The following is a 105,429-nucleotide window of genomic DNA, read 5'->3' as shown; positions in this document are numbered from 1 at the left end:
GTCAATAAAAAGCACTGGTGATTTTCCATAACCAAGTGTGCATTCAATGAAGCTGAACTGGCTTGGTATGTCCTTGCTAATATTTTCCTAAAAAGAAAGTCACAGCACTATAACACTGCTACCAGCTGCTTCCCATTAGGAATGTGGTTAGCAGATGTGGGTTTTCATAGTCATAATGCATGAGATAGTTAATCCATTTTTGCGGGTTTCAGATGGATAGTGATTTATCTTGGCAGGATGGATTTAAAAATGTGCTTGCATCAGCTAAAGCGTATATGCACCTTTCCTTTTACTATGTGTTTGCACTGGAGAGGAAATACTATTGTGGGCTATTTCTCCTGGAAGGCAAGGTAGTACTATCCATTAAAAAGGATTGTTGATTTCACTGTTTTCTAACTAGGGAAGAGTTATGCGTGAATAATTTTTCAGAGTTGGATATTGGATTGGTTATTTTACAAGCTTCTTTTCAAATCCCTTTAGCCTCTTTCTTAGTAGTAATTGAGCAGCTCCTGCTTTTGTTGTCTGGCGTCAGGCGGCCTTTGTGGCAGTGACCTTCAGGCTTGCTAAGGGCTGCAATTTTGCCTGGAGCCCTCCTTCCTTGTGAAATTACACAACACTCAAACCTTGGAAGCAGCCCCACATCCACTAATTCTTTTCTTTGATGGACTCTTGGCAATGTATGTTCCTTTCAGCCAGAGTGTAGCTTTATACAAGACCTGTTTGTCACTGAAATTAATTTGGCCATTTGCCCTTTATGCCTGGAATCAAATGGTATTATGGCAGACCCATTCCTAGATAAAGTATAGAATCTCAGCTAGAGAGTTTCTACCAAAGGTTTTATTGTTGTTGCTGGTTAAGGTCAACAGGTAAAAATAACAACAGCTGGTACTTTTTAATGGGATTGGTGCCTTGTGATAGTACTGTGCTGTTCAGCATGTCATGTACATCAACCTACTCAACTGGCAACCCTCACAACCCTATTAGAAGCAGAAGGTATCTGAATTTTTCTGAAGAAGAAACTGAAGCCCATGACCTCAGCCCTTTGATCATTATATATTATATAGCTAATAAGTAGCCAAACTTATTTGAAACCATACTCTTAATTATTATGCTATATCCTATTTCTATGATGGAGAAGGAAAAAAAATTGAACATTGGGTTCCAAGACAGCATAAAATCAGTCTGAGTCATAGAATGGTAGGATGAAATTATAGAACCCAGAGAGCTAATACAACCCATTTTAAAGGAGCAATGATCTTGTTCTGAGAAATACTAAGATAACAGCTTGAGCAGAGGAGAATAGATTCTGATGTGACAGGAATGAAAGGTTATTAGGAATTATCTTAGCCATTTCCTTTTTAAGAGGTAGATAAAATAACATGCCTGTTCAAAGAATTGTCTAAGCTTCTCTTGCTGTTCTTAGGAAACCGTGGAAACAGATGTATACCCTTTTTATTTCAGATTGCATTATCCACAGTAAGTAGATTTCTACTGACTGACTACTTGAGATTTCCTAGATGGTAATTTTCACCCTGCAAGGAACCAGTAACCTTCAGGGGATTATTTGAAAAGATGTAGCACAGAGAGCACTGAATTTCAATCAATCACAAGTTTAATGAGTTCTTTCTCAGCAAGGCAATATTTTTGGAATAGTGGGGAGTAAAAATAAGTTGATGGGTGGTTTGTGTCCTCCTGTAGTTTATAATCTACTTGGGCAAACCAGCCAGGCATAAATTGTTCAAAAGGAAAATCCCAAGAATTGTGTAGTCAGGAAACATGTCTATTTCCAGGTGGGAAAGTGATTGAAAGGGGCAGGAGGCATTTAGAAGGAAGGACTCAAGGAGGAATGTGGCAGACATCACTGAGAGACAATGACTGGGTGAGCTTAGCAGACCTGAAAGTGGTGATGAAAGAGAATATTGAAAAGTTCATTTGGATTCTAATGAAGGCCCTATGTAAATACAACTTGATAGTTTGGGTTTTTTTTTTTTTTGGGGGGGGGTACCAGGGATTGAACCCAGGGTGTTTAACCACTGAGCTACAACCCTCTCCAACCCCTTTTATTTTGAGACAGGATCTTGCTAAGTTGCTTAGGGCCTTGCTAGGTAGATTTGGGAATTTTTTTATGGATAGATTTTTATATAATTTTTTTAAAGGAAACACTCCCAAGTGATCCAAATACCAATCTCTTTTATCTTCTTTGCTCCCAGGGTTAAATATTTTGTTATATAACTTGCTATCTTATGTAAGTGTCCTTACTATTAGTTAGATATGTGACTTCCTCCAACTCTATTGACAAAAAGTCCTTGATACTCTTGGAAAGAATGTCCAGCACTTCCCTTTTGCTAATAAAGGTGTCCTCAAGTACCCACCCTTGGGTGATGACATATGCAGAAATGTTAAAAATAGTGTTCATACTCTAAGGAGTCAGCTGCCAAATGCTCTCTAATAAGCAGAAATTTCATATAATTCAGGCCTCTGGGGGCTCACGCCTCAGCTGGAACAAAGCCATACATATCTATGACTGCAGGTGCTCTTAAGTACATTGGATCCTGCCTTCACTTGCAGTTGATTTAGGAGAGGACTGGAGGGTTAAGCTTTTGCTGACATTTGCTGCTTAGAATATCTTGCTCTACTAATCACAATTTAAATTCTGCAGTAATGATTTTTTTTTTTTTTTTTGTAAAATAATATCTCATTTTGAATTCTTTCTTCATTTGAGCTCTAGATGCTTCCCAGCCTTTATTTTTATTGTTTTCATTTGTGGTAAGGAGGATCTTTGGAAGTTTGTCTGCACATGAATGTGCTTTCATAGAGTGATGCATGGCTATGGTTTAAGAACTTCACTGTGTTCTTCCTGAGCAAGCAAGTAAACAACCTCCTTTACAGGAATTGGTGCACACTCCCTCAGCTTGCCCCCTGCCCCTGCCCAAATAAAAGCATGGGGATTTTGCTCTTATTGCTAAAGGAAAGTTAGAGGTCACATTGACCTCATGATTTTTCTGAGAGCTTGCCTTCTCAACAGTGTAATTTCGGAACCTCTGATTTTTGAGGTCTGAGTTCTATCGTGAACAAAACACTGGAACAGGAGGCTGGGAGAGCTAAGTCTGTATGCTTCCTCAGTGTGGACTTTGGGCCAGAATCTTTAACTCTCTGGTCCTCAGTTTCCTCAGTTCTCCTATCCCATGGAGCTGAACTGCAGGTAGTTTACATCACTTCTTCAAATAGAAGTCTAGCAGGCTCTGCAGTGTGTAGTGGTGGCTTATTGCCTTTGGTCATGGGATTTCTCTGTGAATTGATTAAAAGTAACAGGTTCCAAAAAATACCTTAGAGTTCAATTTTGCATGCATTTTTTGGGGATGCTCATCTACATGTGTCCCAATAAAGATGATGGTCTCTAGGCTAAGAAAGTCGTATCTACAGTCCATTTCAAACTCTTCAATATTCAACTATATTATTATATTATTTATTATATTCAATATTTCTCATACTTGTCCTATGACTTCCACTTAACACTATACTGTGTTCATGCTGGAATTCTGACATCTTCCTAAGTAACCATCTGCAATGGTTAATTGTGTGTGTTAACCTGACTGGGCTGAGTTGTTTAGATAGTTGGTAAACTATTATTTTGGGTGTGTCTGTGAGGGTATTTCTAAATGAGGTTAGCAGTTGAATGGTAAACCATATAAAGAAGATTGCCTTCACCAACTTGGGCAAGGAATCAGTTGAGGGCTGAAATAGAACAGAAAGGCAAAAGAAGGGCCAATTCATTCTGCTTGAGCTGGGACATCCCTCTTGTCCTCAGACTTGAGTGCTCCTAGTTCTCAGTCCTTGGGATTGGGACCAGAACTTACATCATCAACCACCTCCTTCCCCACCCCCCTTTTCAGGCCTTTGGTCTTTGACTTACACCATTGTCTCTGGTTCTTAGGTGTTTGGGTTTGGATTTGAAGTACAGCAGCCAACTTTCCTGAGGCTCCAATTTGCAGATGGCAGAGTGTGAGATTTAACCTTTGTAATCTCCTGGCCCTTCTTCACAATAACTCCATATATCTGTATATCCCATTGATCTGTTCCTCTGGAAAACCTAAAACACTATTTTGCAAGTTACTTTGAGGCCCAACTATTGTGGCTGCAGGGCTTATGAAGACGTGGTTCCCTATATTTATGGGTTACAAAGCAAGGTGAGAGAGTTTTACACTCACACCTTCAAACCTTTGCTTAAGCTGTGCCCTCTGCTTGAGCTGTTTCCTCCATTGTCATCTTTGTGAAGTTGACTCCAGGCCCATCCAAATGTTCTTTTAATTGTGCTCTTAACCACATAGTCTCTTAACCACATAGTATCACACCTAGTTGGTTGGTTCTGTTTTTCTCTCCCACTCGACCACAAGCTCTCAGCTCTTGGTACATTTTATTCAGTTTATCTCCCGGGCTTCAAAAGGAGCCTGCACACTGCTGAGCTCTCAGTACATACGGATTGAACCAATCAATACAAGATAAACGTGCCACCCAAGTCCTGCAGGCTTGCAAAGTGCTTCGTGCTGATTTTGCTTTTCGTGTCCGACAGCCCGTTTGGTAAAGATCAGGAGTTTGGGGGCATGTGGGGAACGGAGGGAGAATGTGAGCGCCCCACCGCGCTGAGGCTGCCGACGTCCGGCCAACCGCGAGCGAGACCCGACAACTTCTTTACCTCCCGGAAGCGGCCGCAGCGGCCGCTCCGAGTCCCTCCGGAAGGTGGGCGTGGCCCTCATGAATAGTGAATCGCCGCGGGGGAGGGACTGGGCCCGCCCCCGCGGGCGGGAAGGGGGAAGCGCGGAGGCTGCCTGACTGGAATGAGGGTAGCTGCGGCGACTGAGGCGGCGGGAGTGGGGCCGGCCATGGCGGTGTGGACACGGGCCACTAAAGCGGGGCTGGTGGAGCTTCTCCTGAGAGAGCGCTGGGTCCGAGTGGTGGCCGAGCTGAGCGGGGAGTGTCTGAGCTTGACGGGCGACGCCGCGGCGGCCGAGTCGGAGCCCGCTCTGGGGCCGGCAGCGGCCGCCTTCAACGGCCTCCCGAACGGCGGCGGCGCCGGCGACTCGCTGCCCGGGAGCCCGAGCCGCGGCCTGGGGCCCCCGAGCCCGCCCGCGCTGCCTCGGGGCCCCACGGGAGAGGCGGGCGCGTCGCCGCCGGTGCGCCGGGTGCGGGTGGTGAAGCAGGAGGCGGGCGGCCTGGGCATCAGCATCAAGGGCGGCCGCGAGAACCGGATGCCGATCCTCATCTCCAAGATCTTCCCGGGACTGGCGGCCGACCAGAGCCGGGCACTGCAGCTGGGCGACGCCATCCTGTCGGTGAATGGCACGGACCTGCGCCAGGCCACCCACGACCAGGCCGTGCAGGCGCTGAAGCGCGCGGGCAAGGAGGTGCTGCTCGAGGGTGAGTGGGGCCGGGCGGGCGGGCGGCGACGGCTAGGCTCACCCGCGCGCACTTTGTTTCTGCCACCCTTTGCGGGGCGAGCCGCTTCTCTCCGCCTCTCCAGCAGACCCCCCTTTCTGGGTCTCTGTGGAAAAACTGATGCTCCGTGCAGGGAAAGTTGGGCGGCCGCCGAAGCGTGGCTTGCTGCCCCTGAGGAACTCGACTGAGATTTAGCAAAAAGCAGCTGCTTATGAAGCTCCCCCCTGTCTGCACGATAAGCTGACACTAAGAACTAGGAGGAGGCTGATCGTCTCGAGTTCTGTAGTTCTCCTTTTGCCTGCTAAGAAGTGCCGGGCTGACTCTTTCTTCTCTCCACTCGAGCTTCCCAGGCGGGCGGGTCTATGGAAAAAAAAAAAAAAAAAAAGAAAGAGAGAAAGAAAACTATCCACACCGATGCCACCGGTATGCTTGGGTAAACCACCAAAATGCTGGTTAATTTATGGGAATTTAACCCATCATTGGCTCTCAGCAATAACTAAAGGAGATCATAGCACTTCATTGAAGCCAGAGAGCTGAAACAGCAAGTTCGTGTGGTTAATGAGCCTTGTTTAACAGTGGAGCCTCACGTGTTTGAACATTTACTGCCAGCTAGAGTTTTGCCCCTTTTGCAAGAGGCTGGTGCCAGCTTCCTACCGCTGACAGGCGTGCTGCTTCAAGACTAGGAGATGTTTTATAAGAAACTCGAAATGCAACATCACAGGAAATGTTTGGATAGCCAGGATTATTATTTACCTTAAGTATGTATGTGATCTGTGTCCTGAATATTTTATGGTGAATTTATGGGATGAAGCAAAAATAAATCTCATCATCTGGGACTGGGGATGTGGCTCTGGTAGACAGCTCTTGCCTAGCATGTATGAGTCCCCCCCCCAAAAAAAAAAAAATATTCTCCTTGAGGACTCATGTCTGTGTTTGATAATAAGAGTATTGTAAGTGAAGAGATGGTTGCTTCAGAAAATTTTGAATGATCAGCTTCCTTTCACTGGTGATTCAAATATTCCAAAAACATTTATTGTTGACTGTGTAAAAGATAATGTAAAAGAAGATGCTGTCCCTACTTGGTCTCCTAGTTGAGGAAATAATAGAAAAGTGCAAAATACATTAGAGGGAGGACTTGATTTTGTAGTGCACAGTATGTATAAATGCCAAGGGAATGCAAAGTTAAAAATTAAGTTGATAGAGATAGATGGGCTTAGCCAGGGAGGACTTTTAAAACGAGCTGACTCTTGAGCCAGTTCTCCAAGGAAGTAATGGTCAAAGATGGGCAGAGATGAGTCAGGAGAAATTCCTGGCAGAGCCGGGAAGGGTTGGGGGACAGGAGTGGGGAGGGAGCAATCTTCTATAAACTGAGAAGCCAGAAGTCTTTTCACCTTTTTTAATAAATCTGCTTGTAAATAATTGGAAAATGTTAGTTTGCCAGGAAATTATTTAATGTGCTGCAGTTGTGAAATTTCAGTGTCTCAGCTTTACTGTAATCCTAGTCTACTTATATGTGAAGCTAGACATTGCTCAGAAATTAGTATTAATAAAAGGAGTGAAATAACAGATTGTGGCTTAATTACAGAGTGTGTAAAAAAATTGCTACTCTAAAACATATATCCTGAAATTGTTCTAGCTAAATGTTATGAATTCTTCAAGCCAGAGTACAAAATTTCATATAACTCATATAGTATTCATTGGGTAAGCAATTCAACCCTTCACATCTATTTAAAAACAAATAAACAAAAACCCCAGTTTTTGTTTAGATATAATTTGAACCTGTTACTCATACCAGTAAAATGAAAACTACCTAGTAAATGCTTCCTAGTATTCATTAGTCTAAAATAGGCCACATGTGCTTTTAGAAAGGTTTACACAGGGCAGCATAATAGCATATTTATTGAATGCTTTTTTACCTAACACATAGGTTCTACTTTCCTATTTTGTATAAGACAAACAGTTTTTGTTCTTTAGGTGTGGGTAAGTCAGTATGGTGGATTTATGATGTTGCATTTTTAAGCCAAGGGGTATAAAATAAAATTGCTCAAAATATACATAATCACAGAAAACAGTAATTTAATAACCCAAACTTTTAAAGTTGAAAGTGTGTGTATCCAGTAGGCCACTTTTAAAGGATAGAGTTTAGTCATGTGCCTTGTAGTTCCAGCTATTCATGAACCCAGGACAGGGCAGTCTGGGCAACATATTGAGACCCTGTTGCAGGTTGGAGGGGATTAAGTTTATTCTTAGCTCTTCCATTTTTCACACTATATTGTCCTTTCATTCAGTATTTGAACACTTGAAAAAACTTGCCTTAAACATAGTACAGTGGCACAGTGATGCTGTTTTTGTGGTGTGGGCAGGGAATTTCAGGCATGTTCTTTCCACCCCCATGCCAAGGAAATCTAGTTTTTGGTTGCCTGAGGTTAGTCAACCTAGCTAAAGGGTTCTTTCTTATCCCAGGAATTTTTAGGGATTGTTCATTCATTCATTCATCCATCAAACATTTATTCCACTCTTTTTCCTCTTACTCCTTCAAGGGGAAAGTCCTAGTAGTGATTTTGTTTTCTAATTTGCATCTTCTGTCTGAGGAAAACATTCCAGCAAAAGAATGGTACAATTAGAGACTTGTCTACATGTAAAGATTGATAAAAGGTAGAATCTATTTTTGGTATTCCAAAAAGTTTATAATATACTTTTATTATTAGTTTACTATGAGCCAGAGGCATGTAAAGATACTTAATTACTGCCCTCAGTAAGTTAGGAGTTCAGAGAGAGAGGTGTAAAAGTTTGGGTAAACAATATGACTGTGACAGTGTAAGGGAATGCAGAGTGAGGATGGATAAAAACAGAACTTTTGGGGGAAGCACCAAGGATTGAACCCAGGGGTACTTAAGCACTGAGCCACATTCCCAGCCCTTTGTAAAATTTTATTTAGAGACAGGGTCTTGCTGAGCTGCTTAGGGCCTCCATAAATTGCTGAGGCTGGCTTTGAACCTGAGATCCTCTTGCCCCACCTTCCTGAGCCACTGGGATTATGGGTGTGATCCACCACACCTGGAAAAACAACTTTTTTTCCTTAATAAAACAGTTGTTCTTTAAATTTTTTATTTTTAGTTGTAGATGGACACAGTACCTTTATTTGTATTATTTATTTATTTTTATTTATTTGGGGGGGTGTACCAGGGATTGAACTTGGGCATTTGACCACTGAGCCACGTCCCCAGCCCTTTTTTTTGCTTAGTGCCTCTCTGTTGGTGAGGCTGACTCTGAACTCGAGATCCTACTGCCTCAGCCTCCTGAACAGCTGGGATTACAGGCTGTGCCACCTTGCCTGGTTTATTTATTTATTTTTATGTGGTGCTGAGGATGGAACCCAGTGCCTCACACATGCTAGGCAAGCATTCCACCACTGAGCTATAGCCCTGACCCCAAAACAGAACTTCTTTTTTTTGGCGGTGCTGGGGATTGAACACAGGGCCTTGTGCTTGTGAGGCAAGCACTCTACCAACTGAGCTATACCCCCATCCCAAAACAGAACTTCTTATAGGGAGCAGAGATTTCATTTTGTGTTATTTTCCATAGTTCCTTCCCACCCTCAGCCCCTGTTATTTGTGGGTTACAGAGAAATTAATAGATCCTCTCTTCATAAAGGAGAGGAGCTACATGAATCCAGGAGGGAAATTTCTAACTTGGGTTTCCAGTCCTTGTCAATATTTGCATTTTGGGCCAGACCATTCTCTTGTAGTGGCTTGTTCTAGGCACTATAGGATGTTTAGCAGCAAATCAACATTAATTATGAGCCAAGGCACTTCAAGATACTTGATTCCTGCCCTGGGTAAGCTTTGAGTTGAGAGAGAGAAGTAATTAAGTAGAGCAAAAAGCTAAAGTACTGTTAAAATAATAGTCTGAAGAGAGCTCAGTATAATGGAGACAGAGGTCTACATGGTCCCTAAGGGGAATCAGATTGAGAATGCCCAGGAAAAGGTTGATGGAGAAATTGATGCTTAAATTGAGCCTTCCCTAAAAAGAACTGGTATCAGTAAAGACACTGTAGTACAAGACATTAAGAAGTTATTCTGGTCAGGCACAGTGACACATGCCTGCAATTCCAGTTACTGGGGAGGCTGACACAGGAAGAGCACAGTTTGAGGTCAGCCTCAGCAATTTAGCAAGACCCTGCCTCAAAAAATAAAAAAGCCCTGGGTTCAATTCTCAGTACCAAAAAATAAAATAAAACAAACAAACAAGAAAGTTATACTGCTCAGTTGCCCAGTAAGAGTACAGTACATGGAAAGACTTTGTGGTCAGTCTTGGGTTTGTTTCTGGTTAGTGATTTGTAACTCCTAGTCACATTACTTCATTTTGTTACACCTTTGTTTCCTCATCTGTAAAATCAGGGTGGTAATAATACCTTCCTCAAACAGTTGTTATTCATTTGACAGTTTATGTGTTCAGTGCCTTTATTAGGCCCTGGAAATAAAGCATGAACAACAATAGTGAATGAAGAAGGCAGGGCTGGCCATGAAGTATGCCATGAGTTAACAGAGACACTCCAGACCAGGAGAGCAGGTTGTTAAAACCCAAGACTTCATTTACCAGGAAAAAAAAAAAAAAAGTAAAGAATTGTTTTAGAGGAATGAATTAAGAATGAGTTTGAGTTTCTTGGATGCAAACAACTTTTTCTAATCTTGTGTTCCTGTTTTTCTTCTCTTTTGTCCTTAAATTTTCATTTAGTTTCCTTTTTCTCTGATTTTTCTCTTCCTTTACACTTAGTACTCAATACTGTAAGACTTGCCATTAAGTGTATACTTGCAGTGACTAAGCTAAGCTATTTACTTAGCATTGAAATAAAGGTATGCAAATTAGATAGTATTTATAATCAGATTATTATATTATTATTATGATAGTCTTTTTAATAATGCAGATTCTAAGCTTTATGGGGTAACTCTAAACAATCAGGTACTATATGTTGAATTTGCTGAGTCCTTTACTCTAGACTTAAGGTTTATCCAGAAAGTTTCTAGAATTTATATTTTAAGGCTATGAAATTAACTAAACATGAATTAGGCTACACATTGAAAAAGGTTCCAGTGGGGTTAGGGAAGGTGGTTTAAAGTGTACAGCTGAGGTTTGATATTTGAGGAAAACAAAAATTTGAAGAAATTCTCACTGAAATAGTGTTGAAAAATCATTTTTTAGGGGCTGGGGAGATAGCTCAGTAGGTAGCGTGCTTGCCTTGCAAGCACAAGGCCCTGGGTTTGATCCCCAGCACCAAAAAAAAAAAAATATTTTTTAATTGCCAGAATGTTTTTCTAAAAATATTGTTTTATTGACTCTACTGAAAAGAAAATGGTAAATGGTTAAATGTATGGAGAAATAGACTGGTGTGAAATTTAACTTCAGAATTGAAAATAATTTTCGTATCTGAAATTATTTGAAATTTTAGTATCACATTTAATAATGGCTCTTTTTGTATGTGTCAGGGACATATAACAAATGCCACTGACAGTTTTAGGTTGCTAAATTGAAACTGGTTTGAATTCACACATTGCTGATTTCTTCTTGGATATTTAAAAAGTTGAGAGCCCCTAGGAAGAACATTTTACATTCTTTGTGGGGAGAGGGTGAGTTGGGGATTTAACCTAGGGCCTTGCACATGCTAGTAAGCATGTATTCTACCACTGAACAACACTCGCAGCACCTACATTTTCTTTGAGATTTTGTATGTGTATTCATTAGTTCTCTCTCTCTCCTTTCCCCCCAACACCTCGGGTACTAGGAATTGAACTCAGGGGCACTTGACCACTGAACCACATTCCTAACCCTTTTTTATATTTTATTTAGAGGCAGTTGCTTAATACCTTGCTGTTGCTGTCTTTGAATTTGGGATCCTCCTGTCTCAAACTCCAGAGCTGGAGCCGCTGGGATTACAGGCCTGCGCCACTGTACCTGGCTTATTAGTTATCTCTTAAAGAACAACTAAACTCTAAGGATGTTTATTTTTCTGTACTTTTTTTTTTTTTTTTTTTTTTTTTTAAATTAGCCTTTCTTGGTTTCATTTGAATGATTAGACATGCTTACATGAGAAGCTGTTATTGTGGCCAGATTGTTTCTTAGAGTTCCTTTCCTTTATGTTAAAATATGCTCTCCAAATTATTACCACAATATGAGAAGTTGATTGATTCTAATACAAAGTGGTTATGAAAATTCTAAAAACAGTTTTGGGAATCATAACCAGGCTTTAATTTAGATCTCAACTGACTTCTCTTGATTTTTTTTTAGGGAAGAGATTGTAATGTTTCCTTTGGACAAGAAGATGTATCTTGCCTGGCATTTTAAAAATTGTAAAGCCTGCTGCTGGGTGTGATATCATACGCCTGTAATCCCAGTGGCTCAGGAAGCTGAAGCAGGAGGATCAAAAGTTGAAAGCCAGCCTCAGCAATTTAGCAAGACCCTAAGCAACTAAGTGAGACCCTGTCTCTAAATAAAATATTTAAAAGGGGCTAGAGGGGCTGAGGACATTGCTCAGGTGGTAGAGTGCTTGCCTTGCACAAGGCCCTGGGTTCAATCCCCAGCACCACAAAAAACAAACAAACAAACAAATAAATAAATAAATAAGGGTCTGGGAATGTGACTCAGTAGTCAAGCACTCCTGGGTTCAATTCCTTGTACCAACAACAAAAAAAGTAAAGCCTCATTTTACAAATGAGGAATGAACAATGAAATGAGATGTTAAGTTATATGATTAAGATCACCTAATAAGCTGGTCATGGGGGCACACACCTATAATCCCAGTGATTTGGAGACTGAGGCAGGGGGATCACAAGTTTGAGGCCAGCAACTTAGCAAGACCCGTCTCAAAATAAAAATGACTGGGGATGTAATTCAGTGGTAAAGTACCCATGGGTTTAGTCTCCAGTACAAAAAAATTAAAAATTAAAAAATCATCTTATGAACTGGTGGTAGAGCCTGGTCTTTCTGCTTTCTGCCCTGTACAGTACCACCCACATCTACAACCAGACAGCCAGATGTGCTGTGAGATCAGTGCCAAAGAAGCTGAAGATAGTCCCTGGCAGCAGAAAACTTAGAGTGAAACTGGGGAGAATTGCTAAAATGTGGAGTACTCACTCTGTAAGAGTTCTCTGAAGGGAACAATCAGTTGAGGAATGGGAGAGTTAAGTATGACTTCCTAGGGAGAGGAAATTTTGACTGAGACTTGAGGGACAGACTTTTTCTGTAGATTGAAGTCAGTCCAAGCAAGTTCAGGGGATAGCCTGAGCAAAAGCCAAAATTGTTATGATGTATGATTGGAAATGAAGTGATGGGCTAATTGGTATGGACTTGGGGGAAGAACGTAAAGTTGGATAGATTGAAGCTAGATTATTGCAAGACTTTGAAGTCCAGCCAGAAGAATTTGAACCTTTTTCATTTGTCAGTCAATATTTATTAAGTATCAACTGCAAACAAGATACTGAGAATTTCAAATTGGGAGTAATCCCTGATTTTTAAACTGGTAAGGAACCAACTATGGCAGGTTGCATTAAGTGCTTTAATACAGGTGAGAACACATTATCTGGAAAACACAGGTAGATGTCCGTGAGACAGCATGTTGAAGATAAGAAAATGATAAGTCGCTCTTATGTTGAGAGAAGTAAAGCAGAGAAAGGTATGGTAAGTATGTGCAAGCAGAGAAGCAGGAAAATGGGCAGAGGCCAGATCATACAGTCTATGCAGTGCTAAGCAGTGGTCTCTCTAATACGGTTTATATTTATTTTTGCAAGTTGACAAAAAGAAGAAATTGGACTTCATTTATATTTACTACACTGGTTCTGTCAGTCTCTTAGGTGGTGCCATTACAAACTCAGTATACAAGGCGATGTTCCAAGGGAAGAGTGGATGTTTCAAAAAGCAGATGAGTTGATAGTGGTCATGTTAATAATTTGCCTGCTATTCTTATATTGCAGTTTATTATGGATTACTTGACTCTAGTTGAGTGGATTTAAGTTACATTACCTGCCTTTTGCTAAATTAATCTTCACAAAATGAATGTGTGACTGATTTACACAAACTATAGACTGAAGATAATTCTCACACTGCAAACGATAATAAAATGATAGAGTTGTCTTTTCCCCTCCTAATGTGAGCTCTCTGTCACATTTTAAGGTAATTATATCTGTTGGAAAATCAGTCTGAAAAATGAAATTGTCAAGACTATTTGAAATACATATATATATATGCATATTATATCATCAGTATCGAATTTCATTCTAAGAGTATTTTGCACTTTGAGTCATACAGTACTAATGTTAAAATGGCTTAATCAGGGCTGTATTTGTATATTTTTATCTTATATTCTTTCTTGATTTCTACATTTATGTATGTTTTATAACATATGTGCATTAATAGATATTTACTCATTGAAGATATACTCAGATTTTTACTCATGGATGTGTACTGTCAAAAAGTTTAGGCACTGAGCTGCCAAAGTGCTTTAGATGAGAAAGTGTAAAAGTGAGGGTGACTGATGGAGTATGGAGCTCAAGACGTGAGGTGGGGAAAGTAGTTAGGATGCTATTGCAATGTCACAAGAGTGAGAGTAGTTAGGGTAGTGTGAGGATGAAAAAATATTAAAGAGAAACAGGAAGTCTAAATGTTTGGGGTCTTAAGGAGAAAAAGGAGTTGAGGATGAGTCCTGGACTTCTGGCTTGGAAAACTGGATAATAATGAGACCAAAATGAACACGGAAGAACTAGTTTGGGTGAATATGAGAGACAAGAGATTTGGTTTTAGTCATGTTGAATTTGAGTTACTTACCGCTTCTCGGCCTTTTGGCTAAGATCAAGTGAATTTGAGTTACTTGTGTAGCATCCTGGTGGAAAAGGCCTGTAGCTGGTTGGAAGTATAGTTCTGTAATTGAGAGAAATGTCAGAGAACTATGGTGAACTATTTATGAGTGTCAGGATACAGGTGGCAAGTGAAGCCATGAAGTGTGAATGAAGTCATGAGAGAGTAATGCAGATGAAAAAAGAGAAGTAGGACCAGGATGCAATCCTGTAGAACCCCTACATTTTTTTTTAAGCTTTTTGTTGTTATTCTTTTTAGTTATACATAACAGTAGAATTTACTTTGATATATTTATATAAGCATGGAATATATCTTGTTCTAATTAGGATCCCAGTCTTGTGGATATACATGATATTGAGATTCACTGTGGTATATTCATATATGTACATAGGAAATTTATGTCAGATTCATTCCAGCGTCTTTCATAATCCTTCCCCTCTCTCTTGCCTTCATTCCCTTTGTCTAACCCATTGAACTTTTATTCTTTCCCTCCCCTTCTTGTGGGGTTAGCATCCACATATCAGAGAGACATTTGACCTTTGGCAGAACCCCTATATTTAAAGCCAGAGTAAAAGGAGAGGAATGTGGAAAGGTAAGGCCGAGGGGGTAGGAGGAGGTTTGGGAGAAACTGATATAGTGATGGTTTAACAGGCAAGAGTCTAAAGACAGTAAATTGAGAACTAAATCCCAGCTACTCAGGAGGCTAAGGCAAGAAAATCTTGAGTTTGAGGCCAGCCTGTACAACATAGATAGACCCTATCTCAAGAAAAAGCAAACAAAACCAGGATCTAGTTAAAGATCCATTAGATATGATAATTAGAAAACTAAGATCCTTGGAGTCCTCCTAAGAACTGCTTCAGCAGGATGGCAGGAGCTAGGGCAGTGAGTAGAACATGCCTTTAAAAAGCTCAGCAAAATAGGGGTTTGGGGTGTAGCTCAGTGGTAGAGTGCTTGCTTAGCATGTGTGAATCTTTGGCTTCAATCCCCAGCACTGCTCAAAAATAAAAAAGCTCAGCCAAAAAAAATAAAAAGCAAAGGCAGTGACTATAGTTGAATAATATATGAAAGGAAGGTTTTACTTTTGTGGTTGTTTGTTTCGTATTCTGTTTTGAGTGGGAAAGAGTTGGGACATATTTATACACCAAGGAAAAAAGGCCAACAGAGTGGGAGAAAGGTTGAAGAGATAGAAGGGATGGAGAACTGATGCAATCTGTTTTTGAGCCAGGAAGTGACATGATGGGAACAGAATTTTGGGTTGGCAGCAGTGGATATACTGGATGCAGAGCAAAGAGGAAAGACGAAAGGTAGAAAAAACTACAGCTGTTGTAGTAAAAAGTAATCCAAACCAGCGGTCATAACCATTGAAGAGGGAGAGTGACTCCAGTAGGAACAGAGAGGAAGATTATTATTATTTTATTTTTAAAATACTTTTAGTTTATAAATGAACTGGAAAGAACAATGCCTTTAACATGTTTCCTATCTTACTCAATTTGCTCCACTAAACCATGTTGTGAAGAAATTTTATCATTAAAAGAATGTTACCAGGCCTGAGATTGTAACTTGTTAAGGCGCTTGCCAAGCACGTGTGAGGCACTGGGTTTGATCCTCAGCATCTCATAAAAATAAATAAATAAAATAAAGTTATTGTGTCCTTCTACAACCAAAAGTATTTTTTTTTTAAAAAGGCTGTTAACCGAAGAATACAAATAACCCAATCAACAAATGAGCTAAGGATATGAACAGATACTTCACAGAAGAAGATCTACAAGCAATCAACAAACATATGAAAAAATGTTCAACATCTTTAGTAATAAGAGAAATGCAAATCAAAACTACACTAAGATTCCATCTCACCCCAATTAGAATGGCGATTATCAAGAATACAAGCAACAATAGGTGTAGGAGAGGATGTGGGGAAAAAGGTACACTCATACATTGCTGGGGGGTGCTGCAAATTAGTGCAGCCACTCTGGAAAGCAGTGTGGAGATTCCTTAGAAAACTTGGAATGGACCCACCATTTGACCCAGCTATCCCAACTCCTCGGCCTATACCCAAAGGACTTAAAATCAGCATACTACAGAGATACAGCCACATCAATGTTCATAGCGGCTCAATTCATAATAGCCAGACTATGGAACCAACCTAGATGCCCTTCAATTGATGAATGGATAAAGAAACTGTGATACACACACACACAATGGAATATTACTCAGCTATAAAGAATAATAAAATTATGGCATTTGCAGGCAAATGGATGAAATTGGAGACTATCATGCTAAGTGAGATAAGCCAATCTCAAAAAACCAAAGGACGAATGATCTCCCTGATAAGCGGATGATGACACATAACGGGGTGGGAGCGAGGGCAAGAATGGAGGAAGGATGGACTGTATAGAGGGAAAAGAGGGCTGGGAGGAGTGGGGGGGAAGGAAGAAATAACAGAATGAATCAAACATCATTACCCTATGTAAATGTATGATTATGCAAATGGTATGCTGTTACTCCATGTACAAACAGAAATAATGTGCATCCCATTTGTTTACAATAAAAGTAAATTAAAATTTTAAAAAAGTTCACTCCCCCCCAATAAAAAAAAAGACTGTTACCTTTAACTCAATTCTATGATGATGAGTTAGTTATTTAGTCCTGATTTTTTTTTTTTTTTTTTTTTTTTCAGTGCCAGGGATCGAACTCATGGACTTATGCTTGCAATGCAAGCACTCTACAGACTGAGCTATCTCCCCAGCCCTATTTAGTCCTAATTTAGATAAGAGCCAACCTTGTTTTTTCCTTTTCTTTCTTTTTAATATTTTTTAGTTGTAGATGGACACAATACCTTTATCTTATTTATTTTTTTAATCTGGTGCTGAGGATCAAACCCAGTACATGCCAGGCAAGCACTCTTACCACTGAGCCAAGACCCTAGCCCAGGAGCCAACCTTTTTCCTTAAACCCCATGGCAAACAGGAAGATTTAATCCAAGAAACAAAACGGGTGATTCTTAACAAAGGATGCAGAGTCCACTGGGGACCTTTTCCTGCATAGATAGCTTCTGTCCAGGTCTCTACGCACCCAGAGATTTGAGATTTGTGAAAACAGTTCTGCAACGAGCCTCTATTATTAAGCATAGGTATTTGATCTCACAGAGACCTTGGTGTATAAAATTGAGTCACTTGCTGGGCACAATGGCACACACCTGTAATCCCAGCAGTTCAGGAGCCTGAGACAGAAGAATCACAAGTTCAAAGCCAGCCTCAGCAATTTAGCAAGGCCCTAAGCAACTTAGTGAGACTCTGTGTCAAAAAAAAAAAAAAAAAAAAAATTTAAAAAGGCTGGAAATGTGACTCAGTGGTTAAGTGCCCCTGGGTTCAATTCCTGGTTGCTGCCTCTCCCCCACAAAAAAGTAAAGAAAATTGAGTCGCTGTTTTAAAAGAAGAAATGGCAGGATATGATAGAAGATTGGATATAGAGAAATTTCTATTCAGGGCAATAAGAGTCTGATTACCAGTTTAAAAAAAAAAAATGGAATAATTTGGAGGGTTACATTTATATAATTTAGGTTTTTTATAGAGCGCTTAGATGATGTAACTATATCCACTATCTGCAAGGTTTAAGAAGAAAAAATTTTAGTTTATAAATATTACATATACTACATCTAGTCACATTAAGAGTATAGTCTTCCTTTTTTAAGAGTCTTTTTTTCTAGACTAGAAAAAGGAGCTTTGAGTTTCTTTGGAGAAGTGATGATGTATTCAGTTGAGTTTAATATTTTTTGCCTAGAAAAATAGAAATGCACTGATTCCTTCACAAAATTTGTGTTTGATTTTGGTATAAAAATTTATGAGGGACTGGGGTTGTGGCTCAGTGGTAGAGCACTTGCCTGGCATGTGTGAAGCACTGGGTTAGATTCTCAGCACCACATATAAATAAATAAAATAAAGGTTATTCGACAACTAAAAAAAATTATGAAATAATTTTGTATGAGAACAATCTGCCAGTGATTATGGTGTCAGTAGACTTGTCTTTTAGAAAGAATAAGAGTTACATAATTCAAACTTGGCTTTGTTTTCAGTGCCCTAAGACATTATTAGAATATTTTGACATATAACTAGTTATAGTTATGTGAGGTACACAGTTTTTTAAATTATTATTTTGAATTTTCTGCAACATTGCTTCCTGTCATCTTCAGACCCTCTTACTCTTAAATTTACAAATTTAGAATGCTTTATGAAAAGTAATATTGATGGTTCAAAGAGATGAGAATGTTCAGTGGTATATTTTTCTCTCTATTCATCATGTATATAAAACGTTACAACTTAAACTTAGAAGATGAAAAACTTCAATTTTCATTGAGTTAGACTGCACAAATGTATAGATTTATTTATTTATAGTAAAAGGAGTTTATTGGCTTCCAAAAATTAAAGAAAAAGAATATGCTTGTGCTTTATTCAAGGCTTTTGGGTTTCAAAACACAGAAGCCTAATCAGATTTCATGGAGTTACTGTACCCCAATTCTCAGGACTCCAGGAAGAGCTAAGCAGCTGGGCCTCAGAAACAGCAGAAACCAAGGGAGTGATGAATCCCTTTACCCCCCATTACCCTCAGCTTTTCTGTATCTTTTGCAACAGTTTTGATGTATTCCTTTTATGGTTTATTGTTTCATGTTTAATTTTTTAAACTATGTAGAATTCATTTTGTTATGTGGGATACAGTAGAGATTTAATTTTATTTTTCCAAATAGATAACTGATTGTCTCAGCATTATTTGTTAGATATTCCTCTTGCAAGATAATTGAGATAAGATGATGGTGGCAGCCTGAAGTGCTATGTAAAGATTTGAAGCCGTCTCTGGGTTCAGCTGGAATGAGTGCTGTGTTAGTGATGTCTGCATTGAGGTGGGGTACAATACACATGCTACCTGTTTGCTACCTTAGGAATGACCTGTCCTTTCCTCATTACTTTGAAATGTGCCTTTTTTTATGTGCTTAATATTTTATATTCCTTAGGCTGATGCTTAATTTTCTGTTATATTCCATTTGAGTATTTTGTAACATAGAACATTGTGTGTTATAGCTTTAACGTTTAATGTCTGGTAATTGAAGTTTATGATACCAGACAAGAAATTCTGAAAAATAATGAAACAATTTTTTTGTTACAGATATTTCTTCAGATAAATTTTAACATGATTTAATAATTCTTAAACCCTTTGAGATTTTGATTAAAATTATATCAAATCCATAATCAGTTTGGAGAGTATGATATTGTTGTGATGTCTCCTTTTCAGTCATTCCTGCCAAAAGTTCTAGACCTGACTCATCCATGTCCCAGTCATATGGCCATCAGTTATTGAATGTTCCAATAGACCAAACCTAGATCAAGAACTCACCTTGGATCTTGATTCATATGAACTGGAAGTGGGTTTTCTCAAAGGCTAATGAAGATGATGTTGCCAGAAAGAGAATGGATGCTTGGCAGACATAAACAATAGGCATCCATTACATTATTCTAAAAACATTAGAAGATGACATTAGAGATTAAGAAACCACCATATTAGTTGAGAGATTTAGGAATCTTATAGACAGTTATGAAAGGAAAAGAAGAAGAATAAATTTGCTTGGGTACAGGAGCTTTTCAAAAACGCTTGATATCATGTGAATAATAAATTATTCTCACCACTTAGAGTAGTATTTTGAGCACCACTTTTCTGTGAATTCGTAGCAACTTTGCAAGTATTAATTATTATTCCAGTTTTCTATCTAGGACAATAAACATAAACATATAGACCTCAGGTCAGGTCTTGAAGTTAGAGTTAAATTAGGATAGATTTTTTTTTTTTTTTTTTGTACAGGGGTGCTTAACCGCTGAGCCACATCCCCAGCCCTTTTTTATGTTTTTTTCAGAGACAGGGTCTCCTTGAATTGCTTAGGGCCTTACTAAGTTGCTGAGACTGACTTTGAACTCGGATCCTCCTGCCTCAGCCTCCTGAGCATCTAGAATTATAGGCATGCGTCACTATGCCTGGATAGGATAAAGAAATATCTTCACCAAAAAAGAAATATATAGATTTGGTTGTTGTGGTTTTGAGAAAGGGTTTCCCTATGTTGCCGGGCTGATCTGGAACTCATGGGCTTAAAGCAGTTCTCCTACGTCACTCTCCCAAATAGTTTGGGACTTTGGCATGTGCTAGCTCACCCAGCTCATAGAGTTGTTGTTTTTTTTTTTTATAATTAAGAATTATTTGATTGCAGAAGCCCTCAAACTTATTTATTTAGTTATTTTGGGATATTAGAGCTTGTACTCATAGGCACTTTACCACTGAGCTACATCTCCAGTCCTTTATTTTTTATTTAGAGAAAAGAACTTGCTAAGTTGCTTTTAGGGCCTCACCAAGTTACTGAGGCTGGTCTCAAACTTGCAGTCCTCCTAAGCCTCCCAAATTGCTGGGATTACAGGCATGTACTACATGCCCAGCTCCTTTAAATAAATTTAAACAAAAATGGAATATATTGCCTCATGTAACTTCTGCGACTAAGAATGAATCTAGATTTAGGTGTAGTGGACAAAAGTGGAATACATTGCCTCAAGTAACTCCTGAGACTGGGGATGGATCTAGATTTAGGTACAGTAGGATCCAAAGGCTCAAATTATCTTGGCCTGTCATAGTTCCTGTTGTGGAGAGTCTAATTCTGTATAGTCAACTAAGATGGTACTGGCAATTCTAGAAATATATTTGCCTATCTTAATTGCCTCTGTAAAGAAAAAAATTTTTTTTTCTTCTAGCATCCACTTACCAGTCTCAGGGAAGGACTCTGATTAACTCTGCTTCGCTTACTCCTTGGACCTATCTCTGTTACCTAGATGATGGAGACTGTGGTTCAGGCTTGGGTCACATGCCCACTCCTGATGAGTGAATAGTGGCAGATGCACCAAAATGAGAATTGCTAGCAAATTTATTTGCTCTATAACAATGCAAACATTGAGCTATAGAGCTTAAATCATTTTTGTATTTAAATTGTAAATTTTTACTTTCTTTTTTTTTTGCAATATTGGGATTGAACCTAGAGTTATGTTCTACCCCTGTGCTACATCCCCAGCCCTTTTTTTATTTTGTTTTGTTTTCAGAGAGTCTTGCTAAGTTGCTCAGGCTGGGCTTGAAGTTAGATCTGCCTGCCTCAGCCTCCAGAGTAGTTGGGATGACAGGTGTGCACCACTGCACCTGGCTTAAATTGCAAATTAAAAAATTAAAATAATATAAATAATAATGGCTTGTGATAGTTTACTTGGTTAAAGACTTTATATGCATTAAAGCAACTTTTTTTTTCTTTTTTAAAATTTCATTTTGAGCTAGATTCTCACTAAATTGCCCATTACTGACTTTGAATTTATAATCCTTTTAACTCACCTTCCTGAGTAGCTAGGATTACAGTCATGGGCCAGTGCACCCAATTCGTTATCACAACTTTTAACAATCTGTGAGTCAGGTGGCATTTTATTATTTTTTGAGACAGGGTCTTACTGTGTTGCACAGGCTGGTCCCAAACTCGGTGATCTTCGAGTGATCTTCCTGCTCAGATTCTCAAGTAGCTGGGACTCTGAGCACATATTCCTGCACTGGGCTCCATCCTCATTTTAAATGTGGGGAAATTGAAAAATTAAAGAGGGGGAGAGACCTGGAAGATTAAATAACTTGCCCAAGGTTATAGCATTTGTAGGTGGTAGAGATAAGATTACTCATCAGACTTCATAGCTTTTGGTATTAGCCATTATAAGACTGCCTCTTTGGTGAATAAGTTTGGGTAAAAAAGCTAGAAGGTCTAAAGACTAACAGGATTTATTGTTATGATTGGCTTCATGTTCAAGAAAATTATGTGAATTTTTTGTTGCATCTGTCTGAAGGCCATCCAATTAATGTTTCTCAGTCTTCGTCTCCTCTGTTTTTTCATGTGGGACACAAAGCTACAGGGGATTAATCAACACATATGGAATACTGTGAGCCCCATGGGCCCTACTTTTTATCAGGTCTACCTCTGAGCTACATCTCCAGCCCTTTTAATTTTTTATTTATTTATATTTATTTATTTATTTTTGGTATTGGGGATTGAACCCAGGAGTGCTCAACCACTGTGCCACATCCCCAGCCTTTTTATATTTTTTTGTGGAGAAAGGGTCTTCCTAAATTGCTGAAGCTGGCTTTGAACTCATGGTTCTCCTGCCTCAGCCTCTGAGCTGCTGGGATTACAGGTGTGTGCCACCATGCCTGGCTTATTTTTTATTTAGAGACAAAGCCAAGTACCTGGGATTACAGGTATACACTGCCATTCCCAGACATAGCCCCTATTTTTAAGAAGTAACAAAAATGGGCTTATAAATACTAATAAACTGTGCATAAACAAATTCAAATTATTCTATACAAGTGATAGATAAATGCTGAGAGAACTTGTATTAAAGAATCGAGTGATGTTAGTAAAGTAGTTTGGGTCTGGTGAGAGAAGAGTGGTAATAGAATGTGTAAGAAGTGGAGAAGATGAAGATATTCTACATGAAGGGAATGGTGTGTCCAGAGGGCAATGATGGGAACATGAAAATGATATTTGAACTCCAGTAAACAAACATATGAGACTTCATATTTTCAAGACTCTGGATACTGACTTTTTAATAATTTTAATGTTTTATTAGTAAAAATTATACAGCTGACTTCTTAAATGCCCTGGTAACAATTTTATTTATTATTTACTATTTTATAATATAGAAATTCATTATTCTACACAGTTTTTTTGTTAAAATTTTGCATTTTGGCATATTTCTAATGTTAATCTTAATTTTGGAAAATGTCAGTGGCAAGCTGGGCTCAGTGACCCACTTCCTGTAATCACAACTGCTTGGGAGGCTTAGACAGGAGGGTCCTAAGTTCAAAACCAGCCTCAGCAATTTAGGAAGACCCTAAGCAACTGAGACCCTGTCTTAAAATTAAAAAAAAAAAAAAAAAAAAAAAATGCAGGGGTAGATAGGGATGTGGCTCAGTGGTAAAGCGCCCTTGGGTTCAATCCCTTGGACCAAATAAATAAAGGAAGAAAGGAAGAAAGTGGGGGGCAGGGGAGAGAAAGCAAGCCAGTGGGGCTGGAGATATAACTTACTGGTAGAGTGTTCCTAGATTCAATCCTCAGTATTAGCAGTGGTTGTGGGGGTATTACAAACCCTGTTCACCTTTACAAATAAATATATATTCAAATGATACACAATGTGTTTCACTGAATAAGAAATGTTTTGGGGGTTGGGGTTGTAGCAGTGGTAGAGCACTTGCCTAGCACATGTGAGGCACTGGTTCCATCCTCAGTACCCCATAAAAATAAATAAAAGAAAAGTAGTGTGTCCTTCCAAAACTAAAAAAACAGTATTTTAAAAAATGTCATGAATTTGCTTCCTTCTATTCTAATTGTTGGCCAGTAATTTAAATTGCTATTTTCATTGCAATAAGGATGTCTACATTTTTGAAAGCCATTAGTAGCATATACCATATTTCAGAGTACTAGGATGACTATCCTGCATTAGTCTCTTCAAAGATTATTAATTATATTCTAGAATAATGAGTTTATTTTTACAATAAAAAAAATTAATGCTGGCTCTGGGCAAATGTAAATTCTGCAATAAACAGCAAAAAAGACTAAAGTGAATTTCTGAAAATCACTGCCCACCCAGATGTTTTTATTGATCTGTTACATCCATTTACATTGTTATTTGATCTGTTACATCCATTGTTCTTTCATACTTATTAATTTCATTTTAGGATACAGAATAATGACAATACAAGATTGACATAAAGCATTTATGCTGGACAATAAAGAAAAGGATTTTAAATGCTGCCAGGCTGTTTTTTTGCAACCAGGTCTGGCAGGTTGTTGCAGTCACTTATATTTATGTGTATATTTTATTTTTTGTTTGTTTATTTGGTACTGGGGATTGAATCCAGGGCCTCATGTACAAAACCACGAACTCTACTACTGAGCTGCATCTCTAGCATTATATATATTTTTTTGGGGGGAAAGAAAGTTTTCCTTGCATGTTTTTTCTCCACTATTCTGTAAGGAGATTATGGTTGGGAGGGAGATTAGTCTATTCTTATTCCTCTATTTTCCCATTTTCTTTCATTCTTTTAATTTCTCATATTACAACCTACTTCCTCTGATTGGGTCTGAAGAAATATCTCTGGTATCCTTAGGATGTCTCTAGCCCTCTACATATAGTTATAGATATTACTTGATTTTTCTAGGGGGGGATTTCAGCAATGCATTTGGACAACCATTAACTCTATGATCTTGGGAAAAAATTTCACTATTTTTAGAATAACCCCTTACATATTTTATACATTAAAAATATACCACCAGTGCGGTGGCATACACCAGTAATCCCTGTGACTGTAGGCTGATGCAGGAGGATCAGGATTGCAAATTCAGGGCCAGCCTCCGCAATTTTTATTGAGACCCTGTTGCAAAGTAGAAAAATGAAAAAAGGGCTCAGTGGTAACACAACCCTGTGTTTAATCCCCAGTACTGCCCAAAACAAAACAAAACAAAAACAAACCTTCTGCTCTCATATTTTGATTTTCTAATACGGGATAGAAAATGAAGAGTTAAAATTAATATAAACTGACTATATACAAATGAATGGATTGATGAGAATGTAATAAAAATATTTTTCTCCTTGGTAGTGGGGATTGAATCAGTGGTGCTCTACCGCTGAGCTATAGCTTCAGCCCTTTTTATTTTTTATTTTGAGATAAAGTCTCCCTAAGTTGCTGAGGTTGGCCTTGAATTTAGACTCCTACCTCAGCCTCCCTAGTAGCTGAGATTACAGCATGGGCCATTAAAAAATTTTAACACTAAAAATATTCCAAATTTAATTTCTTTGATAACTCAAATGGAATCCTGGTTCTGATGGAACCCCAGATATGCAACCTCTTATTGTAAGCTTAATTTATTGTTATGATAAAGATTCACCAACGTACCAGATAAATTTTTTTGTTGTAGATTTGCAGATAAATCAGCTTTTGCTCTCCCATTTTTCATTATAATTGGTATCTAATCTCCTTTAGATCAACACAGGTTGGTGTATTATAGCAGTCTTTTTCTCCAAGAAAAAAGAATCACTTAAGGAAAAGAGAAATATTGAACGATCTAGATTGCAATTAATTTTGTCACTGATTACTGTGTAACTTGAGGTTTCTTCATTGTTTTTAAGAGAATTAGGGTAAGACTCTCACAAGGAAGATTTGCAATCTTAATATTTCAAAGAAAGTTCAAAGTTCAGGACTTAGATGCCAAATAATTCCTCCTACTAGTATAAAAATCAGGAGAAAGAAGGAAATTATGGTTTTTTTTTTTTCTCTTTTTTTTTTTTCTCTCTTTCTCTTTTTTTTTTTTTTTTTTTTTTTGTTAAATTATGCTTTTTCATTTCTCTTGGTTAAATACTTGAGTATACTTTCTGGGTTATCAGGTGGAAGTATGTCAAGAATATGTGGATTGGGGATGTAGCTTGGTAGCCTAGCATGTTTGAGGCCCTGGGTTCAATCTGCAATAAAAATGCTCAGCTCCTTCTCATGTGTTTATTGACCATTCATCTATTTTAGTAAGTGTCCAAGTTTTTTGACTATTATTTACCGGGTTTTATTTTCATTTTTGTGTGTAGTACTGGGAATCAGAGACACTCTACCCTCTGAGGCACATCCTCAGCCCCTCCCTTTTTAAAAATATTTTTTAGATGTTGACAGATCTTTATTTTATTCATTTATTTATATGTGGGTGCTGAGAATTGAACCCAGTGCCTCACACATGCTGGGCAAGCGCTCTACCACTGAGCCACAACCCCAGCCCCCCAGCCCTTTTTATTTTATTTTGAAACAGGGTCTCACCAAGCTGCCCAGGCTAGCCTTGAATTTGTAATCCTCCTGTCTTAACCTGTGGGGGCTGCGCACCTCCACACTATACTCGTCTGGGTTGTTTTTTATTGTTTGTTAATAACTCTATATATCCTGCTTACAAGTGTGTTATCAGATTATGTGTTGTATTTTTTCCAGTTTGTAGTTTGTCTGTTCATTTTTTCCATGGAGGATTTTGATGAGTAGAAAAAAATTTTTTTTTCCTGGATAGTATTGTGTCTTCTGCCCAAGAAATATATATATATATATATATATATATATATATTTTTTTTTTTTTTTTTTTAGTGCTGGGGATTGAACCCAGGGCCTCGTGCATGCGAGGCAAGCACTATACCAACTAAGCTATTTCCCCAGCCCCCCAAGAAATCTTTGCCTACTACAAGGTTGAGATCTTCTAAGCTTTGTTCTATAAGCCTTTTGGTTCTGGGTTTGAACTTTGGACCTGTGATCCATTTATTTCCTTTATCATTACCCTCACCTGATTGATAAGGTTCTTCTTCCCTAGAAATCCTCATCATTTTTCTTTGGGGGGTAATGGCAGAAGGCTGCTTTGTGACTTTCGCCAAACACTTGTTTAATCAAGTGTTTCATTTGTGTAATTCATGTGTGTTCCCTCGTCAGTGATTTCTCACTGAAATCTTAGACAAACAGAGTCATTCCTCTCTTTTTAAAAACAGTTACTCTTCATCACATTTTCAGGGCCTTCAAGGACCTGTGTTGAGAGCAGAATATTCAGGAAAACCATATGAAAACAGCATCCTGGATTTAAAAGTGGCCACCTGAAACAATAAAGCATTATATATGGACCGATGATCATTAAGTGGATTTTGATGCCTTCTCTACTTGTTTTCAAGTATCTCATATTGCTAACATTGTCATGGTATGAATGTCACAACTAGAAGAATGCCTCATTAACATTAATAAATGGGCGAGAATGCACTGAACCAAACAGCTATACTCCTATAATTTGTAAAACTCTCTTATGTAGATTTGTACTTAAAAGTAGTGGGGTAACTTATTTTTGTGGTTTTGATGTGCTGAATGAGGGGGGCAAGTGGCAAAATAGAAAGGATCAGGGAGACATGGACATAAAATTTTTAATCTTTTAATAAGTTATAATTTTATCCATTTGAAGAAATCTACAATTCTTTTTTGGGCAACTAGGAATTGAACCCAGGGGCACTTAACCACTGAGCCACATTCCCTGCTCTTTATAATTTTAATATTGAGACAGAGTCTACCTAAGTTGCTTAGGGCCTTACTGAATTGCTATGACTGGGTTTGAACTTGTGATCTTCCTGCCTCAGCCTCCTGAGTATCTGGGTACATCACCACGCCCAGGGGAATCTAAAATTCTTTATGAAAGGAATGTATTTTTAACTTGGGTGGGGAACTGTTGCTAAAGCACTAGATATTTACCAGGTTTATAGAGTACAGCTGTAAGGAATGTTAATTCTGTGAGACTATACTTATTATTAGTAACAACATTCCTCAAAAACACAAGCATAGTGAAAAAACCAAAAGCACTTGATAAATTATTCTTGGGTTGTCAGAAAAATTTCAACAGTTACTTTAGATTTCTTACTTGAAAAGTAACGATCTTGACTTTGGTCAAAACAGTCTGTGAGAAATCTTCTTAATTATTCATGTAAGATAGATCAGTTTTGCAGATCATTTTTCTAAAATATTTTGTCTTAGGTTTCTTTTGGTTCCTCTGAGTGGAGGTTGAATTATAACAATCTGTTGTGTTTATTTTGGAAAGGAAGATGAATTTTAATATTTGCTTGAACAAAATATATAGAGAGAAAGCTGTTGCTGCAAAATAACAAAAATTTTGAAGATTTAATTTACTGTTGAAATATCCATTATTGTGGACTCTCATCATTTCCGGTAGTGAGGATGATAGAATTATTAGTACTGACAGTGTAGAATTCTGCTTCTTAGGTGTTTTTAACTTGCCCATGGTTATCCATGCCTTTTCCAAAACATGGTCCCAGTAATTCCCCCTCAGTAGTAATAATTTGTTCAATTGCCATAAGCCATTGTACGCACACCCTGGGAGTTACAGTTAAGGCAAGGGAATCAATGGGCTATTATGGTCCAGGAGACATGAAAAGATCCAGAAATCCACAGGTGATCAAAGTACAACGATCAGAACAGGTCACGATTGCCTATCTTCTAAGGCAAGTAAAAGGACCCCTGAGCAGATCAGACCCAAGGGAATCTCTGACAGTTATATGATGTCAGAAATATAACATTCTTTAAAGTTCAATTTCTTCCTTAGCCAAGTGATCATGAAAATTATGTAAAATGTTTTACATAAAATTCCTGGTATGAAATAGCTGTTCAAAAATGTTAATCCCCTCCCCTTTCTGTACTTCATAACTGGATGGAAATTTTGTTTAGGGTGTCAGTCTTCCTGTCTAGAGAAACTGGTGCTAGCTAGTTTAGGAGTAGGTCAGTACAGCAACACAAGCTGATTCATCCCCATTGTGTATATCTGATATTTAGGACATTGTTTCTTAAAATTTCAGCTATTAACTGAGTATCAATGATGTTTAGCTACTGCTTTTTTTTCCCCAATACTTCTGCTATCCCTGAAGAACATATCAGATTTAACAGTGACCTAGGCAAACTTCAGTACAGTCATTGACTGTGATTAAGGGCTGCTGTTTCTGCTGGCCCTATCTCTGTTCTCTTTGTTCTACATTTTCATTGTTCTTGTCCTTCCCGACTTCTATGTTAAGGATTATGCAGAAGCTATGCTTCATAACTCCTTAGTCAGTTTGCATTATTTTGAATACACACTCATTCATAGCTCTTAAGAGCTAATAATGGAATGTAGTATGATGGTTACTATTCAAGCTAAATGTAGGTCAGGAATTTTATGCATTATTGGAATATCTAAAAATGCTGTTAACCTTTGGATTTTTGCCTCTTCTCTCCCATTTAAAACTCTTTCCGTAAACTTTTCCCTTCCCATTTTTGTTGCAATAGGAACCCATTATTTATTGAGAGCTTCCTCTTAATGTTATAAATGGGAAACTGGTAAGGATTTTCCTTTGCTTAGAGTGTGAGGAAGCAGAAGAGAATATCAGCATTTCTGCTCAACTGCAGTTGCTTTTGGAAGGTCACTAGGAGAACCAGGAATCTCCCATTAGGCACCAGATTCATTGGGTTGTATGCTATCAGGTCTTCTTCCATATATGGAATTTTATCGGTTCTAAGAAAAACATGTTGAGACAGTAGTTTGTAAGAAGGCAGGCTTTGCCACAGTTCCTTTTACACATAGCACCTCAGGCCTTTCCTAGCATGGATTTAAAATTCTTTCAGTCACAAATTCTTTACAGGGACAGATGAATCATTAATTTTGTTCTGTGGAAAGAAAGGATCTCAAATTAATACCCATAACCAAAATGAATTGCTGTGGGTTTAGGTTTTAGGAAACCTAAAACATATTTTAAAATGTTCAGTCTCAAACTGAGGGAAGATATTTTTATATGATCTGTTCAACAAAGTTGGAACATTGTCCTCTTCAGTAATCCATTCCAATTAAATGGTCTATGGCCTAGGCAAGTATTTTTCCAGTCTCTAGTTTACCACATCTTTCTTGGCATATTACCTTTCTACTTAATTCAAAATGCTAGTTTGTTGGGTCAAACACAGTTGGGAAGTGAATTGGAAATTACTTATTCCAAGAAAAATTCTGTGATGTTATTGCTGCCTCTATACTGAGGGTCTTAGTTTGTTTCCCTAAATTGCATTTTGAAGTGACTGTGTCTACAGAGTAGATCTGCTTAATAAAAAAGGGGAGTTCTTACATACATGACCCAGTTTGCTTCTCTAGAGTTCAAAGGAGGAAATCTTAAGTACTTTATCCATATCTCCCTCAGTTCCATTCTGGGAAAGAGATTGTTGCTAGAATTCATATTTAACAGATATGCATTCCAGTTTTATCTCTTTCCTTCCCTGTCCTGTCCACTGATCCTTGGATGTGTGTTCTGGCATCTTTTTTGGCAGGGTAACATAATGATTTTTCTTTTATTTTAATAATATCTTTTTTTGTTTCCTCTTCCTCACATCTAGAATCCTAACCTTCTTTTATATTTCACAAGTATGGTCCCTAGTGATCCCCTAAAAAGAACATTTAAGGTTCTGGTAACATTGTACAGATTTGAAAGAGGAAGAGCTGGGATAAATAACTTTTCCTCAAATCAAACTAAAATTTCTAAAAATGCTTCTTAAAAATAAATTTAACCAATATGTTATTTAAAATAATTCATTTTGGCCATAAATCTTTTTTTTTTTAAATATTTTTTGGTTGTCAATGGACATTTATTCATTTATTTATCTCTTTTTATGTGGTGCTGAGGATGGAACCCAGTGCCTCACACGTGCTAGGCAAGCGCTCTGCCACTGAGCCACCACCCCAGCCCCATAAATCTTTTCTTTCCACTCAAGTCCTGTACATAACTATTCTTATTAAGAAGTGATGGAAAGAGGCTTCACAGTGGTGCACACCTGTAATCCCAGGGGCTGGGGAGTCTGGGGCAGAAGGATCACAAGTTCAAGGTCAGCTTCAGCAGCTTAGCAAGGCCCTAAGCAACTTAGTGAGACCATGTCTCAGAATTAAAATAAAAAGGGTTGGGGATGTGGCTCAGTGGTTAAGTGTCCCTGGGTTCAATCCCTAGTACCAAAATAAAAAAAGGAATGGGAATATAAGAGCTCTTTGCTCTTGCCTTTAACTTTTTGTTTAGCACTCATTATTGCTAATCTTTCTAGTAAATATACTATTCTATATTATACTAATCATTAGCTAATCTCTCTAGTAAATAAACTGTTGGTATAAGATATAGGTAATTAATCTCCAATTTCCCTACAGGAAATTTCTCTGCATATGGTACTAAGGATTGAACCCAGTGCCTTGGGCATGCTGGGTAAGTGCTCTAGCTCTGATCTGCATCACCAGCCCTTTTTATTTTTGAAACAAAACAATCTGGCTAAATTGCCCTGACTGGCCTTGAGTTTGCAATCCTCCCATCTCACCCTCCCAGTAGCTGGGATTACAGGCATGTGCAACCAGGCCTATCTGTTTTTAATGAACATTATTTTCTCGAGAGTATGTTTTTGTTGAATGGCTTAGGAAATTTTCTTCTTCAGTTCTTCATGCTAAGTTTGAATTTACCTCTAATTTAGGAGAGATTAGTACAAACTTAATCTTTTCCTACATAACAGAATGTCCTCAATTCTTCTCCACATTTTTTTTTTGTTTAAATGAATGCTTTATTGAATTTCCAAACTTGAATAACCTGTATTTAACAAAACTATGGTGTATAGTATCACTAGAAAGAAAGAAACTAGGGTATTTTTTAAATATTGTTTTTAGATGTTGATAGACCTTTATTTTATTCATTTATTTATATGTGGTGCTGAGAATTGAACCCAGTGCTTCGCACATGTTAAGCAAATACTATACCACTGAGCCACAACTCCAGCCTGAAACTAGGGTATTAATATGGTAGTTTGCTTCTAAAGAGGTGAAACTTTTTCACCAATTTTATAAATTTCCACAATATAATCAGAGAGAGTAACTAGGGTTTGGTTTTGTTTTGCTATCAGTTACCCTATATTTTCCTTCCTTTTGGCTTATGATGGTGCTATTATTTCTTACCTAAACTTTGTTTCTCCATTATTTAAATTATTTTTGTCATCTAAACTGATCAGTTTGGGTTCTACATTTAATGGGAACAGAGTCAACTCTGGCCAGTTTGACAGTGCTTTGAGGTGAAATCTTATCTTTGGGAAAAATATTGGGAAAAGGTCATTTACATTAGGGCTACACAGTAGATTGATCATATCACACCCTAGCAGAGCTGAGGTCAATTTGGAATTTTCCTTAGTGATTGAAATGTTACGGCAAGTCTAGAGAAACTTGACATTGGTTTATTTTTTGGAAAATTAAAACAAAGATGGAAACTTCAGTATCTGTTGGGAAAATTACAATATCTGTTTATACATTTTGGATAGAGGACCATTTGAAAGGAGAGGATGAAAAGAAGTATCACTGAAGAAGTTAAGGGTGTGTTTGCCAGAATGAAAAGGAATAAAAAGACTGTTTATTGGAGGAAATGTTGGTTTTAGAAACATTCTCATTGAATCTTTGTTACTTTAGACACAGAATATTTGTCATATTTAAAGAGAATGAATGCTACTATTCTTAAGACTGTTAGTGCTTATAATAGCTAAGATTTATTGAGCATTTAGAGTGTGGTAGGTCCTAGTCCAAGTGCTTTAAGATTTATTCTATCACCTACTCTGAAGGAGATACTGTTGTTTCCTCTGTTTTTTAAAGATGAGTAACTTGAGACAATGAGATCTGCCCAAGAGGAAAAGGTGTGATAGGGACCCAGACAGTGTGGCACCAGAGCCTACTACCTTAACTACTATTCTAGTTACCTTTAGGATTCATCTCAAAGGTTGTCGAAGTAGTCAAACAACTAGGAATATGTGCAATTTCAGAAGACAAAAAGGCTAAATGTTAGCAAGATAGCATATACAAGGGCATAATTTTGGAGACACCCCCCCCCCCTTGAAATTAACTCTATTTTGGGAAGTTTTATGTTTTGATATTTTCATTTTTTTATCTAATTTTAATTTTATTTTGTTATTTTTGTGTGTGTGCAGTGCTACAGTTTGAACTTAGAGCCCTGAACATGCTAGACAAGTATTCTTCCACGGAGCTACAACCTCAGACCTATCTAATTTAAAAAAAAAAAAAATTTTTTTTTAGATACTGATAGATCTTTATTTTTATTCATTTATTTATATGTGGTGCTGAGAATTGAACCCAGTGCCTCACACATGCTAGACAAGCACTCTACCGCTGAGCCACAACCCAGCCCATTATCTTTTTTCTTTTTTTTTTTTGGGGGGTGGGGGGCGGGTGCTGGGGATCAAACCCAGGGCCTTGTGCTTACAAGGCAAGCACTCCACTGACTGAGCTATCTCCCCAGCCCCCCATTATCTAATTTAAAAAAAATATATTTTTAGTTGTAAATGGAGACAGTACCTTTATTTTGTTTATTTAGTTTTCTGTGGTGCTGGATCAAACCCAGTGCCTCCCATGTTCTAGGCAAGTGCTCTACCACTGAGCTACAATCTCAGCCCCCTATCTAATTTTTTAAAATAAACTTTTATCACAAAATAATCAAGTACTTTTTAAAATTAAAGATTCTTCCATTTCCTAGACTTATTTCGAATGATACAGTTTCCTTGGTTCATTTTATAGGATGAAAAAATACATTATTATACTGTTATGAATGTTTATACAGTATGTGACATTTTATAATGGTCATAGTTACAATAGAACATCCTGTGTTTTCATGCTGTTCACAATGATTATTTAGGTAAGTTTCACAGAGCCCTTTCATCTATTCTGTTACTTACTACTTTAACATGAATATGTTTACAGAATACTCAGTTCCTTTGTAATTAGAAAGCAATAAGGATAAAATTATTTAATTTTAAAGCAATGAAATTTTAAAAAATCTTGTAATTAATTGGATCAAGTCTTAAGGATAATATCCTGGAACACTTTGTAGAGAAACAACTTCTTTTTTTCAAGCACATGTCCAATTGTGTGTGTGTGTGTGTGTGTGCATGCATGTGTGTTTTATAGTACTGACTATTGAATCCAGGGTCTTGCACGTGCTAGGCAAGTCCTGTACCACTGAACTACTTTCCCAGTCCTTTTTATTAACCATTTCAAATATAAAGGTCTGTTTTACTCAGTTTCCCATTATTATAACAAAATACTTGAGGTAATCAGTTCGTAAGGAAGAAAGGTTTATTTTGGCTCACGGTTTCAGGTATTTTAGTCCACATTTAGTTACCTCTGTTGTTTTTGGGCCTGTGGCAAGGCAGAGCACCATAGTGGGGAGCATGTGGTAAATAAAGCAAAGCCACTCACCTCATGGTGCCAGAAACAAAAAGAAAGAAAGAGGAGGGGCCAGGGTCCAAAATGTCTTTCAAGGGTGCTCCCCCAATGACTTGACTTCCTTCCGTTAAGCCTTACCTCCTTAAGTTTCCACCACATTCCAGTGGCACTACAGGCTGAAGACCAAGTCTTCAACACTTGGACTTTTAGAGTACATTCAAGATCCAAACTGTAGCAGGACCCTAATGCTTTTTAATTATTCTTTAGTTACTCTTCAACATGAACTTGAAATAATAAAAAGAAACAGGTTGAATTGAAAGTGACTTCCTATGTGTCTTCTGTTTTTTGTTTGTTTTACTTAGATTGGTAGAATAAATTATGGCCAAATTTGGGATAACCCGTGCAGGTATTTTTGAAATGAACAAAGAGTGCTTTTACTAGATGACATGTTACTACTTGAGGGCAGGAACATGTTAGCACATTTTATCCCAGTAGCCTGCTCACAGGTCATGATGTGTTTAATGGATGAGATCTGTTTTGCCCCTTTTAAATAACTAAATTCTTTTTTTTAAAGCATCTTTATTTATTTATTTATCCACTTTTTAAAAATTTTAATTTACTTTTATTGTAAACAAATGGGATGCATGTTGTTTCTGTTTGTACATGGAGTAACAGCATACCATTTGCGTAATCATACATTTACATAGGGTAATGATATTTGATTCATTGTTATTTTTTCCTCCCCCCCACCTCTCCCACCCCTCTTTTCCCTCTATACAGTCTCTCCTTCCTCCATTCTTGCCCTGCTCCCACCCCGTTATGTGTCATCATCCTCTTATCAGCGAGATCATTCGTCCTTTGGTTTTTTGAGATTGGCTTATCTCACTTAGCATGATATTCTCCAATTTCACCCATTTGCCTGAAAATGCCATAATTTTATTATTCTTTATAGCTGAGTAATATTCCATTGTATATGTATACCACAGTTTCCTTATCCATTCATCTATTGAAGGACATCTAGGTTGATTCCACAATCTGGCTATTGTGAACTGAGCAGCTATGAACATTGATGTGGCTGTATCTCTGTAGTATGCTGATTTTAAGTCCTTTGGGTATAGGCTGAGGAGTGGGATAGCTGGGTCAAATGGTGGGTCCATTCCAAGTTTTCTAAGGAATCTCCACACTGCTTTCCAGAGTGGCTGCACTAATTTGCAACCCCACCAGCAATGTATGAGAGTACCTTTTTCCCCATATCCTCTCCAACACCTATTGTTGCTTGTATTCTTGATAATCGCCATTCTAATTGGGGTGAGATGAAATCTTAGTATAGTTTTGATTTGCATTTCTCTTATTACTAAAGATGTTGAACATTTTTTCATATGTTTGTTGATTGCTTGTAGATCTTCTGTGAAGTATCTGTTCATATCCTTAGCCCATTTGTTGATTGGGTTATTAAATAACTAAATTCTTTAAACATATATGTTTGTCCATTTTCTTTTTAAGTTTGTGGGGTCTGTGTTTTAGTGGTAATCTCAAGCTTTACTTTGAGGAAAATAGTCCTTTATAGTTTGGGGGATACTTCTTTGCTTTTATATACTTATATTTGTATCTCTTTAAGGAGAAATAGTCCCTAACAGCTAAAACCATCTTTCATGACATCTGATGACCCTTAGCTGAATATCAGCAACCTTTCAAAAGTAGAGTACTACTTTTCACCTTGAACTCTACAGTCTAGTCTTTCCTAGCTACTTATATTTCTCTGAATGTTTAATTTACTCCTTGCTTCTGTGTCTTTGTCTATATGCTGTAAACCCAGCCAGACATGTTCACTTCCACTTTGTTTGCCTGGGGCACTTCTACTTGTCTTTTAGTGATCAAGGTCTCCTTTGTAAAAGTTTTCCTGGATGACTGCACTCCATCTTCTCTCTCCAAAATTGAGTGTTCATTTTTTGTTACCTTTTTACTTTGTATAATTTTGTATATAGTTCTATAAAAGTGGTAATAATAGTTGTAATTGTTCACTAATATAGTAGTGGTTACACACATGCATCATTTTTTTCCCCATCTTTGCTGCTTAATGCAGAGTGACAAATGGCAAGATTTTTTTGACCTTAAGACCCGTTTCCTTATCTGCAAAATGAGAGTAATAATGTATGTTTCATAAGGTTGTTGTAAGATTAAGTGAAATTATACTCATAAAACAGTATTTAACTTTGTTTTGGTACATATTGAACATTAAATGAGTAGCAGAAGTGGAGATTGCATACTGCTATCTTCTAATTTGGTTTCTTGAAAACATGGGATGTGTCATTTTTTTGTGTTTTGGAGTTTTTTGTTGTTGTTGTTGTTGTTTGTAAAACTGGAGATTGAACTGCAGGCCTTGTGCATGGAGGCAAAGGCTCTGCCACTGAGTTACATCTTAAGCCCCCTTTTCTTTTTTTTTTAATTTTTTGGTACTGGGAATTGAATTCAGAGGCACTGAGCCACATCCCTAGCACTTTTTTATTTTTTATTTTCAGACAGGCTCTCACTAAGTTGCTTAGGGCCTACCTAAATTATTGAAGCTGGCCTTGAACTTGGCAGTGCTCCTGCTTCAGCCTCCCGAGTTGCTGAGATTACAGGTGTGCCCCACTATGCCTGGCTTATTTTATTTTGAGACAAGATCTAATTAGTTGCCTGGGCAGACCTCAAACTTGTGATCCTTCCACTTCAGCCTCATGAGTACTGGGATTACAGGTGTGTGCTACCATGCCTATAGCTCATGGAATGTTTTATATATTTAATTTCCCAGTACTTTACTGATGACAGGTATGGTCAGTAAATTCTTATACCACGGAATGGTAACTGTCCACTCCCCTGGGATCCTCACACCCACTTTCTTTTTCTTTTTTAAAATAACTTTATTTTATTTATTTATTTTTCATGTGGTGCTTAGGATTGAACCCAGTGCCTCACACTTGTTAGGCAAGTGCTCTACCACTGAGCCACACCCCAGTCCACACCCATTTTCTTTTAGGTTCTTATTAATGTACTTTTTTTTTTTTCTTCATTATTTTAATGGGCTGCACTATGAGAAATATTAATACATATAAAAGTCTAATGAACATCTTTGTGGTGGGGAGAGTTATTGGGAATTGAACCCAGGGGTGCTTATAAAGCCATTAATCCAATTCTTGAGGCTTTGCTCTTATTACTCAATCACTTTCTGTAGGACCCACCATTACCTTGGACTAAGTTTCAACATATGAATTTTGGTTGATACATTCAGACCGTAGCACCCACATAGAAAAAGGATATGTTTCCTATTAATTAAAGAACTCACTGTTTCCAGGCATCATCTTCCTTACATTGTTCCTGGGATAGTATTTGTTTAGTGGTCTTCTACTTTGAGGATTTCCACCAAAACAAAATAAAAATTGTAAAATTTAAACAATTTTATCCACTCTTAAGAGGATATTACGGGTTGAATTTTCAGCTTTATTCTGGCTTTTTGTGATATTGTTGTGATAGGCTCATATATTGAAGATGGAACCTCTTGCTTTCAGAAGGGGCCTCATTCCTTAGGGGCCCTGTTCTACTTTAAGGGCTTCATTTTATTAACGTTCACTGTAGTTCTGTGGCATGTATGGGTCAGACCCAGAAAGGAACATTAGTAATTTTTCTGAATTTGCACCACACATAATCTATGATACACATGGTAATGCTTCTTGTAAGAAAGTTCTAGTCACCTTATGCACAAATTCATTCAACACACACTTATTGAACAACTGCTCCTTGCCAAGTACCATGCTACCGTGCTTCTGTTTCTTTTTCTTTCTTTCTTTTTTTTTTTTTTTTTTTTTTTTGGTTGTTGATGGACCTTATTTATTTCTATGTGGTGCTGAGAATCAAACACAGTGCCTCACACATGCTAGGTGAGTGCTGTACCACTGAGCCACAACCCCACCCTATTGTGCTCATTTCTGAAGCCCATAAAAATGTTTTATTGTGTTCCTCATAATAGTAGTACTTCAAATTTATATGACTTACAATTTCTGAAATCCTTTTTTGTATCTTAACTCACTTAATAGTAATAATAACTACCTAAAGGTAGCTATTATGATTATACATAAAGAAAAACTAAAATTTTAAAAATGGAATTAAACCAATTGTATGGCTATAAGTTTTCTAAAAGAATGAATACATGGGAGACACAATCTTCTTCCAAAAAGCAATAACCTTCTTTGAAAAACCAGTATTTTCTACTGTCTCTTATTTTAGTTTTGTCTTGACTGGGCTACCATAACCTTTTTTTTTTTTTTTTTTTTTTTTTTTTTGTGGTGGTGCTGGGGATTGAACCCAGGGCCTTGTGCTTGCAAGGCAAGCACTCTATCAACTGAGCTATATCCCCAGCCCACCATACTCCTTTTCTAACTACCTTCTCACCATACCGTTGCTGTAGTGCCCTTGACTGGGAAGGAGACCATGGACATGACTTATTTCAGTCTTTCAAAGTGAACAGTCTAGTGGCTTTGGCTTTGAACTTCTAGCCTCAGTCTCCTGAGCCACAACCCTAGACCTCTTATTTATTTTTTGAGTCAGGCTCTTGCTAAGCTTCTGAGACTGGTCTCAAACTTGCAGTCCTTCTGCCTCAGCCTCCCGAATCGTTGGGATTATAGATGTGTACTATCAAGCTGGCTAACACTTTTTTTTTTTTTTTTTTTGCTCTTAAGTCACCTGAGTTATTCTGGGGAAAAAGATTTAAGTATATTGAAATATATAAAATGTCACACTTGATGAAGGAAGAACATATACTATACAAATGCTTAAGCAGTGATGTTAGAAAGTTATAAAAGTGTATGCTGTGTACAGATAAAGATACAGGAAATGAAAAAGTAATTACAGACTAGAATATAATGATGTTAAAGATTTTTTATACAAAGTGATAGATGATTAAAATAGTCTCCATTTGAAATCAGTGAGATTTTGGACTACATTCTGAATAACTTTGACTAAATGAAAAATTAAGTGAATAAGTGAATATACTAGGAAAAACATTTGAAATTATTGGTGACCAGGAGATAAAATAAAACATTAAATACCTGGGTTTGGGAAAAAATAATTTAAACTTTATAACCTGTTTTTGAATGGAAAGTACACATAAATATATTTTTTCATAAACAATTCCAGTGCCTAGGAAATTAATGTCTTAACTAAAAGTACCTAAAATCATTTAAATTTCTATTCATTCTTTTGAGATATACAAAAAATTATTTATATCTACCATTTGAAAGTCATTACATTTGGCAGTATGTGCTGAGCAAAAGGCAAAGATACGTAAGACATTTGCTAGTCTACATGAATTTTTAATTCTTTGATAGGCAAAATATTTGTATATAATTAACTATAATGCATACCAATGTAGAAATATGCTACAAGTATATACTACATATGATTAAAAGTGTGTAATAATCATCAGACTCCAATTAGAAGAAGTTGCCTGGAGTTCAGTCTTTCAGATTGAGAAGCCAAGACCAGTTTCAAACAGAGGAAAAATTCTGTGACCTCTTAGCAGTTTCTGCTGTGGTCACGGAAGGAGCCAATGGGCATCATCTTACTGTGTTTCTATCTGTGTGAGGAGAAGTGGAAACTACTCCCTTTGTAGATGAGATGACTGACCACAGGTGGTATAATACCCACTAAGGCTCATGCTTCAATGAACAAAATGTAGTGTGCAAACTCCGGAAAATGCCTGATCTAACTTACCAAAGTTGAAAGTACACCCAAGATACATCCTTCAGTGCTAAGCATAAAACATAAGAACATAAGATGGTTTGCGTTCAGTCAGATGTGGGCAGCCAAAATGGTAGAACAAATTCAAGTCCATGCCATGTGAAGATCTGTGTAGTTTCTCACTAGTTGCAAGGCCTTGGATAAGTCACTTAACTTACAAAGCATAGATTAAAATTCAAAAATAAACCTATATGAACTCTTGATCCTCTTTCATTATTAAAAAGTTCCAGCTATAAAGAAGCATGTTCTCTTTCACAAGAATTTACAAATCATTTCCAAAAATGGAATGGCAGAGAGAGGCTGATAGTGTGACTTGAATAAAGTGTCTATTGGAATCTCATATCTGTATTCTATACTTTGCCCATGGCTAACACATTTTTTAATACTTGTTTGTAAATGTATGATTTAAAAAGTGTTCTTCCATTTATCATTCCTCATAAGAGTGTTTTGAGGAGATACTTCTTTTGGGTATCAAATTTCAAAAGTTCCTGAGCATTATTAAGGCCTTGCCTGGATTCAAACCCTAGCACCAAGGGAAAAAAAAATATATGTATATATTTATTTCCTAGGTATAGCATTAATTTTTTTACAATTAGTAAAAATAGCATGATGATAATAATATCTACTTAACATGTAATAAAATATGTATTCTATTTAAAATCAATGTCCTGATACTGATAATTGGTTTGTATTAATCCATGTACACACTTTTTAGTCCCATTTAAGCCTGCATTACGGTATACTAAAAATAGCTTTTAAAAACCAGCCTTAGCAGGGTGTGGTGGCTCATGGCTGTAATCCCAGCAACTCAGGAGTTTGGGACAGGAGGATCACAAATTCAAGGCCAGCCTCAGCAATGTAGTGAGTCCCTGTCTCATAATTAAAAAAGTAAAAAGGGACTGGGGATGTAGCTCAGTGCTAAAGTGCCCCTGGGTTAGATCCCCAATACCCAAAAATAAAATAAAACCCAACTTTAAACAATATTCAGAAGAACCCACTAATTACTATATTGAAAAATTCTTCTTTATTCTCCCTCTGTATCTATCTATAGGGTCTTGTTATTGCTAAATTACTTAGGCCTAAGCCTCTGGAGTCTCTGGGATTGCAGATGTGTGCTGTTGCATCACTCAATATGTATTTTGTAAACAGATATCATATGTCCCAGGCACTCAACTTGGCACTGGGAAAACAAATATAGCAAAAATATTCATCATGGCATGTGTACAGTATCTAGGTGCTTTACATGAATTATCTAATTTAATTGACAAACCAGTCTGTCATCTAATCTCTCTTCTACAAATTGAGAAATTGAGATTTTGAAAATTAGGTAATGTAGTTAAGGTAACTGAGCTAGTATGTAATTTGAAGAACCCAGCCTTATAGTAGAACTGGCACTCATAATAAAATGCTGAATTCTTTATATGCTATCCTAATCCTCTTGGAATATGGGATAGAATTTGGGAAGTAGAAAGAACATTCCATGAACAATGAACACAGTGAGTTAAGGCCCAGTGATATAAATAAAATTGCATTGACAGATCTAAGCTGCTGAAGCATTGAAGGAATGGCTAAAAAATTAGGCTAAATAGGTTATCAAGAGTATTTTTTGAGCTAGCCATTAAAATGTGGCTCAGTGGTAAACGGCCCATTTTTAATCCCCAGTTTGAAAAAAAAAAGGCATTTTATGTCATGTTAAGGAGTTTGAACTTTTTTACCCTAAGCAAAACTAAAGGTTTTTAAGTGGACTTAATAGTGCTGTGCTTTAGAAGTTTAACTTATGGCAGTAAAAAAGATGGATTAGGAAGGACAGTCAAGCAGCTGAACAGAGGGTTTTTTTTTTTTTTTTCCTAGTTCCATTGGGAAGTAATGCATGACATTATAAATGGAGAATAGAGTAGACATTTTAAAGGAAGGCTTAATGACACTTGGGGATCTATTTACCTATGTATTCATATTTTTTTTTCTTTTTTTATGGTGCTGGGGATTGAACCCAGGGCCTTGTGCTTACAAGGCAAGCATTCTATCAACTGAGCTATCTCCCCAGCCCTATATTCATATTTGAAGAGCTGATGTAGACTGAAGAACTGAAGATACTCTTGGCTTTCTAACTTAGGCAGCTGCTGATGCTATTAATCACCTTGAGTGGGAATAGGGAGATGTTAGTTTAATGTCTGGGTCATTGGAGAAGTCAACTCAGAATATTCTGATATGCCTTTGAAATTATGAGCAGTCTCCCCAAAGGCAGAACAGACAGTATTGCATTGTGTGATAATTTATATTTAAGACTCTTAAGAGCATGTAATGGCATTATAATAGTTATTACTACATAGATGATTATAATGCAAGTCAAGAGATTAATTGACTTACAGTCACATAGGGGGAGTCAGTAGTAGAGCAGATCTTTGAGACAATGACTGTTTTCAGTCATATTTTAAAGGATCCTCTTGTGTGATTGTACATTTCTCAGTTATTTAATAGTTTGTACCCAATATAATCATAGAAACCAGTTTTTGTTGTTTTTTGTGATGTTGTGGATCAAAACCAAGACCTTGCTAGGCAAACATTCTACCACTGAGCTACATCCCCAGCCCCAGTTTGTGTATTTCTAAGATGAAGATGCCCATAACTTATTTAAGCTTTTTAATAGCAAATGCATGTTCTTTTGCAAGAAAATAAAATATTTTCATGTCAGATTTTTTGAGGTCTAATTTACACACAATAACATCTACCCTTTTTAGTTGTATAATTCTTTTTTCTCTCTCTTTTCTTTCTCTTTCTTTTTCTTTCTTTTACTGGGGAATGAACCCAGGGGTGCTTTGCCCCTAAGCTATATCACCAGCTCTCCATTGCCTTTTTGATTTTTGTGGGTTTTTTGGTACCAGGAATTGAACCGAGGTGTGTTTAACCACTGAGCCACATCCCCAGCTATATTTTTTGTTTTATTTTGAGACAGGGTCTAAGTTGCTTAGGGCCTCACTAAATTGCTGAGACTAGCTTTGAACTTGTAGTCCTCCTGCCTCAGCCTCCCAAGTTGCTGAGATTACAGGTATATGCCACTGTGCCCCACTCCCCCTACCTTTATGTATGTATGTATGTATGTATGTATTTTGCGGTGCAGAGGATTGAACCTAGGGCTTTGTGCTTGTGAGGCAAGCACTCTACCAACTGAGCTATATCCCCAGCCCCCTTTTTTTTATTTTTAAAGACAGGTCTTGATAAGTTGTTGAGGCTGGCCTTGAATTTATGATCCTCCTGCCTCAGTCTCCTGAGTCACTGGGATTATAGAATGTGCCACCTCTACCACAAACATTCTAAAACATCTTTCCTAGGTACTCTAGAAAAGCAAACGGGTTTTAAATCACAGATGTTTATGGTATCATTTTTATTAGTTCTTTTATGCAACAGGTTCTTTATAGTTATTTTCTAGTCTTCCTGATTTTGCTTAACATAAAAAGTCAGCTGTGAGTAATATGTTTCTATTTTTAATAATGTAGTTGGGGCCAGGTGAGGTGGCGCACGCCTGTAATCCCAGCAGCTCAGAAGGCTGAGGCAGGAGGATTGCAAGTTCAAAATCAGCCTTAGCAAAATCAAGGTGCTAAACAACTCAGTGAGACACTGTCCCTAAATAAAATACAAAGTAGGGCTGGGGATGTGGCTCAGTGACTGATTGCCCCCCTGAGTTTAATCCCCAATACCCAAAATAATAATAATAATAATAGATATAGTTGAGCTGGGTGTATTATATGCTTAGCATGTATGAGATTTTGGGTTTGATCCTCAGCACCACATTAAAAACATTTTTTAAATACACATAACTTTTACAAAGAACAATAAACTAATACTGTTCCTTTTAAATACTGCTTCATTGTTATTTGTAAAAACAACATTTTTAAATTGTTATTCTTGTTTTGTGGTGCTAGAGATCGAACCCAAGGCCTCACACATGCTGGGTGGGCAATCCACCACTGAGCTATACCTCTATCCTGTAAGATTTCTTTTAAAAAATAATATACAGCATTTTACATATGGTATGATTTATAGCTGTTAAAATAGCAAGACAAAAAACTAGAAGGAAACACACAATTATTGGTTTTATAGATGACTACTTTTTCTGTACTCCATATTTTGGTCTTTTGCCAGGGGAGGAGGGGGGTAACCAGGGATTTTTCTGATTCAGGATCTGTTCCAGGATCTCTCATGAGATTTAGTTATTATATCTCCTTAATTTCCTCCAGTCTTTGACAGTTCTTCATTCTTGTTTTTCATTACCTTGACTTTTCTTGCAGGAGGAGGTACCAGGATTAAACCCAACATTGCTTTACCGCTGAGCCACATCCCCAGCTCTTTTTGTTTTTTATTTTAAGACAGGGTCTCACTGAGTTGCTGAACTTGATCCTCCTGTCTCAGCTTCCCATACTGCTGGGATTACAGCCACTGCTCTTGTCTCTTTTTTTTTTTTTTTTTTTTTTTTTTTTTGCGGCGCTGGGGATTGAACCCAGGGCCTCGACTTATGAGGCAAGCACTCTACCAACTGCACTATAGCCCAGCCCTCCTGGTTACATTGACACTTTTGAAGAATATTAATGAGTGGTTTTGTAGAATATCCCTCATTGTGAGTTTTTCTCTTGTCCTATCATTAACAGATGGAACTTATACATTTTTGGTAAGAATACCACAGAATTGGCTCAGTGCGGTAGTAGAATACGTGCTTAGCATTCATAAGGCCTTGAGTCCGTTCTTCAGCATCATAAACAACATCAGCGACGACAATAACGAAAACCCACAGAAGTGACATAACCTTCTTAGTGTATCTTGATGGGGGGGTAACATTGATATGTTTTAATATTCATGTAAATTTTGATTACTGTCAGGTTTCTCTACGTAGAGTACTATTTTTGCCTTTAATTGATAAATATCTTGGATGACATGTTGAGACAAGGCAAAATCCTGCTATTCTTTAAACTTTTCAACCACTGATATTAAGGATTAATCAGTGGATCTTGCCTTAAAAAATTATTACTATAGTGGGCTCTTTTTTTTTTTTAATTATAAAATGCTATGCAAAGTTTTTTTTTATTTTTTTTATTTTTTTAAATTTATTTTTATTGTAAACAAATGGGATGCATGTTGTTTCTGTTTATACATGGAGTAACAGCATACCATTTGCATATTCATAAATTTACATAGAGTAATGATGTTTGATTCATTCCATTATTTTTTTCCTTCCCCCCCACCCCTCTCACCTCTCTTTTCCCTCTATACAGTCCCTCCTTCCTCCATTCTTGTCCCACTCCCACCCCCCATTAAGTGTCATCATCCGCTTATCAGTGAGATCATTCCTCTTTTGGATTTTTGAGATTGGCTTATCTCACTTAACATGATATTCTCCAATTTCATCCATTTGCCTGCAAATGCCATAATTTTATTATTCTTTATAGCTGAGTAATATTCCATTGTATATATATATATACCACAGATTCTTTATCCATTCATCAATTGAAGGGCATCTAGGTTGGTTCCATAGTCTGGCTATTATGAATTGAGCCGCTATGAACATTGATGTGGCTGTATCTCTGTAGTATGCTGATTTTAAGTCCTTTGGGTATAGGCCTAGGAGTGGGATAGCTGGGTCAAATGATAGGTCCATTCCAAGTTTTCTAAGGAATCTCCACACTGCTTTCCAGAGTGGCTGCACTAATTTGCAGTCCCACCAGCAATGTATGAGTGTACCTTTTCCCCCACATCCTCGCCAACACCTATTGTTGCTTGTGTTCTTGATAATCGCCATTCTAATTGGGGTGAGATGGAATCTTAGTGTAGTTTTGATTTGCATTTCTCTTATTACTAAAGATGTTGAACATTTTTTCATATATCTGTTGATTGCTTGTACATCTTCTTCTGTGAAGTGTCTGTTCATTTCCTTAGCCCATTTGTTGATTGGGTTATTTGTATTCTTGGTGTAGAGTTTTTTGAGTTCTTTATATATTCTGGAAATTTGTGCTCTATCTGAAGTATGAGAGGCAAAGATATTCTCCCATTCTGTATGCTCTCTCTTCGCATTGCTGATAGTTTCCTTTGCTGAGAGAAAGCTATTTAGTTTGAATCTATCCCAGTTATTGATTCTTGCTTTTATTTCTTGTGCTATGGGAGTCCTGTTAAGGAAGTCTGATCCTAAGCCAACAAGTTGAAGATTTGGACCTACTTTTTCTTCTATAAGATGCAGGGTCTTTGGTCTGATTTCAAGGTCCTTGATCCATTGTGAGTTGAGTTTTGTGCAGTGTGAGAGATATGAGTTTAGTTTCATTCTGTTGCATATGGATTTCCAGTTTTCCCAGCACCATTTGTTGAAGAGGCTATCTTTTCTCCATTGCATATTTTTGGCACCTTTGTCTAGTATTAGAAAATTGTATTTATTTGGGTTTGTGTCCGTGTCCTCTATTCTGTACCATTGATCTACCTGTCTATTTTGGTGCCAATACCATGCTGTTTTTGTTACTATTGCTTTGTAGTATAGTTGAAGTTCTGGTATTGTGATACCCTCTGTTTCATTCTTCCGGTTAAGGATTGCTTTAGCTATTCTGGGTTTCTTATTCTTCCAGATGAATTTCATGATTGCTTGCTCTATTTCTGTGAGGTATGTTATTGAGATTTTAATTGGAATTGCATTGAATCTGTATAGCACTTTTGGTAGTATGGCTATTTTGACAATATTAATTCTGCCTATCCAAGAACATGGGAGATCTTTCCATCTTCTAAGGTCTTCCTTAATTTCTTTCTTCAGTGTTTTGTAGTTTTCATTGTAGAGATCTTTTACCTCTTTGGTTAGATTGATACCCAAGTATTTTATTTTATTTTTTTGAGGCTATTGCAAATGGAGTTGTTTTCCTCATTTCCCTTTCAGATGTTTCATCGCTTGCGTATAAAAGTGCTGTAGATTTATGCATGTTGATTTTATAGCCTGCTATTTTGCTGAATTCATTGATGAGGTCTAGAAATTTTCTGGAGGAGGTTTTTGGATCCTCTAAATATAAAATCATGTCATCCGCAAATAGTGACAGCTTAAGTTCCTCTTTTCCTATTCATATCCCTTTAATTTCTTTAGTCTGCCTAATTGCTCTGGCTAGAGTTTCGAGGACAATGTTGAATAGAAGTGGTGAAAGAGGACATCCCTGTCGTGTTCCTGTTTTTAAAGGGAATGGTTTCAGTTTTTCTCCATTAAGAATGATGTTGGCCATGGGCTTAGCATAAATAGCCTTTACAATGTTCAGGTATGTTCCTACTATCCCTATTTTTTCTAGTGTTTTCAGCATGAAGGGGTGTTGTATTTTGCCAAATGCTTTTTCTGCGTCAATTGAAATAACCATATGATTCTTATCCTTAAGTCTATTGACATGATGGATTACTTTTATTGATTTACAGATGTTAAACCATCCTTGCATTCCTGGAATGAACCAGTGGGGTCTTTTTAAAAAAAATTTTTTTAAATTGTAAATGAACACAATAAGTTTATTTTATTTATTGATTTTTATGTGATGTTGAAGATCGAACCTAGTGCCTCACATGTGCTAGGCAAGTGCTCTACCACTGAGCCACAACCCCAGCCAGTGGGGTCTTTTTGTTTGTTTGCTTTGATATGGTTTGGTTTGCTAATGGGGATTGAACCCAGGTGTATTTTATGAGCAACATCCCCAGCTCTATTTAACTTACAACATTATCAGTGAATAGTTACTTGATGTGAGTTGAGCACATTATTATTCTGTAGTTCAACATTCAGTGGTTAATTTCTTCTCATACTGAGAATTGAAGGCTTTGAGCCACACCCCTAGCCCTTTTAAATTTGTATTTGAGACAGGGTCTCACTAAGTTGTTTAGGCTGACCGTGAACTTGCCGTTGTCCCACCTTAGCCTCCCAGTCACTGCGATTACTGGAATGCACCATCATGCCTTACTCCATAGTTGGTTTCTATTTGTGATAGTTTAGTTTTCTGCAACTGAATTCCTTAGTCATGTGTTATGTAAGAAGAAGAAGGAAAGAACATGAACACATCTTTGTCTTTCTCCTCTTCCTCAACAGTTAATTAATTCTGCCAATTTTGTCAGAAAATCCCTAATGAAAATAAGCAGTTACTGATAGTTCTTTTGTACAATTTTTTTTAAAAATTACAAAGTGTTTAAAGATATGGAAACTTGGATGACATTCTTACTCCCCAGTGGTGACTCTGAATGGATGTTCAGGATGGAGTGGCTGCTGACCCCTTGAACACAGCTATTGTGCCGGGTTAATATTGTATTTCCGTCTATAGTTTATCACTCAGGGTGCTGATCTAAAACGAACCATCCGGTTTATCCAGCTAGTCCAGGGCACATCCACTTAGCAGCAAAAAGTATGGTTAAGGATTTCCTTGCATTTCAAATGCTAAAATTTTTTCATTTGGTGGAAAAACATTATATTAATTATTTTTTAAGTATTTTTCAGTTATTTAATTTTGCTTGCTGTTATATTCAATTATATATAGCATTTTATTTATATCTATAGAATTTATTAAATTTTGCCTTGTAATTTGTATTTTGTTAGTTGACCTATTTTGGGGGTATGTATTTTTTTTTTCTTCCTTAGCTAAACAAACTTGGAGACAAAATCTGTATATAAAACATTTTAAAATATCCCACAGGCTTTGTGGGATAGCCCTTTGTTGTTGAAAAGAGGGAAACAGTTTTAAAAGTAAAATCTTGTTTTCTTTTTATTTGTCCTAGGAATAGATAAAAGCATGGGCCTTAGGAGTTGTGAGGTAAAAACTTTCTTTACTTACAATGTTTTAATTCATTTTCCCCATAAATTTGCATTTTTAAATTACTACATGAGCAAAAAGCTCATCCATAAGTTGTGTCAAAGATGAAAGTAGTTTATTAAGAAGAATTTTTCTCTAATGGCAGATTTGTTTTAATAGCAAATTAAGCAGAGTAGATCTTAACAAAGAAGATCTTGCATATAGAGTGTATAGCAAGCCAGGTTCCAAGACGCATGCCTGTAATCTCAACAACTTTGGAGATTTAGGCAGGAGGATGGATGGCAAGTTCAAGGCCAACCTGGACAATTTTAGCAAGACCCTCTCTCAAAATAAAAAACTTAAAAATAAAAAAAAAAAAGAAGGGAGGGAGATATAGCTCCATAGACCACCACCTTTCATTATGTAGAGAAAGTGACCATATTCCACATATTCATAAACACTTAATGGTGTTGAGGAAGGACCATTATGCAAATATTTACAAAAATCTTTAATCAAGAGCAATTAGTAACAATCTTTAACCAAATTGTTTACTCATGCAATAATTATTTCTCAGGATTTCCAATAAAGAAATCAATACTGCAAAAATATAGCTATAGTTTTGACAGAATATTTCATAATTCATCTAACCAATATTTACTGTTTCTTGTGTGTTAATGATCCCTGCTACAAACCCTTTATCATGCCCTGCCAAATTTTGATCAGTGAAAAAATGTATTTGTTCTACAATTAAGTCCGCATATTATGGTAATGATGTTAGGTGGAAGAGGGTACACCTTGCTCTGAGAGGTTAGAAGCAAGTATGATATCAAGCTAGTCAGAAAGAAAGATCACATATGGACTGTGATGTTAAATAGGGTGTTAAATAGTCCTGCACAAACTGCCACATAGTTCTGAAGGGTAACTAAGAAAAAAGTGAAAGAACTGTAGAAGTAAACACTGAAGAAATGTTGCAATTATTATTGACTTCTGTAGATTCTGAGTTTTATTCTCTTCAATATATTATTGGTCAATTGCCAGATGGACAGAACAAACTGACATATAATTAGTGCTAGGATAGTGATATGTGGAATGTGAGGAAGGCTATATTCTGTAAAAATTTATCTTTTTGTGAGATACAGAACAATTAGCTCGCTGTCTTTCTTGAGCTATCTTAATTACATATCCAGGTATTTATCAGTGTTACATAATAATCATATTCTGTAGATCATTTCAGTGTCTTCTATCTTCCAGGTCTTGTTAGATACTTTACTTTTGGGGCAGAGATGGGTGCTAGGACTCCAGCCTTTTTAATTTTATTTATTTTATCAACTGAGCTGTATCCCCAGCCCCAGCCCTTTTTATTTTTAATTCTGAGACAGGGTCTTACTAAATTGCCCAGGTTGGCCTTGATATTTTTATTCTCCTGACTCAGCCTCCCAAATAGCTGGGATTACAGGCATGCAGCACTCAGGGAAGTTACTTTTCTAATTCCTTTTTTTTTCTTCTATTATTATCTAAAGGCATGTATTTGAACACTACATATATTGAAATTTATTACAGACACAAGCTTTTATAAAGGTTTCAAACATTATAGGAACATTTAACTTCTAAAATAGAAGTTCCTGTAATTGCACTCACAAATGAAACCATTGTTAGCAAATTGGCATATTTTCTTGAGAACTTTATAAACATACTGATCTACATATATTCTTTTTTGTGTATGAAACTGAGAACTTGCTTTTATCTTTAGCAGAACTCTGATACCCTCAGTTTTATAGGGTATGAGTCATTTTATATTTTTGAAATTTTGATAGGGTTCTTTTTTTTTCCCCCCCCAAAAAAACTAGTCTCTACTTTGATTTTAATTTCCTTAGGAGACTGAGGCAATAAAAATTATTCCTAGCTAACTTGTTTCTTTTATACTGCCTCTCATTGCCTCTGCTTTAATGAAAATGAAATTAAAGTTCTATCTATTTTATGTAATCCAGTGGGTGGTGTAAACTTTTCTACTGATGCTATCAGTTTTTTCATCTGTTTGTTTTAAGTAAGCAGAAGGATAGGAAGCAAATTAGAACATTGTTTCACATGAAATAATATTTTTAAGAGGAGAAAGAAGTTCAAAGAGTTGAACTGGCTTATAAAAACTTTATATATATATATATATATATATAATACATATACATGTCAATCCTAAAAGGAAAAATATATAACCTGATTGATTGATTGATTGATGAAGCATCTTCCAAATTTTATAAACTTTTTTTTTTGTATTAGGGATTTAACCCTGGGGTGCTTTACCACTGAGTTATATCTCAGCCCTTTTTATTTTTTATTTTGAGACACAGTTTTGCTACATTAGTGAGACTGGCCTCAAACTTGCAGTCTTCTTGCCTCAGCCTCCTGAGTTCATAGGATTAGAGACATATACTGCCATGCCTTGCCAAACATACTTACTGTTGCTTTTTTATTATTGTTGTTGTTGTTGGACCTTTATTTAATTTATTTATTTATATGTGGTGCTGAGAATCAAACCCAGTGCCTCACATTTGCCAGGCAAGTGCTCTACCATTGAGCCACAACCCAGCCACTTTTTTTTTTTTTTTTTTTTTTTTTTGGTGGTGCTGGGGATTGAACCCAGGGCCCTGTGCTTGCAAGGCAAGCATGCTACCAACTGAGTTATATCCCCAGCCCCCCACAGCTGCTTTTTGAAATCATGTCTCTTACAAGCACATATGTTGCTTCTGAGGACATGCTTCATTTCCTTATTGTGAACATTTCCTCTCTGGTGCTTAGCTAGAAGAAAAGAGCTAATAACGTCACAGAGTTAAATCCTAAGGCAACAATGCTAAATTAAATAAGACATTGGAAATTCTGGTACATCAGTAAATATGATTCAAATTTATGATAGATAGGAGATTCTGGTGATTGTCCTGTGATTCCTCACTTCCTCAAATCACTCTTCAGCTCTTCAGACCAAAAAAAAAAAAAAAAAAATGCATAAAGAAACTTGGATTTCCTGCTTTTAAGGAGAAGAAAATAATAACATCCTGCATTTGCAAAGGTAGGAGATCAAGATTGGGTGGGCATATAAAGAATTTTTCCCCTCTTAAAACAGCAAAGATTGTTTTATGCAAGATTATTTCATGTTGACCAATGTGCTGACCTGGATATGCTGGTGGGAGTGTAAAATGATCAGTTCTTTTGGGAAGAAATTTGGCAATAACATTTCTTTGACCAGTAATTTCTCACTTGAAAAAGTTGTTTATTGTAGTCTTATTTAGACTAAGTACCTAGCCTAGGAATTAGGGAATGCCTAAATAAATTGTGGTAAACACACAATGGAATGCTATATATTTTTAAATGATGCTTGGAGGAGTTTGTAAAACATGGGAGAATGTTAGTTCCTGTGTTAAGTAAAGGACTAGATAGTCTGGAAGAAATAGGGTGAAATTAGAAATCTTTTTTTTTTTCCTATATTTTCAGTTTAATTATCTGGGAGAAAATGATGAGGCCAACTGAGAAGGTTAATGACTGTCTTCAAACAGCTGATAAGGGAAGAAACAAGTCCAGAGAATGGAGATACAGAGGAGATTGCACGTGGTACAGCTTGGTTCTGATAGGTGATTAGTAATGTCTTGCCAATTTCAACTTTAAGAGACAGAATGGGGCCATGGTGGTGTACTCTTGTAACTCCAGCAGCTCAGGAAGGTGAGATGGGAATCGCAAGTTCAAGGCCAGCCTCCCTCAGCAACTCAGTGAATTACTAAGCAATTTAGTGAGACCCTGTCTTAAAATAAAAAAGAAAAAGGGCTAGGAATGTGACTCAGTGGTAAAGAGACCCTGGGTTAAATATCTAGTACCAAAAAGAAAGAAAAGGAAGCAGCAGAAGGGATGTCTTCCCTATTCTTATTCACTTCCTGGGTCTGGAACTATCCTAAGCAATAAATCATTTTGGGGGGAGGGGAGGGGTGGCGTACCAGGGATTTAACTCAGGCACTCAACCACTGAGCTTCATCCCCAGCCCTATTTTGTATTTTCTTTAGAGCAGAATCTCACCTCACTTTTGCTGAGGCTGGCTTTGTACTCACGATCCTCCTGCCTCAGTCTCCCAAGCTGCTGGAATTACAGGTGTGTGCCACTGTGCCCAGCTAAGCAATAAATCTTAAATAGTATTTCAAAACCCATATTGTGTATACCCATGTGTTAGAAACAGCATGTGTGACATCTTGTCCAAACTTTTCTCAATAACCTCTGCATAGAAAAAGATAGTTTTTCAGAGACTTTGATTGCCATAAATGACCTTAAGGATATCTGTGAGAGTCCCAGTAATGGGACCTAGAAGAAAAAGAACTAAAAGGAAAGGAAGAAAGGGACCAAAAGAAATTAAAAAAAAAAAAAAAAAAAAAAAAAAAAAAAAACCCTGATACCAATATGACAGTTTCAAACTGCTGTTTCCACAGGGCTAATAACATAGTACCAGGAATTTTCTTCTTTACTTTCAGACCTATAATGAACAAATGTCTATGTCTGACCAATAACAGGGGCACTTCAGCTGCTGTGTAAAGTTCCTTCAAATATCCTAGAAATGTGAGTTTGAACCTCTTAGGTACAGCTTCTTCAACTTTTCTTGGAGCTGTGTGAACTTTTCTTGCAATCCTATTGGATATATGAAATTATTGGTTTGCCCCAATTAGATCTTACTAAGTTCCTACTACTTTTGTGTTAGGATTAATAGATGATATAGAATTGAGATGTGCTTTGGAAAATGTGTAAGATGGAAATAAAGAGATAAGGGAATGAGTAGGAGTAAGAATAAGGACACATCTAGGAAAAGTCAGAATATGCCTTTTCTACAAGTAGTTCAGTGACTTGTGTTGGCCGGTACTTATCCTTGAAATTTTTAGGGGTTTTTCTTTGCAAGCACTTTAAATAGTAAGATGGGAAGACAGAAGAGAATTGATTGGAAAAAATTATTTACACTAGAAAGAGTTTGGACTGCATTTCCTGGGGGAAGGGGCCGAGGTAGGTACTGGGGATTGAACCTAGGACTTCACACATGATAGGCAAGTTCTCCACCTCTGGTCTACACCCTCAACACACACACACTTTTTTTTTTTTTTTCTTGTAGTGCTGGGGTTTGAACCCAGGGCCTTGTGCATGCAAGGCAAGCACTCTACCAACTGAGCTATATCCCTGTTCCCACCTCTTTTTTGAGACAGGCTATTGCTAAATTGCTGAGGCTTCCCTAGGACTTGTGATCCTCCTGCCTCAGCCTCCTAAGTAGCTGAGATAACAGGTATACTCCATCATGCATGGCTGGACTGAATTCTTCAATCAATGGGAAACCACTGAGGTTCTTCAAAATAGGGAGTGGCCTGTTATGAGTCTATGTTCAGGACAACCAACCTGGCAACCTCTTACAAAGGAATGAGAACAGGGAAACTGAAGGCAAGGAGATCAGTTAAGAGGCCATTAAAAGCAGAGACAAATTTTGTATGATTTCACCTATACCAGTAGCTAGAATAATCAAATTCATAAAGACAGGAAGTAGAACAGGGGTTGCCAAGAACTAGGGGGAGGAGACTACCTGGAGTTACTGTTTAACAGGGACAGAGTTTCATTTTGGGAAAATGAAAAGTATGGAGATGGATGGTGATAGTGGTGACAACAGTGTAAATGTACTTAATGCTACTGAACTGTACATGAGAAAAATGATGAAAATGGTAATTTTTAATTTGTATATATTAGTAATTTAATTTGTATATATTTCACAATTACCAAAGGAGTACAGTAGAAAGGCCATTATAACAATCTGTGTGATCCAAAGGCACAGTGGCAGTTGGAATTGAGGGAAGTGAGTAAATTAGAGAACAATTTTAGTGGTGGGGATAGCCTAGCACCTGATTAGATATGTTGCTAGGGAGAGGGAGGAGCTTACAGAAGTTTAGAGAAGCAGTTCCCAACCTTGAGTGAGCCTGAAAATCAACTACCTGGACAACCTTTAATAAAATACAGGTTACCTTATACTAGGCTTACCATACCACTCATTCAGATTCTAAGTGACTAGAAAGATGTTGATGCTAATGCTGATAACTAAAACAGTACACACAGGATGAGGGGATTAAGGATAATGAAGATTAATTCACATTTGGCTATATTGAAAGGATTGGGACAGCACCCAGTTAGAAGGAATTAGGGCCAAGGAGAGATAATGGTTCCAGAGATCTAGCACGGAAAGTTGCCAGAGGCTAGAGGATAAGTGAGAAGAAAGTGCTAAAATCAAAACCTGCACCCACATTGTATAGAAGGGATAGAAGGAGAAAAGAAGCAATAAAAATTACATGGTTGGTAAAGAGAAATAGAAAACAGTCAGTAGTGTGCATTGTCATAGATAAAAGTGATCAAGCATAAAGATTGAAGGAAGGGCCTTTGGTTTGGGTAAGAAAACACTGGTGACTCTTAAGAATTCAGATGGATTCAGAAAGAGATTAAGCAGTGAAAGGAGAAATAGAAACAGCAAGCATGACCTAGTTTTTTGTTGTTGTTGTTTTGTTTTGTTTTTTCCTCAAGGAATGGCAAAGAGAAGGAGGAGCCAAGTCAGGGTTAGTCAGGTCAAGTCAGGGCTTTTCCAGTTTGAGTAAACTTGATACTATTTTAGACCAGTATTTCTATGGATTCTTTGTCTTTGTCTTGTGAGACTCTGCCTCCCTACCCGTCTATTTTGGCATTCCTTCTCTTCTTCCCAGCCTTCTGTCAGTGGAATGTCCTCTTTATGGTTCATGCTCATGTCCTTAGTGACTATGCTGGAGTCTTCATTTGCCCCTCTAGGTAACTCCTGTTCCTCTACCTGCTCTCTGTGGCAGGAGACTGCCCTGAATTGATCATTTTGACAGGCTTCCAGGTCTTCCGTTTTTTTTTTTTTTTTTTTGCTTTGGACCAATGAAGAGCCAAAGGAGGACACTGGAGAGAAAAGAGGAGGCTGGAGTGGGGCTGGAGTAGTAGTTATTCTTTCAACTCCTAATCTATCAGGTCACCTTAGTTTAACTTAATTGACTGACAGTCCCTGCTTAGTCTCTACAGATCCTTCTTATGGGTCTGGTGCCACTTCCTCTCCTGGTCCCTTCAGGCCTGGGTGTGGAAACAACCACTCTGTTAATAGTCCTGTGGTACCATGCGATTTTTCCCTTGTGGTTTCCCTGTACTCTGCCCCACCCCTTTATAAATTTTCTTTGTATTAAATCCTGTACTCTTTGTTTCCTGCAGGGACCTTGAGATAGAGAATAGTCTGATCCAGTTTCATGTCTTTAAGCATCAACTATTTGCTAATAGTTCTCATATATATGTCTCTAGCCCAGACCTGTTTCCTGGACTGCAGAGTCATATTTAGTGCCTGTGAAACTTGATTGTCTAATGTGTATCTCAAGTTCCTAATCTTTCCTCCTAAACTTATCAGTAGCAACTCTATTCCTTTCATTTGTTCAGGACAAAAATCTTGAAATCATCCTTAACCCTTTTTTGTCACCCAACCCCTTATCCAGTCTGTTGAGACATCTAAGTAGATCTACCTGCAATTGAATCATAGCATCTGACTACCTCTAACCACCTTCATTCCTGTTACCCTCCTCCAACTCCTATCATCTCAGCTCTGATAGGGAGCTTAGGATGAGGTTGAGGAGAAACCTTGGGAGAATGCTTTAATGGTGATGTCAGCATAACTCATTCCTGTGTGGAATGCAGAGCCACATCTTCTGCCTTGAGGATAACTCGGAAACAAGCTAGCTTGCAAAAGCAAGGGGAATATGGCACCTCACATTGTTTGACCTGTTTAGTTTCACTTAAACTTACATTAAATATCCCCAACTGGGTTAAGAAAACAATAAAAGATAAAGATAAAAAATAAAATGGGATTGAGATTGTAACTCAGTGGTAGAGCAGAGCACTTGCCTCACATGTCCGAAGCACTGGGTTCAATCCTCAGCACCACATGAACATAAATAAAATAAAGGTATTGTGTCCACCTACAACTAAATATATTAAAAGAAGAAAATAATGATTATATGAGGGTGGTTTTTATAAGGGAAGGTGATGAGTTCACCCAAACACATATACAGCCATAGTCTGTATCTATACTATGAAGGATCTTCAGGATAAACTCTAAAAAGCCACATAAAAGGGTGGGGTTGTAGCTCAGTGGTAAGGCATAACATAACATAACACTTGCCATCACACATGAGGTTCTGGTTTTGATCCTCAGCACCACATGAAAATAAATAAAATAAAGGTATGTGTCCATTTGTAACTAAAAAAAAAAAATTTTTTTTTTAAAAGCCACATAAGCAGCATGCATTTTAAAATCAGATGCTGCCTAATGTCTCAGGCATGGAACTCTTTTTTTTTTTTTTTTATTTAAACAAATGGGATACATGTTGTTTCTCTATTTGTACATGAAGTCAAGGCATACCATTTGTATAATCATAAATTTACATAGGGCATTGTTGTTTGATTCATTCTGTTATTTTTTTTTCCCTTCCCCCCCACCCCTCATGGAACTCCTTGTAACCTTATTCATTAGTACCTGAATCAGTTGAATCTGGGAGCCCATCCAGTACATTTAAATGTTTTGAAGGCCAATAAGATTTCAGCTTATGGCAGCTTCCACATTTAAAGTTTGAACAAGATTTCAGAATAAGTTTTCTTCGTTTCTTAAAAAAGTTTTTGTTTTGTTTTTGTTCTGTTTTGGAATAAATAATATAGCCAGCTGGATACAGTGGCACATACTGCTGGGATTACAGGCATGCACTACCATGCCAGGTTCTTCCTTTCTTCTTCTTCCCCTCTCTCTTTTTTTTTTTTTTTTTCCCTCTTCTGGGGAATCAAACCCAGGACTTCACACATTAAGCTACATCTCCAGCCCCTAATGTTCTTTTCTAATCACTGTAATATTCTAGACTAGGCATTTAGAATATCTTTATTTTTCCAAGTTGATAGCCTAATAGTTGATATAATGCCTTAAATGTTCAAAAAGCGTATCTCTACCATGCTCTGGTGATTAGAAACCTTAGGAATTTCTGCCAAGTTCTTGTGATCTAATACTGTCTTGAAAGCACAGAGTTAAAGTGTCTTGAAAAGCCCGAGTCAGCTGCTCAAGGGATATACTAACTGTACTACTGCTCATTTTTCTAGGATGAAAAAATCTACTTGGTAACCTGAGGCAGCCAGTTTTTATTTTTTCCACCCAGAAATACGTATATAACTGTGCAGAGAAAGTTCACAAATGTACATATGTTATATTTAAATATTGGCATTAGAATTATTGTATTCTTTAGTATAAGAAATGGATTTATTTTGCCTACTTATTAGTGTTAAAGTTTTTTAACTTCTACTCTAAGTCAGAAAAGGGAAAAGAAAGACAACTACTAATTAGTGAATATTTTGTGTGTGTCTAGAACTTTTGCTTGTTTAGTTTCTCCTATTTTGTAGATGAGGACCTCAAAACAGTCGAGTGAGGCCACACAGTTTTAAAGTATGAAAGTGCAGTTAGAATTTGAAATATGTCAGATTTCAAAGGTGGAATCACTACACAGTACGGTAGAGCTGTTGACTGCTTGTAAAAGACTGTTCAAGAAAAAAAGAAAAGTGCGGGAGGAGTAGTGTCAGTATCACTAAATTTAAAAAGCAAGATGGAAAACAGTGTGAATATATATTGCCTTTGTGTGAAATATGTGTACATCTATATATGTACATCTATATAGAGAGATGCACAAAATGTATGTCTGTTTTTATATATGCTTAGCATATCTAGTATCTCTCTGGAAGACCATACAGTGATTGCCTTCTGGGATGGAAACTAGGCAGCTAGAAATCTGTACTTTTATTATAAACCCATTTATATCTTCTTTTGAGTTGCATTTTATGAGCATTTTATGAGCATAGATTAATCTTCCTTCATCCAAAGATCCAAAATCCAAAATACTCCAAAATCTGAAACTTTTTGAGCTCAAACATGATACCACAAGTTGAAAATTCCACACTTGACTTAATGTGACAATCAAAATGCAGGTGTGTTTAAACTGTTGTATATAAAATTACCTTTAAGCTATGTTTGTAATGTGTATTCGAAACCTAAATTAATTTTGTGTTTAGATTTGAGGCTCATCCCCAAAATATTCATTGTGTATATGGAAATATTCCAAAATCAGAAACACTTCTGCTCCCAAGCATTTCAGATAAAGGATATTCAACCTATATTACCTATCCAAAAGAAAATGTTTTTAAGGATTGTTGTTAGTTAGGTTTTTAGAAAAATCTAATTATTTTTCATATTTACTAGTCTATTTGATAGTGAAGTTTCATAGGTTTGTGAGACTTCTAATGCTATAAAATAATACTAGCTATTATGATATTGATAAGCATTGACAATGATCTATTCAGGTTTTTAAAAGGTATGATACTATTCTAATGACCTATCTCATTGGAATTTGAAAGAGGTAGAATATTAATGTAATATGTATTATATCTATAGAGGTAATGATAATAGACTCATTTACATTCAACTTTTTTTTTTCTTACAGTAATAGGGATTAAATGCAGGACACTCTACCACTGAACCACACCCCCAGCCCACCCCCCTTATTTTTTAATTAACTACTTTAGGGCTGTGGTTATAGCTCAGTGGCAGAGCGCTTGTCTAGCATGTGTGAGGCATTGGGTTCAATTCCCAGCACTACATATAAATAAATAAATAAAATAAAGGTCCATTGACCACTAAAATAATTTTTTAAAATTAATTTGTTAATTTATTTTATTTGGTTCTGGAAGTGGAACTTAGGGGTGCTTTACCACTGAGTTACATCCTCAGTTCTTTGTTTTTAAATATATATTTTAGTTGTTGATGGACCCAGTGCCTCACACATGCTAGGCTAGCCACAACCCTAGCCCCCCATCCTCAGTCCTTTTTATTTTTTTTATTTTGAGACAGAGTCTCACTATGTTGCTAAGACTGGCCTCAAACTTTGCGATCCTACTGTCTCAGCCTCTTCAGTAGCTGGGTTTTGTTTTCTTTTAGAGCTTTATACTTATACATAGTAGGTTGGGTTCAATCCTATAAGCTAAAATTTCAGTTCATAACCAAGTAGCTGGAATTTCAACTATGTATTTTTTAAAGCTATTTAAGATTTTAATAATTTTCAGTTTATCTAGTTTTTGAAAAGAAGAGTACTGTGCCTCAAAAATGACATGTCAGTCATGACTGAAGTAAAAGAATGTATTTTATGAGTCCTAAAAGTGAACTTAAAAAGAAAAATGTTTCAGATCTGGGCACAGATCCTAGTGACTCTGAAAGTCTGCAAGTTTGAGACCAGCCTCAGCAATTTAACAAGTTCCTAAGTAATTTAAGTGAGACCCTGTCTCAAAAATAAAAAGTAAAAAGCACTGGGATGTGGCTCACTGGTTAAGCACATCTGGGTTCAGTCCCCAGTACCAAAAAAAGAAAAAGTTTCCCATCCACTAAAAGCCGTATTTTAATTTGAGACTACTTTCATGGAAACGGGGTGTTTTGAATAAGCAGGGAGATCAGTTGTGTCTGCTTTGTTTTTTTCTTGAATTTATTTTATTTTTGTGTAAATTTTTTTCAGAACTGTAAAATGATCTGTTTACATAGTTGTTCTCCAGTAGACTGGGCATTGCTTCAGAGCAGAATCCATGCCTCCTCTGTTCTTTTATACTTAATGACTAGCTAATGCCCGGCACTTAATAGATGATGTTGACTGAATTGAATTGAACTAGATATACTTAGATTAGTGTGGATAGAGAAATATAATCTGTCTTTCAGATATTTGAAAGATTTTCATGTGGAAGAGAGACTAAATCTGTCTTATTTGGCTTTAGTAGACAGTGAAACATTAAGAAGTTCTAAATGTTAAGAGTTGTTAAAAGCTACATGTTACTGTCACAGGAGGCACTGAAACTATCTCAAGTAGATTCATGGCTCTTGACCTTTGTTTTATACTTTGTCCTAGATTTTGCCTATATGTGATACATAATATCTTCAAGGTTATTCCTATGATGATATCACTAACATTCCATATAGTATTCTTTTTAGAGAAGAGAAAAACAGTATGAGTATAGTAGTGGACAAGAATTATGCATAACTTTGGTTATACTCATCAGCGTGCGAATGTCTATCCTATCTTGGCAAAAAAAGTGTAATTTGGTTGTTATTTTTCAGAGGAAATAAAAATACTAAAATTTTTCTTTGATTTTTGTTCATAGTAAAATTCATCCGAGAAGTAACACCATATATCAAGAAGCCATCCTTAGTATCAGATCTGCCATGGGAAGGTGCAGCTCCCCAGTCACCAAGCTTTAGTGGCAGTGAGGACTCTGGTTCTCCAAAACACCAGAACAGCACCAAGGACAGAAAGGTCATCCCTCTCAAAATGTGCTTTGCTGCTAGAAACCTAAGCATGCCGGATCTGGAAAACAGGTGAGCTGTACCTAACAAGAACATCAACATGGTACTTTTAGCTTTACAAACTTAAGGACCTGCTGAAATATATATATGACTCCATTAACTAAATTATACAAAGGAAAGCATCAATAAGAGATGAGATATTCACTTTTTAAGTTCATATTTAATTATTTCAAATATGTATACGTGTATAGATAGAGTAAAATTTTGAATAGACTCACACGAAACTGTTAATGGTGCTTACCCCTAGGGAGTGAAATGGGAACAAAGGGTAGAAGGAAAGTTGGGACTTCTATTCATTTTATACTTTTCTGTAGGTCTATTACTTTGAAAAAAAAAAAATAATAATAATAAAACCTATGAACTTGAATACTTTATAATTGAAAAAACAAGTATTTTTTTAGTCAGGCATGTGGCAGTTGCCTGTAACCCCAGCAACTTAGGAGACTGAGACAGGAGGATCACAAGTTCAAGTCCAGCCTTAGCAACTTAGTAAGGCCCTAAGCAATTAGTGAAACCCTGTCTCAAAATAAAAAATAAAAAGGGCAGGGAACCCAGGTCAGTGGTAAAGTGCTACTGGGTTCAATGCTTAATCCAAAAAAATATATATATATATTGTTGGGGGAGGGGGTTTCACTGAGTTGCTTAGAATGGCCTCAAACTCCTGGGTTCAAGTGATCCTCTTGTCTTAGCTTCCCAAGGTAGCTAGTGCAGCAGGTGTGTGCCAGTTTAAAAAAAAAAAAAAAAATTATCTTTTTATAAGGAAAATTCTTATATTGTAGGTGGTGTTAAGAGTCAGAGATCTGCATTATACATTTAGCTATCTCAGCTAGCAGTCTTACTCTGGCAGGTTTGCTTCTCTTGACCTCAGTTTCCTCTTCTACAAAGTGAGAGTTGGATTGGATTTTTTTTTTCCCTAATGATATTGGGAATTGAAACCAGTGATGCTTTACCACTGAGCTACATCCCCAGCCCTTTTTATTTTTATTTTGAGATAGGGTCTCACTAAGTTGCTTAGGGCCTCACCAAGTTGCTGAGACTGTTCTCAAACTTGAGATCTTCTTGCGTCAGCCTCCTGAGTCACTGAGATTACAGTTGTGCACCACTGTGCCCAGCATGTGATGATATTTTAACTTTTGCTCCAGTTTTTTATTTTTTTTAAGAGAAAAGAAATACAGTAGAATTATGTGTAACTACTAGAATGTAAATATCTATCCTATGTGTCTTGGCAGAAAAAGTACACAGAACCATTGACAAATGGCACCTCAGTTGTAGGAAGATAGGCTTTGTAACTTTGACCAACCTATTTTTTTCTCTATACCTTGATTTCCTCCTGTATAAAATAAAGATTATAGGAGTATTTAATGAAAAAATGTTTGAAAAGGTGGCATGGTAAGACCTTAAGATATTATAGCTGTAGTTAGTGTCCTTAAGTAAGCTCTTTAATTTTTCTTTCCTGTTTTCTCTGTAAAATGGACGTAATGCCTTTCAACTTGACGCTTTAGAACTACTTCAAGGACAGAGGTGCCAAAAACATATATTATAGAAAAGACAGCCTTTTTAACAAATGGTTCTGAGAAAACTGGTTATCCATATATAGAAGAGTGAGACTAGATCTTTACCTCTTACCCTGCACAAAAGTCACATGGGATCAAAGACCTAGGAATTAGACCAGAAAGTATGCAACTCATAAAAGAAAATGTAGGATCAACACTCTAACATACAGGTATAGGCAATGACTTTCTCAATAGGACCCTGAAAGCTTAGGAAATAATACCAAGAATTAATAAGTGGAATGGTATCAAATTAGAAAGCTTCTGCATGCAAAGGAAACAATTAAAAATATGAAGAGAGAACCCACAAAATGGGAGAAAATCTTTGCTAACAAGCTACTTTTTTTTTTTTTTTTTTTTTTTAATTGGCACTGGGGATTGAACTCAGGGGCACTCAACCACTGAGCCACATCCCTAGCTTATTTTGTATTTTATTTAGAGACAGAGTCTCAATAAGTTGCTTAGTGCCTCACTTTTGCTGAAGCTGACTTTGAACTTCCAATGCTCCTGTCTCAACCACCCAAGCTGCTGGGATTACAGGCATGGGCCACTGTGCCCAGCTTGCTAGCTACTCTTCTGACAGAGGATTAATATCCAAAATTATAAAAAGAACTCAGAAAATATAACAGTTAAAAAAGAAAAACTAATGAATGGGTAATAACTCAATTAATGAATGGACACATCTCAAAAAAGAGGTACAAATGACCAACAAATGTATGAAAAATGGTCAACATCTTAAGCAATAGGAAAATGGAAATAAAAACTCCACTGAGATTTTATCCCATTCCAGTTAGAATGGCAGTCATCAAGAATGTAAACAATAATAAATGCTGGAGAGGATGTGGAAGAAAAAGAACACTTTTACACTGTTGGTGGAATTGTAAATTAGTGCAGCTACTCTGAAAATCAGTATAGAAGTTCCTCAAAAGACTAGGAATAAAACCACCATATGACCTAGTTATACTACTCCTCAGTATTTTTATTCTGAAGAATTAAAGTTAGCCTATTATAGTGATAGATGCATACCCATGATTATAGCAGCACAGTTCACAGTAACCAAACACCAACCAAGGTATCCATCAGTGGATGAATGGATAAAGAAAATGTGGTATATATACACAGTGGAGTTTATTCAATCATAAATATGCATAAAATTGTATCATTTGTAGGAAAATGGATGGAACTTGAGAACATTATGTTAAGTGAAATAAGCCAAATTCAGAAAGTTAAAGGTCATGTTTTTTTCTCATACGTGGAAACTAGAGAGAAAAAGGGAAAGAATGGTTGGGGGCATTTCATGAAAATCAAAGGGAGATCAGAAGAGTAGAGGAAAGGGCCAGGGAGAGGGAAAGGGGAAATATGGGGAATGATATTGACCAAATTATACACAATTTATGACACAATTATGTTAAATTGTGTGCATATATGAATATGTAACAATGAATCCCACTATTATATATAATTATAATTTATCACTAAAAATTATGTATCTGAAGCTGGGGAAAAAAAGAATTATCTCAAGGATAAGTAAGATAATATCTATAAATCACTTGAGGATTTTTGGTCCTTAATTTTCTCCAGCTCTTAAATGTCAATTTGTTTTTCTTTTCTTTTGTACTGATAGTCACTTGAGCTATGTCCAGTTTGGAGATAATTATTATAAACACATACTTTTTTTTTTTTTTTTTTTTTTTTTTTTTTTTTTTAGGTGATGGTACTGGTGATTGAACCCAGGACCTTGTGCATGCTAGGCAATCACTCTACCACTGAGCTTCATCCCCAGCCCCCAATCCTCCCCCTACATCCTTTCTTTTAATTTTGAGACAGGGTCTTGCCAAGTTGCTGGGGCTAGCCTCAAATTTATGATCCTCCTGCCTCAGCCTCCTGAGTAACTGTGATTACAGACATGAGCCACTGCACCCAGCTATTATGAATGTATTTTTATAAGTCTTTTTGTGGTCATACATTTTTGTTTCACTTGGATAAATTCATAGGAGTGAAATCATTAAGTCCAAGAGTAGGTGTATGTTTTGTTTTATAAGAAACTGCCAGCTATGCTTGGTAATGTACTCCAGTAATCCCAGAGGATGGGCAACTGATGCAGGAGGATCCCAAGTTCAAAGCCAGCCTCAGCAACTTAGTAGGACCCTGTCTCAAAATAATAAAAAGGGCTAGGAATTTGATTCAGTGGTTAAGTGCCCCTGGGTTCTATCCCTGATACAAAAATAAAAAGGAAAGAAACTCCCCAAACTTCCTTCCAAATTGGTTTTGCCTTTTTATGTTCCCACCAATAATGTATCAAAGTTCCCATTGATTACTTCTTTATCAACCTTGGTCTTTTTAATATCAGTCATTCTGGAGGGTGTTTAGCAGAATTTGTTGTGGTTCACTCTTCATTGTTATGTAAAGGCTTTACTTCTAACCATAAAATTATTTTAGATTAGAGGGAAACTTAACTATTTTGATTTGGTTCTATTACATAGAGCTGAAAAAAGTTCTGAAGTGGGAGGAGGAAGTTTGTAGCTATTTCCTCCTCTCTTCTCTGGACCCAATTACTCCCCTTTCCCAGTTTGAATTTTCACTACCTCACTAGATGGTTCTGATAATTTATAAGTGTTTCATTCAACCTGAAAGCTAAATAAATAATGATGAAGTCCGGGGAGAGAACATGAGCTGGTTCCTTTGCAAACAGCATTGTAGACAGTGTGACATTTAGCAAGATCAAAATGTTCTTAAAATGCTGCTTTTTGGGGGCTGCGGTTGTGGCTCAGTGGCAGAGCATTTGCCTAGCATGTGTGAGGCACTGGATTTGTTTCTCATCATCACATATAAATAAATAAAATAGAGGTCCATTGACAACTAAAAAAAATTTTTTTTTAAATGCTCTTTTTCAGAAATCTAAGTCTGTCTTTTGCACTGTTTCACAGTGTCTTGGTCATCTTCACACTGGCTATTTTTCATGTAGAAGTGAATTTTGAATTTATGACAAAGTTATGTTACTAAATTGAGCACACAAATTATGTCAAATACTCTACTAAACAAAAGAAATAAAGTATGTTGAAATTAAAAGAATCCTGTGCTTTTATGTATCTAAACATTGATTTGATTTTTCTGATCAAAATAAAATTGCATTTCTCAAGAAATTCTTGGTGGTTTGAGACTAAAACTTTTCACTTTGTATAGCTGTTTCCTCTTCTCTTCTCTGGGCCCAATTACTGGCAGACTGCCTCCACATTTTTATTAGCAGAGTTTTCATTTGAATTTTTAAAACAGCACTAGGCTGTAGGCATTACTCTGTCCCTCTTCTCAGTTTTAGGGACTTCTTCAAAGGCAGATTTTTCTGGATCCTAGACTCACAAATACTATTTTGGAGTTTCTTCTCATTTAATTCCCTATTTCATAATGCCTTTTTAAGAAACTGCAAAAGTGATCCTGCCCTGGGAAATAACTTACTACCTATTTTCATCTTTGAACCTTGTGGTCCTACTGTTTACTCCTGTTTAAACTTGCTTAGTTTTATAACAGCTTTATTTTTCATTCTTACAGTTGTTAATAATGAGTATCTTTTTTAGGTGGGAAGGGTACCGGTGATTGAACTCAGGGGCACTCAGCCACTGACCCACATCCCCAGCCCTTTTTCATATTTTATTTAGAGGCAGGGTCTTACTGAGTTGCTTAGGGCCTCACTACATTGCTAAGACTGGTCCTGAACTCACCATCCTCTTGCTTCAGTTTTCTGAGCCACTGGGATTACAAGCATGCCCTTTTTTATTTTGAGATAGGGTCTCACCGAGTTACTGAGGTTACTCCCAAACTTTAAATCCTTCTGCCTCAGCTTCCTAAATCACTGAAATTACAGGTGTGTGCCACTGTGTCTGCACGACCAGCCACTTTATATTAGCTGCACGCTTTATTCCCACTTTTGAAGGTAACTGGTACCACCAATTTCCCAGACTATTAGGGATTATGTAACACAAATTGGCTGGAATTTGTCAGACTTTTCTGAAAAGTCATTTGACTTCCTTGTCTTCTTGCCAGTTTCTAAAATATTGCTATAATTGTTCCTTTCCTGTTCTTCCTGAGCTGGTAGGTAATATTATGCTTTTAAAAAATCCTCTTTAAGACTTCTTACATTCAGTACAAAAAAAAAAAAACAATTCATAAAGAAAAAATTGACAGGTTGAACTTAAGTAAAATTTAAAATATCTTCTCTGCAAAAGACATTCTAAGAGAATGAAAAAACAAGCCACAGATTAGGAAAAAAGTCTTTGCAAAATACATATAATAATACATATAATAAATGGGCTAGAAAAAGATCTAAATAAATAAAATATGCAATTCAAAAATAAGAAAACTCAATAAAAAAGGGTTAACAGGCCAGGCAATGTGGCACACACCTGCAACCCCAGCACCTCTGGAGGCCAAGGCATGAGGATCACAAGTTCAAGGGCAACCTCAGCAATTTACTGAGGCCCTTTAGGAAAGCAACTAGTGAGACCCTGTCTCAAAATAAAAAATAAAAAGGGCTGGGGATGTAGCTCAGTGGTAAAGCACCATGCCTAGCTGAACAATTATTACATGTCAGTTAAAAATAAAATTAAAAATCAGTGAAAAGAGACTTAGAAGGCTGAGGCAGGAGGATCCCAAATTTGAGACAAGCCTTTGCAACTTAGTGAGACCCTTTCTCAAAATAACAAATAAAAATGAACTGGAGATATGGCTCAGTGGTAAAGTGCCCCTGGGTTCTGTTTCCAGTATAAAAACCAACAAATTTGATTAAAAGGTAATCCCTTTTTGCTGTTTTTTTAATTGGATTTCAGAAGGAATAAAATAGTTGTATATGCTTCATTGCCATCTTATGTAGGAATTTTTGGAAATACTTTTTAAGATTAGTATAAGTAATAAAATATAAAATAACTTATAGTCAGATGTTACCTCATAAACTAGCATTGTATTTTATAGATAACTTCTTATCATTAAGTAGATTTACCCTAAAATAAGCTTAGCTACTTTAATTGCTATTTGAGCAGTTTCTCAGAATAATGAACTCAATACAAGGATTAAAACAAAGATGAGGGCTGGGGATATAGCTCAGTTGGTAGAGTGCATGCCTCGCAAGCACAAGGCCCAGGGTTCAATCCCCAGCACCACAAAAAATAATAATAATAATAATAATAATAATAATAATTAGGAAAACAAAGATGACACTCCCCTTTAGTGCAGTGTTTTTTTATTATTATAGTATTATGTGCTTTTTTTAGTTTTATTTGTTCACTTATGTCGTTACTTATTTGAGATGGGATCCCGCTATGTTGCTCTAAGACCAGTGTCTAGTACAATATCTACCATTACAATACAGGATCAATAAATGTTTATTAAAGAGAAGATAAACCAACCAGAGTTCAAATGAGAATGAATGTTTGCCATATAAAAAGTAGCAGCTTAAAATATTTTGAATTGTGAAAGGTTTAAAAATGTGGCAGAAGAGAATTCCAGCTTCAAGGCAGAAATCAGAGTATACATGTCAATTGCTTATCTTTGACAGGTAGAGCAGAATCTGATGATAGTGCTTCAAAGCAACAAATAACAATCTCCTCTTGATCACTAATAGTTTGTCAATTTCTAGCCAACCAGGGGAAACACTCCTAACAGCTTTTCCTTTTTCCATTTTGAAAGATGTATGTGTATTCACTATTAGAACACAGAACACATTAAAAAGTTCTTTTAATTTCTAAAAGTAACTTTTGACATAGATTGTTCTCAGTTAAGCATTAACTGAACAGCTGTAGTGTTGACAGTCTCTTAACTATTTTTCTGCCAAACTCAGTAGATGATTTTATCATATCATGTTACCCAGACACTAAAAGAATTGCAGATTTTCATATTCTTTTATTTCCTTCTTTCTTACTTCATGTAGCTTTAGTGTTAATCTCATCTTATTTGTCAATTTTTGTTTTTTTTTTAAAATACCTGGCAATACCTTATACCAGGATTATCTTAGTAATTTAAAGTACCATTTCTTTATTTATTTACATATACCTATGACATTCAGCAAGCGTACTTTGCACTTCTTAGACATGAAAACCAAGGCAAAGCCAAGTGTTCTACTAAAGACCCTAATAGTTTCCTTTGTCCTAACTCCTTACATTAACATACTACAATACATCCAACAGTTTCTGGTGATTACATTTCCACATGTGATTTTCTTTGAAATTGTACTCTAGGAAATTAAGAGAAGGTGTCTTTCTTTGAGGAATGTTTAATTAAATTTGCGGTTATGCATGTTAAACTCTGGTAGGTGTGATGACTTCTGACCTGGCTCACATTTTTCTTTTCTATTTTTACACAGATTGATAGAGCTACATTCTCCTGATAGCAGGAACACATTGATCCTCCGCTGCAAGGATACAGCCACAGCACACTCCTGGTTCATAGCTATCCACACCAACATAATGGCTCTCCTCCCACAGGTGTTGGCTGAGCTTAATGCCATGCTTGGTGCAACCAGTACAGCAGGAGGCAGCAAGGAAGTCAAGCACATTGCCTGGCTGGCAGAACAGGTAGGCTGGGAAGAAGAGCAGAGTCTCATTGGTCCCCCATTCAGAGTCAGAATTGTTGTCCTATTGCATATATCTGTAATATTTATCTTGCAGTTAGGTCCTGAATGTCTACCGTGCAAATCTTTGTTTGAGTCAGGTGTGTTGGTGCACATTTGTGCAACTTGAGAGGCTAAGGCAGGAGTATCACAAGTTTGAGGCCAACAATTTAATGAGACCCTATCCCAAAATAAAAAGGGGCCAGGGAATTCAGATATGGTGGTGAATACCTGTAATCTCAGCAGCTCAGGATGGTAAGGCAAGAGGATTCCAAGTTCGAAGTCATCCTCAACAACTAAGCAAGATCCTATCTCAAAATGAGGATAAAAAGGACTGGGGATGTTGCTGAGTTATAAAGCACCCCTGGGTTCCATCCTCAGTATCAAAAAAAAAATTAAAATTAAAGAAAAAAATGATTCATTCTGTGGCTACTAAAGCCTCAGTTTCTTCCTGGATATTGGCAGATGTCTTAGTTCCTTTACATAGAGCTGTCTGAGGGTTCTGTAGACATAGCTACTGGTTTTTCACATAGTGAGTTGTCTGAGAGAGAGAACAAGATAGAAGCCATAGTGCTTTTTTATGATGTAGTCTCAGAAGTCATATAACTTCTGTTTTCTTCTTTTCATTAGAAATTTGTCACTAAGCCCAACGTATCCCCAAGGTGGGTGGTAAATTCAGGCTCCATCTCTTTAAAGAAGAATAGCAAAGAATTTATTGTTATACTTTAAAACTACCACAAAGTATATGTGCATTTATAATTTTGATAAATATTGCCAAGTTATCTTCAGTTGGGGTTGTAATATTTAGTTTTCCACCAGAAGTGTTTGAAAATTGCCAGACTTTTAAGTGAACTTAATTGGGTTTCTTCTAAAAAGGAAAAAAGTAAAGCCACCGATTCATCACAACTGCTTTTTATGTACTATATTTACATGTATTTCCACAACTCACTTGAAGACAGGAGCACACTGTTTCCCAAATCCTTGTTGCTTCCAGAGAACTTAACCTAGTGGTTTGTGTATGCTCAATCGTTTTGTTTTCTTTGTCTACATACATACATATAAAAAGCAAGCAAATAAGTCACTAATTTTTTAATTAAAATATTTATAAAATATTGTCTAAGAATACAAGTTAGGAAATAAATTTAAGAGAAGTTTCATCCATCCTAAAGACATTTCTGCTAATTTGAACTGTTTCTAAAATACTCTTTATTTTTATTTTTTTACTTATATATATATTTTTTGGTTGTGGGAATTGAATTCAGTGATGCTTAACCAATGAGCTACATCCCCAGTCCTTTTTATTTTTCATTTTGTAACAGGGTCTCACTACGTTGTTTAGGGCCTTGCTAAGTTGCGAAGATTGGCTTTGAACTTGGGATCCTCCTGTATCAACCTCCAGGATTGCTGGAATTGCAGGGGTGCACTACCACACCTGACTTGATTTTCACTCTTTGAAGTAGTTTTATGGGTTACCCAAGTCAAATTTCATTCTCAGAATATGGTGTTCAAACAAGACTGAATGCCATTTCTCAGAAGTATTATAAAGAGTTCACATATCTAATAAACATTGAAGTAGGTAAATACCAACCCCTTTCTACCTATAAGGTTGATTAATTCTATGAGTATGAAAATGATCAAGAAAAATTTGGATCATGTAATCTGTTTAATGTTGGCAAATACTTCTTTTTGCAAAGGTGATTTCTTGAAAAGCTTGCATATAAATGATAAATGAAACTTTCGCACTTAGAAAAGATACTTATTTTAGACAGAGAAATTAGAAAGGATGCTGGGTGTAGTGGTGCACACCTGTAATCCCAGTGGCTAAGGAGGCTGAGGCAAGAGGATAAAGAGCCCAGCCTTAGCAACTTAGCAACAAGTCCCTAAGTAACTTAGTGAGATCCTGTCTCAAAATAAAATATGAGGGCTGGGGATGTGGTTCAGTGGTTAAACATCCCTGGGTTCAATCCCTGGGACCAAGAAAGAAAGAAAGATATTAGAAAGGATCATTTGTTTAAATTTTTTTCTCCTTATCTTTTTTTATTCACGTTGTCAAACATTGAGTTTACTTAAAACAGGAAATACATATATTACACATATTTGATAACCAATAAAAAATCTGTTCTATGTACAGGAATTTCCATCTTTTTATTGATACTGATTTTTATGTGACTGATATTTTGCCATTTATTGGTTATATTCTTTTTTAAAAATTGTTCATGTTCACATATCTTCATTGACAAATAATAATTGCATATATTTTTGGGGTTCCAAATGTGATGTTTAAATATATGCATATATTGTGAAATGATCAAATTAGGCTAATTAACATATTCATTATTTCAGATATTTATAAATTCTTCATGGTGTAAACACTTAAAATCCTCTCTTAGCTATTTTTAAATATATAATAAATTATTAACAGTAGTTACTATGCTATTCAGTAGATCACTAGAACTTAATCCTCCTAACTGAAACTTTGTACCCTTTTACTAACATCTTTCATTTTCTCATGTACCTCCTTGTCCCATAGCCTCCAGTAACCACCATTCTAGTCTTTACTTCCGTGAAATCAACTTAAGATTCTGCATATACATGAGATAATACAATATTTGTGTCTGTGCCTGGTATATTTCACTAGAGATTATGTCCTCCAGTTTTATCCATGTTGTTGCAAATGACAATTTACTGCTTTCTTAAGACTGTATATAGATTCTATTATGTATATATACCTCATTTTCTTCATTCATTCATCATTGAAGAACGCATAGGATAATTCCGTGTCTTGGCTGTTATGAATAATGTTCCAGTAAAAGGGGGAGCGCAGACTGATTTCAAATATTTAAGTAAATACACAGAAGTAGTACTTCTATTTTTAGGTTTTTGTTATGGTTTTTGTTTGTTTGTTTGTTTATACTGGGGATTGAACCTAGGGGAGCTTAACCACTGAGCCACATCTCCAGCCCTTTTTATTTTTTATTTTGAGATATGCTAAATTGCTGAGGCTGGCTTTGAACTTACAATCCTCCTGCCTCTGCCTTCTGAACAGCTGGGATTATAGGTGTGTGCCACCGTGTCTGGCTTACTTTTAGGTTTTTCATAAATGACCATAACAAATTTATATCTCATCAACAGTGTATAAGGGTTCCCTTTTCTTTATTTCCTTGCCAGTGCTTACTATCTTTCATCCTTTTGATAATAGGCAGTTTTACAGATGTGATGTGATATGTAATGGTGGTTTAATTTGCATTTCCCTGATGATTAGAGATGTTGAGCATTTTTGTCTTGTAATTGTTGATCATTTATATGTTTTTGTTTGAGAAATGACTGATCCAGTCTTTACCTTTGTGTGTATATGCATGGTGTTGGGGTTTGAACCCAGGACCTCACACATGGGAGGTAAATACTTTGCCCATTTTTTTAATGGAGTTATTTTGTTGTTAATGAATAGTTTGAGTTTCTTATATATTTTAGATATTAACCTTTTATCTAATAAAGGATTGGCAAATATTTTCAATCTGGGTTTTTTTTTAATTCTGTTTATTGTTTACTTTGCTGTGCAGAAGATTCTTAATTTGATACACTCCCATACTTTTGCTTTTGTTGCCTGTGTTTTTGGGGTCTGGTTATATTCTTAAAAGGAAATTTTCTTTTAGTTCACCAAAGGGAAATCATGTGTTACCTATGTAATTAGGTTTTTTAAAAAGCACTTAGGTGGTTTTGTTTGGTTTGGTTCAGTTTGTTTTTGTTTTTGGTACTGGAGATTGGTACCCAGGGCATTTAATCACTAATCCACATCCCCAAACGTTTTTATCTTTTATTTTGAGACAGAGTCTCACTAAGTTGCTTAGGGCCTTGCTGCGTTGCTGACTGGCCTTGCACTTATAATCCTCCTGCCTCAGACTCCAGAGTCACTGGGATCACAAGCATGCACCACTGCCCCTAGCAGCACTTTGGTACTGATGAGAAAATCCAAGACAATCAGAGAGAAGCTTTGTTCCTGCTTTGTTCGTGATAAATGGCAAATTGCACAAAGACTCAAATTAGGAACATATACACTAAATTGGGGTTTGTTTTCTACTGTAATAAAGAACAGAAGTACATCATCTTTCAGAAAAAAAAAAAAAAGATCATTTAGGGCTGGGGTCGTGGCTCAGCAGTAGAACCCCTCCTAGCATGTGTGAGGCACTGGGTTCAATCCTCAGCACCACATAAAATTAAATAAATAAAATAAAGGTATTGAGTCTATCTATAACTGAAAAATATTTTTAAAACCATTTAAGGATTGAGGAATTTAAAGAATGAGTAGTAGCTAATAGTTTTTTGGGGTTTCTTTTTTTTTTTCTTTTTTCTTTTTTTTTTTTTTTCCTTTAGTGCTATCCATCTCTGTTTATTAGAAAATAAAATTTGGAAAAGATTGTTGTTTGGCCAGGTATATGTATGTGTGGGTGTTGAAACACAAACAAATTGAAACCCTAACATTAGTATCCCTTTTTACTCTAGCCAAAAACTCAGTAATGGAGCCCCAAGGCTGCTTATGCTGATACCACAATCCAAAACACATACCATAAATAGCAGGAAGCATTTTTGACTCCACTGAAAGCAAACAGTATCCTTAAAAGTTAAGGCACATAGATGAACAGAATGACTAAAATTGAGATTTCATTTTTCTCCAGTGGTGAATAGAAGAGGGAAAAGTTATTATCTATTATCTAAGGACTTAAAAGATCTAAGGGATACAAATTTTTTTAAAAGATTGTTAGTTAAATTTGATATTAGCATTTATCCTTTAAATCTCAAAATACCTTTTTTGGGGAAAAAATACATTTGATTTAGATTTTCCAAATACATATATTATGGTCTACCCTTCAAAATGTCTCTTGTAACTTAGGGAAGAGTGTTTTAAAAATCAGATTATTTCTAATAAAAAAACTGTGGAAAGAGAAAAAATCAGATTATTATTATCTTCCTCTTAGGAAGACAAATTTTACATTATTTTCCCTATTGAAGGGAACAAGATTTAGTAGTGAACATAACATAGAGATCCATTTGGGGTGTCTATGTTATGTTCCAGTGTAAAAAATTGTAAGCATCTGCTGGGCATGGTAGCGCATACTTGTAATCCCAGGAGATTGGGAGGCTAAGGCAGTAGAATCACAAGTTCAAAGCCAGCCTCAGCAATTCAACAAGACCCTGTCTCTAAATAAAATATAAAAAAGAGTTGGGGATGTGGCTCAGTGAGCTCAATGAGTACCCTGGGCTCAATCCCTGGTACGAAAAAAAAAAAAAAAGTAAGAATCTAAGAGAACCAACCAAGTTGATATTCAGCCTCCAGACATTGTGGAGTTACTGATAGACTACTAAAGAGGCTTAGAAAATTAAGATTCACTGATAAGAATAATTATTTCTACAATATTTTGCTTGACTTTCAGAGTCAGGTCATGTTTTTTGTTATGTTCAGTATGTAGTATAACATGAGTCTCTTCACTGGCAAGAATTTATTTCCCGCTCCTGGATTTAACTCCTGGCTCTGGTAGGAGAAGAGAGACCCAGTGGTAGATATTATAACACAGAACCAGCTTGGCAGGGTGGTGCACACCTGTAATCCTAGCAACTCGGGAGACTGAGGCAGGAGGATCACAAGATCCAGGCCAGATTCAGCTGTTTAGTGAGTTCCTGTCTCAAAATAAAAAATAAGGTGCTGAGGAGATAGCTCGGTCGGTACAGTGCTTGCCTTGCAAGTACAAGGCCCCTGGGTTCGATCCCCAGCACCCAAAAAATAAAATAAAATAAAATAAAATAAAATAAATAAAAATAAAAAGTGGCATGGTGGCACATACTTTTAGCAACTTGGGAGGCTGAGGCAGGAGGATCATGAGTTCAAAGCAAGCGTCAGCATCTTAGCCAGGCCCTAAGCAACTCAGTTGAGATCCATTCTCTAAAAAAATACATAAAAAGGACTGGGGATATTGCTCACTGGTTAAGCACCCCTAGGTTCAATTCCTAGTACAGGGGGCCAGGCGGGGAGAATGGGAATGTAGCTCAGTGGTAAAGCTACCCCTGTGTTCAATACTCAGAACCAAAACAAAACCACAGGACCAAAACCACTCAGGCCACTTGAGGATTATAAATGTATCCTTAAGATGTTCTGCCATGTCCAGATTACCTTCAGAAATCAAGAAAAAAAAAAAAAATGAAAAGTGGCTCTGAAGTTAACTCTTTAAGAGACAAGTGATTCATCAACTTGACATCTCCTTGAAACAGGCAGTGATGGTGAGCTAAAGAATCAGTGTTAAATACAGTTTATTTAAGCAGTCCCTGATCAAAGGTCTCATCTGAGGAGGGCCAAAAGTTTTGATGATGACAGGACTTTTCTTCTTTTTGGAGTGGGGGATGCTACTGAGGATTGAATCCAGGGTACTTTACCAGTGGGCTGCATCCCCAGCCCTTTTTATTTTTTATTTTGAGACACAGGGTGTTGCTAAGTTGTTTAGGGTCTCGCTAAATTTCTGAGGCTGACATCGAACTTAATGATCCTCCTGTCTCAGCCTCCCAAGTCGCTGGGATTACAGGCATATACCACTATGCCCAGCTAATAGGGCTTTTCTTGAAGATAATCTTTTGCTTTTTTTTTTTTTTTTTTTTTTCCAATGGATCCTTGATAATATGCATACACACTTGTTTTCCTACTCCCCCTGACCCCTCGCAGTACTGGGGATTGAACCCAGGGGTGTTCTCCACTGAGCTACATTCCAGCCCCTTTTATTTTTTGTTTTGAGAAGGTCCTCCTAAGGTTGGCCTTGAACTTATGATCCTCCTGCTTCTATTTCCCAAATCCCTGGGATTACATGCATGTGTCATCATACCCAACTTTTTCTTACATTTTTAAACCCTTACATAGATAACAGAGCTTTATACAGATAAATGAAGTGGTGGTACATTCGAAGCTGAAAAATACATTTCCTAAAATAAAAGAACTCTTACATCTGTGTTTTCCAAAATACAATATAGTAGAGCACGATCAGTATTTTTTTATTGGTTCTTTTTAGTTACACATGACAGTAGACTCTGTTTTGATATAATTATACAAACATGAAACATGATTCTAATTACGACCCCATTTTTGTGGATGTACACAATGGTGGGATTCACTGCTGTTTTTATATATGTATATGATCAGTATTTTTTTTTTTTTTTTTTGCAGTGCTGGGGATTAAACCCAAGCACTCTAACAACTGAGCTATATCCACCCATAATCAGTATTTTTTAAAAAATAAAATAGAAATTATCAGAGTTCATTGTACAAAATAATGTTATCTCAGAATATATTCCAAAATATATTGGAAAATAGAACATTTACTTGTGTTGTGTGTGTAGATTGTATTGAAATGTAAAATTTATTTCTTACTGCATGTTTTGATCAAAAGCATTTGAAAAATGTTGCTATTTAGATTATATAGACTGGAATTGGGATTGTGGCTCAGTGGTAAAGCACTTGCCTAGCATATACAGGGCACTGGGTTCAATCCTCAGCATAACATAAAAAATAAAATAAAGGTATAAAGACTTACTTCAAAGGAAGATTTTCTTCGCTAATAGTTGAAATAGGTAGCAGTAGTTTCTGTCTTTTACTTAGATGTTATTCATACATCAGATACACTGAAACTTTTATCATTTTGAACACATTACTATGTATTTAATTATAAGTAATACTCACTCACTATGGAACGGAGGAAACTATGTCATATCACTAGATCGTAACTTGCTGGGGGGAGCTTTTTCAAATAGACACACCACCTTACACCTCACAGTGAAGAATCCCTACCAGTGGGAAGGAACCTGATGGGGATGTTTTCTGTATCTCAAGTCTGGTTAGGAGAGGGAAACAAAATGGAGACCCACTATGTTAATACACCACTGAAGAAATTTTTACAGAGATATATTATTAGCTCTGATTCTAGATTTCACCATTGTAACAGGCAAAACTAGATGGTGGGAGACAACAATGGAGACCTGTCCTCATGGCTGTGACCGAGAAAGACTTGCTGCTTTATGATTGTATGCCATGGACAAGAGATGCCTGGGCATCACCGTGCCATAGCTACCCTCTTGTTGCTACAAGGTAAGATTAAAGACAAAAAAAAAAAAAAAAAAGAAAGAAAGAAAGAAAGAAAAAAAGAATCTAAATCTACTAACAAATTTTAATGTGAGTTCTGTTATCTTAGGTGCATAAGATAACATTTAAGTAGCTGAGATAGTTGATGTAGACAAAAAATTTTATAACCTATTTATTGTTTTACAGCTCCTAGCTCTGAATAAATTATTCCTGTCACTAGTATTTTTCTTTGCCCCTTTTAAATTGTTGAAGCAACTTCCTAACCACTCCCTTCAAGATTTGCTTAGTCATAGAGATAATAGGGTTTTTTCTTTATTTTATTGACTGTGAGTAGAAAACCACTGATATTGTAGAAGCCTTTTGACTGGGTGATGAAATCATTTAAAACTAAATGTGGTACCATGAATAAACCACACAATTTAACCAAAATATTTTCACTTCTCTTCCTAATATAAGAAACATATCATTTTGATTCCATCAAACATTGTTTTGACCTAAAGTAACAGAATGTTTTCAGCATGCCATATGTGGGGAGTTGGAAGAGAATTAGAATACAGAAATTTAGATTTGGGGGGCCAGGATGTCTTAAAGTATATAACTGTAAAACTAGAAAGCATATTCAAATTCACTTTTACTTGGACTTAAAAAAGGATCAAGTATTAGGCTCCGAATGTAGCTCCGTGGTAAAGTGCTTGCTTAGTGTGCGTGGTGAGACCCAGGGCTCAATCCCAGCATGGCCACGAAAAGAAGAAAAAAAAAAAGAACCAGGTGTTGAAATAACTCAAAAACCACACATTACCAAAGAGCTCCACAGAAAAGTGATAGTGAAAGAGCAAAATGATGGAACTGTCTGGTATATCCATAGGGAACAAAGTATTTCCTGCTTTGAGTAGAGATAAAGATTTGCATTACAAGACTTGGACTTTATATATAGAGTCTCCTTCAACTTGCCAAGTTCTTTTAACATGTATTGTTCTTTTTATGAAAATGTAATTTTCATGTAACTTTCCAGAAGTATCTCTATAATTTAGCTGGAACTCCTAGATCACAAAATAAAGATTAAGGATCTTTTGAGCCTCAGAATTAGAGGCATGCTCTCCTTAATGCCTTTAGGGCAAAAGAGACCTGCAGAAGACTGAATTTAACTATCAGTTTCTTTGCAGTTTATTTATACAAACTAAGTTATAATCTCATTGAAGTCAGGAACTATTACTTAGTCATTTTAGGACTTCCTATGATGCTTTGCATATAATAGGCTACCAATAAATCTTATTTAAGTTCTTATACTTAAATTGTAGTTACTTTTTCACAGTACATTGGGAACATGACAGGAATCCTACAAAAATATGTGGATATGTTTCAGTAGTTATAATTAGAGCAATTAAGTTCATATTTTCCAAAGATTTAGAACTTGTAAATATGACTCTGGAGATGTCTTAAGTTTAAATTTTGTGGAAGAATCTTACACTCTAGTTCTGATAAAACAAAGAGGGTAGCTTTAGGCTTTAACATCTTTTTTTCCTTTTTTATGGTACTTGGGGCCTTGCACACATGCTAGGAAAGTGCTCTACCACTGAGTTTCATCACCAGCCTTTCTTTTATTTTTTTATTTTTTTGATGGGAGGGTGGTGAAAGGGGATTGAACTCAGTAGTGCCTTACCGCTGAGCTACAGCCTCACCCTTTTTATATTTCATTTTGAGACAGGGTCTCACTAAGTTGCTTAAGGCCATACTACATTTCTGAGACTGGCCTTGTACTTGTGATCCTCCTGCCTCAAAGTCTGCATCCCTGGAAGGATGAAGCAGAAATTTCCCACATCCTGTAGATGAGTTAGAAACTACAATTCCACAAATAAATAATTTCTGGCCATAGGCTGGACAGGGTATAGATCACCTCAGCACTTTGGTACTAAAGAAGGAAATGGGGTGCTTGTGTTTATACTGTCAGTATGGTATTAAATTGCATCTAGGGAAATGATATAGACAAAATTTAAGAGCTAACACTATAAAGCTCATAGAAGAAAATATAGAAGTAGATCTTCATGACCTTGGATTAGGTAGAGCCTTCTTAGGTATAATACCAAAAGCACAAGTCGCAAGGGGAAAAAAATAAATTAGGCTTAACTTTTCTTCTTCAACTTTTTGTTTGTTTGTTTTTTATTTTGGGGCATGAACCCAGGGTCTCTTTATCACTGAGCTATATCTCCAGCCCTTTTTATTTTTTATTTTCAAATAGGGTCTCTCTAAGTTGCTTAGGCCCTTGCTGTTTCTGAGGCTAGTCTCAAACTTCCTCCTGGCTTGTTCTCCTGAGGTGCTGGGATTACAGGCATGTGCCCCTGAGCCTACCTAACCTTTGTTTTTCAACTGTTGCCATGAAAAAAGATGAAAATACAACTCACAGAATGGGAGTAAATATTTGAAGATTATGTTTCTGATCAGAGCTTGTATATAGAACATATAAGCAACCCTTACAACTCAATAATAAAAAGATAAATTACCCAATGAAAAGTGAGTATAGGGATGGGAATGTAGCTAGGTAGTAGAACACTTGCTTGACATATGTGAGGCCTTGTGTTCCATCCCTAGTGCCACAATTTTTAAAAAGTGGGAAAAGCCAGGTATGGTAGTGTTCGCCTATAGTCCCAGCTATTTTAGAGGGTCATTAGAGTCCATGAGTTTGAGACTAGCCTGGGTAATGGCAAGATCCTGTGTCATACACATACCAAAAAAAAAAAAAAGAATACACTTTTGTCTGAAAAGATATGCCAATTACCAATAAACACAGGAAAAAATGCTCAACATGATTAGCTATCAAGGAAATGCAAATCAAAACTAGTGAATTATCATTTCCTCTAAGATGTCTATAATTAAAAAGATAATAATATTAAGTTTAGGTGAATATGTGAAGAAAATGGAATCTTCGTACACTGTTGGTGGGAATGTAAAATGGTACAGTCTCTGTGGAAAATAGTCTGGCAGTTCTTAAAAAGGCTAAATAAACATAGAGTCACCACGACCCAGTAATTCCACTCTTACATTATATACCCAAGAGAAATGGAAACTTGTGTCCACACAGAAAATTATACACAAATATTCATAGCAGTATTATTCATAATAACCCCAAAATGGAAACACTCCAGTGTCTGTCAACTGATAAGTGGTTGTTTATCCAAAAATTTTGTTGGATAAACAAAATGTGGAAAAAAATGATATACCCATATAACAGAATATTATTTAGTGATAAAAAAAGTTCCGATAGATGCTACAACATGATGAACCTTGAAAATATAAAGCACCACATAGTATATCATTTCATTTATATGAAATATCCAGAATATGCAAATCTATGAAGACAGTTCATTAGTTGTTACTAGAATTAAGGAGGTAATATGCATAGGATTTAATTTTGGGATGATGAAAATCTGCTAAATCAGAATGTGGTGCTGGTTGTACAACCCTGAATACACTAAAGACCATTGAACATAAATGATGTGTGAATTATTCTCAATAAAGATATTAACAATTAAATTCCCCAAAAAAAGATTTAATGAAAGGAACTGAAACCAACCTACAATAAGACTGAATACTAATTCCTATTCTACCACCAATATTAGGTAATTGGGAGCCCTTTACTGAACCTTTTTTTTTTTTTTTTTTTTTTTTTTTTCCTGCGGTAACTGGGGATCGAACTCAGGGCCTTGTGTTTGCAAGGCAAGCACTCTACCAGCTGAGCTATCTTCCCAGCCCTGAACCTTCTGTACTACAGATTTTTCATTTGTTAAGTGGACCCTCAATAAAGGGTAGATATGGATGTTAAATGAGTGGTACCTGATACATTGTAACTGCTCAAGTGTTAGCTGTGTAATAATGATTTTTAGTATTCAATAAAAATTTTAATAGACCAGGTATGGGGGTCTATACTTGTAATCCCAGCTGTTCAGGTTACTGAGGCAGGAGGGTCACAAATTCTAAGCTAGCCTGGGTAATGTAGCAAGACTGTCTCAAAAACTTAAAAAGTTAGGACTGGGAATATGACTCAGTGGTAAAGTACCCCTGGGTTCAATCCCAAGTACCACCGAAAAAAAGAGAGAAGGCTGAATGTTCGTTTTCTATATTTCTATTTCCGATACTCTGTAACATGTTCTTACAAGCAAATAGGGAAAAGAGCATAAACATACCGGGAAGGAAAAGAAATTAAGGCTCTTGGCCATGCACCAAACTAAATAATCCCTGATAAGAATTAATTGTAGTTTGGGGGCTGGGGAGATAGCTCAGTCGGTAGAGTGCTTGCATTGCAAGCACAAGGCCCTGGGTTCGATCCCCAGCACTGCAAAAAAAAAAAAAAAAAAAAAAAAAAGAATTAATTGTAGTTTGGGACTGAGGATATAGTTCAATGGTAGGAGTATTTGCCACACACACAAAAAAATTAATTGTAGTTCAAAATATGATAACATTTTTACAGTGATGTAAATTAACATGAGTTACAGTTTATATCAGATTGCATACTTGGATTAGAGAGGTGTGTGTGTGTGTGTGTGTGTGTGTGTGTGTGTGTGTGTGTGTTAATAGCTACATTTCAGGCCATTGAGGAATTAAAACATAAAGTGAGAAATAAAGAGCATTTTCATTTTATACATTTCTTGACATTAAAACTAGATTTTTTTTTTTTTAAACTAGGAATTGAAACACTGAGCTACATTCCTAGCCCTTTTTATTTTTTATTTTGAGACAGGGCCTTACTAAGTTGCTGAGACTGGCTTTGAACTTGTGAGCCTCCTGCCTCAGCCTCCTGAGTCATTGGAATTACAAGCATGCACCACCATGCCTGGCAGAAACTTTTTTTTTTTTAATTAAATATTGAAGAGGTTAAAGCCAGATACATGATGCAAGTAGAAAAACATTGATTTCATAAGTGCTGTGGATTTTGTAATATTTTCCTGTAAGCTTTCTTTGGAAGAGAAAAAGTGCTCAAAGAGTGACTATTTTACAGTATAGAAAATTGGGTTAGTGTTGTGCTAATGGAGCAAAGGCTGCTAAAATGCCTTTACATGAGCTCATCTGGCCTCCCCATAAGAGGGGACTTTTGGCAATGTATCTAACCAACTTCTGCTTAACAAGAGTCCAGCAGCTGGTTTGAATTAGATTCCCTGTCCAAAATATTTCATAATCAAATCTGTAGGAAAAAATTATTCTAGACTATTTTATAATGTCTAACTTGAGATTAGCAATCAAACTGAACATGGTAGAATACCCCTGTCACCCACACCCAGCCCCCAGAGAACACTTCTGACTCACACTGAAGTATGATCTACTGTTGTCTTAAGGAAAAGCTCGAGAAGTGAACTGAACTTGATGTTTTCCTTATGGATGACTATTTTTTAATTGGAAGAGCTTGGGTATTTATCAGATACTTTTTCTAAAATGACCAAAATGAGGCTGACATGAAAACAGTGATAAAATTCTAGCTTTCAAAAACAATTGGACAGGGCTGGGGATATAGCTCAGTTGATAGAGTGCTTGCCTTGCATGCATAAGGCCCTGGGTTCAATCCCGAGCAACAACAACAATAACCAAAAAAAAAAAAAAAAAAACAATTCTGGAACTACTCTGGATCGGATACCTTCTATAAATAAAATGGTGTGATATTTGTCTTTACGCATTTCATTTAACATAATGTCCTTGAGGTTCATCCATGTGAGAGACTCATGTGAGAGACTTCACAGGATTTCCCTTTTTTCTTTCTTTTGGGGTGGGTATTGGGAATTGAAGTCAGGGTGCTTTACCACTGAGCCACATCTCCAGAACTTTTTATTTTTTATTTTAAAACAGCGTCTCACTAAGTTGCTACGGCCTTGCCTTGCTAAATTATGGAGACTGACCTTAAACTTGTAATCCTCCTGCCTTAGGCTACCAAGTTGCTAGGATTACAGGCATGTGCCACTGCACCCAGCTCTATGGGTATTTTCTTTATGAAGACAGTATCTTGTTTTCAGATGTCAATCACTAGGGGTCATTCTATGAGAAAACAGAAATAGTATCTACTATCTTGCTTTGAAATGTACTTATCCAAAAACTGCTGGTGGCTTTTAAAAGTTTCTGCTTATCAATGAGCATCAATTCCTGACATTCATTCTGTAATGCTCTGTTTTGGTCCTAGGTTGGTTCATTCTGGCACTGGATGTCGATCACCTTCCCTGGGATCTGATCTTACATTTGCCACCAGGACAGGCTCTCGGCAGGGCGTTGAGATGCATCTCTTCAGAGTGGAGACACATCGGGATCTATCAACCTGGACCAGGATACTGGTTCAGGGTTGCCATGCTGCTGCTGAACTGATCAAGGAAATCTCTCTAGGTAGAGATGCTGACTTTTTTTTCTTGGTACCAGTATTGAACTGAGGGTGCTCTACCATTGACTATATCCCCAGTATTTTTTGTGTGTGTGTGTGTGTGTGTGACAGATCCTCACTAAGTTGTGGAGGCTGACCTGTCAATTTAAATTCTCCTGCCTCAAGCCTCCCAAGTCACTGGGATTACATGTGTGCACTACTACACCCAGCAGGATACTGATAGTTCATTTCCAATAGTAACTAAATGGAACTGTTAAGCTTCATTTTAAAGTACAACCATTGTCATTTGTGCCAGACTATAAAATGTGCTAAAATGTGGCAGTTAAAAATGGCGATGATGGAAAGAAACCTGGTGTCTGTGTATCACAAGCGGTTTTCCTAGGCCTGGCACATGGCTCTAAGCACATTCATAACACCCTAAGTTCAATATGGCATTTTTCTTGCCTATCATGTTCATCTATATTTAGTAGTTTAAGGACTCACTAAGTATTAAATGCATTGAATCTCTAGTTAAGAAGTTTGGAATCTGAGTTATCAATAAACACTCTTAAGTATGGGTATCTGGCAAACTCATGACTACAGAAAAAAGTAAAGTATTTGTCCAGGAATAGTGGCACATGCTTATAATCCCAGTTACTCAGTAGGCCAAGACAGGAGGATTGCAAGTTTGAGGCCAACCTCAGCAATTTAGCAAGGTCCTAAGCAACTAAGCAAGACCTTGTCTCAAAATAAAAAATAAAAACTGGGCACAGTGATGCGCACCTGTAATCCCAGCAGCTAGGGAGGCTGGGGCAGGAGGATCACTCGTTCAAATGCAGCTTCAGCAATTTCACGAAGCCCTAGGCAACTTAGCAAGACCCTGTCTCAAAACTTAAAATAAAGGGCAGGGGTTGTGGCTTGGTGGTTAAGTGCCCCTGGGTTCATTACCCAGTACAAAAATGAAATTAAATAAATAGAGCTAGGGTTGTCACTCAGTGATAAAGTTCCTCTGGATTCAATCCCCAGTACCAAAATAGTTAAACAAAAAGGACTCCGTGGTAGAGTTCCCCTATATTCAATCTCCAGTACTGTCAATGCTAATAATAATAAAGAATTTGGAATAGGAATTTCTCTTCAAAGGGTTAAAAATATGTGCTCAATACTTACTCAAATTAAGCACTTAAAAGAAAATAAAGTTGATGTCACTTTCCATTATAAAAGTGCCCTCTTGTGGCCAGTGTTTATCAGGCTCTGAATTTGGGGTATTGTTTCATATATACTACAATTACAGTATGCATACATATAGATGTCCCAGATTGTTTTTTATTTAACAGAAACTAGGGTCAATGTGACTGGAGCTTGAACTGGGGTCTTTTCTGACCCTAAGCCCAGTACTTCGGCCCATGCATTTCCCTCTCATGATGATGTGTTTTTATGACCATATTAGATAACTAATGGACAGTGTCAGTCTTTCTTACGTCTTTAGATCAGCAAGTATTTACTGCCTTTTTAATATTTACCAAGTGTTTGCTTTATAATAAGAAAAGTAAAAATAAATAAGAACTGGGGAACAGTAGGCACACACCTATAATCCCAGCAACTGGGAAGTGGGAGAGAGGAGAATGTCAAGTTGGAGGCCAACCTTGGCAACTTAGCAAGACACTGTCTCAAAATAAAAAATAAAAAGAGCTAAAGATATAATCCAGTGGTAGAGGGCTCTGGATTTAGTCCCTAATACCAGGAAGAAGAAAAAAGATTAGCATAATAATCAGCAATTGTTACTAACACCAAGTGTTCATGCCATGTATCAGCATTCCCCATCCTTGATTGTACCATAGAAATGCCTAGAGAGCTTTTTAATGTCAGTGGCCAAGGTCTGTCTCCATAGCATAGAGTCTTATTCACTTGGCTAGGGCATTAAAAGTCTCACAGATTATTTTAACGTCCAACTAGGATTGGGAACCACTGCTATAGATTTTAGATGAAAACCAATATGGCCAGACAGTGGCACAGGCCTTTTATCTCAGCAACTTGGGATCACAACTTGCTGAAGATCACAAGTATGAGGCCATGCTCAGCAATTTAACAAGACAGTATCTCAAAATTTTAAAAATAAAAATAAAAAGACTGGGGATGTAGTTCAGTGGTAAAGTGCTCCTGGGTTCAATTCCAAGTACCAAAAAGAAAACCGATATGTTTTCTTTGTTAATTAAAAATAAATGAAGGGGGCTGGGGAGATAGCTCAGCTGGTAGAGTGCTTGCCTTGCAAACACAAGGCCCTGGGTTCAATCCCCAGTACCGCAAAAAAATAAATAAATAAATAAATAAATAAATGAAGGGCTAGAGTTATGGCTCAGCGGTAGAGCGCCTCTCTGGCATGTGTGAGTTACTGGGTTCAATCCTCAGCACCACATAAAAATAAATAAATAAAATAAAGGTATTATGTCCATCTACAACTAAAAACAATTTTTAAAAATAAAAAGTAAATGAATACTTACAACTCTGGATAGACAAAAATTTGTTGAGTTGTACGCTTCAAATGATGAATTGGTTGTATGATATGTGAATTGTATCTCAATAAAACCATTATTTGGAAAACTAGTTTAATAACTTAAGTTTTCAAGGTGAAGTCAGATTTTTGAAGTATAGCTTATTTATGCCTCTGGGAAATGCTCATTGCAGACCTTTTTAAAATGATTGGTCTTGATTGACTTATTTCACCATTTGCTGAAGTTTGAGAGTTCAGTCTCTTTCGGGGCTACAGTTTTTTTTTCCCCACAGGCAACCTTGGAGCAATTTTTTTTTTTTTTTTTTTTTTTTTTTTTGGTGGTACCAGGGATTGAACTCAGGGTCACTCAACCAGTCCTATTTTGTATTTTATTTAGAGACAGGCTCTCACTGAGTTGCTTAGTACTCATCATTGCTGAGGCTGGCTTTGAACTTGAGATCCTCCTGACTCAATCTCCTGAGCCACTGTGTCAGAGCAATTTTTTGAGCGTTCAGCTCACCTCCCAATGGACCCATTGCAAAAATTTAACCCAACCTTGATGTAGGAGTCTTTTCTGATATCTGAAAATGAAGAAATTTCCCAGAGATTCAATAGACTCTCAAGCAGTCAGAAATGCTAATGCTAATAAAGCAACTTCATAATTTGACTCTGAATCCTCTTGCTAAATGCCCTTCCCTTCTGCCAGAAGGTCTACCCCAACCACAGGACAGATGTGAGAGAATCTTATGGGAGGTCAGAAGTGGCTTTCCCTACAGGTGGTAAAGAGTTCAAACATTGTTATCAACACGGAAAGAACACGTGGCAAAGTGGAGATATCTCCTAAGTGTAAGATTTTCCCAGCTTGAAAGAGAACAATAGAGACTGGGGTTGTAGCTCAGAAGTAGAGCGCTTGCCTCACACGCATGAGGCACTGGGTTCCATCCTCAGCACCTCATAAAAATAAATAAATAAAGTTATTTTGTTCATCTACAACCAGAAAAGAAAAGAAAAGAACAACAAACTTAAGGGAATTCAGAGTGAACCACGAAGCAAACCATTCAAATGTACCTGCAGTTACTGCATATATCATAGATGGGATCCTTCTGAGAATGCTAGAATAGGGAATGATTATAACACAGAGTCAATATAAGCATAAATTGTATTTTGTTCTTCATGATGATAATTTTAGGCATGCTTTTCTATGCTTAGACTGTGTACCAATGATTTTTTATAGCTTTTTTTTTTTTTTTTTTTTTGCGGTGCTGGGGATCAAACCCAGGGCCTTGTGCTTGCAAGGCAAGCACTCTACCGACTGAGCTATCTCTCCAGCCCTTTTTATAGTTTATGAACGAGTTCTGTGATATCTTTTTTTGCATCCCTTTCTACATTTTTGTTTATTTGTTTGTTTTTGGTGTTGGGGATTTCTTCATGCCTTAAAGCCAGTAATTTATAAGGAATCTGTGCAGTTAAAATGTACATAAATTACTTCAATATACTGCAGTTTTACTTTTCTCTTTGACCCCAAGAAGTACCAATAGGTCTCAAGTCTTCCTATGGATTGTAGAAACCTGAAATCCATGAAATAAAACTCAGAGATGTGAAGAGAATATTAGGTAGTTTGATTAGAGTAGATAATTAGATTTTCTGGTTTTCAAAAATTTGAGTTGCAATAAAAGGAAATGTTGATGTACTAGTTTAATTTTCAGTAACAAATAGAAGAGAAAGAAAAGATTGATATTAGATGAATGATTCCTGGGTCTATGTGGTTCATCTACACAGGCCTTTCTCTTCCACCTTCTCACTCCATCCCTGATCAGCACCTTGTTCCTGACCTCCTACCCCAGCTTTCTGATAGGTATTGAAGTAGGTATAGCGATGAGCCGACTCTCAAAGAGTTAAAGATGTTAGTTTTTGAAGTCCTCAAAGTTTATTATTTTAATTTTTAGATGAGTTAAAATATCTATTAACTAATACAGTACACATTTATCAAAATGGCCATTATTATAATTTTCATTATTATTTAAGATATAGCTGAATTGCACCTATCTTTAAGCCTTTTCTAGTTCCCATTACTCTCTTCCCCTCTCAGCTCTTCCATAGCATTTTGTGCATCTCTCTTGTAGCTCTTACTTCATTATATGGTGCCCATGTTAACTTTCCTTTCTTGCTTGTCTGAACAGAAGCCAGCTCTTTTACTCAGTTCTGTCTCCTAGCACCTAACATAGTGCTACCCAACACAGAGCACAAAAAAATTTTTTCACTAGTGCATATTGGTTTTGATTACCAGTCTGTCTTCCCTTCTGCCCTGTGAGAGTAGGGATTTGAAATATGAATGAATTAATTAATGGCTGTGAAAATTAGTAAAGACATAATTCACAATTCCATTGGACTGGGTTTTTTTTGTGTGTGTGTGTGGTGCTGGGGATTGAACCCAGGGCCTTGTGCATGCAAGGCAAGCACTCTACCAACTGAGCTACATCCCCAGCCCTGGACTGTTAGTCTTGACATATATTTTCTATTTATTTTATGTCCAGGCTAATGAAGTTGCTTTCCTTATCTTCAGTTCTGTCCACCAGCTTCACTCCAAATTGTACTCAACGAAAGGAACACAGCACCTACTGCTGAGCACTGTTTTGCTTACCTCCCTCCCTTGATTATCTCAACAAGAGTAGTCTTTTTCCTCCTTTAAACTTTAATATCTGATATCTGGTGATTGTCCTATTATTTGTCTTTTTATATTTCTGGTATCCCCATTAAGCAAAATCAGTATTTTGAGTTTTTTACTGAGTTACCTATAAGTTGGGGTGGATGGTAGATTGAATTAAGATATCAGGATGAGTATAATAAGCCAATTGCAACAGCTCAGACTTTGGTTCCTGTCTCATCATAGTGGGTGCCTGCCCTCCAGGGACACACAGTTGTTAGAGTCAAAGGCTTCTTTCCTTGTGGTTCATTACTCCTACAAGATAGTCTTTACATCCCCTTTTAAAGGTTGAGGTAATCATAAACAATATTTTAAAGTAACACACACATGCACACTTTCCTTTCCTTCCTTTCTGAGGGGAAACAATTCAAAATAGAATATGGATGAAATCTCTTGCACAACAACCTTATTGTGGAGTTAACAGATTGCCTTCCCTAGCTGTGATCATGTGATCTGACTCCATGCCTACACTGCACTTTCTCCAGCCAGAAATGAAAGGTCCTGGGCAATCCTTTTTTCTTTGAACTTTTGTTTTATAGACTAAAACTGTTCCTCTTTTCTCTTTAGTCCTCCGTACTCTTGATTATCCTGTAGCTTTAGGGATTTTAATAGGACTGTATCCTGATTGCCTTGAATGTTGTCCAGCTCTTCCTCCAAACCCCTCATCCATTCAAAGTCCATTGTCTAAAACTTTTGAGTAATGCCAAGAACACTTTCAATATTTATCTGTTCTCCTTTCCTCCAGTTTCTTAAACATACCAGCTGCCTTGATTCACTGAATGTTTTTGCATATCCAGTGGAAGAATATAATGAACTCGTGGGGCTGGGGTTGTGGCTCAGTAGTAGAGCACTTGCCTGGCAAGTGTAAGGCATTGGGAAGGCATTGGGTTCAATTCTTAGCACCACGTACATACACACATACATGCATATATAAAACTTTGTCCACCTACAACTAAAAAATATTTTTTTAAAAAGGATATATTGGACTTATATGGTGACTTGCTTGTTTAAGAGCCATTCTTTCTGGTTAAAGTGATCAAACAAAGATCAGTTCTGATCCTTAAATGTTTTTAAGTTCAGTTTAAGCTGTGCTAATTCCCAAGTCTCAGAGTCTTACTTGTAGCCCCTGCATTAATAATCTCTTCTCAAAGTCTTCTCTAAACAGACTTCAGCAGTCTTGATAGAAGGTATTTGCTAGTTTTGATGATCAAAGTTTTTTGTGTCCTGTCAATTTAGATGTAACCTTTGAGTTTTATCTTTGAAAGGACAACAGGACTTTCAACTGAGCATAACCTTTCCCTTTGATGAACATTATCTCCTTCCCAAATACCAACTGAATCATGTTATTGCCCCTAAAAGACATCTCTGCCTTTGCTCTTTTCTCTTTCTCACTTACTTGAATCCTTCTTAATCCTCTCTACCCATCCAGTTTTATCTATAGCGCCCATCTCTTCCAGGAAACCTTTCCTTGACTGACCTTACTTAGTTTGGTGTTTAGTCACATTCTGTACATTCTCTCTTACACAGTAAGGGATTTCATGACATGCTTTTGTTTTTATGAACTGGTTGAGAATGGGGATTGTGCCTCTTTTTTTTTTTTTTTTTTTTTTTGGACTGGGGATTGAACCCAGGGATGCTTTACCACCAAGATACATCTGTAGCTCTTTTTACTTTTTATTTTGAGAAAGGGCCTTGCTAAATTGCTGAGGCTGGCCTTGAACCTGTGATCCTCCTGCCTCAGCCCCCCAAATCACTGGGGTTACAGGCATGCCCCACAACACCCACCTCTTACTTCTTCAGTACCACACACACCTACACAGTTTATAAAATCTTGCCAGTACAAGTGACTAATTGATATTCAGTTGATATGCAGTTTTAGGATAGGCAACATATATTCTCAAGAAAAGATTCTTGACTAGGTGCAGTGGTGCACTCCTGTAATCCCAGAGACTGTAGAGGCTGAGGCAGTAGGATCACAGGTTTACAAGTCTGAAGCCAGCCTGGGCAACTTAGTGAGACCCTGTGTCAAATTTTAAAAAGGGCTAGGGATATAGCACAGTGGTAAAGCACCCCTGAGTTTAATCCTCAGTACCAAGAAGGGAAGGGCAGAAGGAAAGAAGGAAAGATTCTTTTTCCTTTTTCAAAGACAGAAGAATCCTTTTCCACTTGACAACTAAAGTAGAGACTCTACTAATTTTTCTTCTTTTCTTTTTTCTTGTCTTTGACAGGCTGTACATTAAATGGCCAAGAGGTAAGATTCACTGTCCACTATGAAAATGGGTTCACTATCTCCAGGGAAAATGGAGGCACCAGCACCATATTATACCGCTACCCATTTGAACGACTGAAAATGTCCGCTGATGATGGCATCAGAAATCTCTATTTGGATTTTGGTGGTCCTGAGGGAGAATTGGTAAGAGTGTTGATGAAAAACAGTATATTATAATAGATCTTCTTCTTCTTTCTCAGTGTTTCTTATATAGAAAACCATGGCCTGACTTTCCATTTGAAGCCAGGAAATTTTTCTTCAGTTTTCAAGATAGCATTAGGTTTGGGATTTGTTACTTGTTTGTTTGTACTAGAGATTTAACCCAGAGTGCTTTAACCCAACCCTTTTTATTTTTTATTTTATTGTTTGTTTGAATTTTTATATTTTGGTACCAGGATTTGAACCCAGGGACACTTAACCACTAAACCACATCCTCAGCCCTTTTTATTTTTTATTTTGAGATAGGATCTTGCTAAATTGCTGATGCTGGTCTTGTACTTGAGATCTTTCTGTCTCAGACTCCCAGGTTGCTGAGATTACAGACAGCTGGGTTTGGCTTTTTGTTGTTTTTTTTTTTTCCATTAGAAAACGCTTCTCTTGGGCTGGGGATATAGCTCAGTTGGTAGAGTGCTTGCCTAGCATGCACAAGGCCCTGGGTTCAATCCCCAGCACCACACACACACACAAAAAAAGAAAATGCTTCTCTTTTTTAAAAGTTTTGTTTAAATGTGAAAAAGACAAGAAATAACCATTTTAAGAAACAGGTCTTTATCATAATAAGTAATTCTATCCATTACTGTAATTAGCAGTTTTTTGGGATAAAAACTGAGTAATATCTTTATTATTTGTGTGTGTAGTGCTGGGATCAAATCCAGAGCTTCATTCATGCTAGGTAAGTACTCTACCACTAAGCTACATCCCCAGCCCAAGAACTGAATAATAAAGTGGCTCAGTTGCTACAGAAGCCTGCTGATCAGGAAAAAAAAAACTTCTCAGCCGGGTGTGGTGGTGCACACCTGTAATCCCAGCAGCTCAAGAGGCTGAGGCAGGAGGATCTGCAGTTCAAAGTCAGCCTCAGCTGAAGCAAGGTGCTAAGCAACTCAGTGAGACCCTTTCTGTAAATAAAATACAAAATAGGGCAGGGATGCGGCTCAGTGGTCGAGTGCCCCTGAATTCAAACCCCAGTACCCAGAAAAATAGAAAAAAAGAAAAGAAACTTTTCCACACAACTATCATCTTTCTCGATCTCCTTGTGCTTTAAAAGAAATCAGGAAGTCATGATTCCTCTTAAAGGGACTAGAAAGATATGTCAAATGTACTTCAGAAATTATAAATTTTAATAAAGGAGTAAAGTAATATCTTTGTGTATATTTATCAAAATTGAACTAGTAGTATAAGTCTTCTCATACATGGAATCCTATGTCCCCTGACACAGTCACAGTAGGTTGTGAATTTGGAAACATTGAATCTGGAAATTTTAGAACTAAAAGAGATCTTAAAGGTAATATAGTTCTACTTCCAAATGAAAAACTATGGCTGGAAATCTTTTTTTTTTTAAGTTATCAGTGTACCTTTATTTATTTATATGTGATGCTGAGAATTAAATCCAGTACTTCACACATACTAGGCAAGTGCTCTACCACTGAGCCACAACCCCGGACCCATGGCTGGAAATCTTAAATGATGAAACCAAGACTATCAGTGGAAGAGCATGTGCTTACCAGGTGCATAGTCATGAGTTTGATCCCCAGCACTTTTTTGAGGGGGAGAGGACACTGAGGATTGAACCCAGAGGCTCTTTACCATTGAGCCATATCCCCAGCCCTTTTTATTTTTTATTTTGAGACAAGGTCTCACTAAGTTGCTAAGACTGGTTTTGAACTTGTGATCCTCCTTTCTCAGCCTCCCAAGTCACCGGAATTATAGCCATTCTTCACTGCACCCAGACCCAGCACTTCAAAAACAAACAAACAAACAAACAAAAAAGTAAACATGGTGGTTCAGGCCTATAATTCTAGCTACTCAGGAGGCTAAAGCAGAATAATTGCAAATTCAAGCCTGGTCTGGGGAAATTTAGCAATACCCTGCCTCAAAATAAAAAATAAAAAGGGTTAGGGATATAGCTCAGTGCTAGAGCAACCCTGGTTCAATTCCCAGTACTAGGGGAAGAGAAATTATGACATGAAATAACCTTTCTTCATAGTACATTTTTTGTTTGTTATTTTAGGTTCCCAAGAGTTTCCATTACTCTGGCACATTCTTTAAGTTCCTTTTATTCTGTGTGTGTGTGTTGTGTGTGCACACATGCTGGAAATTGGACCAATTTCTTGAACATGCCAGATATCACTGAGCAATACCCCAGCCCTTCCAAGTTCTTTTTGAAAACTAGAATATCACATGGAGGTGGTGCACATCTATAATCCTAGCAACTCAGGAGACTGAGACAGGAGGAACACAAGTTTAAGGTTAACCTTGGCAATTTAGCAAGAACCTATTCTCAAAACAGGGCTTTAAAAAGGACTGGGGATATAATTCAATGCAAAACACTCCTGGGTTTAATCTCTAGTGTTGGGAGCAAGAGGGAGGAGTAGAATGAGAAGAATATCACATCTAAATTTGTTCATTTTATTATTTTTCTATTAAAGTACATATATATGATAATTAATGTCTTTTCTCCATAGACGGTGGACCTGCACTCTTGTCCAAAGCCGATTGTTTTTGTGTTGCACACGTTCTTGTCGGCCAAAGTCACTCGCATGGGACTGCTTGTATGAGCAGCAAAAAGGAAAGAACCTTGACTGTCACAAGAAGTATTTTCTCCTCCAAAAAGAAAAAAAAAGCACAAAAAGAAAGCTCTTTGCTCTCTCTACTCCAGCACAGTGCCTTCCCAAAGACCTGCAAATCACTGCGGAACCATATTGGGTTTAAAGAAGAGCCTACTTTGGTCAGAAATTCAAGGACTCTAATAAGCTCCAAAATGAAGCTGTTGTCATTTCATTTTATAATATGGTTTAGAAGTAATTAGGTTTATTTTTCATGTTAAAAAAGGGTGGCTCTGTGTTTTTCTTTTTTTGGACATAATCAACTAACCAAGAGCTGCTGTTTTATTTTGTTTTGTTTTGTTTTTTCCTGTAAAATTTGTTTTTAGGCTTAGCCTTGGTGTCTTGTTAGGATGGTTATCCCTTCCCAGGTGCTAGTATGCAGCAGCTATTGCTTCTTGGTCATTCCAGATGTTGGATGTTTTGTAGTGTACTGCCTTAGCTTACTCTTTTAACTTTAGGAAGTCTCTGAGTTGCATCACCAAAGGGTTCTTTCATCTGTGCTGGCTCTTGCCCCACCTGCCCATCACTACCCACCTTATCACCAGCTTTCCCACTCATAAGTGCTAACTTTAGGGCTCAGAACTTGCAAATTTGATTAGCCTTGCTTTCTATTCCTTTTCTGGTGGTAACCAAACTGAAAAGCAAGTTGGATACCACTTATTTGGAAGAAAAATTTTGCTTGTTTTAGGTTTTTCTGACTTTGTTTTTGGTAGGAGCAGGGGACGTTATAAGATTTATTTTAAAAGAAAATCCTCATTTTAAGCTAAGCCATCTTTTATCGCTTACCACATGTGCCTTTGGTTAGGGTTAGTGGAGCTTTATGAGTCACTATTTAAATAACTGGATATCACTGCCATACTGGGTGTATTATCTATCCTAATTTCATGAAGTAGTCTTTGAGGCGAGCTTTCTTAATGGCATCTTTTCTGGTTGGCAGATATCTTTGAGGAAAATAGATCCAAAAGAACTATCTTGATTAAAGAGTAAGCTTTGTTGGCAAAGCCAGTTCTTTTCACAGCATCATGTCAAGTTGCTTTGGACTATGTGAGCCCATACAGGATCCTGGCCCTGGCACTGGTCCTCTTCTGTGGCAGCAAAGTGGTATTGACAAGTCACTGCCAAATTGTTGACTTCATAACACATCCTATAGAGGGCAGGGTGATGAGACCATGGCACAGTTACTTTCGTTCTATTGAGTATTGTCAGGTGTCATCATTAGGACAGAGTAGCTGTAAGACTGCTGATTTTTGTGGTCTTGAAGAATCATACTCAGCTTATTTTCCCTAATTTTGAAGGGGGTATATATCTCTGAAAACATTTTTAAATAGTATAATATCTACATAAAATGTCAAGAACAGCGTAGTCCCTGAATCTGAAAGAAGAGGAGATTTTGACTTGGATGTGCTCTAGATCTAGGAATAGTTCTCATTTTCTAGATTTATCAGGAGCCCCACACGGGAATGTGAGCAATACAGAGGGTGAAGGAGGGTGGCACTCCAAATGGGATGGGAAGAAAAAGGAAGGAAAACAACTTTTCATGTAAAACTTGAGCTATTTTGTTTGAATGCATACTGACTGATAAGTGGGCCATATGAGAGCAGACATCCTAGCAGATGCTGTGACCCCGCTGTCCTCCCTTTGCCCTCCCTCTGCCCATACAAATAGTCCTTCTTACCCTGAGCTGTGAGATGAACAGTATTAGAGCTTGGGGAGAAATGCCTGTCCTGCCCCCAGCTTCAAGTAAGTGTTGAAGCTCCAAAAATGATGGATCTGATCCATTTAAAGTTGGAAATGAAAATTTAGACAAGAATATCTTTCAGGAGTGCCCCCAAGACACATACCCTGGTACCAGGGATTGCATCCAGGGACATTCTACCACTGAGCTACATCCTAGCCCTTTTTATTTTGACACAGGACCATGCTACTTGACTCGAATTTGAGATCCTCTTGCCTCAGCTTCTGGAGTCACAGGGATTATAGGCATGTGCCACTGTGGTCAGCCCAAAAGCTTTTTATTTTGAAAATTCAGAAACCTAAGGTGGTTGCATCTGAGCTATATATGTAATTGATGGAGGAAATGTTTTGAAGGTCTACCTCTGATTTCTGGAATCAAAAGGTCAACAAATAATGAGCTCAGATGAGAGCTTGGACACTCATGTTATAGGTGAAAGTTGAATGATGCATTCACAGATGTTAGCAGCAAAGCCATCTGGTTGAAGCTTTTTGTGTTGATATGAAAATCTAAGCCACAGAGATTTGCAGGAAATTTCTGAGCCACCCTGCTCATTACTAATATGAAGAAGATCTGTAAAATATGTGTGATTAAAACATAACAAAGCTTTTGGGCAGAGAGAGGGCGTTGTGCATTTCAACCCATTTTGCTCAAACTGTCACACAGTGCCAGGCACAGTAGCCCACACCTATAATCCTAGCAACTTGGGAGACTAAGGCAGGAGGACCTTGAGTTGAAGGCCAACCTCAGCAACTTGATGAGGTCCCCTCTCAAAATTAAAATAATAATAATAATTTTTGTAGCTCAGTGATAAAGCACCCCTGGGTTCAATCCCTAATCCTCGAATAAAAAAAATAAATAATAAAATTGAAAAAAAAAATATATATATATAAAATCACTAAATGTCATGTATAGCACTGAGGCTCACAGGGTTTTTAATAATATCTTTTGAGTTTGATGTAAAATGAAAATATGTGGGTAGGTTTTTGTCTGCTAACAAGCCCCAAGAGCAAGAGCCCTAAGCTGCTTGTTTTACATACTTTGTCAGCTTTCTTGTTGTGGGCAGTCAAGGTTGTTTCAATTAAGTGTGTTTGTGGGAATTTCAAATCATAAATGAAGTGCTTTTTATGATGAAATACCTTGATATATGTATTTTATATTTAGATGCCAAAATATGGCAAATTATTTTCAAATGGACATTTTTATATTCCACCTCTTTATAGAACCAGCAAAAATTTCATTTCTTTTTCATTGTGAATTAAGAAAATTAATGAGGATGTTGAGGGCTCCCATGTGTAGACTAGAAAGGAAATTGCAGCATGATGTGACCTCTGAGACCTGGGACTTAGGTATCTTCTCCACATTCCGCACAGATGGCTATACACAGCCAGGTTGTGTATAAAAAGTCTTCCTCCTCTCCCCTAAAACTTCTTTCTTCCCATAAAAAGAAAAGAAAGGGAACAAAATAAATGAATAAAATGAAAGTCTCCATTTTTTCTTTAAAAAGGTTGTCCTTTCCTGAAATGATTAAACAGCCCTTACCTGGAAATTAGTATCTAATATTCTATATGAAGAAATACTAAATGTATGTTTATAAAGTATTTATTAGATAGTTGTAACTATAAACTCACCTACCTAGTAGAGTTTCAATTTAAAAATCGGGACGTGGGTAGGCAATCAAAAATATTACTTTAAATTCCATTCACCTATATTAAAAGCAATGTTTAGTAATTTTTAGACTAGGGAAAGTCTGATAGTGTGTGTTTTTATCATTTGAAATTCTCATAAACTTTGTTACTGAAAATTATTTATGGCAGGAGAGACTGAATTATTTCTTACTTTTTTGTAAGTGAAAAAAAAAATCTGTATTCAACAGATGGCTAACATTGTTTCTGATTGCTTTCCTAACTTATCCTCCTAAGCAGAATGGCAACAGAGCTTTTCTTCATCTGATTAAATGTACTTAGCTGATAAACCAAAATTTTTTCTTTAAATAAAAAATTTAGACTGTGGAATCTGAACAAGATTATGTTTCTCCCAGTAAGAGGTTTCACTGTAAGTTATTTTGATGGACAAATGTGTGAGAAAAGGTTATGATGGATTTTCTTTTTAATTTTGTGAGAAACTGTAGGTCTTCTTATTTAATTTATATGCATGTGGTGGATATTTGTTTTCAAAACTATGGAAAAATCTGTCCATGTTTTTTAATGCAAATTACCCACTAAGCTGCTATGCAAACTATATTAAAAGCCCTACCTACTTAAAGAGTTAAACATTTTTGAAACTTTCAGGGAAGACCTGTAGACTCAAGCACTTTCTCTGCTCTTTTGTATCTTATCTTAGATACTTACTTTAAACCGTGTTCTTATTTTCACTGATTATAAGCTATAGATTGTACATAATATTTAAACTATCCAAATACCAGCATACATTTCCATGTGGCTGCCATCTGCTATAGATGCCATGAATGAAATGGCTGGTTAGATAACCAAAGTCATTGTTTTTTCCTACCTAATGAAGAAGTAAAATGCCAGATCTCTCTGGTCTCAAAGCAGATTGCTCGGGTCAGCTCTTAATATCTATGTAATAAAAGGGGATTTAAATTTGGGATTCTGCATAAATGAGTTCAGTTTAACCATAGTCATATTCATTCTTTTTATGTTTCTCTATCAGGTATAATATTACCTTGTGTCAGGTGGTATTATATTCTATGTTGAGTTTGGAAATCCCAGTTAAATTTCAGTTGTTATTGTGTCTTTTCTCCCTGCCTCTGCTGCACTAAAAAGGAGAGAAATCTGTCATCTACCACCATTCTCTTTGTGTCCTTTATTTTAATTGTTTGGTAATCTAGAATTATTTTGACTTTCCACATATTGTCTTTAAAAGCTGGTAGCAGCAGTCCACTCTCCCCCCATTTTACACTTTTATCATTCCCTATGTTGGTTACATAGACGTTTAATAAATTTGTTATGATAGACTGTTCTAAAGTCATTATGCTTTTTATGTCAGGATTCTGTGTTTTAGGTAATATAGTTATTCCTATGCTTTAATTATGTTAAATGGAATTTATTTTACTGCTTAGGTGACTAACCCTTTTCTAAAAAAACCCAGAAACATCTTGGTAGATCAGTGATACGAGTTTGTTCTATTTAAGGATAAAATTTCAAGTTAAGGATAAGGTACAATAAATAGGCACATAGAGCACATCTGTTTTCTTATCTCTTTTTGACACTGGCTACCTTGCCAACTAGAATGGTTGTTAGGTATTATCTTGCAAGATTTTTTTCATGGTACTGGGGATTGGACCAAGGGCACTATCAACACTGAACTACATCCTAATCCCTTTGTTTGCTTTGAGACAGGGTCTTGCTAAGTTGCTGAGGCTGCTTTTGCACTTGTGATCCTTCTGCCTCAGCCTCCTTAGTTGCTGGGATTGCAGGCATGCACCACCATGCCCAGCTAAATATTAACTAACGAGAATATTTCAACAAGTTTGTTGTTGTTTTGTTGTTTTGGTGCTGGGGATTGAGCCCAGTGCCTTGAGCATGCTAAGCATGAGCTCTGCCACTGAGCTGTACCTTCTGCCCTTCTTTTACTTCAAAATGTAAACTTGAGCTTAATCTCTTGCCACCTGTATTCTTCTTTCCCACCTCAGGTGACTAAACCAAAGCACATTCTAGTTTTAGATGTGAATTCACATCAAAATGTAATGCATAATTATGCCTTTTGCAAATTGTTGCATGGTTTTCAATGACCATTTGACTATATTCAACAAAAATCTACCATATGAACTGTAATCCTTGAATTGCAATTGAATTGATTGAAAATAGATTGGTTAGTGAGATCCTATCTCAAAATATAAAAAGGGCTGGAGATGTAGCTCAATAGTAAAGCACCCCTGAATTCCATCCCCAGTACCAAAAATAAATAAATAAAATAGATTGCTTAAAACTAAAAGTATACAAAATAGAAAAGATACTTCATTAAACTGTAAGACTGGGAATCTGGATAGAATTCTAAATTCTGAGTCCTCTATGTTCCTTTCTCAGGCCATTGATACAACTCTGTTTTTCAGGCTCTTAATTTTTTATTTCTTAAGTTTGAGACAGGGTCTCACGGAGTTGATTAGGGCCTTGCTTTGCTTTTTTTTTTTTTTTTTTTTGCGGTGCTGGGGATTGAACCCAGGGCCTTGTGCATGAAAGGGAAGCACTCTACCAACTGAGCTATATCCCCAGCCCCTTGATAATTTTTTGAAGCTGACCTCAAACTTGTGATTTTCTTGCTTCAGCCTCCCAAGTTGCTGGGTTATAGGCATGCACTTTCATACCCAGCTTGAGTTCCTCTTTATTCCAGTCATATATATATACCCTTGGAATGATTGTTCTGTCACTTCCTCCAGAGCAATAGAAGTCTCTTACAAATACAAATGCCATCTCTTTATCAATCAGTGGTTAAATGATTAGCCATTTCATATTTTTACCATAGTAGATCTACTGCTCTGCTTATCTGGATCTGGCAAACTGGAAGACACTTGAAGGGATGCTCCAGCTTTGATCCATACCAACACAAAAGGATCCAAGCATATTAAAGTAGGTTGGTCTTCATGCTTAATTTTATAAAATTAGCCTTAGTTTGGGAAAGAGAATAGTGTACAGTATCCCTAGTAAGATGAATCATAACAAAAAATAAGCCCTATTGCTGAAGGTGGATCAATGGGAAAGTTTTTGTTTTTTTTTTTTTAATGCTGCTTAACTGTAAACTGCATAGCTAAGTGTATATTTCTTCAACCCTTATTTTTAAATTTTGCTTACCTATTAATTTCCACACTTACACCATTTTAGCATCATGATGCTGAAAAGTTCCAGACATATGGTATATGGAGTGTTTTTCCATTAATTCACTGAATTAAAGATATTTAAAATTTAGCGAAATGTTCTAGAACACTGGCATTCAAACTCGGTGAAAAGGGCACCTGAAGGAAATAAAAGAGGTTGACTAAATTTTCCATGATTTTCATACCGTAACAGTCCCTTTCTATCTATTTTGCCTTCCATTGATCATTATGGTCACCTTTCAAGGCAATATCCTTAATCGTGCCCAGAAAGTACCTGAGCTATCTGTGAGGGAATGGCATAAGGACTCCTTCCCCTTGGTTCTGAAGTGTCCTGGAGTTGAACACAAAAATTAGGTCATGCTTTTAGGGTCTTGGTCTTGTCTTTAAACCTGCCCTTTGACAACCAGGTGCTAATGATTGTACTTTATTGAAACTAGTACATAAGTATTGTGTCTGTTCCTCCTAGTTTGGAAGAAATGCTTCCCTTCTATCTCAGTCCTTTTAGAACTGGTATCAGTTGTCTTTTCACTTCTGTTTGTGAATTCATTGAATTTGGAGGAGAGGAGAGTATTTAAACTAAGTTTCAGGTTTGCATAATCACCAGTCTCCATGATCTTGCCTGTAGCAATCTGCCCTAATCATAAGAAATGGGTTCAGAATTTTTTATTTCCAATACAGGATGTTAGTGTTATGTTTACAGTCTCTGGGATGAGTTCAGCATTAGAAGACTTTCATGCCCAAAGAATGTTTCCTTTTTGGTACCAGACCTGAGGTCTTTTAGAAGATAATGTGGGAACCATACATGGTGCTGCATGCCTGTAATTCTAGCAACTTGGGAGGCTGAGGTAGGAGGATTACAAATTCAAGGCCAGCCTCTGCAATTTAGCAAGGCCCTAAGTAACTTAGCAGAACCCTTTCTCAAAATTAAAAATAAAAAAAGGACTGCGGATGTAGCTCAGTGGTAAAGTGTCTCTGGGTTCAATCCCCAGTCAGTTAAAAAAAAAAAAAAAAAAAAAAAAAGATAATATGGGAAAACACTACCTACTGAAGGCCTATTTTGGTTAATCTCTGCAAACTCTGATAATATCCACTTGTATGTATTCTTTCCCATACTACTTTCATTATTGTTAGGTACAAAGACTTAGAAAGCTAGAATAATATACTTCAATGGATAATTAGAAATATGTGATATTCTGGTTTTTCTTCTTTTTAGAATCCCATATTTAAGACTTCTTTTTAAGTCTTGTTTAAAATTTAACTCTTGAATCTTCTGTCTACCAAATCAAAAAAACCATGGCATATAAAAACAGGACAGTATTTTTGTTCTTAATTAAAAAAAAAAAAAAAGCTTTATGTATACCCTATAAATGCATAGACAACACTTGGCCTTGAGTTGCACATCAACATATAGCATTGTATATTACAATGAAAATTTGTAACTTAAGGGTATTATATATATATATATATATATAAATACATATATACCTTTGTAACCTTTATACTGTAAATAAAAATTACTTTCAGACTTCTTTATTTTTTCATTTTTAAAAATGATGAAATAGTTTCAAACCTACAGGAAAGCTTCAAAACCAGTACAACTTCTCTATCCCCTTCACCCAAATTTCCCAGTTAACATTTTTCATACTCATTCCATTCCCCATCTTATCTTTTCCTTACATGATACTCTTTTTCTTTTCTTTGTTTTTGTTTTTGTTTTTGTTTTCACATAGTATTATTATTTTATTTTTCTGTGGTGGTAACAATCAAACCCAGTCCCTCACATGTACTAGGCAGTTGCTTTGTCATTGAACTACAAACCCAGCCCAAATGACACCCTTAACCATTCTTAAATTCTGTAGTGTGTATCTCCAAAATTCAAGGAGCCCTCCCTGCATTGCCACTATCCAACCCCCCAATCAAGAAATCAACATTGGGCCAGATGCAGTGGTGCACACCTGTAATTCCAGCAGCTTGGGAGGCTGAGGCAGGAGGATCTCAAGTTCAAAGCCAGCCTCAACAATGGCGAGGTGCTAAGCAACTCAGTGAGACCCTGTCACTAAATACAATTCAAAAAATGGAGCTGGGGATGTGACTCAGTGGTTGAGTGCCCCTGAGTTCAATCCCTGGTCCCCCTCCCCCAAAAGAAATCAACATGGATACAGTACTACCACCCACTCCATAGACCCCATTCAGATGATGCCAATCACCAGAACAATGCCTCCCTTTCCTTTCTGGTCCAGGATTGATTCCAGTGCCACATGCTGATTTTGATTGTCATGTCTCTTCAGTATCTTCAGTCTGGAACAGTTCCTCAATTTTTTCTGGATTCTCAAGTGCCTGAGCATCTCAAAGAACACAGGTCTTTTATTCTGCAGGCTAACCCTCTACCTGGCTCCATTTAGTATTGCCCCAGTACCAGATCAGGTCCTGCCTCATTGGCAGGAACCATGAAAATGAGACCATGCTCTCTCCAGGGTCTCATCTAGTGCTCATTTTGAGGTGCACATTATCCTAGATTTGACCAAGGGGAGCCCCTTGAAATTGACTATTATGTCCTTCTGATATGTCATCACTTTTTTTTTTTTTAACTTTTGGCACAACAAAGGTTCATTTTGTATTTTCCACTTGACCATTCTTCAGTTGGACCCTGAGGCTTTCTAGTGCAGGGTGATAAAAAGAAACCAAGATCTGAGTGCTTGGTATACTTGTTACTAGAGTAAGGAAAATGTGCATGGTTATGTACACAAATATACCTATATAGATTTCTAGATCATACTTAGAAAGCATGGGTTCACACTGACACTTCTGACACATAAGGATTCTAACTCCCCACTTCTGTGTTTGTAAATCCCTTCTCAGTAACCTCTCTTATTCTAAATAAATGTATTTGCTCAGTGTAACTAATAACCCAACCACCAAGACCGCTGCTTTCCACTCCCTTTTCCTTTCTCCCCTCTCCCCACCCACCTCCTCATCCCATCACCCTCATCTTGCGTGCACATTACTGTTTGCCTTCTCATCTGCACTAAGTACTGTTGTTCCCTCTCTTAATCAATACTTTCCCCACCCCTTGAGACATTCTTCCCTGACTTCCAACACATTCCTCTGGCTATCCTACCTCCAGCTCTTTGGGAGCTGCTTTTGCAGGCTCATGGTCTTTGCTTGGTTAACAAACCTCAAAGCTCTCTGTCTTAGGTTCTCCTCATGGTATTCTATACTCCCTAGAAACTCTCACAGCTTTCATTCCCACCTCCGCTCAGATGACTCCAGGTGTGAGCTCCCACCCCTCATCTTTCTTTTGAGCTCCATATATAAATATAATATCTCCAACTGACAATGTTTTCATAGGACTCTTTCAAAGGCACCTCAACCTCAAACTCACGATCTTCCTCACTTCCTGACACCCAAATCTGAATTGTCCATTATTCTCCATCTCAGTTGCACCAGCAATGTAGGTGCTGAAGCCAGAAGTCATCTTTTCCTCTTCTGCTCCTCATACCCCACATCCAGCCCACTTGCAAACTCAGGATTTGTCTTCCAAAACCTGTCATTCTGTATGCTTCTCTCTATAGCCCTCCACATTTCCCTCCCTCTCTTCAGCAGTTTCACACTGCAACAGCCATCCCATTCCTGCAATGTTTTCTATAACAGGATTAGCATTATCTAAAATGCAAAAAAAAGGGCCAGGTGCAGTAGTGCTCACCTGTAATCCCAGAGTCTTAGGAGGCTGAGGTAGAAGGAGGGTGAGTTCAAAGTCAGCCTCCGCAATTTAGAGAGGCCCTAAGCAACTCAAGGAGACCCTGTCTAAATAAAATATTAAAAAACGATGTGGCTCAGCGGTAAAGCCCCCCTGGGTTCAATTCCTGGTACCAAAAAAATTAATAAAATGAAAAAAAAAAACTCAAAAATTACAGAAACATGGAGTTGGGGCTGGGGATCAGTGGTAGAGCACTTGCCTAAAATGTGTGAGGCACCGGGTCCGATCCTTATTCTGTACCACATTGAAAAAAAAAAAAAGATATTGTGTCCATCTATAACTAAAAAAGTTATTTTTTAAAAAAAGCACAAAAGCATAAGTAAAAATATTTTGTTATTATTGTTAAGATACAATCCGAAATCTTTACCACAGCCAATGCCCTTGCCCTGGTTCACCTCCCCAAGAAATGTTCGTGGTACACGTTGATTTTCCTCTCTAGCTATCAGAATCTTCCAGTTTCTCTTGGAGCCTTTGCACAGGCTGTTTCACCAACCTGGAATGCATTTTCCCTCATCCCTCAAATTTCCACTTAAATTGGAGCCTTCCCTGAGCAGTGTTTTGGGTAAATACAGAGTTCACATAGCACATGGGTCTCTACACATTGGCCTCAACACGCTTATTACCTCCTGATAAACTTCCTTTCTGAGACAGCGGACTCCCCTTGAACTGCTGTGATCATTGCTGTAGCCCCAGGAACTAGTAGAGAACCCAGCACACAGTCGTTTCCTACTAAATACTGAATAAACAAACTTGAGCGACCGATCTGCATTGCTGAAGTTCACCTAAGTAAAGCCCCAGAATCGGAGATTTAAGATAATCACTTTCCGAAGAAGAAAAGTAGGACTAATATTTTTAAAAGACAATGAAACTGGCTTTAGACAGTCACCGGGATCATAAGTTATCAGGAATTGAGCTCCAAAATGTGCGTGACTCTGTACATTAGCTTGCTTATACATTCCCCCAAAGCCAGACAGGGTAGGTATTAATTACTATGCATTATTAAACATAGGAAACCACAGCTCGGGGGAGTTTTGTTTACTGTTGATTAAAACCACCTACAGGTACTATCATTGGAGGG

At 37.0% G+C, this 105,429-nt stretch overlaps 1 protein-coding gene across 1 annotated transcript; it reads left to right on the top strand.

The window, feature by feature from the left end:
- Nucleotides 1-4,791: 4,791 nt before the first annotated feature.
- SNTB2 (syntrophin beta 2) lies at nucleotides 4,792-94,054 on the top strand. Its single transcript, XM_079116878.1, has 7 exons — nucleotides 4,792-5,415; nucleotides 60,958-61,171; nucleotides 69,059-69,269; nucleotides 77,281-77,423; nucleotides 83,575-83,771; nucleotides 91,166-91,350; nucleotides 93,888-94,054. Exons 1-7 carry the CDS (start codon nucleotides 4,836-4,838, stop codon nucleotides 93,978-93,980), a joined length of 1,623 nt encoding a protein of 540 aa, XP_078973004.1. The 5' UTR covers nucleotides 4,792-4,835; the 3' UTR covers nucleotides 93,981-94,054.
- The last annotated feature ends 11,375 nt before the right edge of the window (nucleotides 94,055-105,429 follow it).

Source organism: Sciurus vulgaris (assembly GCF_902686455.1).
Source record: "Sciurus vulgaris genome assembly, chromosome: 17".
Taxonomy (NCBI): Eukaryota; Metazoa; Chordata; class Mammalia; order Rodentia; family Sciuridae; genus Sciurus; species Sciurus vulgaris.
Note: the sequence above shows the minus strand (reverse complement) of the source record. Positions and strands in the feature narration are given on the sequence as shown.

Coding starts and splice junctions, on each gene's coding strand:
- SNTB2 (XM_079116878.1), top strand. CDS start 4,836: ATGAGGGTAGCTGCGGCGACTGAGGCGGCGGGAGTGGGGCCGGCCATG. Junction 61,172..69,058: donor ATGCCGGATCTGGAAAACAG/GTGAGCTGTACC, acceptor ATTTTTACACAG/ATTGATAGAGCTACATTCTC. Junction 91,351..93,887: donor GTGGTCCTGAGGGAGAATTG/GTAAGAGTGTTG, acceptor TTTTCTCCATAG/ACGGTGGACCTGCACTCTTG.